Raw genomic sequence first — 144179 nt, forward strand, 5'->3', positions numbered from 1 at the left:
TCTTCCACCATACTTCCTCATGTTTTTGAAAATGATCCCAAAATACCAGCAGATATATGGTACTGTATCAGAAGCGTACAGCTCTATACAGTCTATGGATAACAGAAAATCTCCGTATATATTTCATGAGGCATACACAAATGCTCACAGGCTCAGTATGGATTACCCAATAAAATAACAAGTTGAAAAAGGGTACAGTATCACCAGATACAAGGTATATATAGTATAGTGTAAACATTCTGATTCTCCGTATACATTTCAGGAGGCAGACAAAAACGCTCTCAGGCCCAGTATGGATTACACAAGAATATGAAAAGCTGTAAATGGGTTATGTAACACAAGCGTACAGCTGTACACAGTGTTGGGGTAATCTTAAAGTTCCAAATAAATTGCCGGAGTAACAGACAGACGCTTACAGGCTCATTATGGATTACACCAGAATCTAAATAGCTAAAAAGGTTACTGTATCAGAAGCGTTCTGCTGTATACAGTGTTGGCCAAATTGAAAATATCGGTATATATTTCCGTAGTCACCCTCAGATGCTCACTCAGTTTGGTTTTGACCATAATAAAAAATGTTGTAAAAAAGGTCCTGGATAACAAGATAGCAAGTATATATTTTTAGGGTACAATTGAAATCTCCGTATAAATAGTCCCGTAATCACTCTCAGACGCTTACATAGTATGGATATGACCGCAATGCGAAATGTCGAACAAAGGTACTGTATAACAAGATACAAGCTGTATCGAGTACAGTGTAAAAATTTGTTTCTCCGATTCACCGTATATATAGAAGGCGTAACCCACAAACGCTCACTCACTATGGATGATGTAGGGAAGGTGGACTGACAGACAAACCAGCCTGTAGTGAGAAGCAGAGGTGTAGCGCAGTGTAGGTGTGAAACCGCTAAGATAAAGAGAATGGGTGCAGTGTTTTAGCTTGCCCATTGGAGGGCAGAGGAGAGTGTAGGAGTGGGACTGAATAACTGCCTTTGGTCAGAGAAACTGTTAGGTGATGGTGGGCGGAGTTACCAGAGCTGGAAGTATAAAAGGCTGAAGGAAGGTTCTGGAAGAGTCAGTCAGCGAAAGGAGCACAGTAAAGAGGAAGTTCTGCTGAGGAAATAGAGACAGTGGAAAGGCTCCAGAGAGGACTGACAGTTGAGGCGGTCACGGGGGGGTGGCCCAGAGGACGGTAGTCACAGACGAAGATGGCCTGGGGCTATCATACGGACGGTGTGCTCAGACTGGTGCAGCACTGTGGTGGTTGGCCAGCCACAGTGGAAGAGCCACAGAGGACGCTATGATTATAGTTACAAAGGAAGTGAAGGTACTGGGACCTCTGTACAGAGAAATGTGAAATGGCTGTGGTGAATTGCTGTTGTCGACAGAAGGATGGGCACTAAAAACGGACCTGTTCAATACAAACTCTGTCTCAGTCTCGTGTTTGTCTGCGGCAAGAAGAGGGTCCCCCCCACAGTTGGTTATCCTACAGATGATGCCTTAATGCAAGTTTTTGAAACAAGGTATTGTATCAGCACATACCAGGTGTGTCCAGTCTAGGGTTAAATTTCCATCTATACTTCCGGAGTCAGACACAGACACTCACAGGCTCACTATGTATTACACCAGAATTAAAAAAGTAGAAAAAGGGAAAGGTATTCATAGCGTACACCTGTATACAGTGTTGCGGTACTTTTAAATCTTTGTATGTATTTCAATCTCAGTAAGCCAGTCAAGAATCTTTGCTACTGGAAACTACATGGATACAAAGTCGAGTGTTAGCAGAAATTTTGGAATTACTCATCGTGGGAAAACCCCCCGGTAGATGTTGCAGAGGCGATGCAGACCCTCAATTATTGTGTCTGTGGAGAAAGCGAAAAAGGTTCTTTGTGAAGAAAGGATTGATTTATCGCAGTAGCATGGATCACATCACCGTTACTCGTCTCCATGAAATTGTGATCACACGTAGAGATGTACCCATGGTCCTCACTGCCTATCATGATGTGTTTGTTCATTTTGGAGTGCAAAAGACAGAAGCCACATGCCGCAGGCGATTCTATTGGATTGGCATGAGAGGAGACATTGAAAAATGGTGGCAGGAATGTCACACGTCTGTGACTATCACAACTGTGAAAGGTGATCATAAACCACCACTGCATCCGCTTGTAAGTTGACGTCCATTTCAAATGGTAGCCATTGATCATCTGAAGGTAGAGGCCAGAAGGACAGGCCATAACTAAATCTTAACCATCATTGATCAAAACACCAAATTTCTAGTGGCCATCCCTGTGAAGGATTTAACTGCCCAGACTACACAGCGGTGGAGCAGGGAGAGGTAAGTATTGCAACTTGCAAGTGCTGTGGCCATGACCAAGCAGGGGGGGCACAATCATGGTCGACGGTACTGGCACAGGGCCCCTCATAGTACGCTGGTGTGTCTGACGGCGAGTGGGCCCTCCCAACATCTGAGACACTGTATTGTACTAAGAGGGGCCCTGTGCCATTGCTGTTGGCCATCAGTGGGCCCATCCACCTGTTCAGAGCAACAGCACTTGCCTGGGTGCGCCAGGTCTTGACCCCAGCCGTTGGGGGAGGGGTGGGCAGCCCAGTTAGGGAGGTTTAAAAATTGGCATATGTAGATGTGTTGGCTGAACCTTCAACTGCTGCAAAAGGTGTAATTGTGCAACTCCGAGGAAGAGGAGGAAAAAACCGAGGCACTTTTCTGGTAACCTATGTGTCATCAGGGGAAGATGGGACAAAATCCTTTGAAACCCATGCATGGTTCATTTTAATGAAGGCTAGATCATCAACATTTTGGGTCGACAGACGGGTCCTTTTTTTCTGTCAGGATTGATCCAGCAGCACTGAAGACTCTTTCAGACAACACACTAGCAGCAGGGCAAGCAAGCTCCTATGAGGCATATTGTGCCAATTCAGGCCAGGCGTCCAGTTTAGAGGCCCAATAGTCAAAGGGGAATGACCTGTGAGGGAGAACATCGATATGGGAGGAAAAGTAGTTTGCAACCATAGTTGACAGCTACTTCCTCCTGTCACTTTTAATCGATGCAGTATTAGCAGTCGTGTGAGCGGTACTTGAGAAATCATTCCACAACATGGTCATTAAACCGCTGTCTCCAACGCCACTTCTGCTGTGTGCACCACGAACACCTCTTCCATTGTGCCCACTACGACTCGAGGGAGAACCAGCACCGCTGCTGTGTGCTGGGAAAGCCTCAAACAAACGGTTTACCAGAGTTGCTTGTTTGTTTGCCAATATTATCTCTAGGTTCTCCTGTGGCATGATGTTGTGTAATTTGCCTTTGTAGCGTGGATTGAGGATGCTGGCCAGCCAGTAGTTGTCATCCCTCATCATTTTGGCAATGCGGGGGTCCCTTTTTAGGATCCGCAAGGCATAATCGCACATGTGGGCCAATGTTCCAGGTGTCAATGATGCACTGCCCGTGGTGGGTGAAGGAGCAGTTTCTGGCAAATCCACATCCCTACAGTCATGCACAAACACTGTCCCTGACCTTGGAACGCCAACATTTTCTCTTGCCCCCTGAGAAACATCCTCCTGGCCAAAATAATCATCCCCCTCATCCTCATTCTCCTCCTTTTCCTCTTCTTCCTCCACCTCGTCCAGGACAGTTCCCTGACCAGACAATAGCTGACTGTCATCAAGGCTTCCCTCCTCCTCCTCCTCTGCTGCAGACACCTGATCCTTAATGTGCGTCAAACTTTGCATGAGCAGACGCATAAGTGGGATGCTCATGCTTATGATGGCGTCGTCTGCGCTTACCAGCCGTGTGCATTCCTCAAAACACTGAAGGACTTTACAGAGGTCTTTCAGCTTTGACCACTGCACATCCGACAATTCCATGTCTTCCCTCAAATTGCCTGCCCGTGTATCCTCCCACAAATGCATTACAGCCTGCCTCTGTTCGCACAGCCTCTCAACCACGTGCAGGGTGGAGTTCCACCTTGTTTCAACGTTTATGATTAGGCGGTGCTTGAGGAGGTGGAGCAATCGCTGCAGCTTCTGCATATGACTGGAGTGTACGGCCGAGCGACGGATGTGCGAGCACAGTCTTCGCACCTTATGGAGCAAGGATGTTAACTCCAGTTAATTATTAAGAAAGCACTGCACCACCAGGTTCAAAGTGTGAGCCAGGCAAGGTATGTGTGTGAGTTTTGTACGGTCTATGGCTGCCACAAAATTATGGCCGTTATCACTGACTACCTTGCCTGCCTCAAGATGTAGACTGCCCAGCCATGACTCAGTTTTTCACTGCAAGTAGTCGGCCAGTACCTCCGCGGTGTGTCTGTTGTCGCCCAAAGACATCATCTTTAATGCATCCTGCTGACGCTTACCACTAGCTGTTCGATAGTGGGATACCTCGTGTGCAACACTGCCAGCTGCGGATGTAGTGCTTGTGCGACTGCGCTCTGTGGACGAGCTTTCGCTGATAGATGAGGAGGAGCGAAAGCCTACAGCCAACTGTTTCCTATACCGTGGGCTCAGCAGCACTGTTCCACCGCCGCTGTCCCCAGTGGAGTCTGCATCCACCACATTAACCCAGTGCACAGTGATGGACACGTAACGGCCCTGGCCATGCCTACTGGTCCATGCATCCGCTGTGAGGTGCACCTTTCCACTCACTGACTGTTTTAGTGCATGGACAATGCGGTCTTTCACATGCCGGTGGAGGGCAGGGCTGGCTTTTCGAGAAAAGAAGTGCCGACTGGGTAGGTCATAGCGTGGGACTGCGTAGGCCATGAGGTCGCGGAAAGCTTCACTTTCAACCAAACGGTAGGGCATCATCTCTAATGAGATTAGTTTGGCAATGTAGGTGTTCAAACACAGTGTACACGGATGAGAGGATGAGTACTTTCTTGTCCTACTCAGAGTGTCTGGTAGGGTGAGCTGGACTGGAGAGCTGTATATGGGGGAAGTAGCGGTGGACCGGTTGGAGTGAGAGGGGGTTGGTGATGGTATTGGTGGTGATGGCCTAGATTCAGTGTTGTGTTGCAAAACCATTGTGATTCCCTGAGTGCTTTGGGCTTGTGACAACACCTCCACATTTAGTGCTGGTGGTGTGCTTAATGGTGGCGGTGGTCTTACAGTGGGGGTAGCGATGGAGCGTTGTTGGCTACCTTCAGTAGGAGCAGGTGCACATGTGCTACCTGAGGTTTTGTAGTCCGTCCACGCTTGCAAGTGCATGTTGATAAAATGTCTAAGCATGCAACTGGTATTCAAATTTCTGAGTTGCTCACCTCGGCTAAAGGTCCTTCCGCACTTCTTACAGGTAACCTTTGCCTCATCAATAGGATTTTGGACAAAGAAGTGCCACACGGCTTCCTACTATGGTAAACATTTTCTGACCTTGCAAGCTGTGCTAAGTTGACCGTCTGGTCAAGCTGTCCTGCAACTCTTTTAGTTTTTGTTCCACATTTTAGGACAGCTACGGGCCTGCTAGATAACCGCTGCTGCGATGTCAATGCCTGCTGCAGATCCTTCTCCTTATCTGAACTATTACCAGCGCCACACTCCTCCCCCGATGGATGCCAATCTGGGTCCAGAACTGGGTCATCCATCACCTCCTCTTCAAAGTCATCTGCATCTTCCTCTTTACCTTCCTATGTCACCGTGTAAGGTAGTATAGTATGCAGGAAGGGGCACCTGAGTTTCATCAGGGTCAGATTCTGGCTCAATAGACTGCAAGAGCAATGTAGTGCTGTGGGTCAATGTACCAGCAGAATCATCTAGCAGTGGCTGTGCATCAGTGCACTCCATGTAAGATTCATCTTGGACTGGGGAATTCAGGATTTGACTGGATAACCCAGGCATGGTATGTGAAAAGAGTTCCATAGAGTAATCTGAAGTGTGGGCTGCCGCATCCTTAACTTTTGGTGGGGGTGAAGGACACAAGGAAAGGGTTTTTTTATGATCAGAACCCTGCACTGATGACTCCGTGCTTGCAGGTTTCAACCGTTCAGAAGAGGAGGCAATAGAGCTGGTGGCTGTTTCGGCAATGTACGCCAAAACCTGCTCCTGATGCTCCGGCTTTAAAAGCGGTTTTAGTACTCCAAGAAAAGGCAACCTTACAGGCCTTCTTGGGCCAGAGGATGATGCAGGCTCAACACCTCCTGCCTTAGCTGCTTTTGTGCTTTTGCCAGAACCAGCCGATGCACCACCACCATCAGTAGCAGCAGCGCCCCCCTGCCCACGTCCGCGGCCTCTTCCACCATACTTCCTCATGTTTGGGAAAATGTACCAAAAATACCAGCAGAGAGATGGTACTGTATGAGGAGCATCCAGCTGTGTAAGGTGTATTAAACAAATTAAATCAACGTATATATTATGCTAGTCACAGACGCTCTCACAGTATGTATTGGACCGTAATCCAACAAGCAGATATATAGACTGTATCAGAAGTGTACAGCTGTATACGATTTTTGTGCAACTAACAATCTCAGTATATGTATTTATGGAGTGTCACACACACACATGCTGACTAGGTATAAAAGTGACTGTAACGCGAACAGCAGATATACAATACTGTTGGAGAATCGGACGGCTCTATACGATGTGTGTAGGGAAAATTGTCAAGCTCCGTGTATTTGTATACGGACTGACACACGCTGTCTCTGTCTAGTTTTGACCGTAATCAAACAGAAGATATACGAAACTGAAAAATGGACATGACTCTAAGGTGTAGGTCTGGAAAAACTCCTCGTTTTTTTTTCCAGAGTCACACACAGGTGGCTTCTATTTGTCCGTGCTAGAAGGCGGTACACGGTAGTGTGTGAGGAGCGTACACCGCTGTACGGTGTGTGTATGTAAAATTGTCAAGCTCCCTGTATTTGTACATGGACTTACACACGCTGTCTCTGTCTAGTTTTGACCGTAATCAAACAGAAGATATACGAAACTGTTTGAAAAACGGACACGACTCTAAGGTGTAGGTCTGGAAAAATGGAAAGACTCCTTGTTTTTTTTTCCATAGTCACACACGTAGCTTCTATTTGTCCATGCTAGAAGGCAGTACACGGTAGTGTGTGAGGAGAGTATACCGCTATACGATGTGTGTATGTAAAATTGTCAAGCTCCGTGTATTTGTATACGGACTGACACACGCTGTTTCTGTCTAGTTTTGACTGTAATCAAACAGCAGATATATGAAACTGTTTGAAAAATGGACACGACTCTAAGGTGTAGGTCTGGAAAAACGGAAAAACTCCTCGTTTTTTTTTCCAGAGTCACACACAGGTGGCTTCTATTTGTCCGTGCTAGAAGGCGGTACACGGTAGTGTGTGAGGAGCGTACACCGCTGTACGGTGTGTGTATGTAAAATTGTCACGCTCCCTGTATTTGTACATGGACTTACACACGCTGTCTCTGTCTAGTTTTGACCGTAATCAAACAGAAGATATACGAAACTGTTTGAAAGACGGACACGACTCTAAGGTGTAGGTCTGGAAAAATGGAAAGACTCCTTGTTTTTTTCCATCGTCACACACGTAGCTTCTATTTGTCCATGCTAGAAGGCAATACACGGTAGTGTGTGAGGAGAGTACACCGCTATACGATGTGTGTATGTAAAATTGTCAAGCTCCGTGTATTTGTATACGGACTGACACACGCTGTTTCTGTCTAGTTTTGACTGTAATCAAACAGCAGATATATGAAACTGTTTGAAAAACGGACACGACTCTAAGGTGTAGGTATGGAAAAACGGAAAAACTCCTCGTTTTTTTTTCCAGAGTCACACACAGGTGGCTTCTATTTGTCCGTGCTAGAAGGCGGTACACGGTAGTGTGTGAGGAGCGTACACCGCTGTACGGTGTGTGTATGTAAAATTGTCACGCTCCCTGTATTTGTACATGGACTTACACACGCTGTCTCTGTCTAGTTTTGACCGTAATCAAACAGAAGATGTACGAAACTGTTTGAAAAACGGACACGACTCTAAGGTGTAGGTCTGGAAAAATGGAAAGACTCCTTGTTTTTTTCCATAGTCACACACGTAGCTTCTATTTGTCCATGCTAGAAGGCAGTACATGGTAGTGTGTGAGGAGAGTACACCGCTATACGATGTGTGTATGTAAAATTGTCAAGCTCCGTGTATTTGTATACGGACTGACACACGCTGTTTCTGTCTAGTTTTGACTGTAATCAAACAGCAGATATATGAAACTGTTTGAAAAACGGACACGACTCTAAGGTGTAGGTATGGAAAAACGGAAAAACTCCTTGTTTTTTTTTTCCAGAGTCACACACAGGTAGCTTCTATTTGTCCATGATACCAGCCGGTACACTGTAGTGTGTGAGGAGCGTACACTGCTAGATGGTGTGTGAAAAAATGAACGCTCAGTAACTCACCAGGACAAAATAATGCAAATAAAATCTGTGGAGCCTCATTTGAGAGTCTCAAACACGGGCCTAGCCAGATCTTCCCCCAGGGATTTCACTGATTGAGCGCCTTTGCCGGCTGCCGCAGTGTTTTCTTTGACTGGTCTCCCTGAGGTCAGTGATTGTTTCGTGATGCAGGACAAAATAACAAAATTTGGAGTGCTTTGAAAAAAGCAGTTTCAACAGTAGTGTGCACACAGCAATGCAGCTAGCAGGTAGCCTTAAAAGGCAGCCTAATCACCACCAGCGCTGCTGCACACAACAAAAATCCTCCCCTTTCACAGCACACTAACTGTATAGTGAAAAGCACTATCAGCAGAAGCAGTTTTTTTTTCTTCTTCCCTGCCTAATGCTCTCCTTGTTCAGAATCAGCAGCAGCACCTCTCCCTATTGAAAGATCGGCAGAAGTAAGATGGCGGTCGGCGTTCACAGCCTTTTATACCCACTGTGACGCCACACAAAGCCAGCCAATCACTTCAATGCCCTTCTCTAAGATGGTGCTGGCTGCTGCGCATGTAATCGAATTGCCCACAGTGTGTGTCCTCCATCATTGGGTGAGAAAAGGCGCTCATGGCCGACCTCACGCTAGGGTCGGGTTTCGATCGACGAAACCCGACTTTGCCGAAAGTCGGCGATTTTTGAATCTGACTGACCTGTTTCGCTCAACTCTAGTGTCTACTTCTAATTTTAGCTGTTTGGGAAGCTTTTTGTCACCCCTTAAGGTGTTGTGTGTATGTTTAGTTTTTCCTCCAGTTGAGCTTAATGGGGTTCGGGTATGTTCGTTGAGCCATTTGGCGAACCTGTTCGGCGAATTGAACCAAACCAAGCCTTATAAGGTTCGCTCATCTCTACTTCTAAAACAATGTTTTCCTTGGTTGCATTTTTTCTCTTTCTGACCTACCCTGCACTAGGGATAAACAAGTGAGAAAGTGCTGTCTTGGCAAGAAGTGCCAAGGAGTGTCCTGGTCAGACATATGATTGGCAATTGTCCACTGTGCAAGATTTTCATCAACTGGGGGACTTTCCTGGTAATATGCCAATCTCATTGTTGCAAAAATTTCTTAACAATTTGGAAAAATGTACTCATTTATTTAAAAAAAAAATTCAATTATGAAATTCAAAGAATTTTATTTGTATACTTTTCAACAATTTTGCCCTTTTTAACAATCTTGAACAGGGTGATGCAAAAAAAATTCAACCGAGATGAGGTAACTCACAATATAATTGAATTTCAACCATAATTGGAAGTAGAGTTGTTTGAAAATGTAGTGTCACAAGATAAATTTTGTGGTTGAAAAAATGCTGCATTTTGTGCCAAACCTCCAGGGGTGGCTTTTTAGTACAAGAAAAAAATTGTGGTTAGTTATTTTCCATTTAGACTAAGCACATGAGATTCTTTTTCAAAAGGCAGTGCAATCCTGGTCATCTGGCATCATCTGTGGTGCACTTGGACATGTGGGAGTACAATTTTCATGTAATTAGATAATTGAACAGATGTTTTTTGAATACACAAAAGAGTTACTGACGATGCAATGGAGGTAGAGGAGGAAGTGTACAGAAGGCATTCGGTAAGGATGATGAAGGAGCAGATGACAAGATGCCTACACATAGGACTTGCTACCCCTACCACTGTCATATCCTTTTGAGCCTCCTACATCAACAACAGTTGTGACATTATCTGCATTAGAGCTAATGGCAGTAGAAGCTGATTTGGCACCAGATGATGTTTTTTGTCACACATCAACTGCACTGTATATCATTAAGGCCAACAGCCTCCCCTTCTGATGACACCACCCCCTCAGCACCCCTGACTGGTTCCTAGGTCTTGTCCATCATATAATCAACATCATCACCCACATTGCCATCTCTGATTCAGCTGACAGTTGCCTCTGTGTGGGAAATAACCTGAGCTACCTGCCTCCCACCTGATGTCCACCTCTAGGTTTGCCATAGCTTAGAGTGCTACTACAATTGCCAATGCCCTTACCACCATAGCTCACACAGCCATCAACAGAGCTTGGCATTAAAATTGTGTTCTCTTTCTTCTCTTTCTCCTCTAGGACAAGGTCTTCTAAGTACTAAGGCTGACTGTTTATATATTCCAATAGATTAATCAGTTCAATCAATGAACTGATGAACTGACCAGAACACTAACTCCATATATTGGCGTCACTGTCAGAGGCTAAATCAACATCTTATAATAGAGATGAGTGATGTGACAGATATTCCATTATGCCATCTGATACTTCCCAACAAATACACTTGCCAGAGGCAATGAAGGTCAAGTATGAACTGTGTTTGCTACTACTGCTGCCGGAACGGTAACTATTATCAATTAAAGGGGTGGTGGTGTTGCTGCTGCGGGTCCTTCATTTTTTCCACAATATAGGTGTTTTTTCTATCATGCAACCACAACCATTTCCCATGTCACATTTTTGTTTAACATACATTTTTGCTCTTCTATTATATTTATCTCATGTCCAAAACTTTTAGACCACACTTTGCTAGTCCAGGAGAAAAATAAATTGAAATGAACAGGCAATGCTAGGCAAGGTTCATGTGATGGACAAAAAGGATAATTACCAGCAACCTGTCCACTATATCAGTGAGGTGTGTGTGTGTCCATTTTAACAATTTAAGCAGGTGTGGCAAAACAGTTCTGCATAGTAAAATATCTTGATTTACTGTAATAATGTGTTTGTAAATATTGACATGAAGTACAATTATTCCTCTTGAGCTAATAGTACCATATAAAAACAAAAATCACAATGTAGGAAAAAAGGCTAAAAATGCTGCAACAGACCACAGGACAGTTGTGTGGTGGACCATTACCAAACTGTAATATTAAAATACAAATGTAAAATATGTATAACTGTTTATAATTTTGTGCCCAAATTTTATTGAGAGGACAGATATTTTTTATTTTAAATTCTCAGCTTACCAAAATTTTCTTAACCCTCCAATAGTTTGCTAATGCAGGTGCACGCATAGAAGGTAATTTGCGGCAACAGCCAGCAGCATTGTTGTTGCACCTTCAATTGCCAAGGTGAATTGTAAAATAGTTGCGAAAGCGTAACCTTTTTTTTGCATGAAATGTCTTTATTTTTTTTAAAGCAACCATTATATGCCACGTTGCACAGAAATTACAAATAGGTTCACAATCGGGAACGAAGATGCAGTATTATCATGGGGTGTGTATTGTATGGTTGATAAATTGGGCAATTAAAACAGATATTCAAAAGTAAAAATAAAGATCTTTGGAAGATTAAAAAAAAAATCTACTACCAGATGCTTTTACAAAGTAGGACTGCTATGTCCTCCCACACTCCAGAGATATATTCATAGGTAAGTTAGATTGTGAGCCCCTCTTGGGACAGTCACTAATGACAATTCTGTAAAGAATTGCAGAATATGTTGGTGCTGTGTAAGAGCAATAAAAAGAAAATAATTTGTATCCAATGATTTTCCAAAAAAGTGAAATTATTGAATCTTCTATGCAGAATTTTAAGCTCAATAGCAATTTACAAGTTATCAATAATATATATTTTTTCATAAAAACTTAATTTAAATGTTTAAGTTATTCTGTTTTTGCACATACAACAGTAATAGTTGTATTAAGTGGCAACAGTATACTGTATTTTATTAATTAAAAAGCTTTCTATTAGTATTTAAACCTTTTTTAGCCTCTGTAATGTAAAAGTTGTTGCAGAATACAGAATGTTCGCAAAGCATATGATGTCAGGATAGACAAAATTGGAGGTTACACAATATTTTACACATGTTTTTCAAGAAATAATATAGTTTTCATTATCAGACTTTTCTCTCTTGACAAGGGAGAACATCTGCTGAAGTGTTTGTCTATTATAGTACAGCAAAGGTAATCTCTTTGATGTGACATATATCAAAATAGCTCTCCGAGTCTCTCATCTCCTATGCAGGAGACTGAATGTGTCCAATTACAGTAGTTACTGGTGTTAATAACAATAACTAGCAATCTGATGTTCCCACTTCCATGGTAGAAAATGTTCTATGATTTCACTATTTAGAAAATGTGTTTTTGCTTATAAAGGAGAATATTCTACTTTATAATACATTATGATCCTGTACTTTTATGTAAAATATACTATATATCATTAAAAAATGTTCCTATATATCAATTTACTTAGAGGTCAACAAGGGATCATTAATAATGTGACCTTCAAATACTCAGAGTGTTGGTAACAAAGTATTTCTTTACTTTAAAAATATAGATTTCTCTACTGTGTTGCAAGCACCGAATATAATTAATGGCGGCAGGGACTCTAAATATTGTTAGTCTATCAAAGGGACAAAGCTAGAGTAAACCTCAACTTGCACCACTTTGCAGTAAATACTAAAAATAAAAGCACCCTAATTTTGTAATATTTAATCCGAGGAAGCAGTGCTTTGAGAAAATTGGGATGTTCGTTGATTGTTTTCTCTCTGTCCGCACACATGATCATAATTTTGTGCAACATCTGTTCTATTTTTTCTAGGTGCTCACATTACTAAAGGTACAATGTAGTACAGGACTGGTGAGGAGAATAGTTAAATTTCTAGACGTTATCTGTAATTGCCAGAAATGGCACCCTTTACTGCTGAATGCCACAAGAGCTGTAGAGCCTGGACAGGTTCACGTTGTCACATATACTGCTCTGCATTGATAAATTGCTTTAACTAGATCAGTAATGTCATTGGATGTATGAATTTAGGAGTTGCCCATAAGAGACATTTTTTCCCCTTATGCTACCTCAAAGATAATATATACTTTATATACACTAATATTATGAGCATAAAATGGCCATCAAGTCCATACTGAAATTCTAATTGATAAACTGGGAGAATGATTAAAAGAAATGGGTTTTAGGCTACCTTGCAGTTATTGTAGCAGTTTCTCTAGACAAACACACGAGAATACAATTTTAGATCATCCACAGCATTCCCTGCTCAACAGTTAAGAGCAGTTGTATGAGAAGGATCGCATGATGTCTTTTTTGCATACAGTGTTGAGAATATCTCAGAAAAAAAGAAGCATTAAGAGCATGTTAGTGCGCCCACCATCAGTCCATTGACATTGTTTTATGTTAGATATGTTCTAAAATAGGAATATTGCTTATATTCTCTCAAATTAATTTCTCAGTTTTATATTGTGCTGAATTTCTGACAGAGACTGTTAAAATAGAAACTATGGTAGAAACCTTGGGGAACAAAAAATAGTCAACAAATTTTGTAAAAATCTGTAATGGTGGGTTTTTCTTGTCAGTGTCCTAGTATCTAATATAAGATTATGTAGAAAGGATAAAACCATCCCTCTGACATTATCAAAATAGCCTTCAACACTTCTGAGCTGTCATAGAGCGCAGATCTGATTAGATATTGCAAAGCCATTACTGCATTACATTTGTGAGTTATGAATGAGTAAAATGTAAGAAATTACAAACTACTTTTTGGACCTTTTTGGCTATATTTAATACTTGGATTTCACATGTTCGGGCTAAGAGGACAAAAGCAATAATAATAGAAAACTACAAAACACATTGGCTATGAAAGGTTTTAGATTTACATCCTTCAAAGTCTGTCACAAGTGGCTTGAGAGACAGCTCATTACTATATTTTTGCAGTTTATGAAAGTCCCATAGTCTTTGAATAGGAAAGCAACACCAATCCTTTTCCATTTCTTTATTTAAATTCCTCTTCTCTGTGGTGGTGCTACGAGGATGAACTATGAGCTAAGGTTCCTATTTAAGTGACTGAGTGATTTCTAAGTGATCATGTCACAAATGATCAAACATTTGATTTTTTTAATGACAAAAACATATTAGAGGTATGTAGACGCAGTGTTCTTTTTCCATTTCTTGAAGGCTCATAATTGCTGTGCAAAAGATATCCTTCAGGTTTTTAGATCTTCTAGCCATAATTAAGGGAACTGACAGTAAGCATTTTTTCAGAGTAGGATCTGCCAGAAGCATCTCAGATGACACGTTACACTCCAGTCATTGGCCCACGCTAGGTTAAAAGGTCCGGCATACCTCTTCCCCGATACGCCCCCTGATGAAATGTGGACGAAATGCACGTTGGGGTGGAGGGACGCAGCACGGACTCTGCATTGTATTTGTGATGCTAGTCACTTCTCATGGCCAAGCCATGAGTAAGAGTGGTCAATGAGTCCAAGGTCAGAAGCTAGGAGGGTATGTCGTAAACAGAAGGAAGAGACAAAAGCATAGTAAAATAACATTCTGAGGTCAGAGCATCAGAAGGATAACAGATCAGAGATGAAGAGGTTAAACAGGCGGATAGAACACAGTCCAAGGTCGGGCAACAGATCAAGCATATAGAACTCAATGCACAGGGAGCACAGGGAGCAGAAAGCACAAACCTCTCAAGATGAATGTACATCTGCAAGTGGGCTGGGAGAAGCTGCTCAGTTAAATAAGCATGGCATTTACCCAGGATAGTGAAAACCTGAAGATTGCGATGCCTCCCAGTCACCAGTTGGCTAGTCGAGCCGTCAATAAACACACTGGCAGCTCAGCATGCCCCTGAACCAGATTGGATGGCCATGCTGTCAAATAAAGTACTGACAGCATCAGCACGCCCCTGTACCCGATTGGATGGCTGAGCTGTCAATAACTGCATCCCAGACACCTTGAGGGGTGGAACTGTGACAGTATTTAGTAAGCTACCTTCTTAGGGCTTTGTGCCCATGCTTATTTTGCTGCAGAAGCTAGTATTGAGGATAATTGTTTACATTGTATCACTAGCTCATCTCAGGCTACAATTAAACTTTAGGCTCATGTACCCCTTATGCTAATCTAAGCCTTATACTCTTTAAGGGGATTTAATGATCAAGTCTTTAACCTGCTTTGGGCTTGCCTACCTTCAGTCTATACATTGTTGTTTTGCACATGTGTGACACCCCAGAGTCCGGTTGTCACAGTGACATTACCTCCCTCTAATGGGTAAAGTCATGCTTGGAGGCAGAAAGGGACCCCCATGCCAGGCAGCATAGATTTAATCACAATTTCCTGCTGCAGGTTAGAAAAGGGAGATGCCTTATAAATTCTGGCCAGCAGAGGGGGTTGGTGAGTCAGCTAGAAATCAGCTGAGGGGTTTGTCAAGGAAACGAAACAGCTGTGAGCTGTGAGGAGAAAGGACATTTAAAACGTGAGGACATGAGGTAAAGAGATCTTTCTGGAAGATCCTGTCAGAGGAAGACAGGGAGCTGATCTGAGAGGAGCTCGATAGGTAGAGCTGATCTGTGAAGAGGGAAAGGACAAGAGAAGAGACTAAGAGACTCTAGGCAAGCTAAAATACTGCATTTAGCAGACCCCTGAGTGAAGCGCTAATAGGGAGAAAAGGGAGATCAGAGTCCTGGGAGGACAGGAGCTGTATGTCCTGCCACCGAATCTGAAAGTACAGGGGATTGTTAATTCCTGTGCATATTAATCACCTGAGGGCACAGCAGCGGATAAGGAGCCCAGAGCCGACGGTGAAGAGAACGGTACCCATGGAATAGGCTCACGCTGACAGCCGTACAGGTTAGTGAAACCATCACAAATAGAGGGTCGCAGCATAGTTATATACAGCGGAGACCCACACTCAAATCGCAGAAAGGAAGGTCCTAAATCCCCACCTGGCAAGGTGGATCCCCTGAATGCCTCCAGGCGAGCCGGACACATTCCATCACCTGTATGTGGTACTCCGGACTGCAACCTATTACCAGTAAAAGGTAAAGAAACTGCACCTCTCTGTGTCTTTCTCTCATTTATCTGCACCCCAATGTTTACAGCCATTTTTACTATTTATTTAACATCTTTGCCCTGGGACTACAGCCCTACCTGTGGAGGGCTACAACATCATAGCTGCGCCCAACATCCATCCCAGAGGAACAACACCGCAGCGCTGGTCACCTCTGACTAGAATACCACAGGTGGCGTCACGTATTTCACCATCTAATAACTTTATTTTCATTTTTACCACATAAATACCACACAACTTTCCCCTATTCCATTTACTGGACGCCTCTGGGCCACGGACTGGCTCGCCGCCGCCTTGACACCGCCCCCCATTGAAGTCGATGGGCCCGGTACCGAGTTCCCCAAGGCAGGGAGCTCCACATGCACTTTATAATTGACATGTAGGCTTGCTATAGAGGTTATGATGAACTGTAATAATTTAGCTCATATTATCATTGTCCCGGCAATTGATGTATAACAGGGTACTTAGCCATAAACGTCCCTTGCATTTGAGGCATCTTTTTATTAGTAAATAAATGTGAATGTAATTATGATTATAGTAAAGATTGCTTATTAATTTTCTGTAATTTTGTTTTGGTTGTGCTTTTTCTGATTACACTATATCGCTCCGTATGCGGAGTGTTTATGGATTTCAGACTTGTTTGCATGTATTGTTAGCACCATTTTACTTGGATCACCCCCTCTTGATTCTATGGCATTTTTTCTTTGTATTTTCCACTACAGTGGTGAATCGCACTCCAAAGACTGAACATTCTACTTCTTTTTACTGCTTTGTGGTTTTCAAACCCTGAAGCAGTTAAAAGATGTAACAAAAGACTGAACATGTTCAGTTTTGTGTTGGGTTTGCGACACTTTTTCAGACATGTTTGAGGACATATGTATGCACATAACCTAGGACTGAATAGAACATAAAGCCATGAGAGACTCATGAAATAAAATGAGTGTGTATGAATTTGGCCTAATGTAGGTCCAGTCACAAATATAGAAAAGTGTTTTAAATTTAATGTGAATATTCATTATTTTTTATCTCTAGCAGTTCTATCATTTTGAAAATTCTTTATTAAAGTACCATTTTTGATGAATAACTGTTAATTGAATACTCTGCATCTTATCTAAACTGTAATTCACCATATTTAGAAGTGTGTATGACTATTTAAAATAAAATATGAAGCCATAGCGGTCTCATATTATTACTTAAATGTCATTGTCCTTCTTCTGCTTTGTATCAATAAAATGAAATAGCTGAATTGGATAAAAGGAATATAAAACCACATTCAGCTCTTTGAAGGCTACTAAGCAATACAAAAATATCTTATTACAAGTTTGAAGGATGAGTGGCAGATACATTGAGCCTCGATGAACAGAAGCAAAATCGGCAATACAGCCAGTTCAATTTTCTCATCAAAAATAGATGTAATAGATTTTTTGATGGAAACCACCAACTGTAATGTTGGCCAGAATGAAAATCTGAAATCTCAAAAATCTTGAAATACTGTATGTTTGTGTGTTTTTTAAATAGTTCTGAGATGTATGGTGTTTAATGACTTTTCTTTGAAAAACCTATTTCAATTTTCAGTACAGTAAATGGAATCATAGAATGAGCAGATTACACAATACAGAGCAGTGCAAACATAACAACTTCCATATCTGACAATAAATGTCACTGAGATGCCTCCACATCACTAACAGAATAATAAATATTTTAGATTGTCCTAAGCCAAAATGAAAAAAATAAGATCCAGTAATATTGTATAATAGCTAGTGTAGATAAAAGTAAAAAAATGTATACAAAAAATCCATGTTGTATAAATGCTAGGTGGAGAAAATTGTCTGATTATTGCTTAATAATCAGTGGAACTTAAATGTGTTTAGGACTTTGATCAAATATGTTTTCTACCTAGACTTTCTTCACCTGTTTAGGGCTATATTTAGGCTATGTGCATATGGCATCTAAAGGGGTTCTCCAAAAATGAGATAAAATGGTGTCCCTGCTATAATTCAAACTTCAGCCCGTCCTTGTCAAGTGTCAACTGTCAAGAGCTGTCACACATAGCCAGAGCATGGCTGTCATATGTCAAGAAATATATATGTTCCTTGGTGAGCATCAAGTGGGTTATCTTCAGCTTCACCCTCCTAAAGGTTTATTTGCTTTCCAGTTTGGCACAGTTTATCTTCATGCACTGGTATAATGCTGTCAGCCTGATGTCTGATGAAATATATTTCTTCACATATGGCAGCCATGCTCATGTCCACCCAATAAGTTATGTGTGATACAGCTCTTGTTAGCTGAAACATACATCTCTGGAGCTTTTTGTCTTCAGTCTGCAGCCTGTATTGACCCATATAACCTCTTCAACTGATTAGCCTGTATGGGCCACATGGAAAGCTAAATTGCCATAGAAGGCCAGGATACACAAAGAAACACTGTTGGGACTTAATAAATTGGTTGCATAAGTGAATGCTTGCTTTTATTTGTATTAAACCCCTGAATAACTGAATAACGACGATCAAAAAAAGTATTACGGCTGTTTTAATGATTTGGCACCTGTCAACACTACCAAGTGTACCAATACCTGGTTTAAAAGCAACAATATCGGTTTAAAAGCAACAATATCACTGTGTTTGATTGGCCAGCAAACCTGCCAGACCTTAGCCCCATAGAGAATCTATGACATATTGTCAAGAGGAAGATGAGAGACACCTGACCCAACAAAACAGATGAGCAGAAGTCTGCTATCAAAGCAAACTAGGCTTCAATAACATCTCAGCAGTGCTAGAGGCTGCTCACCTATATGCCATACAGCATTGATGCAGTAATTGATACAACAGGAGTCCTGACCAAGTATTGAGTGCATTTACTGAACATACTGTTAGGCGCCAGGATTCCCCCGCTGCACGGGATAGATCCCAAACCTTGTCTGGTGTAGTTGTAGGGTTCGCGGGCCGGGCTGGGGGGTGGTCCCTTTGTATACCGCGCAGTGATGTACAGACACAAGATAGAGGCAAGTTTCGGGTGCAACAGGTCCAAGTTTATTTTCCACCATCCAACTGACAGCCCTCACAGCACACCGCAATATCTCTTTCTCACGGCCCTCTGCGTCCAGGGCCGCTTCACACACCGTACTTTACACCAGGGATGTATTTATACGTACCGCCCCTTTTTCACTCTGTGATGATCCTGTCAGCTCAGTCACTGTGGCCGCCTTAGACCTGTACACTATCAGCACCTTACTGGTCAGTTTCGTCGTTCCAAAAACAGTGTCCTACATCTCATCTATACTGCGGTTCTTCCTGTCAGGACCACCCCCCTGACTTCCTTTCACCTCAGTCCCCCTGGTTTGGTTGTCCTCACAGTGCACAAACTGTCGTAGTCCTCCTGTCACTGGAGCTCCCCCTGGGGACTGGAACTTTCTGGAACCCTCCTGTCAAATTTATATCATTCCCAGTTCCCTGTAACTCCGCCCCCATGACCAACAGTTTCCTAAGCCCTAAGATGATGTCAAGTCCTTTGCTCACAATCCTCTCTGCCCTCTAATGATCAACCCAAGGTACTGCACGTCCACTACACTTTCTCAGCTGTTTCCCCACTGTAGTAACTGACACCTATTTAAACTGTGCAAACATTCCTTTCTCTGTTCTGACACGTCTGTCCGTCCGTCAGGTCACCTTCCCTACACTCCTCCTTCCTTTGTCTATTGTCGTCCTCAACAATTGGAATCCCTGCCTTCGTCGTTCTGAAGCTTCACCTACACTCTGTTGTCGGACCAGTTGTTGGGCCAAACCCACTACCTGCGGGGGCCGAACCATACTGGGAGCACCATGCTCTGAGCAGCCTACTGCTACTCACCAGCGAGCACGCCACATGACAACGACTTTCAAATTGGGCTAGGTACACCCATTTTCTCTCTATGGCGTGTACCTTCCCCTACTCTCCCCTTCTGTTACCTTACACTGTCTGGTACGCCGTGATCGAGGCCTCACACCTACCAGATCATTGCCGGCATCCACCTTCCTCCTACAGGGGTGTCCGTGGTGTCGGGGACCTGACCTAGGATGGCTGTCTTTCTCACATCTTCCACCTCTTTTGCCTTTCTTTCAGTTACCTGTCATGGTCGGCGTCTCGGTCTCCCAGGGGTCTTTCTACACATAGACCCCTTTCGGATCTCACACTTCCCTTTGGTCACACAGACCTTCCCTTACCCGGACCTGTTGCATTTTTCTTGTGCATATTATACAACAAAACAACTTTATAATATCACAAATACCCCATTTTTTATATTTTTTTCATTTTTCTTTGCTTTTAAAACCAACATATAACAATAAAACATCACATGTTCTCCTCCCCCCTTCTTTGGACATGGACACTCTCTCTTCTTGACATCCCCGCTTTGCCAGGCTTAGTACTAAAAAGAAAAACCCAAACTTCAATATTAAACTCTTTTTTTTTATTAAACTCGGACGCAAACTGTCCTTGTGATTTGCACAACGGTGCAACGAAATTTCGAAAGTTCAAACCACTTCCTAGTGGCCGGCAGCAAGGGGCCCCACAGCCGTGGAGCTCCCAGGATGTAGGGAGTGTCCGCAACAGTCCTCTTTACGGGGGCTCGTGTTCTTCTGGCTCAGCAATCACAGCTACCGTGTTGTAGCTGCGGGGGCAGTACTCTTTGCAGTACGACACCAAGTCCCCCACTTGTAGAGCCCGGCCGTGACGAATAGAGGCCACATTAATATAGACCTTCTGGCCAGTAGTTAGATCGCGTATAAACCCATACCCTTTGGCAATGTTAGTATACACCAGCCGTCCCTTAGACCTCTTAGCCGCCATTCCAGCCTCTCCCCCTGCGTGGAGCTGGTTCCATATCTCCCGCTCCCGGGCCTTCTTCTTCCTTATAACCTCTGCGACCCAAACAGAGGGCATACTACAAGCTCGGGAGTCCAGTGGGCGGGACTCCTCCGAAGAAGGGAGTGGGGCAGAGGCAGCTAATGATATTAGTGGCCCAGCAGCCGCTGGGGCCGGGTGGCAGATGGGAGCGGCCGTGTTCTTAGAAGATTGGGCCACAGGGCCTGTCACACAGGCCGCAGTCGATTCCAGTGCCGGCATAGCAGCCGCGACCGCAGTGTAGGCTGCACCTGAAATTTCATCCAGAGCCGGGGCAGCGGCCACCTTTGAAGATGCGGTCGCTAGTGGCAGAGGGGATGCAATGATGTCTTCTTCGGTCAGGCTCCGCACCGGCGACACCGGGCGTGGCGCCACCGGTTGGAGTGGTTCGGGACCAGGAGCGGAGGCCCTGCTCAGTTCTGCGTGTATAGTAGGGCCCTCCTTGACCGGGCTCTCGGGGACACAGGATGCCACGCGCTGCAGCCGAATGGTAGGGGCCACTTGCGGAGCCACTGTCGGGGCCGGGGGAACTCTCACCTTCCCCGGTGCCATGGCCTCCGTCTCCTCATCATGCGGCTCTTTCCGCAGTCTCCGCTCTTCATCCCGCCTTCTGGCGGGGCTAGCCTCCAGGCTCAGGGGCTCCGCAGGGAGGCTCTCCGCCGGTAACTTAGGTGGCCGCTCCCGGTGGTTCTGCACAGGCTCTGCTCCTTCACTCAAAACCAGCTGCCTGCCTGTGGCCCTGAGGGGAATGTTTCCTGGCGTGACTCGATCTCCCGGTGCCACCGCTACTCCAGGCGCCCGATGCCCTGACATCCACAGCGTCACATCTCGTCTGATGAGCAGCACTCGAATGGCGCCAGACAGCTGCAGCCAAACTTTTCCTCTGTGCCACTCCCTCTGCTAGGTGGGGCGATGGCAGACCTTTCCACCCACTTGTCAGGGTCCAGTACATGGGAGCGCCGGCCTCCTGGTACATATCGCTGGCTCCAGGGGTACGTAGGAGGGGCCCCCAGTCCATTGGAAACAACAGCAAACACCTGGAACTTTCCTCTGCGCTGAAGCAGCACCGCCATCCTGCACCAGTCCCGGTACCTCCCCGGATCTTCTGCTGGCAATGCAGATACGCCACAGCGCTCCCAATTTGTAATCCACAGGTGGGTAATTTGTATTCCACAGGTGTTTGTAATCCAGGCAGTGTAGTCCAAGTCTTTCTCCATTCTTTAGGGCAGGCCTGCCGCAGAAGATGACGTATTAGCGGGGGCGATCGTGCCGACTATGCCAAGTGTAGGGTTCGCGGGCCGGACTGAGGGGTGGTCCCTCTGTGTACCGCGCAGTGATGTACAGACACAAGATAGAGGCATGTTTCGGGTGCAACAGGTCCAAGTTTATTTTCCACCGTCCGACTGACGGCCCTCACAGCACACCGCAATATCTCTTTCTCACGGCCCTCCATGTCCAGGGCCGCTTCACACACCATACTTTACACAGGGACGTATTTATACGTACCGCCCCTTTTTCACTCTGTGACGATCCTGTCAGCTCAGTCACTGTGGCTGCCTTAGGCCCGTACACCATCAGCACTTTACTGGTCAGTTTCGTCGTTCCAAATACGGTGTCCTACACCCAGAGTCTCATCTATACTGCGGTTCTTCCTGTCACGACCACCCCCCTGACTTCCTTTCATCTCAGTCCCCCTGGTTTGGTTTTCCTCACAGTGCACAAACTGTCGTAGTCCTCCTGTCACTGGAGCTCCCCCTGGGGACTGGAACTTTCTGGAACCTTCCTGTCAAATTTATATCATTCCCGGTTCCCTGTAACTCCGCCCTCCATGACCAACAGTTTCCTAAGCCCTAAGATGATGACAAGGCCTTTGCTCACACTCCTCCCTGCCCTCTAATGGTCAACCCAAGGTACTGCACGTCCACTACACTTTCTCAGCTGTTTCCCCACTGTAGTAACTGACACCTATCTAAACTGTGTAAACCTTCCTTTCTTTGTTCTGACACGTCTGTCCGTCCGTCAGGTCACCTTCCCTACATAGTGGTCTCCCATTCAGGCTTTGCCACTGGGATGATTGCTCAGTACAGACTCTGGACCCAGCACCTTGCCCAATCTCATGCTGCATGTGTAGTTGCTGCTGGCTCTCTGCTAAGTCTATAGAGACTACTGGTATACACATGCAGCTTTGTGCTCTGGAGACTAAGTCCGGATTTCTCCCTATAGAGCATGTCCATGATGTGGCACCTTCTCTTTCGTGTTCGGACGTCAGCTGCTCTGGTGAGGTGGCAGCTTCAGATTGGTCCACAGGCAAGGTCCTGTCTGTCTGGACTTGAGCTAAAGGTATAAAAGGCTCTCAAAGGCGCACGCAGGTGCACTAGTATCATGCTTATTTGCTGTGTGTGTATGGGTATAGGTGGACAGCTACCACCCTGTGTGCACGTGTGCCGCTAAAAGCACTGTGATTGTGTTCCTAGATAGGCAGTGTTCACACCGAGTGATGTTTAACTCTAGCTGTGGTTTTTCCATCACCCCACGGTGGAGCCCGGGTTATGAACGCACCTTATTATAATTTACATTAAGTGCGTTCCGTAAATCCTAACATATACATTTCATTAGGCCAACATTTCGTATTTGAAAATCATTTTTCAAGCTGATGTATGCTATAAAGTATTGTAACTCACTGAGAAAATGACTTTTGGGTTTTCAATGGCTATGAGCCATAATCTTCAACATTAACAGAAATAAACACTTGAAACAAATCACTCTGTAATGACTCTATCTAATATATGACTTTCACTTTTTGTATTGAAGAACTGAAATAAATTAACTTTTTGATGATATTCTAATTTTGTGAGAAGCACCTGTATAATAAACCCAAGAAATCTTATAGTAAATAGAAGAAAATGTCATTAGAAGCATGAAGCATTTATAGGTTCCCATTCATTTTATATTGTTCTCAGCACAAGGAGCTCATGCAGCCTTGTCTGATAAGATGACTTATATATAAAATTGTATGATAAAAGCTCAATTCCTACAATCTTTCACAAATGAATAGATGGCTTCAGACCTTTAGATATAAAAGAAGATGAGAAATTAAAAAAATGATTCTGATTTTCTGTCAATTGTCTTCATAAAATAGCCTGTTATCTTATGTCTTGAAAGTTCCCAGCTTTATTCTATTCTGATACTTTATTTTGTTCCACATTTTTTAGTTTTAGCAAACATTTTGGCAATAAAATTGAATTTTATGCTCCAGCAGACCAAATAGTTAATTAAAATGTAGTAAGTGTCTCTCCATATCCCCCAATTAACAACTAAAAGCATGACTGAATTACATTTGGTGTTTCATTTGTTTTCATCTATATTCCTTTGAGTCCAGTTTTAATTTTAATGTTTTAGCATGATTTAGAATGAAAAAATAATAAAGGTAAGTGCAATGTGGAACTCAAAATTACAATGTCAACTCATGAAATACCTTACAGAAGCGTTAAACTTTTTTACTAAACAATTTGCAGAGAAAAATACATTATTCTAGAATGTTGATGTTGGCGCTGTGTTACCCATGGGAAATTATTACATCCAATGGTGCAAAGTGTTGCGTGACACATGTCATTTTGTAGTTGTAGCCTTAAAGCCTTAGTGCTCTATAGCCCTACGTCAACCTGTACATTATAAACTGTAACTTCTATAAAAGGTAAAAAATACACCATGCATGAATATTTCCCTATGACTAGGGATGAGCTAAATATCGGAAATCGGCCCGATATTTGCGATATCGGAATTCCAATTTCCGATTCCAATATTTTTTTCATATCGGAAATTGGAAATCCCATAATCCTTCAGCCTCTGAGCGCTCCGTGGAGCCAATCAGGAGCTGAAGAATTGCTCACAACATTGTGTAACTCCCCTAAGCTTGGTAGGAGGCGTCCAAACTTGCTAGCTAGGGGCTGCGCTGCGATTGGCTGGCTGGATGGTGTGATCAGGCAGTATAAAAGGCTGCGTCTGCCATTTTAGCCCCACTCTACTGTGAAAGCAGATAGGGATAGGTTGCTGTTGGAGATAGGGAGAGATCTCGGATCTTATAGCGAAACAAATTGTATTTCAGCGACTGTAGCAGCCCCTGTGTGTTACAGAAGCAGTATTTTTCCTCACTGACCCCGCTCAGTTTCATTTTTTGTGCTGTGCAGGCTCTCAGTGAGGTGCTTAGTGAGACAGTGCAGAGCACATTCACAGCAGCTGCTGTAGCTCCTCACTGCAGCACTGTGTGGTGTGTGTCTCACTGCCTTTTCTTTTCATCCCTTAAATCCCCTTCCCCTATTTTTTCCTAAAAGTTAAACACTATATAGGGATTGTGCTGTGAGGGACCCAAACAACCTCTGTGGTTGGTGCCACACAGCACCTGGCCCAGTCCCGAAGAATCCTTTTTTTTTTTGTATCACAGCAGTGTCATTTACTGCGCTGTGACATCCGACCGTAACGTGTACACCAATACCACAAACACACGTTACTCTTTGTGTAGGCCACACTAGATTCAAATAAAGTGTAGCAGACACACCATCATAATACAGTGCCATTAGTGTTTCTTATACCTGTTTGTAGTCCTACAGGATTAAGCACACTAATTCCTAATAATTACTTTCTTGCCATTCTGAATCCATCGATAGAGATGAAGAAGGCAGGGAGTAAGGGACGTCCCCCCGGCGGCCGCGGAAGAGGTGCATCAGCAGCTGGACATGGTGCACATCCAGAGCAAGCAGCAGGCCCAAGTCACTCAGCACCTACTTTCACCCTGCAGCAGTCATTTATTCGCAGCTTGTTAGGAGCGCAGGGCCATAGGCTGATAAGAGAGGATCAAGTAGAAACCGTTGTTGGTTGGATGGCAGCTGAGGAATCCACCTCAATGAGCACAGCATCCTCCCAGGACCTCTCCACCACATCGGGTCAGGCCACTGAAGAGCAGCACCCATCTGATTCTTCACTGCCCACTAAATTGCCCAGACATTCAGAGGGCCAGGAGCCAACCTTACTCCTCTTCTCAGAATCTGTTGGCTTGGAATCTGTGTGCCATCCAGACAGCACTCCTGCAGCTGAAGAAGAGGTAGTGTGCACAGATGTGCAACCACTGTGTCCGTCTGAGGAAGAAGTGGAGGGTGGGCCAGTGCCCACAGTGACCAGACCCCAGTCAGCAGATGATGATGAAACTCAGATGCCAGTTTCTGCTGACGAAAGTGTACTGGATGACGAGGTCCTTGACCCATCATGGCATGCTGAGGGGCAGCAAGCAAGTGGGGATAGCTCAGAGGAAGAGCTTGCAGGTGTGGCGCAGCGTGGCCGTCCATGTGGGAGAGGAAGAGGGAAAAATTGGTTGTCGGCTCCCTCAACTTCAGCACCTGTTAGGAGCAGGGCTCTTTTAAAAAACACAAGGGGTGCGCCCAAGAGTTGTGGTGCATGGGCCTTTTTTGACCAAGTTGCAGATGACGTTACAGTAGTCAGATGCAAGCTTTGTCGACAAACTGTGCAGAGAGAGAAGAGCGTCAGCAACCTTAATACCACCAATATGTTGATGCATGTCAGGAAGAGGCACCCTGTGGAGTGGCAGCATCACACCCAAGATGATTTGCCACCTGCAGCTGGTTCCCCACCTTCCACCTCTTCAGCCACAGTGGCCACCTCTTACTCCAGCTCGCAAACAGCTGCTCCAGCTTCCTCGCCAGAATGCCAGGGTGCATCTGCAGTCAGTGTTGTGCGGCGGCACACTGTCTGTACTTCATCAGCATCAGCATCCCAATCGCTGGCATCCTCACACTCCCAATCCAGTGTGCAGCCATCTGTCACACAGGTGTGGGAGAAAAGGCGCCCGTACTCGGCAAACCACCCACGAGCACAGGGCATGAATTCTCGCATTGCCAAACTGCTTGCAGTGGAAATGCTACCATTCTGGCTGGTGAGCAAGCCAGCCTTTATCGATATGTTAGGGTTTGCAATCCCACAATACAGCGTTCCCAGCCGCTTCTACTTCAGCAGGCAAGCCGTCCCCGCCCTGCAACAGCATGTGGAGCATAAAATTAAGTATGCGCTACAAAATGCAGTTAGTAGCAAGGTCCATCTGATCACCGAAGCGTGGACCAGTCAGCATGGCCAGGGGCGCTACATTTCCATCACCGCCCATTGGGTAAATGTAGTTGAGCCTGGAACTGAAGTAGACTGTGCAAGTGCGCGGGTCCTGCCAACTCCACGGATTGCAAGCCTCTCCTCCGTACAAATTGACTCCTCCTCATACTCCTCGTCAGACTCGCCTGCACCCAGACGTACCACAACAACCGATTTCAGCACTGCATCGGCCAAACATCAACAGGCCGTGTTGAAATTGGTTTATCTGGGTGATGTTAGCCACACCGCAACCGAGCTGTGGAACACGCTCAAGGAGCAGAGCGACATGTGACTTGCGCCGCTCAACCTCCAGCCAGGTATGGTGGTGTGTGACAACGGCCGAAAACCTGGTCGCGGCTCTGGGCCTAGGTGGTCTGACTCACATTCCATGCCTTGCCCATGTCCTAAACTTGGTGGTGCAGAGTTTCCTTAGGAACTATCCTGACCTTGAGGAGCTGCTGCACAAAGTCAGATACGAGTGCTCTCATTTGCGGTGTTCAAGCATGGCTGCATTGCGCCTTTAAGCCATGCAGCGCAGATTGGGCCTGCCCGAGCACCGCATCATTGTTGACCTCCCCACCAGGTGGAATTCGACTTTGCATATGCTGCGGAGGTTGTGTGAGCAGCGACCTGCAATTATGGAGTTGCAGCTGCAGCAGGCGCAAAGTAGGTGACACACATCTCAGCCCTCCCACTTTACAACCACAGAGTGGGCATCCATGATGGAGATATGCATCATTTTGAAGTGCTTCGAGGACTCCACTCTGATGGTGAGCGCGGATGCTGGCCTACTCAGCCTGACTATTCCCCTTATATGCCTTATAGAATCATCACTTAAAGGACTAAGGGATGAGGTTTCTCTGGAGGAGGAGGAGTATGATGAGACACTTGGACCAACCAGGCAATCTTCATCGGCCCGGTTGGTATAAAGCTCTGTGGGTGCCTCACAAAGGTCCTGGCAGGACACAGGTAGCGAGGAGGATGAGGAGGACGATGAGGACTATGAGGATGAGCCAGAGGAGGAAAGTACACAGTGCTCTACTAGTAGTCACCAGATAGAGCGTGGATGGGGTGATGCAGAGCAGCCAGAGCACATTCCTCCAGCTAGTGACAGCGATGCATGGCCAGTTGGCAGTCTTCAGCACATGAGTGACTTCATGCTGCAGTGTCTGAGAAACGACCCACGCGTGGCTCGTATTCTCCACACAAATGACTACTGGGTGGCCACCCTCTTAGATCCACGTTACCAGGACAGCCTTCAAAGCCTAATTACACCGTTGCAGGAGTACCGAGATGCACTGGTTAATTCACTCATGTACTCTTTTCCACCACATAGCAGTGATGCGCATGCACTAGCAGGCACCTCAGTGCATCCTGGGCCCAGCGGAATCCGTTCAGAAGCCGGTAGCAGAAGCAGTACATCTGCTACTGACAGGTTCAGTATACCCAACCTGTTCCAATGGTTTCTGAACCCGCAAATAGTTCGGGCCCCATCAGCACAGACAGTGCAACGCACTAGGAGGCAACGTTACCGTGACATGGTGGCACAATACCACTCCACCCTTGTCAGTGTGCTTCAGGATGGATCTGCCCCCTTCAAGTTTTGGGTCTCCAAGTTGGATACATGGCCCGAGCTTAGCCAGTATGCCTTGGAGATCCTGGCTTGTCCTGGTGCCAGTGTGATTTCTGAACGTGTCTTTAGTGCAGCTGGCAATGTACTAACAGACCAACGTACCAGACTATCTGCTGCAAATGTGGACCGGCTTACATTCCTAAAAATGAACCAGGCCTGGATTTCTGGTGACTTTTGCTGCCCTGGGCCAGAGTAGACAGGTTACATGCATGGTTGGTAGCAGTATGCATGCTCTGTCATGTGCCTATGTTGCACACAGCGTCATCTGTTATGCCAGTGCTCTGGCCTCTACTACCAACATCTAGCTCCTGGTTCTGTGACTGACTCTTTCACCTCATACTGTTTTCCATGGACTCTAGTACCGCCAGCTAGTGCCCATTTCCGTGACTGCTGATTTCACAGCATGCCGTGTTTCTGGGCTCTAGTACCACCAGCAAGTGCCCATTTCCGTGACTGCTGATTTCACAGCATGCTGTGTTTCTGGGCTCTAGTACTGCCAGCTAGTGCCCACTTCCATGACTGCCACTTTCACAGCATGCTGTGTTTCTGGGCAACAGTAACGCCAGCTGTACCTCATTAGACCAAAGTGGAAAAAAAGGACGACAGATGCCAAACACCTATAAGCAGAAGCACAAGAGGCGGGATCCAGCCACGCCGGCTGTTTCCTGGCAGTGAAGTGCGGACACAGGTGCCTCCCCAGAGGGGTTTACCGAGTTCCAGCATCGCCAGCTGGTTCTCGGGAGTGTCCAAGGGCACGGGTACCTCCTGCTCCAAACCGTGTTTCGACAACGCTCGCCGTTACATGGTTGTGTCCGCCGCACTGTGCCACACCCCCGCCATACATCATTCTGGCTCAGTTTGCTGTTATCCATGGTGTTGGCAGTGTAGGAGCCCCCTACGTGGACTCCGGGACCTGGCGCTCAAGGCTGGTCTCGACAGTGCCAGTAGACCCTCCATCCCCCTGCTGCGACTGCGGAGTAAAGAAGACTGTGTGCGGGTTGCGGGGGCAAATGTGGCTCTTGCACCTTCTGCCGAGAAGACATTACTCCGGTAGAAGACCCAAGACAGGAAGACAGATGCAGAAGACCCAAGACAGGAAGACAGATGCAGAAGACCCAAGACAAGAAGACAGATGGAGATGTCCCCGGACTCCTGTCTTTTTGTTCTTGAACTTGCATCTTTGTGTGGTTTTTTTGGGCTTCTCGGCAGTGCTTTTGGCTTATGTCACTATTACATTGTGGTATCCGGGCTACAGTAATGTCAGCTGTTGCCCAGTACAGCCACTGGCACTTTTACCTTCTGCTGCTTATCTGGGTTCCAGTAATGTCAGCTGGTTCTCAGTAGAGTCAATGGCTTAGATCCCTCCTTTGTGGTATCCGAGTTCCAGTAACGTCTGCTGGTCCTTGGTAGTGCATTCTGGCACAGGTTACCTCCTGCTTAGTTATCGGCCTCCGGTAACGTCAGCTGGTGCCCGTTAGTTCCATTTGCTCTTATGCTGATTTCTGCTACCTATACGGGTTCCAGACTCTCCAGCTGGTTCTCTCAAGTTCCTGTGCCTACTGTTACTTCTGCGTATTTCCTCTGGGTTTGGGAAATTCTGCGACCAGCCAATAGCAGTATAACCATAGACAGAGGTTTAGGAAGCAGTAGGAGCAGATGTACATGAACCAAAAGCAGAATATCAATATGCAGAATTACTGAATAACAGTAATATAATCAGCAGATGAAGACTAAGCATGGTTAAAAGGGAGTGTATCCGTTCCTCCACGTGGTGCTCCTGGAAACTCCCTGCAAAGCAAGGTGAGCTGAACGCGGACACATGTCAGTCAAAGGGCATATTGACACCACCACCGGCAGTTTTAATTTAATAATGTAAAATCACTAACCATAACTATCCCTAACCCCTAACCCTTACCCTACTAACCATAAACCCTAACCCTACCCCAACTAATCCTATCCCAAAGAAAAAACACCGCTGTTAAGAAGATGTTTTCCTGCTTCAGCTTTCGCTCTGTGCATTTTTCTAGCGATTTTTTTGCTCCTCTGCCTCTGCAAACTCCTTCCCCATTATCCTGAGGTGTTTCCCCTCCATTTTATCTATTATATAGCACTGTAGTGGTCATTTTGTAACTCCAATTTTTTTCTCCCATTGACTTGCATTGATATCGGAAATCGGAAATTCCGATATCCGATATTTTTTCAACATCCGAAATCGGAATTCCGATACGATATCAGGCAATATCGCTCATCCCTACCTATGACTTATATCAAATAAGAGTTGTGGTAATGCCAGTAACATCAGGCCTAAATCTGGTAACAGGATACAGCAAATGACATTTATATTACTTTCTCTAATGGCTAGAAATAAAAATCAAATTCACCGACATTTTATGAAATACATTTTAATAGTTTCACAGTATTTATAAAGTGCATATAAAGAGAAAAACTTGATGTTCCTTAAAATCACTAATGGAAGTGTATTTTATGTTTTTTTTATCTAGTTCTTTGCATAAAATCCTGTGTAGCTCGATAAAGGATAAAAAATTTCCTGACAGCAGTTTTGAAGTATTTGAGCGGTGCGGTTTTTTAAATGGTATTAGTTTTGGGAAATTTCCAACATATAGGTCCCTCAAGGTCAATTGAAAGCTGAATACATCCGTAAAGAAACAGGTTTTGTAAATTTGATAAAAAAAATGGGAAATTGCTGCTAAACTTTTAACCCCTTTGATATCCTAACACAATAAACTGATGTTATAAAAACGCTGCAGATGTAAAGTAGACATATGGGAAATGTTATTTATTAATGTTTTAGTACGGCATGACTAACTGATTTAAGGGTATAAAGATTGCAAGTTTTAAAATTGTAATTTTTTTTAAATTTCTGCTCCAGTATTCTGATATTTTCACAAATAAACACAAGTTATATCTAACAATTTTTACCATTAACATGAAGCACAGCATGTTAAGAAAAAATTGTCTGAGTCGAGCCTCCACCTTTTTGTGCCCTCAAGCGCCGTCCACTCCTACAATGGGCTGGACTACTCCACCTTAGATTACAGGTTGCTTCCATCTTGGGATCCATGTTGTTGGCTGCCATATTAGTTTGTTGAATTTCAGGTACTGTCATATCTGCGTCACCATCCACCATTTTGGAATTTGTATGCTTGGTAATTTCAGGTTGTTCATTTTCAGGCTCTTCTTCAATTGCACCACAGTCATTCATCTCCCCGTTTTCTACATGCGAGGAACCCACATCCTGCCAAATACACTAAATGTAACAGGTCCCAGGATGGTAGTCATGGTCAAGTATAGTACAATTGGCACCCCGGCCCTCTACAGAAATAGGGGGACTTTGGGATCCCTGGGTGAATGCGGAGTGCAGTGTTTTGGTGAAGTAGATTTTCGTACTCACTTCTGATTCATCTACTGTGGCACCAATTCTTTTGTACTTCAGAATGAAGCAGCCACACGTGCTTGTATTTGCAAAGTCCTCTTTACTTGTCAACACATTCAGATACAGAGAGTAGCTTGTAACATGTTTTCTTTGATGTTATATCACAGGCAACAACACTTTCACAGTGATAATGACACAGACACATTTCATACACTAAAGATCACTGCAGAGTGTTTGACCCCTAAAATAACTGATTCCATGGAACCTCAACTTATGGGAGCTCCTGCTCAAGCTTACTGTTCCCACTACTTGGCTATCTTGGATTACCCTTGTAGACAATGTTTGGTGTTCCACCAAGTCCCCTCTTAATCATTGCCCCAGTTCCAACAAACATGAAAATAGAAATGGAGTACTATTCAATTATTCCTAGCTGGGACATTCAGGAATAAACAAGCTAAACACTTTTGGTCCCCAGGACCTTTAGGCAACAGCATTTGTGAGGCATCCAAAGGCAAAGTGGCTGCGACTGCATGTAGCAAGCCTCGCGACTGACCGCCAACTTGATCTAAAAACAAACTACAAGCATTTTATCTGTGGATGCTTTACTTTTTGCAACTGAAGGTAAAAGTTTGGCTCTGTAGGTGAACTGTGAAACATGCTCTGTGGGGAAAATTTTTTAATAAGATTCTTTAGGGGTAGTCTGCCTCATGCTCTGTGAGTGAAATTTTTAGCCAGCTTCTGTGAGGGTATTCTGCCTATGCTCTGTTGGTGAAATTTGTAAGCTGCTTCTTTGGGTGTACTGCATCCCATCCTAAAACTAGGAAGAAGTTAATTTTAGCTTTGACCAATCATATGGAAACTGGGACAATCAATCCAGGGAAACAGACAGGTTTGAATCAAGAAGAAAATAAACAGTCTATTATTATAGACCTTTTGTGAAATTCAAAAACTCTTTAAAAACTGAACTTAGACACCAGGTGGATGCGGATTTTCTTGACTTATGTATAACAAATAGACAAATTCCAAAGGGTTTGAGAATTAACATATCCTCAACCTTTTTGAATGACACACTCTTTACTGAAAAATTGAAAAATAGAAGTATCATGATACCTACTCTAATGGTTTAATGCAAATCCTTGTAGAGAAGCGGAGGGAGCTAGCACACACTGCAACAGCACTATGCAACCATTATATAACAGAGCTAGACAGACATTCAGCTTCACTGGTTTTCAAAGAAATCAATCTGGATGTCACATCCAGATTAAAAATATGAGGAAAATCTAATAGAGAAGAAAGCACACACATTTATAAGGGACCAAAGGCCGATAGACAAGAACTATCCAACTACACAACACAAAAGGTCCAAATACAAATCGAATACTAAATCACAAAGCAGCTTGACCAAAATTCCCCCTACCAATTTTCAAATCAATACCCATTGAACACACTGACCCATTTCCTCCACCCCATTAACGACTTTTCTCTCAACAACAAAAATAGAGCCAAAGAGAATTCCACACTCACCAGACAGCCAAAATTTTCCACCTTTATCGCCAATTCCTTGGTAAAATGGCCGGTGCACCCTCTTAAACCCAGAGTGGTCACCACACCTGCACATAAGAAATCTTCATCCCCATTTCTGGTTGTACAAGCATCCTTGATCTCCACTGCACATCCAGCGGCCTCTAGCCACATACTAGGTGAGGCTGTAGACCACACATTGGGCACAACATGACTGCAGATAATTTGTAGCTTTCATTAAGTAGTCTAAAAGATGTGGTACACTATTACTTGACATATATAGATGTGTATGGGAGCAAATTTTCAGTGTAGCATCTGTTCATTATCATTGAGATGTCTTAGTTGTAGGGCAGCTGATTAGATATTGGTGCTGTAATTGTAACCCTTTATACTGTCAATTGCTGTGTGACCTATTTGATTATTCTTGTGCGAAGGGAGGAAACAGTCATATGAACAATTGTTCATGACATACATTTTTTATTTCCTCTATACACATGATGTGACTTTGGAGTATATTATACATACCATTGTGTGGCCCTAGTGTTTTCCATGATTTGTAGCCAGCTCTTTCTAATAGGAATTATTCTGTATGTATTCTCTGTATCCATGTCGGATATAGAATATTAATATTTGATATATGTGTAGTGACCCAGTCCAGAGTGTGTCTGTCCCTTTAAGTAATACTGAATTGTGAGTAGCTTCTGTACACTACTGCTTACTCTCTAACTGGCCCTCTACATGATTTGTGAGCTGTAATTCTCCATTTCTAGCCACCCTCATTTTAGATGCAATGCATTTCTCGTTTGCTGTGTTCTGCCACCATCTAATGGTGAAAGTACAATGGCTGAATTATTGTTTTGGAAGGATCTGAGATGTGAATTCAGTCTCCTATTGGCCAGCTCCTAGTCACATGGTCAATAGGAGGAGCTGTTTTTCCAGGCAAGTCTAGTATGTTCTTTAGTCTGAGGGATGCCTTCAGGAAGAGCAGAACACACGTAGAGGAGGTTTTTACCTCAAAATCTCCTGCAGGCGTAAAAGCCTAAGTTCCCTTTAACCTGTACAGACATCATTCTATTTCTGACAGGATTCACAACATGTAAAGTATTGCTGACAGAATTCACCACATTTAAAGTATTGCTGACAGGATTCACCACATCTAAAGAATTGCTGACAGGATTCACCATATCTAAAGTCTTTATGACAGGATTCACCACAGTTTCTACACATTCACCTATAAATACTTGAGCATGTGCCGCGACACACTGTGGAGATAACCCCAAGTACAGGTCTGTAACCTCTAATTGCTGCATCTACCTCCCTCTGTAAAATACCCAAATACACTGTCCAGTGCTCTTAAAGCTCCAGACCCCAATCACATCTCAGCTTCTAAGTGTGAACTGTAATTGCCGTGGACTTCCCATGAGAGACTGTTCCTTACTTGTTTCAAGTTATAATTCCCTGTTATGATTGGATCTCCGAGGAGGAAAACAAGACCAAGCTAAGCTACAGAATGTCATGATCTTAGTGCGGGTTTGACTCGCACACGTGGGGTTAATGTTTGGAACCAGTGCTGATGACTGGCATTTCTGGGGTTAAAGGTTGTGATCCTGATGCAGGCTTACCTGCACACCTGGGGCTATGATTGTGGCCTCTCCCTGGTTCTGGGGGAGGCTTCTTATAGCCTCAGGACACTCCCATCCCTGTCAGTTATACTCTTGCCCTTGGCATTTGTGTGGTGACCCCTGAGTGTGTTTGTGCTGTGTTCTGGTTACTTGATTCTCTGTGTATGACTCGGTCTGTTCTCTGGATATCGCTTTGGATTCTGCCTGGTACCTCCTATGTCTGTTCGGTTTTGATCTCTGCTTGGCCCTGATTATCCGCTCTGTCTCATCCCTGGTACTGTACTGTGATCCTGTGTATGACCTTTGGCTTTGTCTGACCTCCTGTCTGTTTATTCCTCCTGTACCTCGTTTAGCACTGCTTCTGTACTCAGGACACGCGCACTGGCTCTATGAGCAAGTGTAGTGCGGTGTCTCTGACACAGAAAACCAGAGAGGTTGGTAACTAAGTGGATTGCAGACCCCTGATCCTATCCACACAACTAGCAGTAGCCGTGGAGCGTGCCTACGATGATTCTAGACACCTCGACACAGCCAGAGAACTAAATAAGCCTAAAGCAAGAAAAGGGGAAATCTAAGCTGCCCCAGAGCAGACCCCAAAGGAATAGACAGCCCCCAAACATATATTGTCGGTGAGACAAGATGAAAACACAGACACAGGTAGGAAAATAGGCTGAGCAAATGATGGGGCCCACACTAACTAGAAAGGACAGGAAAGGAAAGACACTCTGCAATCACGCAAAAAAACCCTGCAAAAACGTTCAACACTTCTGATAGCTAAAAACTCTGAAGTCACTAGACTTCTCCCACTATATCAGCACTCTGGCATATTCTGAAAGCAGAGCAAAAAGAAGCCAATCTAATAAGGGACAAAAAACAAACTGACACAAACAGTAACATAAGGATAGAAATTCAGCACAGCCACAGCCGGGGCTGGCTGACCACACAAAACTGAATAGACAAAGCCAAATCAAATGTGAACAATAGCAAAGAACACTTAGCTTGAGCATGCGGGGACTGAACTGGAAACTAAGACCTCAGGAGGCAGGAAAAATCACCAGCAGGGATAGAGGGAGTCGGCTGTCTTAAATCCAGTCAGAGACACCAGAGATCCAATCGTCGTCCTCATTATCAGGTGGCAGGTCTCTGTCAATTAGATCAGCTCCATTACCTCCTGTAACCATCAGAGGGATCCCGGAAAGAGAACTCGCGACTCCTCTGTCAATACAACCAGCTACACTACTTTCACTAGCAACCAGAGGCAGGCCAGAAAGTGAATTCACAACAATTCCTGTTCCTGCTGAAGTAAAAGCAACTGTTATCCCTGAGACCGATCTGTGTCATAATTCCTTCGGCTGTGGACACCGTGTGGGGATGGATAGCAGGGAACGTTCGGCCTGGTCATTACATATGTACTAGTTTTATATTTATTAATAAAATTGCACTGTTTTTGGATCATTTTGCTCCTTCATTGTCTCTATTAGTTTATGGTCTTTCATGAAGTGATTGTTACCCATTTACATGAGAGGTTTTTTTCTATCAAATTTGTAGCCACATACTCCCTACATTGCCCTCCTGTTCACCATTCCACCATCGGATGGATCCTTGGACCTAAGCAATCTCTCCGTTTATGATCGCTCCGACCTATCCTTATCCCAATCCATGGTCCTACAACAACTGTCACCTATAATTACCATTAGAAACGATTTTGCCTCATTCCTTTCCTCATCCACTAGTACTTCATCTCACATTCCTTTTTTAGAGATAGGACCCACACATCCTCCTGCCCCTCCCTTATCCACAATTACCCCAATAACCTATCTCAACATCTCAACCCACCACCCTCTATGACAGTACCTCAGAACTCCATCAAGAGTTATTTTCCAACCTTGAAAAAACCTATAAAAAAAAGAAAATGGTCACCAGAGGGAAACAAGAAGGAAAAAGAAATAACAAGTGAAACAAAAAGGGGAAACCCTCAGAAAAAGATCCTAATTCCTGAGACAATAAAGATATTCAATCTCTCGCTATTCTCTGGATAGAGAGGATATGAACCTTCTGAGAAAGGGGTTCAACTATTGTCCAACACAGAGTATGGAAGGATTCCAACTCTTCCTTGATCTGAATAAATTCATATGGAAATTAACTCTTAACTCCTTAACCCCAGGGGTATTTTAGTTTTTGCATTTTTGTGTTTCGCTCCCCCTCTTCCCAGAGCCATAACTTTTTAACCAATATGGCCACATGAGGGCTTGTTTTTTGTGGGATGAGTTGTGCTTTTGAACGGCACCACTGGATTTACGATGTCATGTACTAGAAAACAGGAAAAAAAATTGCAGTAATATTGCAAAAAAAGTGCAATCCCCCACTTGTTTTTTGTTTGGCTTTTTTACTAGGTTCACTAAATAGAACATACTGATCCTTGTAGAAATTAAACTACATCCAGATCAAAAAAGTGTGACAGAAACACTAATTTAATAAAATTCCAATTTTTATTTCAACAACATATAAATAGAAAACAAGGTGCCTCATACCATAGAAAAATCAGAATTTACCGTATACACAAGTTTAGGAAACATGGATACAATAAATAACATATTTCATTAAATATATATATCTGTCAGAATTTTGCATACATCAAAATAATAGGAATATATCCCTATAGCGCTCAAAAAAATTATGTAGTGAAAAGAATATATATATCACTATAACCTCATATGAAACTGAATAGCTAAATTAATATGAAGTATAATATTGCAAAAATAGCCGCAGAGTCCCATATACTACATTTGCATAATTTTGCACATAAATGAAGGCGCACTATTTAATTGCAACACAAAAAAATTACTAGAAAGAATTATCCTCCTCTTATTTTATATATATGCTCATTAGAAAAGGTTCCTTATAAAGTGCTCCTTTTTTACATTATATATTGCAACATGCCACATGGCCTAATTAATTATAATTCGCATGACATGCTTTTAAATTAACGCTCCAATATAGACACATGATATAGCGGTAAAATCGCATCACTCAATGAGTTGCATGCTTTGCACATGAAAGAAAGCACACAGAGACGGCTACAAATACTTCTGTGTGCTTCACACAATTTTAAACCCTATCATGGACATGAAAAAGCAGCACATAAGGACGGCTGCAGATACTGCCATTGTGATACACATAAAGCTGAACCCTGTCATGGCTCACCAACAGACATACTGTATAGATAACACTATTAATATCTCATAAATACATATTACCTGTTCCCAGCGCTTGCTACGTGTAGATGCCAAGTGGCCTGCTAAAACTCCTAAATCCCTGATGCGCGTTTTGCTGTCAATGCTTCCTCCAGGTTCACTAAATGCAAAAAAACTGACCTGCCATTATGATTCTCCACGTCATTATGAGTTTATAGACACTAGACATGTCTTGGTTATTTTTATCTAAGTGGTGAAAAAAAATTCCAAACTTTGTTAAAAAAAGTGCCATTTTCCGATAACCGTAGCGTCTCCATTTTTCGTGATCTTAGGTTGGGTGAGGGCTTATTTTTGCGTGCTGAGCAGACATTTTTAATGATAGTATTTTGATGCAGATGCGATCTTTTGTTTACCCATTATTGCATTTTAATGCAATGTCGCAGCCATCAAAAAACGTAACTCTGGCATTTTGACTTTTTTTCTCTACGCCGTTTAGCGATCAGGTTAATCCTTTTTTTATTGATAGATCAGGTGATTCTGAATGCGGCGATACCAAATATGTGTATTTTTTTTTATTGGTTTATTTTGAATGGGGCGAAAGGTGATTTGAACTTTTATATATTTTTTATTATTTAATTTTTTTTTACTTTTGGCATGCTTCAATAGTCTCTAAGGGAGACTAGAAGCCGACATAACCCGATTGTCTTTCCAACATAGAGGCGATGATCAGTTAACCTCTGTAGTAGAATTGCTCACTTGCTATGAGCGCCGACCACTAGGTGGCTGTTAGGGATGGCGGAACGCACTAAATAATAAATAATAGTATGTGCATTCGCCGCCCAGGGTCCACCGTGCAGAGGTGTTATGCTGCTACGTAATGGCAGACTCTCAATATGGCGGTATAACGCACGCGGGTTGAACATCACCCGGTGTGCACTGGGCGGACTCTGTTACTTCACAGAGGCGCCGAAGCGTTAAACACAAAGGCCGAGCCTGTTTAACTCACAGGTCTCAGAGGAATGCACGTACAATATATGGTCACAGGACTCGGGCCCAAGACACAGGAGCAGCGCCCTTCTAGACCTACCGTGCGGGCGGCGTCACAACCGCGGACGCCAATAAGTACTGCTGACTGCAGCGCAGTGACAGACACTGCCGCTGTACGACAATGCCCAGTAGCAGGCATATTGTCGGACGCTAGTACCGTGGATGATATGCACTGTGGCCTGTAGCTTGCCACTGACTGGTGCTGACTCTATCACTAGTTCCCTATCCACACACGTAATATCAGAGGGAGGGGAATCTTAATGAGTCATTTGCAAGTCCATGCATCCGTCATCATTCACATAGGTAGCAACTAGAGTCTATACTAGCACATGGCCGAGCGGCCACGCGAGCCTATTATAGCCTGGACCTTCCGGAAGCTTCCAGATCCCTGAGATGGACCAATCAGATCTGCAGAAGGACCTGTGCATGTGACTCCCGATCTCCAATTTGAGATTGTCTCGTCAGCATGCTCAGTGGAGCAACGGAAGGACTTAGCCTCTTGAGTGGTTTGCTGCTGAGCAGCCTGCATTGCTATTGCTGGCACAGAGGTGGCAGCAACAGCCAGACCCACAGAGCTGGTCTGAGCAGAGCGTCAGAAACGACGGGACTGCTGAGCAGGCTCCTCTGCGGTCAATGGGGAATGAGAGACTGCTGAATGCAAGGCTCTGGATTCCTGCTGTGCAGTTGCAGGAACCCGATGCCTAACAGTGGTGCTCACAGCAAGCCATCATAGACAACCATAGAGGTCTCCAGGAGACTTCCAGTTGTCATGCCAACTCATCGGTGACCCTGGATCATGTGACATGGGTCACCGATAGGCGGATTTCCAGCATGATTGCAGAAGCGCATGTTATATGCCACTGTCAGTGTTTGACAGTGGCATTTAATGGGTTAATAGCCACAGGTGGATCTCAATTCCATCCGCTGCTATTGTGGGCAAATGTCAGCTGTTCAAAATAGCTGACATGTCCCGGGAAAGATGCGGGTTCACCGCCGGAGCCCATATCAAAGGGAGGGAGTTTGACATAGGGCATAATAGGGGGTTAATAGACATTTCTAGATAAAAAACAAACAAAACAGAAATCCCATTGATTCCTACGGAGCCGTATATGCATCAAGACATAACACCACATTCACAATTTTACCCGTTACATCATAAAGGTCATCACGTAAGAACCTTTTATTCTGTAGTAATAGAAGAATTTGAGTACATTAACCGTATACGGAAGGGCAAAAATAATCTCAAATCAAGTTATTAGCACTCAAGCATCTCCAAAAGAATGATCAAATCATTATGCGACAGGCAAACAAAGGGGGGGGATAGTAATTCAAAATAGGGAGGACTACCTTCTAGAGGCAAATGAAATTATTTCAGCTAAAAAATACTATAAGAAGATCAAAGCTGACCCTGCAGAAACATCTTAAAAGACTACAACCGTATGATAATTGAAGCATATGTGTTAGAAACAATAAATAAAAAAGGCGCTTCCTTATGAACTTAAGTCCCAACCAAGCGTTTTTCTACCATTTACCAAAAATACACAAGGACAAAAAAACCCGACGCATGAGGCAGAACTGTACATCTACGCCCGATTATACAGAAATGCAATGTTGTGACGACCAAAAAACACGGGTATTACATACCTGGTAATGTGTTTTTTCATGAGACATGATGGCACCACGAGAGAGGGGATCCGCATCAGTTGTTTTACAGAGCACGAGAGGAACTCCGCAGGTTAGTGTACATATATACATAATACATCCTTTACACTACTAAATTTCCAACACCCAAGGGAGTGTATAATGCTAATAATGCATCCCACTAATGATGTGATCAATAGGGAGGGAATATAAGGGTGCCGTCATGTGTCATGAAAAAACACATTACCAGGTATTTAATACCCGTGTTTTTCCATTCTGCATGACGGCACAATGAGAGAGTTACAGAGATTTGTATTCTCTTAGGGAGGGATCACTGCTTGTAAGACTCCTCTCCCGAATGTGAGATCAGAGGTAGCAAATAGGTCTAACCTATAATGTCTGACAAAGGTAGACGGAGCGGACCAAGTGGCCGCCTTACAGATTTGGTAAATGGGAGCGTGTGCTCTCTCCGCCCAGGCTGTCGCCATGGCCCTCGTGGAGTGGGCTTTTATACCTTTTGGAATAGCCCTGCTTGCACTGCTATATGCTGGCATAATGTCCTTTCTCACCCATCTAGCTATAGTCTGTCTAGAGGCTTTTAAGGACCTTCGTTGCCCCTTGGAATGAGACAAATAAGACCCTCTGTTTTCTCCAAGGTCTCGTTACCTCTAAATACTGCAGGAGACATCTCCTCACATCTAGGCAATGAAGCCTTTCCTCCTTCTGGTAGTTTGGGTTAGAATAAAAGGATGACAGGATTATCTCCTGAGCTCTATGGACTTTTGATATCACCTTGGGAAGGTGTGCTGGATCTAAGTTTTTTTTTTCCCAACTCTACCGCCCATGGCCTGAGTGTAGGGAGGGTCTGTTGATAATGCGAGTAAATCCCCCACCTATGGCCGATGTGAGCATCATTAATAAGGCTGTTTAAAGTTAGAATCTTTACTTAATGTTGTGTTTAGTGGTTCAAACGACTCTCTGTCAGAGATGATAGAACTAAATTTAGATCCCAAGGAGGAGGAGTAGGGGATGGGACAGAGTCAGCTCTAGTACAGGCCCGGATAAACCTGACCACTCACCTATTGTTTGTCAGGTTGCAGTTGAATAAAGCTGCCAGGGTTGAAATGTGTACCTTGAGGGTACTGACAGCTAACCCCAATTCAAAACCTTTCTGCAGAAATTCCAGTATTGCCATTATCGGGACTTTCCCTTTCCCGTATTGGGTCCGAGGCAGATAAGAATTTCTTCTATATCCTCCCATAAATTTTTTGTAGTCACTGGTTTTCTGCTACTGGGTAAGGTGGATATTAACCTTGCTGAGAATCCCTTTTAATCTAGTAGTGACCTTTCAAATTCCAGGCTGCTAAATGCAGCCTGAATCTCTGAGGGTGATTGAAGGGACGCTGTGTTTAGAAGGTCCTAGACCTCTGTCACTGACATCACTCTCAGCCAGTAGGACCATGGTCTCTTTGGCCCAATGGGAGCTATTATAAACACTCTGGCTCTGACCTCCCTGATCTTCCTCAAAACCACTGGTATGCGGCTTATTGTAGGGAAGGCGTACAGGAGACCTGATGTCCACTTTATCCTGAAGGCGTATACTGCCAACGGCCTGTCTGCTGGCTTTAGGGAGCAGAATTTCTGAACCTTGGCTTTTGATGTGAGGAGATCTATACTGGGTTTCCCCCCTATGTGCACTATCCATTGAAAAATGGATTCTTTTAGGTACCATTCTCCTTGCCTCAAGAGGTTCCTGCTCAGATAGTCTGCCTTCAGGTTGCCTATACCTCGGATATGCAGGGCCAATAATGAGAGGAACTGGTGTTCTGCCAGCCATGATCTGGCCTCAAGCTGCTTAGCGGAGGCCCTTTGACAAGAGTAGTCACCTTCAGCCTAAAACGGCCGGTGACTATCTGCATCAAGGACTGAGAATGGGTGCCTCCCTGGTGGTTTGCATATGCAACCACTGCTTGGTTGTCTGATAGGACTCTCACATGGTGTCCTCTTTAAGTGTGGTAACCATTCCTTATAGCGCTTTTTCGATTGTTAGAAGTTCTCAATTGTTTGAGGATAGATTTCTTTCCTCCTGGGCCCAGGGATCCAGGTGCCAAAATGTGTCTAAGTGGGCTCCCCACCCTCAAGGACTAGCGTCCGTTATGAACACCTTGGAGGCAGTGTGTGTGTGTGTAGGGTACTCCTCTCGGAGAGGACTATCTGTAACCATCACCTGAGTGACTGGAGTACAGAGTCCGGGAGGGTGAGCTTTTGCTCTAACCGTCCCTGAAGTTCCCGGTTGTTCTGTATCACACACCCTTACAGTTCCCTTGTGTGGAACTGGGCTTATTTCACCACTGGTATGTCAGAGGTGAGGGACCCCAACATCAGCATCGTCCTTCACAGAGCTATTTCTAGCTTTTTAATCTCCCTTGTCTTCCTCCGGGAGGTGATGCTCTTGCTCCACCGGGTCCGCTGTTAACCTCAAGAATTTCTAGATCATTGCTGGTTCCAGTTTGGATTTTTTTTTTTTGAGGTTCAGCTGCCATCCTAGCGTTTTTAGCGTTTCCATCACTATTCTGACTTGAGCTTGACAGTAAGGGGGATTTCTCCCCATTATCAAGAAGTTGTCCAGATAGGGTATCACCAGAGTATCTTTCCCTCTGAGCGATTAGTCTTGTGAAGACTTGAGGCTATCACTACTCCACAGGGCAGGGCCCTGTATTGGAAGTGACACTGAGACCCATCTGGACTGTCACTCTGAAACATATATGGCCTTATTGCCGGATCTGGTGATAAGTGTTCCTGAGGTCTCGGAATTGCTATATAACATTTGAGGAAGGAGGAGTTCTACTGCTGCCCTTATGGTCTCCATCTTGGAAGATGGGATTATCAGATACCTATTGAGGTCTTTCAGATTTATAATTGTCCTCCAGGAATTGTCTGGGGTGTTATATATATATATATATATATATAATTTTTTAGGGAGGAGTAAAAATTCTATCCCTCTACCGGAATCTCTTCCAGGACATGTTTGTCTAGGAGTGAGACTACTTCCTCTTCCAGACTGTCTTCTTGAGAGGACTGCATATATCCTCGTGGAGGCCAGTGGTGGAACCTTAACTCCAGACCTGATCCCACAATTTGCTGGATTTGGATGCTGGACGAGATCCTGTCCCCCACTTGGAGGAAGTGCACCTGAGAAGGCCTGTCACTGGGAGGGTTTTTTTGGTGTCTTTAGAGGGCTTGTCGAAGTAGAAGCCTCTCCCACCTCTGGATCACTTGTCAGAGTTGTTTCTGTCCTGATCCTTATATTGACGTCTCCTGGATTTCTGGCCTTTCCGAAAGGAGCACCGAAAAAGGCCTGAAATGGCTGTTTTTTGGGAAAATTTTCTATTGGTTGTCGATAGATTTGAGCGACTTTGGTCGGATCGGGTTTCATGAAACAAAATTTGTTTCAGATGAAACTGGTCCGACTAGGGCAAAAAAGTCAGAGCTTCGTCCGAAACCTGACCCCAATGCCAGTCAATGGGGAATAAAAGTCGGCATTGAGTGGATGAATGTCATCCGCTCAATGCTGACTTTTATTTCCCATTGACTTGCATTGGGGTCGGGTTTCGGACGAAACTCCGACTTTTTTTTTCCCTAGTCGGACCAGTTTCATCTGAAACAAATTTTGTTTCATGAAACCCGATCCAGCCAAAGTCGCTCAACTCTAGTTGTAGGTTTTTCCTAATACATCATCCAATGTCTGACCAAAATAGGAAAGTTACATCTTTGCCTGTGTGTCCCTCGGCCAGCATTTAAGCCATCCTGCATGGTGTCCTATATTAGCCAAAGCTGCTAATTTTGCTGTATAGCCTTGCTGAATCCTGATGAAGTCTCAGCTAGGAATAATGCCACTGCTCTTATGGCCGGTATTGCCTCTAGGATAGTCTCCCTGGGGACTCTTTGCTCTAGCTGATCCTCCAGGTTATTAATCCATATCTTAAGTGATCTAACCACACCAGTGGCCGTGATGGCCAGTCTAAGTGTTCCAGCTGAGGCCTCTCAGGCTGTTTTAAGACAATTATCTGTCTTTCTGTCAGAGGTTCTTTCAGGGAACCATAATTTCTTAAGGGGCAGGGAGGACTTTCTGGCGACTTTTGAGATCGCTATGTCAATTTTTGAAGCCTCATCCCAGGATGAGGATGTCTCTTCCTCAAAAGGGTACCTCCTTTTCAGGGAATTGTGTTATGAATGGGTCACCGAGGAGGATGGCAGGAACAGGCTAAGCCACCAGAAAACCAGAGAGGTTGGAAAGTAAGCAGATTGCAGACCCCTGATCCTATCCACACAACAAGCAGTAGCCGTGGAGCGTACCTACGAAGCCCTAGACGCCTCGGCACAGCTGGAGTGCTAACTAAGCCTAAAGCAAGAAAGGTGAAATCTAAACTGCCCCGGAGCAGACCCCAAAAGGAATAGACAGCCCCTAAACATATATTGTCGGTGAGACAAGATGAAACACAAACGCAGGCAGAAAAATAGACTGAGCAAATGATGGGGCCCAAACTGACTAGATAGGATAGGAAAGGAAAGACACTGTCTGCAATCGCACAAAAACCCTGAAAAATCCAACACATCTGATGTACAAAAAAACACTGAAGTCACACGACTTCACCCCCACTATATCAGCACTCTGTTATGAACTAGAAGCAAAGCAAAGGAGACCAATATAACAGGGGACTGAACAAACTGACACAGGCTACAACATATGGAGCAGCGGTCCAGCACAGCCCCCAGAGGAGCAAGCTGAACCCGCAAAACAAGCAGAGAGAGACAAAAACAGATCCGATGCAAAGGATTAGCAAATGAACCACTTAGCTGAACAATGCAGGAACAGGGCAGGAGACATCAGACCTCAGAATGCACAGGAAAGCAATCACCAGCAGGGATTGAAGGAAGTCTGCAGACTTAAATACTCCAATCAGTAACCCCAGATCTCCAATCATCATCATCATCATCATCATCATCATCATCAGGTGGCAGACCTCTGTCAATCTGGCGTGCTCCACTCCCTCAAGTAACCACCGGAGGGAGCAGGGGGAGCATCGGCTCAGAAGTCTGAGCCTGGGAGTTCACAACAGAATTGATTATCTGGGACTTCCTCTCTGGTTTTTCCCATTCCCTTTTAAAGAGTCCTTCCACTGTTACTAAATAGGGAAGGCTCTACGTTTTCCTTATAGCAAGCTGTCGAACATGAGTTCTATGGCTTTTGCATTTACCATCCCCATGGTAGGTCAGACTGTTTTAATAAGCTTGTCCGTACTGTATCCTCTACTAACAATGTATCTTTCTCATCTGAGCTACTTTTTTAGTAGCAAGATTTAACTGAGTCCTCCTCTAATCCCTATGGAGTCCTCCTGAGGGATCAATGAGGGGCTGGCCTATCCCTTGCCTTGCCATCCGTGTCCGTTGACTGCAAGGCCCTTCCTGATTTACAGACTTCTGACTGGATCAGGGATCTTAGACTCTCAGCAAAGAGGGTGGTTTTATTAATACAGCCTCTTATTCCTAAGGGACTTTTTTTTCTTTTGCATAAGGAATATTCCTTATTCTTAGCTTTTGATTTACCCCTTCTTTAGGAACCTCAACTGCTCTACCCCACCAATGTGTGTAAAAAGAGGGAAGAGAGGAGACAAGAGAGAAAGAGAACAGACATTATCGTGCTGGACTTTCTCGAAGCTCACTTACCACTCAGACGCTTCACAGAATGGGTACCAGATCTGGAGGCTGCCTGGTCTGTTCACTGTCTCTCGTCGAGACTATGGACCCCTCCTTTTTCAAATTTTCAATCAGATCACCTGTGTGTAGCAGAAATACTCACTTGCTATGAGCGCCGATCACTTGGGGGTGCTCATTGCAATCTGACAATGACAACCATAGAGGTTTGCTGGAGACCTCTGGTTGTCATGCCGAACCATTGGTGACCTGTGATCATGTGACAGGATCACCGATGGGCAGGATTTCGGGTTTCGAGTTACAGTGGGTATGGAAAGTATTCAGACCCCCTTAGATTTTTCACTCTTTGTTTCATTGCAGCCATTTGGTAAATTCAAAAAAGTTATTTTTTTTTTCATTAATGCACACCCTTGACTGAAGAAAACAAATATAGAAATTTTTGCAAATTTATTTAAAAAGAAAAACTGAAATGGTCATAAGCATTCAGACCCTTTGCTCAGACACTCATATTTAAGTCATATGCTGTCCATTTCCTTGTCATCCTCTTTGAGATAGTTCTACTCCTTCATTTGAGTCCAGCTGTGTTTAGTTAAACTGACAGAACTTGATTTGTATAGGTACACACCTGTTTATATAAGACCTCACCGCTTACAGTGCATGCCAGACCAAAATAATTTCTAAAGTACTCAAGGTTCCTAAGAGCACAGTGGCCTCCATAATCCTTAAATGGAAGAAGTTTGGGACCACCAGAAGTCTTCCTAGACCTGGCCGTCCAGCCAAACTGAGTAATCGTGGGAGAAGAGCCTTGGTGAGAGAGGTAAAGAAGAACCCCAAGATCACTGTGGCTGAGCTCCACAGATGCAGTAGGGAGATGGCAGAAAGTTCCACAAAATCAACTATCACTGCAGCCTTCCACCAGTCGGGCCTTCATGGCAGAGTGGCCCAACGGAAACCTCTCCTCTGTGCCAAACATACAACTCTGGCAAATATTAAGAGACCACTTCCAAATGTTGAGTTTTTCTGTTTTTACTCTTTATAGGTATATTTTTTATTAAAATGCACTGAAAGTTGTTCTTTTAGTCTACAAACTTCTGACAACATGTCTCCAAATTTCCAAGCAATAAATTTAGTTTTTTTTTATGGAAAGGAGAAATGGTCAAAATTTAAAAAAACAGTGCTTTCAGACCTCAAATAATGCAAAGAAAACAAGTTCATGATCATTTAGAAACAACAAAACTAATGTTGTTACTCGGAAAGAGTTCAGAAATCAATATTTTGTGGAATAACCATGATTTTTAAAAACAGCTTTCATACGTCTTGGCATGCTTGCCACCAGTCTTTCACACTGCTCCTGGTGCAAAAATTTAAGCTGTTATTCTTTTTTTGATGGCTTGTGACTATCTATCATCCTCTTGATTACATTCCAGAGGTTTTCAATGGGGTTCAGTTCTGGAGAATGGGTTGCCCATGACAGGGTTTTAATGTGGTGGTCTCTTAATTTTTGCCAGAGCTGTATGAAAGCCCAAGAAGAGTTTGCTAAAAACTCTTCACATGAAGGCCTCTCAGACTAGACATAAGATAGACTAGATATGATGAGACATCATATATAACTTTTTAGTGATAATTCTAAGCTGTATGTGTGGAGAAAACCAGGCACTGCTCATCACCTGCCCAATACAATCCCAAGAGTGAAACATGGTGGTGGCAGCATCATGCTATTGGGGTGTTTTCAGCTGCAGGGACAGGATGACTGGTTGCAATTGAAGGAAGCATGAATGCAGCCAAGTACAAAGATATCCTGGATGAAAACCTTTTCCAGAGAGCTCTGGACTTCAGACTTGGCTAAAGGTTCACCCTCCAACACGACAATGACACTAATCACACAGCTAAAATAACAAAGGAGTGGATTCAGAAAAACACTGTGACAATTCTTGACTGGCCCAGCCAGAGCCCTGACCTAAACCCAATTGAGCATCTCTGGAAAGACCTCAAAATGGCTGTCCACCAACGTTCACCATCCAACCTGACAGAACTGGAGAGGATTTACAAAGAAGAATGGCAGAGGATCCTCAGATCCAGCTGTAAAAAACTTCTTGCATCTTAAGGGTGCTTCTACTCAATACTGAGCAAAGGGTCTGAATACTTATGACCATGTGATATTTCAGTTTTTCTTTTTTAATAAATGTCTAAAAAGTTCTATCTTTCTGGGGGTTTTTCAGTCAAGATGGGGTGCAGAGTGTACATTAATGAGAAAAAAATGAACTTTTTTGAATTTGCCAAATTGCTGCAATGAAACCGAAAATGAAAAATTTAAAGGGGTCTGAATACTTTCCGTACCCACTGTAAATGCCGCTGTCAGATTGATAGAGGCATTTAACTAGTTAACAGCTGCTGGTGGATCGCAGTTCCACCCACGGCTGTTGTGAGCACATGTCAGCTGTATATATCAGCCGACATGTGCTCAGAAAGGTGCAGGCTCAGCTTCCATAGGGCTACTATGCACCATATTCTGTGGGTGAAATCTTTCACTAGACTGCTGGTAGCAAGCCTCTTGGTGGAATTCCAGCTCTATCCAAAATCATATAGTTTTTGATCGGCGGCTGATGTAATGTACGCTACTGTAGCAGAAATTTTGGAGCTGTGGGAGACATACGTTAACATGCTCTATGAGTACTCTGCCCCATGCTCTGTTGGTTAAATATGTAAGCTGCTCCTGTGGGGTACTCTGCCTCTTGCTCTGTGGGTGAAATTTTTAACTGGACTGCCCAAAAGTCAAAAGGTGCTTTTTCACTTCTGAGCCTGCCGTGCTCCCAAACAGCAGTTTTGCTCTATATATGGGTGATTAGCATACTCAAGAGAAATTACACAACAAATTGTAAGGTTCATTTTCTCCTGTTACCCGTGTAAACATGCAAAATTTGTGCGATATTGACATTTTTGTGGGAAAAAATTAAATTATTTTTTTCTTTCCTTCCACATTGCTCTAATTTGTGTGATGCATCCAAAGGGTTAATAAACTTCTTGATTGTTGCTTTGAGCACTTTGATGGGTGCAGTTTTTTAAATTGGTGTCACTTTTTGGTATTTTCTGTCATATTGACCCCTCAGAGTCATTTCAAACCTGATGTGGTCCCTAAAAAAATTTTTGTAAATATTGTTGGAAAAATTAGAAACTGCTGATAAACTATTAACCCTTCTAACTTCCTAACAAAAAAATGATTAAAAAATGATGCTGATAAAAAATGATGCTGACATAAAGCACACATATGGGAATTTTTTTATAAATTATTTTATGCAGCATGACTAACTGGTTTAAGCACATAAACATTGAAAATTTTAAAATTGTGAAAATTTCCCCAAAATTCTAAAATTTTCACATATAAATGCAAACAATTTTTACCTAACTTTTACATTAATATTAAGTACAATGAAGAAATATTCTCGGAATCACTGAAGCATTCCAGAGTTATTGCCACATATAGCGACACTGGTCAGATTGTAAAATTTGGCCTAGTCGGAAAGATGAAAACAGACTTTGGGGCAAAGAGGTTAATGGAGCACAGATTCCACATAGTGCTTGAACTAATAGTTATGATACCCCTTCTTTTTAATTCCAGGATGGACCTTTTTCAAGCGTATCAAAATGGGACCATTAGAAAGCAGATACCAGTGAATCTTTAAGGAAAGATGACATTAATGCTTAGTCTATACAAAGATAACAGCTTAAGCTTATATGTGCAGTTGTATGATCTGATAAATGTTAATTTTTGGGATGTGTTGTTCATCTAAAGCTTTGCCTAAACTGGTCACTTAAAAGCTCTAGAGAGGGACAGAAGCACACTCAACAGAGGGTATGTATAATTATAATCAATGGTAGCTCTCACCTAAAGGTGTTGTGTGCAGGCATAGCAGCTATAAAGGCATGGAAAGCCGATGCTGCTGCCATGGCTGGAGGAAAAGGTTCTTCCTGAGGTATAGCGGCAAAAATGGAAGCTGGCATGTTTAAACGGGCTATGCTGTGATAATGAAGAGCCTTGGGATTTCAAAATGGTTATTATTAACTAGCTATGAACCCGTTCTACACCTGGGTAGCAGGCATCTTTATTGGTATATGGTCTCCCATCCTGGTACGTGCTGCACCCCTCATCCCTATCCTGGTATGTATGGTACCCTCACCCCCCAAACCTGGTATGCATGGTACCCCCTTATCCATATACTGATATTCATGGTTCCCTCACCCCCAATCCTGGTATGCATGGCACCCCCTCCTTCCTATCGTGGTATGCATGGTGCCCTCACCCCCCAATCCTGGTATGCATGGTGCCCTCACCCCTTAGTCCTGGTATGCATGGTGCACTCACCCCCCAATCCTGGTATGCATGGTCCTCTCACCCCCTATCCTGGTATGCATGGTCCTCTCACCCCCCAATCCTGGTATGCATGGTCCTCTCACCCCCCAATCCTGGTATGCATGGTCCTCTCACCCCCCTATCCTGGTATGCATGGTTCTCTCACCCCCCAATCCTGGTATGCATGGTCCCTCACCCCCCCAATCCTGGTATGCATGGTCCCCTCACCCCCCAATCCTGGAATGCGTGGTCCCCTCACCCCCCAATCCTGGAATGCATGGTCCCCTCACCCTCCAATCCAGGTATGCATGGTCCCCTCACTCCCCAATCCTGGCATGCATGGTCCTCTCACGTCCCTATACTAATATGCATGGTCCCCTCACCCCCCTTTCCTGGCATGCATGGTCCCATCACCCCTTTTGTGGTATGTATGGTCCCCTCACCCCCCCAATCCTGATATGCATGGTCCCCTCACCCCCCCATCCTGGTATGCATGGTCCTCTCACTCCCCTATCCTAATATGCATGGTCCCCTCACCCCCCTTTCCTGGTATGCATGGTCCCCTCACTCCCAATCCTAATATGAATGGTCCCCCTCACCCCTATTAAACTGCACACATTAAAAAAAACATTTATACTCATTTTTCTTCCCTGTGTCCAGCGCTGTCCTGTTCTGGGTGTGTTGTGGTGTCGGACTCGGCGCCTGCGCAGACCTCACTTTCCGCCACCTTGTTCTTGAAGATACACTGCATTGTGTCTTTAAGAAAATGGCAGCAGTAAGCACGGACCACGCAGGCGCCGATTCATGTCTGGAGTGGGCGTGTTGTGGTGCTGGACTCGGCGCCTGCGCAGTCCTCACTTTCCGCTGCCATGTTCTTGAAGACACACTGCAGTGTGTCTTCAAGAAAATGGCGGTGGTAAGCACGGACTGCGCAGGCTGGTGCTACAACATGCCCACTCCAGACATCACCTGAAGATGCAAGACCCTGCCGGCAACAGCAACACCAGGTTTGGTACGGTGTTGCGGAGATCGCGATATGCGTTCAGTGCTTACGCATATCGCGATCTCCTGGGGAGATGCATCACTCTGTGGGGGATGCGTCACTCTGGGTCCAGACGGCGCATCACGCTAGCGCAGTCTATAACGACTTCAGACAGAGTGACGCTCCCCCGGTTATGTTATAGATACCAAGAAGTTTCTGTGCTTCCACCTGTATCTCTAAGAACATTCAATGCCTTTATTTTATCTGTTTGTGTCCCTTTCCTTGCTCGTGCAATGCAGTGATGTATTCTCTTATCTTTTTGGACCACTTTCTTAATTTAACCATATTTCTAACATACAATCCAATGTCACAGTTAACAGACTCCTATCCAGTTCATATAATTGATGTGTTTTCTCTGGAGCAGATCTGATTTAACTAATCGAAGACCTTGATGTGCATGAGACAACACCTGACTTGAAAATATATGCTTATTTGAGGGATCCTATTGGGGGGGTTGAGTAATTTTGAGGCAACAGTAGTCATTAAAAGTAGAAACAAATTGTTTTATTAGTTGTTATGAACTATTTTAAGGCTATGTGCACATGTTGCGGAATTCCCGCAGTAACTTATGCGGGAATTCCGGAATTCCATTCCGGGGGAAAATCGCATTTTTAAATTCCTGCAATTTTCCCGCGGAAAAACTAGTGATTTGCAAGCATAATTAGCTTGCAGAATGCTAGCGTTTTCCAAGCGATCTGTAGCATCGCTTGGAGAACTGATTGACAGGTTGATAGTGTTTGACGAGTGTGACCATCTTTTTACTAATGAGTCTGCCTATGCAGCATCAGTAGTAAAAAGATCTAATGTTAAAAATAATAAAAAAAATAAAAAATCAGGTTATATTCACCTTCCGGCGTCCCGCGCAGCCTTCCCGGGCCTCAGTGATGCTCCCGTTCCCAGTAATGCCTTGCGAGACCTTCTTGTTTGATTGGTTTATTAAATATAGCAGAAGGTTAGTATTTGCTTCTAATATACCTAATTGGCATTGAAGGTTGAGCAATTTTGATTTCAATAGTATAATTTTCAGTATTTAACATTATAAAAACATTTAGTGCAATAACTATGATGGCACTAATAGATGTATGATTAATTAGTGAATTTAAAGATCATTTTCTTTTTCTCAAAAAAAAAATCTCCATTACTTTTATAGCTTAAACTATAATGAGGTTACTGACTGCTTTCTTTTCCATTTTTCTTTTTCCTCCAGTTTTGAAAGGGTCAGCACATAAGATAACCCAGGTGCCCCTCCATTCTATCAAATACCCTATATAATATGTGAGAGCTGTCCTTCTAGCTTTCACATTATCTTGGCAAGTATCCAGGCAGCTGCTCTGCCATTGTTGGATGTGCCCTTTGGCAGTGCAGTTTTGTCTTCAGAAAGCTAAGCCTGGCTCCTTATAAATTATATGTTTAAAGCTGATGAATATTAAGCATATTTTTCACAGATCGCTAACTACTTCACATTAGGGATAGTTAATATATTTTTACATATCACAACATTTCTAGTATTAAAATAATTTATTTACAGGGTATGATGACACCAAAAATAAAAATTTGCTGGTTTATTTTCTGATTGTTTTTGCACTTTACGTTTCTCTCAATATTTTCTTCATTGTACTAGGAACTGAAGCTTTACATACAGTGTGGAAAAAAGTATTTAGTCAGCCACCAATTGTGCACATTCTCCCACTTAAAAAGACGAGAGAGGCCTGAAATTGACATCATAGGTAGAGCACAACTATGAGAGTCAAAATGAAAAAACAAATCCAGAAAATCACCTTGCCTGATTTGGCAAGATTTATTTTGAAAATTACGACGGAAAAGAAATATTTGATCATTAACAAAAGTTCATCTCAATATTTTGTTATATATCCTTTGTTGGCAATGACAGAGGTCAAATGTTTTCTGTAAGTCTTCACAAGGTTGGCACACACTGTTGGTGATATGTTGGCCCATTCCTCCATGCAGATCTCCTCTAGAGCAGTGATGTTTTGGGCCTGTTGCTGGGCAACACGGACTTTCAAATCCCTCCAAAGGTTTTCTATAGGGTTGAGATCTGGAAACTGGCTAGGCCACTCCAGGACCATCATATGCTTCTTACGAAGCCACTTGCTTGTTTCCCTGGCTGTGTGCTTTCGATCACTATCATGCTGAAAGACCCATCCACATTTCATCTTCAATGCCCTTGATGATGGAAGGAGGTTTGCACTCAAAATCTCACGATAAATGGCCCTATTCATTCTTTCATGTACACGGATCAGTCGTCCTGGTCCCTATGCAGAGAAACAGCCCCAAAGCATAATGTTGCAACCCCCATGTGTCACAGTAGGTATGGTGTTCTTTGGATGCAGCTCAGCATTCGGTCTCTTCCATACACGACGAGTTTTATTTCTACCAAACAGTTCAACTTTGGTTTCATCAGACCATATGACATTCTCCCAATACTCTTCTGGATAATGCAAATGCTCTGTAGCAAACTTCAGATGAGCACATACGTGTATTGGCTTAAGCAGGGGGACACGTCTGGCACTGCAGGATCTGAGTTCCTGGTGGCATAGTGTGTTACTGATGATAGCCTTTGTCATGGTAGTCCCAGCTTTATACAGGCTATTCACTAGGTCCCCTTGTGCGGTTCTGGGATATTTGCTCACCATTCTTGTGATCAATTTGAGCCCACAGGGAGAGATCTTGCATGGAGCCCTAGATCGAGGGAGATTATCAGTGGTCTTGTATGTCTTCCATTTTCTTATTATTGCTCCCACAGTTGATTTCATCACATCAAGCTGCTTGCCTGTTGCAGATTCAGTCTTCCCAGCCTGGTGCAGGGCTACAATTTTGTTTGTGCTGTCCTTCGACAGCTCTTTGGTCTTCTTCACCATAGTGTAGTTTAGAGTGTGACTGTTTGAGGTTGTGGACAGGTGTCATTTATACTGATAACAAGTTCAAGCAGGTGCCATTACTACAGGTAATGAGTAGTGATGAGCAAGTATAGTCGGTAATGTTTGGAACTCGCTCGAGCATAGCTGTACTCACCGCTACTGTGCGAGCACAGAGCATTTCCAGGATTATTTGGCGGGAGCTCGGGTACCCACCCTGCATGTTCGGCACTCTTTAGAATGCCAATCAACATGCAGGGATTGTCTGCCACGCACTGCCATCTTGGTTGTGGTATTACAGTGATTGGCTGGCCGCACAGCGTCATCAAGTCTATATCAGACCCGGCGCCATCCTGATCATCCCAGTAAGCTCCGGAATCACCAGTGTAGGGAGAGTTGCTGCGGTGATATCGACAGAATAGGTGGGGTATCAGTTACTGTGGGTATACCATTGTTGAATCCACAAATCCAGCTAAGCCAACAGTCCTTCTAAGGACTAAATACGGTGGGGTATATAGATATTAGTGATAGGTAGGCAGGCAGTTTATGTGGCTATATATATTTATAAATATATATATATGTATATCAGTGCTAGGGAGAAGGCATGTGGCATACTTTATTGAATACAGCAAGAGGGTCCATTCCGTTACTGTCTGCTGCTGCCTATTACAGATATTGACCATATATACAGGTATCAGTGGCCAGGAATAATTTTTTTGCATCTTAATCCTGATTATTTTATTCAAAAGCAATCCAGAGCACACATTTTCTTTCTGCATTTGGTTGTTGACACTGCAGAATACAGCCAGAACATTTTATAGTACAGCATGAAAATCCGGCTGTTTTAAATTTGCTTGCCCGTCCCAGCGATCACATATGAGTGCGCAGAAAGTTCTGCCATTTTTGTGGTACTGTAAAAGATATTTTCAGTGTCTTATACAATTTCTTGACACCGTTTTGCTGCCAAAAAAATATTTAGCTGCAGGGCAGATATTTTCCATGAGGTTTTGTCTACCACACGGATCGCATATCATTGCGGTAAAAATTGTGCCATTTCAGGCCTCCATTGAATTGTTTTTGTTGTGTCTTAGCCTACTTATTGACACAATTTTACTGGCCAAAAAAAAAAAAATACAGGCCAGATATTTGAAAATTTGATGTCTCCGTCACACGCCTCATCTATCTGTGGGCTACAAATTGTGGCATTTCAGGCCTACATTGAACTGATTTTGCTGTGTGCTACCCCTTTTTGCTGTAAAAAAAATACAGTCCACATATTTTACACTGTGGTATCTCAGTCACATGACTCGGCTATCTGTGGGATAAAAATTGTGGCATTTCAGACCTACATTGAACTGTTTTTGCTCTGTGCTACCCTAGTTAGTGACAATATTTTGCTGTATAAAAATAAAAATACAGGCCACATATTTTACAGTCTGGTATCTCCGTCACATGCCTCATCTATCTGTGTGCTGCAAATTAAGGCATTTCAAGCCTATATTGAACTGTTTTTGCTGTATGTTACTCCAATTATTTACACTATTTTGTTGTAAAAAAAATAAAAATACAGGCCACATATTTTACAGTCTGGTATCTCTGTCACACGCCTCATCTATCTGTGGGCTACAAATTGTGGCATTTCAGGACTCCATTCAACTGGGCAAGCTGAATTGGGCCACAACACAAACCCACATTTTCTCGCTCAACCTTACTGTCCCAATTACTAGGGGACTTCAGCAGCACACCACTATTGAACCCAGAGCAGTGTAAAAAGTTAGTTGGTAGGATAGCGGATAATGCTTCCAGTCACTTTGCCACCACCACCATCCTGTCTTACACTGAGTTATGTCTGAGTAGCCGTGAGTCTGGACCCCATATTCCTCACCCTGATTCGCCTTTCTCCCACCATGCCGAGTGCCTGGAGACAACTGATCCTACACTTGGAAACTCCGAAGAGCTGTTGACTTTTCCATTTATAGATTCAGGCCTCTCACCCAGTCCACTTGAAGCGGGGCAAGATGAGATCGCATGTAGCGATGCCCGAATATTTGAGCAGCCACAGTCACACGAAGGTGACATGGGAACATGTTACAAGAGGTGAATGATGATGAGACACAATTGCCAGAAAGTCAGGGGGAGGACCAGGGTGCAGAAGTGGAAGTTGAGGTGGTGAATGATATAGTAACTTACCCAACCTGGCATTAGGACATGAAGAGTGAGGTCAGCAGCATACAGGGGGAGGGAGGTGTAGCACCCCAACAGGCAGGAAGAATTAGTGTGGTGGCTTCAGACAGAAGGCGGGAAACCGTTCATCTTAACACCAACACGACGGAAGTTAGCCGCACAACTGTTAGGTCTTCCCGAGTCTGGTTGTTTTTAAAGACTCTGCCGATAGCCCAAAACACTCCATTTGCACCACCTTCCATGCCCACATCAGCAGGGGTAGCAAACCTACCAGGCTGACCACCACCAACAAGATCAGGCACATGGCAGCAAAAAACCCGACTTTGTGGGCCCAACCCCAGGGTCCAGGATCACTGTCTGTGGGTGACACCACTGCTTCTTCAGCTGTTGTGCGTGAAGTCAATCCATGTGCCTGCGAAGATGCCTCCTGCCCTGCACCTGTCGTTGCACACACTCAAATACCATCATCATCAAGCACGTCCACGTCCATGTCCAAGCACAGCGTTCCGTTGAATATACCCCAGTCCTTGGAATGCAAGCGTAAATAAGCAGACAACGTCCCACAGGCCAAAGTAGTAAATTCACACATTTCTCATCTGCTTGCACTTGAAATGTTGCCTTTTAGGCTCGTGGAGATGGAAGCTTTCTGTAACCTGATGGTGGCAGCCATCCCAAGGTACTTGGTCCCCAGCAGCCATTATTTCTCCCGGTGTGCCGTCTCGGCATTAAACAAGCACGTGTCCCACAACTTTACCCATGCCCTGAACAATGCTGTTACTGGGAAAGTCCACCTAACCATGGACATGTGGACAAATGCTTGTGGGCAGGTATGGTACATCTCACTGACGGCACACTGGGTCAACCTAGTGAAAGCCTGGATCCAGTCGGAACTTGGGATGGAATAAGTCATCCCGACTCTGAGGATTTCGGGCCCTACATGAATCAGGGTTGTCCCCACTGTCTACAGCTCCTGTACCTCCTCCTCCCCTTCAGCCTCCATCTCCGAAATGACCACATCAGTCAACAGCTGGAAGCACTACAGCACTGCCTCAGCCAAGCGGCAACAGGCTGTGCGGAAGCTAATATGTTTAGGTGACAAACCGCACAATGCTGAAGAGTTGTGGACAGTTCTGAAAGAGCAGGCAGATGTGTGGCTGACACTGAAGAACCTACAGCCAGGCATGGTCATGTGTGACAATGGCCAGAACCTGGTGGAGGCTCTGAGGCGAAGTGAGCTCACACACATACCATGCCTGGCTCATGTGCTTAACCTCATTGTTCAACAGTTTCTCAAAGCTACCCAGAGCTGCTGGATCTGCTTGTGAAAGTACACTGCCTGTGTACCCATTTTAGAAAGTCAGCTCCAGCTTCTGCTGCCCTTGCCGTGCTTCAGCAGCGTCTGCAGCTTCTGGCTTACTGACTTGTGTGTGATGTCCCCATGCGTTGAAACTCTATGCTGCATGTGTTGGAAAGGATTTGTGAGCACAAGAGGGCAGTTGTTGACTACCAGCATCAATAAGGCCGTCGATAATCAGTTCAGACTCCACACATAAGACCTCAGGAGTGTACAAGGATGTCAGACATATGCACCATCCTACAAAACTTTGAGGAGTTTACCAAGATGGTGAGCAGCGTTGACACCGTAATTAGTGTCACCATTCCACTTCTCTGTATTCTGAAAAGCTCTCTGTTCACAATGAAAGAGGATGCATTACAGGCAGAACATGATGAGATGGTGCAAGGAACCATACAGAGTGATTACACACAGCCTAGCCTCATCTCATCCCAACGTGGATTGGTTGACAATGAGGAAGTGGAGGAGGAAGAACAGGAACTACTTTCATGCACTATAGATGGTACTACAAGCACAACTGTCATACCGTTTGTTCAGAGTGGATGGCCTGAGGACAGGGAGGAGGAGGAGGAGAGCATGGCCAGTACTCCTCCTGGTGACATGGAAGTCTTGTCTGTTAGCTGTCTGGCACGCATGGCTGACTTTATGTTGGGCTGCCCTTCCCGTGACCCTCGTGTTCTCCAAATTTTGGGTGACAATCATTACTGGTTGGTGACGCTTCTAGACCTACGCTACAGGGAGAACTTTTAATCTCTTCTTCCAGAGGCAGACAGGTGTACTAAAATGTTGCTGTACCAGAAAGCTATTGTTGCGGAATTATTAAAAAAATTCCTATCTGAAAACGCTGGTGGCAGAGGTCACAGTTCATTGGACAACCAAGGAGTTCTGGGGTCGAGAAACACAACTCCATTCCAGCAGAGGCAGGCTAACACTGGCAAATTTCTGGTAGTTTTCTCAGACCCTCCCATTGCACTGGCTCTGAGGTGCAAGATATTCTCACAAGGAGTGCAAAGTTTTGAAAGATGCTGAGGGAGTACCTTGCTGACTGTACCAACATCCTCTGTGATTCATCTGTGCCTTCTAATTATTGGGTATCCAAGCTGGACATGTGGCATGAACTGGCTCTCTTCGCCTTAGAAATCCTGGCCTGCCATGCCGCTAGCATTTTGTCAGAGCTGGTTTTTAGTGCCGCTGGTGGAATTATAACTGATAAGCGCATCCACCTGTCAACTGAAAATGCTGACAGGCTGACTCTTATAAAAATCAACAAGGGCTGGATTGGGCCTGACTTCTCTCTATCGCCGAATGATAACATTGAAACATAACCTCAAATCCAGTATCATTTTTTGAGAGGTCTATTCCCATGTACCTCTTCGCACCTACACATGGGTATACGCTTCTTAATTTTGCCTATTTGCTGTTATCCTCCTGCTTCTCCTTACCCTCATCAGCCACCACCACTAGATCACCATGGTGACCATAGTCCGTGATGCAACAGCCATGTTCTTATGTTAAATGGTGTTTTTGATGCCCATAAAACATATTTTACACATTATGTTGATGTGTACTCCCCAGGGGGAAATGTTTGTCAGCCCATACACTTAGTGTATGGGCATTACAAATATAGGAGACCCACTCCTTTAAATTGGGAAAACATTTTTAGGAGGCCATCCTCCAAGACTCTTCTGACACCACCACTAGATCACCAGCGTGAATGTGGTCCGTGATACAACAGCCAAGTAAATTTTTTCAAGGGTGTTTATGATGCCTGTTGCAAAAATGTTTACACAGTATGTTGAGGTGTACCCCCCTAGGGGAAAATGTTTGGCAGTCCATACACTTAGCGTATGGGCATTACAAGTATAGATGACCCACTCCTTTAAACTGTGAAAACATTTTTGTTAGGCCATCCTCCACGTCTCTTCTGACACCACCACTAGATCACCAGGGTGAATGTGTTCCGTGATGCAAAAGAAAGGTTTTTTTTTCAAGGGTGTTTATGATGCCCGTGAAAAAAATATTTACACAGTATGTTGATGTGTACCCCCAGGGTGAACGTGTTCCATGATGCCACGTTATTTTTTTGCAAACGAGTGTTTTTAGTGTCAGCAGTGTTCACCTATCATTTCTTGCAGCCCTCCCTCCCAATGATGAGTCCAATAAATATCAATTTTAAAAAAAATTATAGGGTTGTACTGGAAGAGCAAATATATAGTCATGGTGTGGCACTGCTCCCGGCCTACACTCGAGAATTTTTTTTTTATTACCAGCATTAAATACAAATTTGTAGATGCAGAAGAAGTTGATAGAAAACCACAATCTGTGTCCTCCCAGCATTCCACTGTACACATCTCAGCATTTAGATCACTATTAGTGTGATCTATTTCCCTTCAGCATTTCTCTATATTTCGATCACAGATAGCATAAAATGCTTCAGTCGCAGGGCAACAAGTATTGCCTATGATTATAGAGTTCTGGATGACATTTTCACAGTGAGAAACATTAATTAGGCATAAAAACTTTATTGACCTAGAACACAGTCATTGGACACTTAGTAATCCCCCCCATTTACTGGAATATGCAGGTCTTCATACCTATTTGTAGGAATCGAGATATTAAAACTACCAAACAACTAAGATAATCTTTTAAGTATAAACAGATTATTGAAGAAATGTAAACAAGTTAATCAACATTTAGCCTCCCTTAACATAACAGTCGAATCATAATCGTGCTGTATCAGAATGCGAGAGCAAGGTGAAAATGGAAATTCTTGATGCAATAACACAACTGCCCCACAACGAAGGTGAACTGTACTATAATACTAGGAAAAGGATTGAATTATCCAATGTCTGATGCCAGACTCCTTCAAACATCAACTATCTGGTGGTGATCAGCACTAAACAAAACCCAAGAAGCAAAATGAAGGATTTTTTTTTTATCTGGGCCCATATGTTAATTGGGAATCTCTCTTATTACTGTCTCCAATTTGTTGTGGTCTCATCAGAGCTTAATCTTAAATGCAGCTGGTTGGATGACTGCTGATGACCCTGAGGATTTAAAGAGAGCTTTTAAGATAGTATCAGGATCAACTTCAGCAGGAGGATTTGAAGCAACACTGGGAGGAGGAGGAGGTTGTGTTTCTTGTAGATTCACCTTCTTTCTTTGATGGGGTGTCACTTAATCTTAGAATGATGGGCTGGTCTGATGTTTATCACACTACCATTCAAATGAAGATTGCATTTCATTGGTTGTCCATCTAGGTATCTGTTGTATTTTTTGTAGGCAGCAACTGCATCTTCCTTTCTTACAAACACAGCCTCTGCAACTCCAGAACTCAACAAGCGAGCTCACTTCAAGGCACTGCATACACAGAAAAGCTGCACGATATCTTCCTCTGTGACTCTTGGATGCAAATTATAAATGGTCATTTTTGTGCCTTCTAAATGGCTAAAGAGAGACCCTTTTGGAGTCAGCCCTACTGAAGAACTGTCCTCCTTTGTGACTATTGACCATGACATGTTAATTAGAGTCTTTGTGTGCAGTAAATGTGGTGAAGTCTCATGCTGAGTATTAACCTCTCTCTCTCTTCTGGTATTTTTCCCTCTTCATTTAAGCATGCCATCATACATCCACTACTTAAAAAACCATCCCTCAACCAAAACTGTGCCGCTAACTATAGACCTGTCTCTAATCTTCCCTTCATCTCTAAACTCCTGGAACGCCTGGTCCACTCCCATCTTATCCGCTATCTCTTTGATAACTCTCTTCTCGACCCTCTCCAATCCGGTTTCCGCTCTTTACACTCCACTGAAACTGCCCTCACTAAAGTCTCTAATGATCTACAAACAACTAAATCAAATGGTCATTACTCCATACTAATTCTCTTGGATCTCTCTGCAGCATTCAACACTGTGGATCATCAGCTCCTCCTCACTATGCTCCGTTCCATTGGCCTCAAGGACACCGTTCTCTCCTGGTTCTCCTCCTATCTCTCTGACTTCTCCTTTACTGTATCTTTTGCTGGTTCCTCCTCCTCTCACCTTCCCCTTACTGTTGGGGTTCCTCAAGGATCGGTTCTAGGCCCCCTCCTCTTCTCCTTGTACACTGCCCCTATTGGTCAAACAATCAGTAGATTTGGTTTCCAGTACCATCTCTATGCTGATGACACCCAATTATACGCTTCTTCTCCTGACATCACGCCAGCCTTTCTAGAAAACACCGGCGATTGTCTAAACACTGTGTCTAATATCATGTCCTCACTATATCTGAAACTGAACCTGTCAAAGACTGAACTCCTTGTGTTTCCTCCCTCTACTAACGTCCCTATACCCGACATTGCCATTTCCGTGTGTGGTTCTACTATTACTCCCCAGCAACATGCCCGCTGTCTTGGGGTCATACTCGATTCTGAGCTTTCCTTTGCCCCCCCACATTCGATCACTGGCTCGCTCTTGTCATCTGCACCTCAAAAACATTTCTAGAATTCGACCTTTTCTTACTTTTGACTCTGCAAAAACTCTTACTGTTTCTCTTATTCATTCTCGTCTCGACTATTGTAACTCTCTTCTAATCGGTCTCCCTCTTACCAAACTCTCCCCTCTCCAATCTGTCTTGAATGCTGCAGCCAGGATCATATTCCTCACCAATCGTTACACCGATGCCTCTACCTTGTGCCAGTCATTACACTGGCTACCCATCCACTCCAGAATTCAATATAAACTTATTACCCTCACCCACAAAGCCCTCCATAGCTCAGCACCACCCTACATCTCCTCCCTTGTTTCAGTATACCACCCTACCCGCGCCCTCCGTTCTGCTGATGACCTGAGGTTAGCATCCTCAATAGTCAGAACCTCCCACTCCCGTCTCCAAGACTTTACATGTGCTGCGCCAATTCTTTGGAATGCACTTCCCAGGTCAATACGATTAGTCCCCAATCCCCACAATTTTAAGCGTGCCCTGAAAATGCATTTTTTCAGACTGGCCTATCGCCTCAACACATTAACCTAATCTATCCCTGCGTGGCACAGCCATAAGTTTTACCATAGCCAGATTCCCCGCATCATGTTCCCAAAATGCTTTATGCATCCATTAGCTCTCTGTGTTTGTACTGTTACACACTTAACATTATGGCTGGTCCATGCAACTGTTACCACCCACCTTTCGTGTCTACTTCTTTCCTCATAGACTGTAAGCTTGCGAGCAGGGCCCTCTTTCCTCTTGGTATTTGTTATAATCTATGTGATCATTGTTATGCTGTAATGTCTATTGTCTGTACAAGTCCCCTCTGAAATGTAAAGTGCTGCAGAATATGTCGGCGCTATAGAAATAAAATTTATTATTATTATTATCCCGCACCTGCGATCTGAGGGTCTGCTGGATTGGAGTTGTGTCTCTCTCGCTTGTAATCCTTGGATGTCCAACAAACTGTGACCTCTGCATTTTCAGATATGATTTTTTTTAATAATTCCGCAACAAGGGCCTTCTGGTACAGCAATATTTTGGCACACCTGTGTGCCTCTGGAAAAAGAGATTGAAAGCTCTTCTTGCATCATGGGTCTAGAATTGTCACCAACCAGTAATAACTGTCAGCCAAAATATTGACAATATGAGGGTCACAGGAAAGGCAGCGCAACATAAAGTCAGCCATGCGTGCCAGACTGCTAACAGGCAAGACTTCCATGTCCTCAACAAGAGGATGACTGACCATGCTCTCCTCCTCCTACCTGTCCTCAGGTCATCCACGCTGATCATACGATGTGACAGTTGTGCTTGTAGTACAATCTATAGCGCATGAAAGTAGCTCCTGTTCTTCCTCCTCCTCTTCCTCAATGTCAACCAATCCACATAGGGATGACATGAGGCTGGGCTGTGTGTAATCACCCCATATGCTTCCTTGCTCCATTACATTGAATCCCTAGTAGCCTGGTGCTCCTCTATTTTAGTCCTAGCTGTTTTGTCATGTTGTGTTATGTCTTTTACCAGCTCTCACAAATTGTATTAATGACTTTTTGTATATATATTTTTATATATATATATATATATATATATATATATATATAATATATATATATAGAGAGAGAGTACTTTCTAAATAAATATTGTATTTAATTGATAACATTCACAATGGTGATCTCTTTATCTCTATGAGTATGAGGTGAATATGTTCTTTTGATTTAGCTGATTACCTTTTGGTTTTGTATCTTCCCCATGATGTTCCTAAGACATTTGAACCCTGTTCCCATCGATTTCAGATGTTTTTAGACCCTAAATGGACTCCCGGGGGGGTAGGGAGGGGGGTCGCAGCAAAAATGCTCGGTTTTCCCATAGATTTACATTTGGCTCTACCCGAGCAAGAAGCACCCGAGCATTTTAGAGCTTGCTCATCACTAGTAATGAGTGGAGGACAAAAGAGCCTCTTAAAGAAGAAGTTACAGGTCTGTGAGAGCCAAAAATCTTGCATGTTTTTATGTGACCAATAGAGTTGAGCGACTTTTGGTTTTTTAGGGTCGCGTTTCGTTTCGTGAAACCCGACTTTTCCAAAAGTCGGGTCGAGCAAGATCGTCCGATTATAGGGAAAAGTCGGGGTCGTCCCGAAACATGAAACCCAATGTAAGTCAATGGGGAATAAAAGTTGGCAGTGAGAGGAGGACAGGAAACACACCTACAGTGCCCATTTGAATGCCAAAAGCATCAATTCTTCTTACTTAAGCTTGTCAACCTTAATTAACTTCATAATACAAGTTACGCACTGAAAAATGGGGGTTATTTGGCTAAAGTTGTGGGGGGGGAGGGCTGGCTGCAGGTTTTCATGTGCCCTGGGCGAAAGAGCGCCCCTTTAACACATACCACAACTCATCATGCTCCGATACGGCAGATAAATAGCGGTATAGTACAATGAAAAATACTTCACTTTTTACATCTCATGACGAGGCCCATCTATTTCTCCATACAGAATCATTGGTCCCATATAATGTTTGAAACAGTATATGATGAGCTCCACATAATGCTACAGTATATGTTGGTCCCCATGGATGAAGCTCCACTGTCTTATGGGCCCAAATAATGCTCCAAACATAATGGGCCCCATTTCTAATGCTCTAGTGTATAATGGGCCCTGTAAATGCTGCTCCAGTGTCTGATGTCCACCTTTGGAATGTTCCAGTGTATGGTGGGCCCCATCTATCATTCTCCAGAGTATAGTGCTCCCCAAAAATTGCTGTCCCAACATTGAAAACAATCAAATAAGTCTCCTCGCTAGGGAATCCCTGTACTTGTCTGGACAGGTGCTGTAGCTTGCTTAACAGCTCGCCAGCCGTTCTCACGCCCAGTATGGATTGCACGTGATTGCACAAAGGTTAGAAAGGGTACCGTATCCCTGGATAACATGTATGGATAGCGTACACATTCAAAATATATGTCTCAGGAGGCAGGCTCAGACGGTGTCAGGCCCAGTATGGATTGTACGTGATTGCACAAAGGTTAGAAAGGGTACCGTATCCCTGGATAACATGTATGGATAGCGTACACATTCAAAATATATGTCTCAGGAGGCAGGCTCAGACGGTGTCAGGCACAGTATGGATTGCGCGTGATTGCACAAAGGTTAGAAAGGGTACCGTATCCCCGGATAACATGTATGGATAGCGTACACATTCAAAATATATGTCTCAGGAGGCAGGCTCAGACGGTGTTAGGCCCAGTATGGATTGCACGTGATTGCACAAAGGTTAGAAAGGGTACCGTATCCCCGGATAACATGTATGGATAGCGTACACATTCAAAATATATGTCTCAGGAGGCAGGCTCAGACGGTGTTAGGCCCAGTATGGATTGCATGTGATTGCACAAAGGTTAGAAAGGGTACCGTATCCCTGGATAACATGTATGGATAGCGTACACATTCAAAATATATGTCTCAGGAGGCAGGCTCAGACGGTGTCAGGCACAGTATGGATTGCACGTGATTGCACAAAGGTTAGAAAGGGTACCGTATCCCCGGATAACATGTATGGATAGCGTACACATTCAAAATATATGTCTCAGGAGGCAGGCTCAGACGGTGTTAGGCCCAGTATGGATTACACGTGATTGCACAAAGGTTAGAAAGGGTACCGTATCCCTGGATAACATGTATGGATAGCGTACACATTCAAAATATATGTCTCAGGAGGCAGGCTCAGACGGTGTCAGGCACAGTATGGATTGCACGTGATTGCACAAAGGTTAGAAAGGGTACCGTATCCCCGGATAACATGTATGGATAGCGTACACATTCAAAATATATGTCTCAGGAGGCAGGCTCAGACGGTGTTAGGCCCAGTATGGATTGCACGTGATTGCACAAAGGTTAGAAAGGGTACCGTATCCCCGGATAACATGTATGGATAGCGTACACATTCAAAATATATGTCTCAGGAGGCAGGCTCAGACGGTGTTAGGCCCAGTATGGATTGCATGTGATTGCACAAAGGTTAGAAAGGGTACCGTATCCCTGGATAACATGTATGGATAGCGTACACATTCAAAATATATGTCTCAGGAGGCAGGCTCAGACGGTGTCAGGCACAGTATGGATTGCACGTGATTGCACAAAGGTTAGAAAGGGTACCGTATCCCCGGATAACATGTATGGATAGCGTACACATTCAAAATATATGTCTCAGGAGGCAGGCTCAGACGGTGTCAGGCACAGTATGGATTTGACGGCCCAGATTACACAGCGGAGGAGCAGGGAGAGGTAAAGATTGCAAATGCTGGGGCCCTGCCCAAGCAAGGGGGGCCCACTCGTGGGCGTCGGTACTGGCACTGGGCCCCTCATAGTACAGCGGTGTGTCTGACGGCGGGTGTGCACCACCACCGTCAGAGACACTTGATTGCACTATGAGGGACCCTGTGCCAGTGCCCGCGCCCAAGAGTCGGCCTACCCACCTGTCCAGGGCAACGGCACTCGCACGGTGTCGTGCGGTAGGTGGTGACCGCGGCCATGGGGGGGAGGCAGCACAGTTAGGGAGTTTTAGAAAGTGGCATATGTTGATGTTGGACATTCAGCTGATGCAAAAGGCGAAATAGGTGAAGTACCAGGAAGAGGTGGACCAAAGCAAGCCATTTTTCTGTCACCCTATGTGTCATCAGGGGAAGGTGGGACAAAATCCTTGGAAACCCATGCGTGGTTCATTTTAATGAAGGTTAGATCATCCACATTTTGGGTTGACAGACGGGTCCTTTTTTCTGTCAGGATTGATCCAGCTGCACTGAAGACTCCTTACGATAGCACACTTGCAGCTGGGCAAGCGAGCTCCTGTAAGGCATATTGTGCCAATTCAGGCCAGGTGTCCAGTTTAGCGGCCCAATAGTCAAAGGGGAATGACCTGTGTGGGAGAACATCGATATGGGAGGAAAAGTAGTTTGTAACCATAGTTGACAACTGCTGTCTCCTGTCACTTTCCATCGATGCAGTATTACCAGTTGTGTGAGCGGTATTTGAAAAATCAGTCCACAACATTGTCATGAAACCCCTGTCTCCAACGCCACTTCTGCTGTGTGCACCACAAACACCTCTGCCAAGCTGCCCCCGGCCCGTACGGCTCGTGTGAGAACCATCACCGCTGCTGTGTGCTGGGAATGCCTCAAGCAACCGATTTACCAGAGTTGCTTGTTTATTAGCCAATATTAGGTCAAGGTTCTCCTGTGGCATGATGTTTTGTAATTTGCCTTTATAGCGTGGATCCAGGATGCTGGCCAACCAGTAGTCGTCATCGTTCATCATTTTGGCAATGCGGGGGTCCCTTTTTAGGATCCGCAAGGCATAATCTGACATGTGGGCCAATGTTCCCGGTGTCAATGATGCACTGCGAGTGCTGGGTGGAGGAGCACTTTCTGGCAAATCCACATCCCTCCAGTCATGCACAAACCCTGTACCAGACCTTGCCACGCCAACATTTTCACTTGCCCCACGAGATGCATCCTCCTCCCCTAAGTAATCATCCCCATCATCCTCCTCCTCCTCCTCTTCTTCCTCCACCTCGTCCAGGAGAGGTCCCTGAGCAGACAATGGCTGAATGTCATCAAGGATTCCCTCCTCCTCTTCCTCCTCATCAACATTGGCTGCAGACACCTACTCCTTAAGGTGCGTCAAAGTTTGCATGAGCAGACGCATAAGTGGGATGCTCATGCTTAGGATGGCGTCGTCTGCGCTTACCAGCCGTGTGCATTCCTCAAAACACTGAAGGACTTTACAAAGGTCTTTCATCTTCGACCACTGCACGCCTGTCAACTCCATGTCTGCTCTCAAAGTGCCTGGCCGTGTATCCTCCCACAAATGCATTATGGCCTGCCTCTGCTCGCACAGCCACTCCACCATGTGCAGGGTGGAGTTCCACCTTGTTGCAATGTCGATAATGAGGCGGTGGTTGGGTATGTGGAGCAATCGCTGCAGCTTCTGCATACGAACGGAGTGTACAGGCGACCGGCGGATGTGCGCGCACAGTCTTCGCACCTTCTGGAGCAGGGCTGTTAACTCCGGATAATTTTTGAGGAAGCACTGCACCACCAGGTTCAAGGTGTGAGCCAAGCAAGGTATGTGGCTGAGTTTTGAAAGGGCTATGGCTGCCACAAAATTACGGCCGTTATCACTAACTACCTTGCCTGCCTCAAGATGTACACTGCCCAGCCATGACTCAGTTTGTCGCTTCAAGTACTCGGCCAGCACCTCGGTGGTGTGTCTGTCGCCCAAACACATCATCTGCAACACAGCCTGCTGACGCTTTCCACTAGCTGCTCAATAGGGGGACACATCGTGTGCAACAGTGGCAGCTGCAGATGGAGTGCTCGTACGACTGCGCTCTGTGGACGAGCTTTCGCTTCTGGAGGAGGAGGAGGAGGATGAGGGTCGAACGCCTACAGCCAACTGTTTCCTATACCGTGGGCTAGGCAGCACTGTCCCACCACCGCTGTCCCCTGTGGACCCTGCATCCACCACATTAACCCAGTGCGCAGTGATGGACACGTAACGGCCCTGGCCATGCCGACTGGACCATGCATCAGTTGTGAGGTGCACCTTTCCGCTCACTGACTGCTTGAGTGCATGGACAATGCGGTCTTTCACATGATGGTGGAGGGCTGGGATGGCTTTGCGAGAGAAGAAGTGGTGACTGGGTAGGTCATAGCGTGGTACTGCATAGGCCATGAGTTCGCGGAAAGCTGTGCTTTCCACCAACCGAAAGGGCATCATCTCAAACGAGATTAGTTTGGCAATGTGGGCGTTCAAACCCAGTGTACGCGGATGAGAGACTGAGTACTTTCTTGACCTACTCATAGTGTCTGGGAGGGTGAGTTGGACTTGAGAGCTGCATATGGTGGAAGTAGCGGTGGACAGGGCGGACTGAGAGAGGGTTGATGATGGTGATGGAGTTGGTGTTCTTTCTGATGGCCTAGAATCAGTCTTTCGTTGATATAACAGTGGGATTCCCTGACTGCTGTGGTCTTGCAACGACACCTCAACATTTGCTCCTGTGCTAACCGGTGGGCTTACAGTGGGGGAAACAATGTAGCGTTGCTGACTACCTTCGTTGTGATCAGTTGCACATGTGGCACTTGAGGTTTGGTGTTGTGTCCACGCTTTCAAGTGCATGCTGGTTAAATGTCTAAGCATGCAACTGGTATTCAAATTTTTCAGATTTTTCCCTCGGCTAAAGGTCTTTGCGCACTTCTTACAGATAACCTTGGCCTGATCATGAGGATTTTGTTCAAAAAAAGTGCCACACTGCACTCTTCCTACATTGGCAGACATTTTGCGGCCTAGCACGCTGTGATCTTTTGACCCTCTGGACAAGCTGTCCAGCAACTCTTTTGATGTTTGGAACCTGTCTTTGGAGTGCTCCGGGCCTGCCAGATAACAGCTGTTGCGATGTCGATGTCTGCTGTTGATGCTCCTCATCTGAGCTATTGGAAGCAGCACCCTCTTCCCCCAATGGATGCCAATCTGGGTCAACAACTGGGTCATCCATCACCTCCTCTTCTATGTCATGTGCACCTTTCTCTGTGTCACCGTGTATGGTGGTATAGTGTGCGGGAAGGGGCACCTGAGTCTCATCAGGGTCAAAATATGGCTCTGTACACTGCGAGGACAATGTAGTGCTCTGAGTGAATGTACCAGCAGAATCATCCATCAGCGGCTGTGCATCAGTGCACTCCATGTCAGATTCATCTTGGCCTGGGTAATTCACCATTTCACTTGATAATCCAGGCATGGTATGTGAAAACAGCTCCATGGAGTAATCAGTAGTATGGCCTGCGTCATCCTTCAATCTTGGTTGGGGTGAAGGACACAAGGAAAGGTGTGGTTCATGAACATGAGCCTCCAATGACGACTCAGTGCTTTTACTTTTTACAACTGAAGAAGAGGAGGCGATAGAGCTGGAGGCTGAGTCAGCAATGTAAGACAAAACTTTTTCCTGATGCTCTGCCTTTAAAAGCGGTTTGCCAACTCCTAGAAAACTAAGCGTTCGAGGCCTTATGTAGCCAGACGATGACGCAGGGTCAGCACCTCCTGCATTCGGTCCTATTTTGCTCTTGCCACTACCATCAGATCCACCACCAACACCATCATTACCAGCTGCCAACCCCCGCCCAATTCCACGGCCTCTTCCACCAGCCTTCCTCATTTTTGGTAGAAATGTAGACAAAATCCAACAAACTATATAGTAATGTAAAACAAGGTACAAGGTGTCTATAGGACAGGGGAGATTTAGAATTTCTGCACACACTTGTGGACAGTGGACACTTTTGGATTGTGTGAGGCCCACTGATATCTGAGCGCTATGTGACAGGCTCGATGGCACAGCTGCCTGTGACCAAAGTGACGAGAGGATAATGGAGATTTTGAATCTCTGCGCACACTTTTGGACACTGGACACTTGTGGATTGTGTGAGGCCCACTGATATCTGAGCGCTATGTGACAGGCTCGATGGCACAGCTGCCTGTGACCAAAGTGACGAGAGGATAATGGAGATTTTGAATCTCTGCGCACACTTTTGGACACTGGACACTTGTGGATTGTGTGAGGCCCACTGATATCTGAGCGCTATGTGACACGCTCGATGGCACAGCTGCCTGTGACCAAAGTGACGAGAGGATAATGGAGATTTTGAATCTCTGCGCACACTTTTGGACACTGGACACTTGTGGATTGTGTGAGGCCCACTGATATCTGAGCGCTATGTGACAGGCTCGATGGCACAGCTGCCTGTGACCAAAGTGACGAGAGGATAATGGAGATTTTGAATCTCTGCGCACACTTTTGGACAATGGACACTTGTGGATTGTGTGAGGCCCACTGATATCTGAGCGCTATGTGACACGCTCGATGGCACAGCTGCCTGTGACCAAAGTGACGAGAGGATAATGGAGATTTTGAATCTCTGCGCACACTTTTGGACACTGGACACTTGTGGATTGTGTGAGGCCCACTGATATCTGAGCGCTATGTGACAGGCTCGATGGCACAGCTGCCTGTGACCAAAGTGACGAGAGGATAATGGAGATTTTGAATCTCTGCGCACACTTTTGGACACTGGACACTTGTGGATTGTGTGAGGCCCACTGATATCTGAGCGCTATGTGACAGGCTCGATGGCACAGCTGTGACCAAAGTGACGAGAGGATAATGGAGATTTTGAATCTCTGCGCACACTTTTGGACACTGGACACTTGTGGATTGTGTGAGGCCCACTGATATCTGAGCGCTATGTGACAGGCTCGATGGCACAGCTGTGACCAAAGTGATGAGAGGATAATGGAGATTTTGAATCTCTGCGCACACTTTTGGACACTGGACACTTGTGGATTGTGTGAGGCCCACTGATATCTGAGCGCTATGTGACACGCTCGATGGCACAGCTGCCTGTGACCAAAGTGACGAGAGGATAATGGAGATTTTGAATCTCTGCGCACACTTTTGGACACTGGACACTTGTGGATTGTGTGAGGCCCACTGATATCTGAGCGCTATGTGACAGGCTCGATGGCACAGCTGCCTGTGACCAAAGTGACGAGAGGATAATGGAGATTTTGAATCTCTGCGCACACTTTTGGACACTGGACACTTGTGGATTGTGTGAGGCCCACTGATATCTGAGCGCTATGTGACACGCTCGATGGCACAGCTGCCTGTGACCAAAGTGACGAGAGGATAATGGAGATTTTGAATCTCTGCGCACACTTTTGGACACTGGACACTTGTGGATTGTGTGAGGCCCACTGATATCTGAGCGCTATGTGACACGCTCGATGGCACAGCTGCCTGTGACCAAAGTGACGAGAGGATAATGAAGATTTTGAATCTCTGCGCACACTTTTCGACACTGGGCACTTGTGGATTGTGTGAGGCCCACTGATATCTGAGCGCTATGTGACAGGCTCGATGGCACAGCTGTGACAAAAGTGACTAGAGGATAAGGGAGATTGGATTGCTTTTAAAAAAGCAGTTTGCGGAGCAGTGGGTAAACAGCAATGCCAGCGTGTCAAGAAGCCTTAAAAGGCAGCCCAACAACCAACACCACTGATACACCACAATATAGCCTCCCCTTGCACTGCACACACAGTGACTTGTGTGTTGTGCAGGCCAAATCGCTAGCAGCAGAAGCAGTTTTTTTGTCTTCTTCCCTGCCTAACGCTCTCCCTACAGAATCAGCAGCAACCTCTCCCTATACTAAGATCGGCAGAAGTAAGATGGCGGTCGGCGTGCACGCCCTTTTATACCCCCTGTGACGCCCACCAAAGCAAGCCAATCACTTGCATGCCCTTCTGAAAGATGGTGGTGACCCGTGCCTAGGTCATCACGTTGCCCACAGTGTCCGTGGATCCTGATTGGCTGAAAAAGAGCGCAAAACAAACTTTTGAAACGCGACTTTGGCGCGTAAGTCGCCGACCTCGTGGCCGACCTCATCCTAGGGTCGGGTTTCGTTTCATGAAACCCGACTTTGCCAAAAGTCGGCGACTTTTGAATTTTTTCGACCCGTTTCGCTCAACTCTAGTGACCAAATACTTATTTTCCACCATAATTTGCAAAATAAATCTTTCCAAATCAGACAAGGTGATTTTCTGGATTTGTTTTCTCATTTTGACTCCCATAGTTGTGGTCTACCTATGATGCCAATTACAGACCTCTCTCATCTTTTTAAAGGGAATCTGTCACCTCATTTTTCCCCTATGAGATGCGGCCACCACCATCGCATTTACTTAGACCTATTTGCAGCTGCTTTAGCTATATTATGATATAAATCTCCTGTTTCCCCCCCCTCCTATTATTGTTATTCTAATACTATTATTGTGGGGGATGTATTAATTTACATATGCACTATGCACTTTATGGTCGTTGCTGCACATTATTATCATGACCCATTGTGTTTTTCTGGGTGAGCCAAAGCGGATGTGCGCGTCCGCGGTGGTGTGCGCCTGTGTGCTCTGGCTGCAGGGCGTCTCCATGTCTCCATGCACACTGGGATATCCCTATCCCGTCTGTGCTTGCGATGGCATGACGCCCGGGCTATGTAGAGGACCTGGCGCGCACACCGCGCATGCGCCGTTATAAACCGCTCTCATTGGCCTTTCTACCCCACGTGACACATCACATGAGCTATTTTAAGGTCCTATTCCTCACCATTTACTATCCCCTTGAGAAAGTGGCATCAGTGCCTGCGAAACGCGCGTCGGGGGTGGACATCTGGCTGTGGGGCCCTCTTTCTGACATTTATTTACCTTGGTAAGCTGCATTGCCATACCTTTTTCCCTTTATAGGTTCATATGCTTTATCTCTTTGGGTCACTTGACCGGAGCGCGTACAAATTCAGGATCATATTGTCAGATGGGTGCCCCTTTGCTTGCCTGCATGTTCCTTGGTGCACTATGATTATTTTGCTATACTTCTTATGTATTTTGTATGTACAATAAATATTTACATTTATTTACTTCTCTTGTTTTCACCGTGTACTCCTGTTTCTCTGGTTTATCATTCTGTAATGCTGTAGATAAGCCCCAGATATAACCTGAAAGATAAAAAAAGAAGAGTTATATTATACTCACCCAGGGGCGGTCCAGTCTGATGGGTGTCGCGATCTGGGTTCGGTGCCTCCCATCTTCTAGCGATGATGTAATTTTCCTTGCTTCCTGTCGCGTGTCTGCGCAGGCATAATTCTCTGCCCTGTTGAGGGCGGAGCAGAGTAATGCAGTGCGCAGGTGACTGGAAAGGTCAAAGAGGTCCGGCGCCTGAATTACGCCTGCGCAGAAGCCGCTGCAGAAGCAAGGAGGAGGTCGTCATCGCTAGAAGATAGGAAGCACCGGACCCAGATCGCGACCCCCATCGGACCAGACCACCCCCCAGGTGAGTATAATATAACTCATTTTTCTTATCTTTCAGGTTACATCGGGGGCTTATCTACAGCATTACAAAATGCTGTAGATAAGCCCCTGATGGCGGTGTCGGCATCTCATAGGGGAAAAATGTGACAGATTCCCTTTAAGTGGGAGAGCTTGCACAATTGGTGGCTGACTAAATACTTTTTTTCCCACTGTATCATAGAATACTTCATGTAAGCAGTTCATGATGCCCTACTTTTATCCTCTTCACAACATATGCCGTACATGTACAGCACATGTTGGGTCTCCACCTTTTATATGGGCTTCGGCACTGAGCCCACAACTTTCCTGGCCGTTATCCTATTAAATTTCGCTGTCTATCTCTGACAGCGGCATTTAACATGATCACGCCAGAAGTGCGTCACTAATCCCGCATGTCGGCACCTGTGTCAAAAGACCACGGGTCACCGATAGATTGGCATGGCAACCTGGGGTCTGCAGCAGACCCTTGTGGTTGTCATTGCCAGATTGCTATGAGCGCTGCAGAGCTGTCAGCACTTATAGCAAGTGAGCATTTCTGCTACTCAGAGCAGGGCTGCAGTCCTGTAATGTCTAACACAGGCGATTGAATGATCACAGCTTTAAGTGTCCCGTGGAGACTATTGAAGCAAGTGAAAAGTAAAAAAAAAAAATTTTTTTAAAAATGTAGAAAATAAAAGTTTAAATCACCCTCCATTCTCACTATTCAAAATAAAACAATTAAAATGTATTAACTGGCAATCAAAAGATTGTAGCTACACTGAAATGGTATCAATAAAAACGTCAGATAGGCGAGCAAAAAATAAGCCCTCACTCTAAACCACGAAAAATGGAGATGCTGCAGGTCTTGGAAAATTACTCAATTTTTTTTTTAAAACAGATTTTTTTTCACCACTTAAATAAAAAAGAACCTAGACATGTTTGGTATCTACAAACTCATAATGACCTGGAGAATCATAAAGGTAGGTCAGTTTAGCATTTGGTGAACATGGCAAAAAACAACCAAAAACAATTGTGGAATTGCACTTTGTTTTGTAATTTCATTGCACTTGGAACTTTTCCTGTTTTCTAGTACACTATATGGTAAAATCAATGGTGTCATTCAAAAGGACACCTTGTCCTACAAAAATCAAGCCCTTACATATCGACAGAAAAATAAAAGTTATGGCTCTGGGATGGGAAGAAAGGTAGCTGCTACTGCACATGCGCTGGCGGCGCCATCTTGCATGAGAAGAAAAAAATTTTCCTCCTCCAAGATGGCACCGCTGAGCCTGTACAGTAGCAACTATCAGCGATCGGCTATAGCTGCAATCGTGCAATAGTAGCAATAGCTGAAATTGCGCTGGTGCCGGCGGTGCCATCTTGATAGTGAAGAAAATAAAAAATTTCCTCCTCTAAGATGGCGATCGCTGATAGCTACTACTGCACATGCATATCTTGGAAGGTGAATTTTTTTTTCTCTATCAAGATGGCACCGACGGCACTTGTGCAGTAGCAGCTATCGGATCACCTCTAAATATATTGATAGCTGTTACTGTGCAGGCGCAGCGTGCACCATTTTCAAATGGATTTTTCTTTTTATATCAGGATAACCTGAACCATAATAATTATATACACAGTACATATGTGATTATTTGGCAGCACAGGTGCTACGGCTCTTGACTGCCTGCAGAAGGGTTTTTTTTTCAGTATGGATATATAATATTCATTATGTTAACTAGGGTGCAGATCACTTAGGGATCAGTGACCTGTCAGCAGTCTTCATTATGAATAGCTAACCAGAGCACCACCTGAATTCCCCCCCACAGGCCGCCCCGGAGCACAAGCATATCATTAACTCAAAACTGAAAATAAAGATTAAACAACAACCACAATTTGTGATGCCCAGGAGGTAGCTAGCAGCTATGTATATCAAGCAATGATCACAGATGATTATAGTTGGTATTTGATCACAGAACCTTAAGCACACTATATAATAATAATAGTGACTAGGACATCAAAGGTGTTTAACAAAGACAGGGGTCTTTCTCTGCAGCCTATCATCTCTTCGGAATGTCATCAAATGGTGTTGATGCTTTACCAGTCCAGGACCTACCTGTATTAAATGGCCACCAGTCAGTTATAAGCATTTGACTACAAGATCATTCATGAACCACCCATAGACAGTTAAGTCTGCATATTAAAGTATTTTAGAAGCAATCAAGCTATCTAAAATAAACAAAAAGAGAACAATTACATTAATAGAGAGTAAAAGATGTCACCACCTCCATCTCTACAATTCTAATGACTAATAGAATAAAGTGATTTTTTTATTTTTACAGTTCGATGAAAAAAATTGGGAAACAATATTAAGAATCTGTGGTTTTTTTAATCTTCTACTCCAAAAACAGGATCTAGAAATGCAATAATTAATAATTTGTACCCTTAAATACTACCAATAACAACTTCAACCTTCCCCTCAAAAAATCTCTATTGTGGCTACACTGTTGAAAAGATAAAAGATTTGACTACTGAGTTGAGCTTACATGAAATTAAATTTTCCATACAGCATGCTTTTATTGTGCAAAAGTACTAAAATCTTAAGAAAATAAATATTTTTTGCATTTGTTATCTTCCCATCATCTCTTAATTTAAAGGTAACTTGTAATTTTAACACCTGAAAAAAACAAAGTCACACTTTCTGCTTTGTCTCCATTCTTCACCAAAAAGAGTTAAGATCCCAAACTTGTGAATAGAGTTGAGCGAAACGGGTTGGTCAAATTCAAAAATAGCCGACTTTAGCTAAAGTCGGGTTTCGCCAATCGAAACCCGACCATAGCGTGAGGTCGGCCATGAGGTCGCCGATCTGAGCGCCAAAGTCGCATTTCAAATAATGTTTCCAGAGCCTTTTCTCAGCCAATGAAGGTGGACGCACACTGTGGGCAGCGCGATGACATGGGCAGCGGCCACCACCATCTTAGAGAAGGGCATTGAAGTGATTGGCTTTGTGTGGCATCACAGTTGGTATAAAAGGCTGTGACCGCAGACCGCCATCTTACTTCTGCTGATCTTAGAATAGGGAGAGGTGCTTCAGCTGATTCGGAACAGGGAGAGCGTTAGGCAGGAAAGAAAAAAAAACTGCTTCTGCTGATAGCGCTTTTCACTGTACAGTTAGTGTGCAGTGAAAGGGGAGGATTTTTGTTGTGTACCGCCTTGTATCACGGACAAATAGAAGCTATCTGTGTGTGACTCTGGAACAAAAAGCTGAGGAGTTTTTCAATTTTTCCAGACCTACACCTTAGAGTGCTGTCCACTTTTCAAACAGTTTTGTATATCTGCTGTTTGATTACGGTCAAAACTAGACGGAGATGGCGTGTGTCAGTCCGTATACAAATAGACGGAGATTGACAATTTTCCTTACAGGCACCGTATAGAGCTGTCCGATTCTCAAACAGTATTGTATATCTGCCGTTCGCATTACAGTCACATCTATACAGAGTCAGCATGTGTGTGTAACACTCTGTAAATACATATTCGGAGATTGTTAGTTACACAAAAAACATATACAGCTGTACACTTCTGATACAGTTCCGTATATCTACTTGTTGGATTACAGTCCAATACATACTGTGAGAGCATTTGTAACTAACAAAATATATATGTAGGTTTAATTTTTTTAATACACCTTACACAGCTGGATGCTCCTCATACAGTACCATCTCTCTGCTGGTATTTTTGGTACATTTTCCTAAACATGAGGAAGTATGGTGGAAGAGTCCACGGACATGGGGGCGCAGCTGGTACTGATGATGGTGGTGCATTGGCTGGTTCTGGCAAAAGCACAATAGCAGCTAAGGCAGGAGGTGTTGAGCCTGCGTCATCCTCTGGCCCAAGAAGGCCTGTAAGGTTGCCTTTTCTTGGATTAGGAAAACCACTTTTAAAGTCGGAGCATCAGGAACAGTTTTTGGCGTACATTGCCGAAACAGCCACCAGCTCTATTGCCTCCTCTTCTGAACGTTCGAAACCTGCAAGCACGGAGTCGTCAGTGCAGGGTTCTGGTCAGGAAAAACACCTTTCCTTGTGTCCTTCACCCCCAGCAAAAGTTAAGGATGCGGCAGCCCACACTTCAGATTACTCTATGGAGCTGTTTTCACATACCATGCCTGCGTTATCCAGTCAAATCCTGAATTCCCCAGTACAAGATGAATCTGACATTGAGTGCACTGATGCACAGCCACTGCTAGATGATTCTGCATGTACATCGACCCAGAGCACTACATTGCCCTCACAGTCTATTGAGCCAGAATCTGACCCTGATGAAACTCAGGTGCCCCTTCCCACATACTATACCACCTTACACGGTGACACAGAGGAAGGTAAAGAGGAAGGTGCAGATGACTTTGAAGAGGAGGTGATGGATGACCCAGTTCTTGACCCGGATTGGCATCCATTGGGAGAGGAGGGTGGCGCTGGCAATAGTTCAGATAAGGAGAAGGATCCGCAGCAGGCATTGACATCGCAGCAGCGGTTATCTAGCAGGCCCGTAGCTGTCCAAAAACATGGAACAAAAACTAAAAGAGTTGCAGGACAGCTAGGCCAGACGGTCAACTTAGCACAGCGTGCAAGGCCAGAAAATGTATACCATAGTAGGAAGAGTGCAGTGTGGCACTTCTTTGTCCAAAATCCTACTGATGAGGCAAAGGTTACCTGTTAGAAGTGCGGAAGGACCTTTTAGCTGAGGTAAACAACTCAGAAATTTGAATACCAGTTGCATGCTTAGACATTTAATCAACATACACTTGCTAGCGTGGACGGACTACAAAACCTCAGGTAGCACATGTGCACCTGCTCCGACTGAAGGTAGCCAGCAACGCTCCATCGCTTCCCCCACTATAAGACCACCGCCACCGTTAAGCACACCACCAGCACTAAATGTGGAGGTGTCGTCGCAAGGCCAAAGCACTCATGGAATCACAATGGTTTTGCAACACAACACTGAATCTAGGCAATCACCACCAATACCATCACCATCCCCCTCTCTGTCCGTCTGGTCCAATGCTACTTCCCCCATATGCAGCTCTCCAGTCCAACTCACCCTACCAGACACTGAGTAGGACAAGAAAGTACTCATCCTCTCATCCGCGTACACTTTGTTTGAACACCGACATTGCCAAACTAATCTCATTAGAGATGATGCCCTACCGTTTGGCTGAAAGCGAAGCTTTCTGCGACATCATGGCCAACGCTGTCCCACGCTGTGACCTACCCAGTCGGCACTTCTTTTCTCGAAAAACCATCCCTGCCCTCCACCATCATGTGAAAGACCACATTGTCCATGCACTAAAACAGTCAGTGAGTGGAAAGGTGCACCTCACGACAGATGCATGGACCAGTAGGCATGGCCAGGGCCGTTACGTGTCCATCATTGCACACGGGGTTAATGTGGTGGATGCAGGCTCCACTGTGGACAGTGGCGGAGGAACAGTGCTGCCTAGCCCATGGTATAGGAAACGGTTGGCTGTAGGCTTTCGATCCTCCTCCTCCTCCTCTATCAGCGAAAGCTCATCCACAGAGCTCAGTCGCACGAGCACTCCATCCGCAGCTGGCAGTGTTGCACACGAGGTGTCCCACTATCGAACAGCTAGTGGTAAGCGTCAGCAGGCTGTGTTAAAGATGATGTCTTTGGGCGACAACCGATACACCGCGGAGGTACTGGCCGACTACTTGCAGCGACAAACTGAGTCATGACTGGGCAATCTAAATCTTGAGGCAGGCAAGGTAGTCAGTGATAACAGCCGTAATTTTGTGGTAGCCATAGCCCGTGCAAAACTCACACACATACCTTGCCTGGCTCACACTTTGAACCTGGTGGTGCAGTGCTTCCTTAATAATTATCCCGAGTTAACATCCCTGCTCCATAAGGTGCGAAGACTGTGCTCGCACGTCCGTCGCTCAAACGTCCACTCCGCTCGTATGCAGAAGCTGCAGCGATTGCTCCACCTCCCCAAGCACCGCCTAATCATAGACATTGCAACAAGGTGGAACTCCACCCTGCACATGGTTGAGAGGCTGTGTGAACAGAGGCAGGCTGTAATGCATTTGTGGGAGGATACACGGGCAGGCAGTTTGAGGGAAGACATGGAATTGTCAGGTGTGCAGTGGTCAAAGCTGAAAGACCTCTGTAAAGTCCTTCAGTATTTTGAGGAATGCACATGGCTGGTAAGCGCAGACGACGCAATCATAAGTATGAGCATCCCACTTATGCGTCTGCTCATGCAAAGTTTGACGCACATTAAGGATCAGGCGTCTGCAGCGGAGGAGGAGGAGGGAAGCCTTGATGACAGTCAGCCATTGTCTGGTCAGGGAACTGTCCTGGACAAGGTGGAGGAAGAAGAGGAAGGAGGAGGATGAGGGGGATGATTATTTTGAGCAGGAGGATGCTTCTCAGGGAGCAAGAGAAAATGTTGGCGTTCCAAGGTCAGGTACAGTGTATGTGCATGACTGTAGGGATGTGGATTTGCCAGAAAGTGCTCCTCCACCCACCAGTGGCAGTGCATCATTGACACCTGGAACATTGACCCACATGTGCGATTATTCCTTGCGGATCCTCAAAAGGGACCCCCGCATTGCCAAAATGATAAGGGATGACGACTACTGGCTGGCCAGCATCCTTGATCCAAGTTACAAAGGCAAATTACACAACATCATGCCACAGGAGAACCTAAAGATAATATTGGCTAACGAACAAGCAACTCTGGTAAACCGTTTGTTTGAGGCTTTCCCAGCACACAGCAGCGGTGCTGGTTCTCCCACGAGCCGTAGTGGGCAGAGTGGAAGAGGTGTTCATGTAACACACAGCCGAAGTGGCGTTGGAGACAGGGGTTTAATGACCATGTTGTGGAATGATTTCTCAAGTACCGCTCACACGACTGCTAATACTGCATCGATTAAAAGTGACAGGAGACAGCAGTTGTCAACTATGGTTACAAACTACTTCTCCTCACCATATCGATGTTCTCCCTCACAGGTCATTCCCCTTTGACTATTGTGTCTCTAAACTGGATGCCTGGCCTGAAGTGGCACAATATGCCTTACAGGAGCTCGCTTGCCCTGCTGCTAGTGTGTTATCTGAAAGAGTCTTCAGTGCTGCTGGATCAATCCTGACAGAAAAAAGGACCCATCTGTCTACCCAAAATGTTGATGATCTAACCTTCATTAAAATGAACCATGCATGGGTTTCAAAGGATTTTGCCCCACCTTCCCCTGATGACACATAGGTTGCCGGAAAACTGCCTAGCTTTTGTCCTCCTCTTCCTCGGAATTGCCCAATTCCGCCCTTTGCAGCAGCTGAATGTCCAGCCAACACATCAACATATGCCATTTTTTAAACCTCCCAATGGCTCGGGTCAACACCCGGCGCACCCGGGCAAGTGCCGTTGCTCTGAACAGGTGGATGGGCCCACAGATGGCTGACAGTACTGGCACAGGGCCCCTCATAGTACAATACAGTGTCTCTGACGGTGGGGGACCACTCGCCGTCAGACACACGAGCGTACTATGAGGGGCCCTGTGCCAGTACCATCGACCACGAGTGTGCCCCCCCTGCTTGGTCATGGCCTCAGCACTTGCAAGCTGCAATACTTACCTCTCCCTGCTCCACCGCTGTGTTGTCTGGGCAGTTAAATCCTTCACAGGAACGGCCACTAGAAACTTGGTTTATTGATCGATGATGGGTAAGATGTAGCTATGGCCTTTCCTGCTGGCCTCTACCTTCAGATGATCAATGGCTACCATTTGAAATGGACGTCAACTTACAAGCGGATGCAGTGGTGCTTTATGATCACCTTTCACAGTTGTGATAGACACAGACATGTGACATTCCTGCCACAATTTTTCAATGTCTACTCTCATGCCAATCCAATAGAATCGTCTGTGGCTTCTGTCTTTTGCACTCCAAAATGACCAGACATATAATGATAGGCAGTGAGGACCATGTCTACATCTCTCCCTGTGATCACAGTTTGATGGAGACGAGTAACGGTGATGTGATCCACGCTACTGCGATAAAGCAATCTTTTCTTCACAAAAAACGTGTTTGCTGTCTCCACAGACACAGTAATTGAGGGTCTGCATCGCCTCTGCAACATGTAACGGGAGGTTTTCCCACAATGAGTAATTCCCAAATTTCTGCTAACACTCGACTTTCCGTCTGTACTTGTATCCATGTAGTTTCCAGTAGCAGAGAGTGTGGACTTGCTTACTGAGATTGAAATATATACGAAGATTTAAAAGTACCTCAACACTAGAGTTGAGCGAAACGGGTCGAAAAATTTCAAAAGTCGATGACTTTTGGCAAAGTCGGGTTTCATGAAACGAAACCCGACCCTAGGATGAGGTCGGCCACGAGGTCGGCGACTTACGCGCCAAAGTCGTGTTTCAAAAGTTTGTTTTGCGCTCTTTTTCAGCCAATCAGGATCCACGGACACTGTGGGCAACGTGATGACATAGGCACGGGTCACCACCATCTTTCAGAAGGGCATGCAAGTGATTGGCTTGCTTTGGTGGGCGTCACAGGGGGTATAAAAGGGCGTGCACGCCGACCGCCATATTACTTCTGCCGATCTTAGCATAGGGAGAGGTTGCTGCTGATTCTGTAGGGAGAGTGTTAGGCAGGGAAGAAGAAAAAAAAACTGCTTCTGCTGCTAGCGATTGTGCCTGTACAACACACCAGTCACTGTGTGTGCAGTGCAAGGGGAGGCTATATTGTGGTGTATCAGAGGTGTTGGTTGTTGGGCTGCCTTCTAAGGCTTCCTGACAGCTGCATTGCTGTTTACCCACTGCTCTGCAAACTGCTTTTTTAAAAGCAATCCCAATTTTTTTTTTGTCCTGCTGAGGTACTGAGCTGCAAACTGCTTTTTTAAAAGCAATCCCAATTTTTTTTTTTTGTCCTGCTGAGGTACTGAGCGTGCATTTTTTCACACCATACAGCGGTGTACGCTCCTCACACAGTACCGTGTAACGGCTGTTATCACAGCCACAGTGAAGCTATCTGTGTCACTCTGTGAGAATAAGTCGAGGACATGTTCCGTTCTTACAGACCTGCACTCTAGGGAGATTCCTACTCTGCCCAATTCTACATACACCTTGTAGTTTGTGATACACTAGCCAATTTCTGCCTGTGACATAGCGCTGTGATATTCAGTGGGCCTCACACAATCCAAAAGTGTCCAGTGTCCACAAGTGTCTGCAGAAATTCAAAATCTCCCTTATACTCTAGTCACTTTGGTCACAGCTGTGCCATCGAGCCTGTGACATAGCGCTCAGATATTCAGTGAGCCTCACACAATCCAAAAGTGTCCAGTGTCTGCAGAAATTCAAAATCTCACTTATCCTCTAGTCACTTTGGTCACAGCTGTGCCATCGAGCCTGTGACATAGCGCTCAGATATTCAGTGGGCCTCACACAATCCAAAAGTGTCCAGTGTCCACAAGTGTCTGCAGAAATTCAAAATCTCACTTATCCTCTAGTCACTTTGGTCACAGCTGTGCCATCGAGCCTGTGACATAGCGCTCAGATATTCAGTGGGCCTCACACAATCCAAAAGTGTCCAGTGTCCACTAGTGTGAGCAGAAATTCAAAATCTCACTTATCCTCTAGTCACTTTGGTCACAGCTGTGCCATCGAGCCTATGACATAGCGATCAGATATTCAGTGGGCCTCACACAATCCAAAAGTGTCCAGTGTCCACAAGTGTCTGCAGAAATTCAAAATCTCACTTATCCTCTAGTCACTTTGGTCACAGCTGTTCCATCGATCCTGTGACATAGCGCTCAGATATTCAGTGGGCCTCACACAATCCAAAAGTGTCCAGTGTCCAAAAGTGTCTGCAGAAATTCAAAATCTCCCTTATCCTCTAGTCACTTTGGTCACAGCTGTGCCATCGAGCCTGTGACATAGCGCTCAGATATTCAGTGAGCCTCACACAATCCAAAAGTGTCCAGTGTCTGCAGAAATTCAAAATCTCACTTATCCTCTAGTCACTTTGGTCACAGCTGTGCCATCGAGCCTGTGACATAGCGCTCAGATATTCAGTGGGCCTCACACAATCCAAAAGTGTCCAGTGTCCACAAGTGTCTGCAGAAATTCAAAATCTCCCTTATCCTCTAGTCACTTTGGTCACAGCTGTGCCATCGAGCCTGTGACATAGCGCTCAGATATTCAGTGGGCCTCACACAATCCAAAAGTGTCCAGTGTCCACAAGTGTCTGCAGAAATTCAAAATCTCACTTATCCTCTAGTCACTTTGGTCACAGCTGTGCCATCGAGCCTGTGACATAGCGCTCAGATATTCAGTGGGCCTCACACAATCCAAAAGTGTCCAGTGTCCACTAGTGTGAGCAGAAATTCAAAATCTCACTTATCCTCTAGTCACTTTGGTCACAGCTGTGCCATCGAGCCTATGACATAGCGATCAGATATTCAGTGGGCCTCACACAATCCAAAAGTGTCCAGTGTCCACAAGTGTCTGCAGAAATTCAAAATCTCCCTTATCCTCTAGTCACTTTGGTCACAGCTGTGCCATCGAGCCTGTGACATAGCGCTCAGATATTCAGTGGGCCTCACACAATCCAAAAGTGTCCAGTGTCCACAAGTGTCTGCAGAAATTCAAAATCTCACTTATCCTCTAGTCACTTTGGTCACAGCTGTGCCATCAAGCCTGTGACATAGTGCTCAGATATTCAGTGGGCCTCACACAATCCGAAAGTGTCCAGTGTCCACTAGTGTGAGCAGAAATTCAAAATCTCTCTTATCCTCTAGTCACTTTGGTCACAGCTGTGCCATCGAGCCTGTGACATAGCGCTCAGATATTCAGTGGGCCTCATACAATCCAAAAGTGTCCAGTGTCCACAAATGTCTGCAGAAATTCAAAATCTCACATATCCTCTAGTCACTTTGGTCACAGCTGTGCCATCGAGCCTGTGACATAGCGCTCAGATATTCAGTGGGCCTCACACAATCCAAAAGCGTCCAGTGTCCACAAGTGTCTGCAGAAATACAAAATCTCACTTATCCTCTAGTCACTTTGGTCACAGCTGTGCCATCGAGCCTGTGATATAGCGCTCAGATATTCAGTGGGCCTCACACAATCCAAAAGTGTCCAGTGTCCACTAGTGTGAGCAGAAATTCAAAATCTCACTTATCCTCTAGTCACTTTGGTCACAGCTGTGCCATCGAGCCTGTGACATAGCGCTCAGATATTCAGTGGGCATCACACAATCCAAAAGTGTCCAGTGTCCACAAGTGTCTGCAGAAATTCAAAATGTCACTTATCCTCTAGTCACTTTGGTCACAGCTGTGCCATCGAGCCTGTGACATAGCGCTCAGATATTCAGTGGGCCTCACACAATCCAAAAGTGTCCAGTGTCCACTAGTGTGAGCAGAAATTCAAAATCTCACTTATCCTCTAGACACTTTGGTCACAGCTGTGCCATCGAGCCTGTGACATAGCGCTCAGATATTCAGTGGGCTTCACACAATCCAAAAGTGTCCAGTGTCCACAAGTGTCTGCAGAAATTCAAAATCTCACTTATCCTCTAGTCACTTTGGTCACAGCTGTGCCATCGAGCCTGTGACATAGCGCTCAGATATTCAGTGGGCCTCACACAATCCAAAAGTGTCCAGTGTCCACAAGTGTCTTCAGAAATTCAAAATCTCACTTATCCTCTAGTCACTTTGGTCACAGCTGTGCCATCGAGCCTGTGACATAGCGCTCAGATATTCAGTGGGCCTCACACAATCCAAAAGTGTCCAGTGTCCACAAGTGTCTGCAGAAATTCAAAATCTCACTTATCCTCTAGTCACTTTGGTCACAGCTGTGCCATCGAGCCTGTGATATAGCGCTCAGATATTCAGTGGGCCTCACACAATCCAAAAGTGTCCAGTGTCCACTAGTGTGAGCAGAAATTCAAAATCTCACTTATCCTCTAGTCACTTTGGTCACAGCTGTGCCATCGAGCCTGTGACATAGCGCTCAGATATTCAGTGGGCCTCACACAATCCAAAAGTGTCCAGTGTCCACTAGTGTGAGCAGAAATTCAAAATCTCACTTATCCTCTAGTCACTTTGGTCACAGCTGTGCCATCGAGCCTGTGACATAGCGCTCAGATATTCAGTGGGCCTCACACAATCCAAAAGTGTCCAGTGTCCACAAGTGTCTGCAGAAATTCAAATTCTCACTTATCCTCTAGTCACTTTGGTCACAGCTGTGCCATCGAGCCTGTGACATAGCGCTCAGATATTCAGTTGGCCTCACACAATCCAAAAGTGTCCAGTGTCCACAAGTGTCTGCAGAAATTCAAAATCTCACTTATCCTCTAGTCACTTTGGTCACAGCTGTGCCATCGAGCCTGTGACATAGCGCTCAGATATTCAGTGGGCCTCACACAATCCAAAAGTGTCCAGTGTCCACAAGTGTCTGCAGAAATTCAAAATCTCACTTATCCTCTAGTCACTTTGGTCACAGCTGTGCCATCGAGCCTGTGACATAGCGCTCAGATATTCAGTGGGCCTCACACAATCCAAAAGTGTCCAGTGTCCACTATTGTGTGCAGAAATTCAAAATCTCACTTATCCTCTAGTCACTTTGGTCACAGCTGTGCCATCGAGCCTGTGACATAGCGCTCAGATATTCAGTGGGCCTCACACAATCCAAAAGTGTCCAGTGTCCACTAGTGTGATCAGAAATTCAAAATCTCCCCTGTCCTATAGACACCTTGTACCTTGTTTTACATTACTATATAGTTTGTTGGATTTTGTCTACATTTCTGCCAAAAATCAGGAAGGCTGGTGGAAGAGGCCGTGGAATTGGGCAGGAGTTGGCAGCTGGTAATGATGGTGTTGGTGGTGGATCTGATGGTAGTGGCAAGAGCAAAATAGGACCGAATGCAGGAGGTGTTGAGCCTGCGTCATCGTCTGGCTCCATAAGGCTTCGAAGGCTTAGTTTTCTAGGAGTTCGCAAACCGCTTTTAAAGCCAGAGCATCAGGAAAAAGTTTTGTCTTACATTGCTGACTCAGCCTCCAGCTCTATCGCCTCCTCTTCTTCAGTTGTAAAAAGTAAAAGCACTGAGTCGTCACTGGAGGCTCATGTTCATGAACCACACCTTTCCTTGTGTCCTTCACCCCAACCAAGATTGAAGGATGACGCAGGCCATACTACTGATTACTCCATGGAGATGTTTTCACATACCATGCCTGGATTATCAAGTCAAATGGTGAATTACCCAGGCCAAGATGAATCTGACATGGAGTGCACTGATGCACAGCCGCTGATGGATGATTCTGCTGGTACATTCACTCAGAGCACTACATTGTCCTCGCAGTGTACAGAGCCAGATTCTGACCCTGATGAGACTCAGGTGCCCCTTCCCGCACACTATACCACCATACACGGTGACACAGAGGAAGGTGCACATGACATTGAAGAGGAGGTGATGGATGACCCAGTTGTTGACCCAGATTGGCATCCATTGGGGGAAGAGGGTGCTGCTTCCAATAGCTCAGATGAGGAGCATCCACAGCAGACATCGACATCGCAACAGCTGTTATCTGGCAGGCCCGGAGCACTCCAAAGACAGGTTCCAAAAATCAAAAGAGTTGCTGGACAGCTTGTCCAGAGGGTCAAAAGATCACAGCGTGCTAGGCCGCAAAATGTCTGCCAAAGTAGGAAGAGTGCAGTGTGGCACTGTTTTGAACAAAATCCTCATGATCAGGCCAAGGTTATCTGTAAGAAGTGCGCAAAGACCTTTAGCCGAGGGAAAAATCTGAAAAATTTGAATACCAGTTGCATGCTTAGACATTTAAACACCATGCACTTGCAAGCGTGGACACAACAACAAACCTCAAGTGCCACATGTGCAACTGATCACAACGAAGGTAGTCAGCAACGCTACATTGTTTCCCCCACTGTAAGCCCACCGGTTAGCACAGCAGCAAATGTTGAGGTGTCTTTGCAAGGCCACAGCAGTCAGGTAATCCCACTGTTATATCAACGAAAGACTGATTCTAGGCCATCAGAAAGAACACCAACTCCATCACCATCATCAACCCTCTCTCAATCTACCCTGTCCACCGCTACTTCCACCATATGCAGCTCTCAAGTCCAGCTCACCCTCCCAGACACTATGAGTAGGTCAAGAAAGTACTCAGTCTCTCATCCGCGTACACTGGGTTTGAACGCCCACATTGCCAAACTAATCTTGTTTGAGATGATGCCCTTTCGGTTGGTGGAAAGCACAGCTTTCCGCGAACTCATGGCCTATGCAGTACCACGCTATGACCTACCCAGTCGCCACTTCTTCTCTCGCAAAGCCATCCCAGCCCTCCAACATCATGTGAAAGACCGCATTGTCCATGCACTCAAGCAGTCAGTGAGCGGAAAGGTGCACCTCACAACTGATGCATGATCCAGTCGGCATGGCCAGGGCCGTTACGTGTCCATCACTGCGCACTGGGTTAATGTGGTGGATTCAGGGTCCACAGGGGACAGCGGTGGTGGGACAGTGCTGCCTAGCCCATGGTATAGGAAACAGTTGGCTGTAGGCGTTCGACCCTCCTCCTCCTCCTCCTCCTCCTCCAGAAGCGAAAGCTCGTCCACAGAGCGCAGTCGTACGAGCACTCCATCTGCAGCTGCCACTGTTGCACACGAGGTGTCCCCCTATCGAGCAGCTAGTGGAAAGCGTCAGCAGGCTGTGTTGCAGATGATGTGTTTGGGCGACAGACACACCGCCGAGGTGCTGGCCGAGTACTTGAAGCGACAAACTGAGTCATGGCTGGGCAGTGTACATCTTGAGGCAGGCAAGGTAGTTAGTGATAACGGCCGTAATTTTGTGGCAGCCATAGCCATTTCAAAACTCAGCCACATACCTTGCTTGGCTCACACCTTGAACCTGGTGGTGCAGTGCTTCCTCAAAAATTATCCGGAGTTAACAGCCCTGCTCCAGAAGGTGCGAAGACTGTGCGCGCACATCCGCCGGTCGCCTGTACACTCCGTTCGTATGCAGAAGCTGCAGCGATTGCTCCACATACCCAACCACCGCCTCATTATCGACATTGCAACAAGGTGGAACTCCACCCTGCACATGGTGGAGCGGCTGTGCGAGCAGAGGCAGGCCATAATGCATTTGTGGGAGGATACACGGCCAGGCACTTTGAGAGCAGACATGGAGTTGACAGGTGTGCAGTGGTCGAAGCTGAAAGACCTCTGTAAAGTCCTTCAGTGTTTTGAGGAATGCACATGGCTGGTAAGCGCAGACGACGCCATCCTAAGCATGAGCATCCCACTTATGCGTCTGCTCATGCAAACTTTGATGCACCTTAAGGAGCAGGCTTCTGCAGCCAATGTTGATGAGGAGGAAGAGGAGGAGGGAATCCTTGATGACATTCAGCCATTGTCTGCTCAGGGACCTCTCCTGGACGAGGTGGAGGAAGAAGAGGAGGAGGAGGATGATGGGGATGATTACTTAGGGGAGGAGGATGCATCTCGTGGGGCAAGTGAAAATGTTGGCGTGGCAAGGTCTGGTACAGGGTTTGTGCGTGACTGGAGGGATGTGGATTTGCCAGAAAGTGCTCCTCCAACCAGCACTCGCAGTGCATCATTGACACCGGGAACATTGGCCCACATGTCAGATTATGCCTTGCAGATCCTAAAAAGGGACCCCCGCATTGCCAAAATGATGAACGATGACGACTACTGGTTGGCCAGCATCCTGGATCCACGCTATAAAGGCAAATTACAAAACATCATGCCACAGGAGAACCTTGACCTAATATTGGCTAATAAACAAGCAACTCTGGTAAATCGGTTGCTTGAGGCATTCCCAGCACACAGCAGCGGTGATGGCTCTCACACGAGCCGTACGGGCCGGGGGCAGCTTGGCAGAGGTGTTCGTGGTGCACACAGCAGAAGTGGCGTTGGAGACAGGGGTTTCATGACAATGTTGTGGACTGATTCTTCAAGTACCGCTCACACAACTGGTAATACTGCATCGATGGAAAGTGACAGGAGACAGCAGTTGTCAACTATGGTTACAAACTACTTTTCCTCCCATATCGATGTTCTCCCACACAGGTCATTCCCCTTTGACTATTGGGCAGCTAAACTGGACACCTGGCCTGAATTGGCACAATATGCCTTACTGGAGCTCGCTTGCCCAGCTGCAAGTGTGCTATCGGAAAGAGTCTTCAGTGCAGCTGGATCAATCCTGACAGAAAAAAGGACCCGTCTGTCAACCCAAAATGTGGATGATCTAACCTTCATTAAAATGAACCACGCATGGGTTTCCAAGGATTTTGTCCCACTTTCCCCTGATGACACATAGGGTGACAGAAAAATGGCTTGCTTTGGTCCACCTCTTCCTGGGACTTGACCTATTTCACCTTTTGCATCAGCTGAATGTCCAACATCAACATATGCCACTTTCTAAAACTCCCTAACTGTGCTGCCTCCCCCCCCATGGCCGGGGTCACCACCTAGCGCACGACACCGTACGAGTGCCGTTGCCCTGGACAGGTTGGTAGGCCGACTCTTGGGCACGGGCACTGGCACAGGGTCCCTCATAGTGCAATCAAGTGTCTCTGATGGCGGTGGTGCACACCCGCCGTCAGACACACCGCCGTACTATGAGAGGCCCTGTGCCAGTACCGACGCCCACGAGTGGGGCCCCCCTTGCTTGGGCAGGGCCCCAGCATTTGCAATCTTTACCTCTCCCTGCTCCTCCGCTGTGTAGTCTGGGCCGTCAAATCCATACTGTGCCTGACACCGTTTGAGCCTGCCTCTTGATGTATAGATATATATTTTGAATGTGTACGCTATCCATACATGTTATCTTGGGATACGGTACCCTTTCTAACCTTTGTGCAATCACGTGCAATCCATACTGGGCCTAACACCGTCTGAGCCTGCCTCCTGATGTATAGACATATATTTTGAATGTGTACACTATCCATACATGTTATCTGGGGATACGGTACCCTTTCTCACCTTTATGCAATCACGTGCAATCCATACTGGGCCTAACACCGTCTGAGCCTGCCTCCTGATGTATAGACATATATTTTGAATGTGTACGCTATCCATACATGTTATCTGGGGATACGGTACCCTTTCTAACCTTTGTGCAATCACGTGCAATCCATACTGGGCCTAACACCGTCTGGGCCTGCCTCCTGATGTATAGACATATATTTTGAATGTGTACGCTATCCATACATGTTATCTGGGGATACGGTACCCTTTCTAACCTTTGTGCAATCACGTGCAATCCATACTGGGCCTAACACCGTCTGAGCCTGCCTCCTGATGTATAGACATATATTTTGAATGTGTACACTATCCATACATGTTATCTGGGGATACGGTACCCTTTCTCACCTTTGTGCAATCACGTGTAATCCATACAGGGCGTGAGAACGGCTGGCGAGCTGTTAAGCAAGCTACAGCACCTGTGGTTTGCACACGTAAGTTTTTCATTTTTTCAGGAATGACGGTTAGGCCTAATTCCGGAACTGCGGTTGACCTGCACTTACTGGGAAATCATTTTTTAGCGGGTAATAATTGTAATCAGTGATCCCCATCACTAACGTTGTTCAGCGGGTTATCTGCACCTGTAAGCGACAAACGCTGGCCTTTTCAGTGTAGCGCACATGCAGCCACGGACATGTAAGGGCATGACAAACCAGTTATTGGCCAATCTCATGTGCCAGAGCCTCACGTGTCCCTCTAGTAAGCCAGACTCAGACCGCGGGGCATGACGGAGTCTCGTTCGTTAACGGAATTAAGCTTGCAATGTGTGCATCTGTTCTGTAGCTGGCATGGTTGAGGTTTCCCAGGTGGAGTCGAATTTAACCGTAGGCTCCACTCCTGGTGGTGCCCTTCTGGACATTCCTTTAAGGTTCAGCTTTGCAACCATACTGCCCACGTAAAACAAACACTTTGCCTTCATGAACGCTGTTTGGAGGGTCATGACTCGTGGGAATAACGCCGCCCAATCAGTTAACCTGCTAGAGAGATCGTTCGTTGCTCCCAAGCATGACATCACACTCCCTAGGAAGAAGGTAATGCCACTGTGGCGACCATACTCCTGGGGGCGACACAAGTGCACTGATGCCCAGCCACTGCTCGATGAATCTGCTGGTACATTGACCCAGACCACTACATTCCCCTCGCACGCTACATGGCCTGAATCTGACCCTGATGAAACCCAGGTTACCCTTCCCATATACAGTTCCATCTTACACGGTGACAAAGAGGAAGCTGCAGATGAAAGTGCAGGTTCGGCCCACCCGCCATCAGACACACCACCGTACTATCAGGGGTCCTGTACCCGTGCCGTCGCCAACGAGTGGGCCCCCCCTGCTTGCTCAGGATCACAGCACTTGCAAAGTTGAAATACTGTGCAGTGAGATGGAAGATGGGGACGACGAGGAGTCCAGACAAGTACAGGGATTCCCTAGCGTGGAGACTTATTTGATTGTTTTCAATGTTGGGACAGCAATTTTTGGGGAGCACTATACTCTGGAGAATGATAGATGGGGCCCACCATACACTGGAACATTCCAAAGGTGGACATCATACACTGGAGCAGCATTTACAGGGCCCATTATACACTAGAGCATTAGAAATGGGGCCCATTATGTTTGGAGCATTATTTGGGCCCATAAGACAGTGGAGCTTCATCCATGGGGACCAACATATACTGTAGCATTATGTGGAGCTCATCATATACTGTTTCAAACATTATATGGGACCAATGATTCTGTATGGAGAAATAGATGGGCCTCGTCATGAGATGTAAAAAGTGAAGTATTTTTCATTGTACTATACCGCTATTTCTCTGCCGTATCGGAGCATGATGAGTTGTGGTATGTGTTAAAGGGGCACTCTTTCGCCCAGGGCACATGAAAACCTGGAGCCAGCCCTCCCCCCCCACAACTGTAGCCAAATAACCCCCATTTTTCAGTGCGTAACTTGTATTATGAAGTTAATTAAGGTTGACAAGCTTAAGTAAGAAGAATTGATGCTTTTGGCATTCAAATGGGCACTGTTGGTGTGTTTCCTGTCCTCCTCTCACTGCCGACTTTTATTCCCCATTGACTTACATTGGGTTTCGTGTTTCGGGACGACCCCGACTTTTCCCTATAATCGGACGATCTTGCTCGACCCGACTTTTGGAAAAGTCGGGTTTCACGAAACGAAACGCGACCCTAAAAAGACAAAAGTCGCTCAACTCTGCTCAACACTGTATACTGTTGTACGCTTCGACTACCTTTCCCTTTTTCTACTTGTTAAATTCTGGTGTAATACATACTGAGCCTGTGAGTGTCTGTGTCTGACTCCGGAAGTATAGATGGAAATTTAAAATTACCCCTAGACTGGATACACCTGGTATGTACTGATACAGTACCTTTGTTCAAAATTTTGTATAACGATATCATCCATTGTGATTGAGCGTGTGTGGTTTATGCCTTCTATATATACGGTGAATCGGAGAAACAAATTTTTACCCTATACTCGATACAGCTTGTTACTTGTTATACAGTACCTTTGTTCGACATTTAGTATTACGGTCAAATCCATACTGAGTAAGCATCTGAGACTGACTACGGGGCTATGTATACGGAGATTTCAGTTGTACCCTATAACATATATACTTGCTATCTTGTTATCCAGTACCTTTTTAACAACATTTTTTATTATGGTCAAACCCAGACTGAGTGAGCGTCTGAGGGTGACTCCGGAAATATATACCGAGATTTCAAATTTGGCCAACACTGTATACAGCTGTACGCTTGTGTTACATTACCCATTTACAGCTTTTCATATTCTTGTGTAATCCATACTGGGCCTGAGAGCGTTTGTGTCTGCCTCCTGAAATGTATACGAAGATTCAGAATGTTTACACTATACTATTTATACCTTGTATCTGGTGATACTGTACGCTTTTTCACCTTTTTATTTTACTGGGTAATCCATACTGAGCCTGTGAGCGTCTGTGTATGACTCATGAAATATATACAGAGATTTACTGTTATCCTTAGACTGTATAGAGCTGTACGCTTCTGATACAGTACCATATATCTGCTGGTATTTTTGGTCCATTTTCCAAAACATGAGGAAGTATGGTGGAAGAGGACGTGGGCGTGGGGGGCCACCTGGTACTGATGGTGGTGGTGGTGCATCTGCTGGTAGTTCCAAAAATACAATAGCAGCTAAGGCAGGATGTGTTGAGCCCGCATCATGGTGTAGCTCTGGAAGGCCTGTAAGGCTCCCTTTTCAGGGAGTAGGTAGACTGCTTTTAAAGCTGGAGCATCAGGAACCGTTTTTGGCTTACATTGCTGAAACAGCCTCCAGCTCTCTCGCCTCCTCTTCTGAAGTTTAAAAAAATGCAAGCACTAAGTCGTAAGTGCAGGCTTCTGGTCAGGAGCAACCACTTTCCTTGTGTCCTTCACCCACACCAAAAGTGAAGGCAGCACTTCAGATTACTCCATGGATCTCTTTTCACATACCATGCCTGGGTTAATTAAAAATGAGGCCCATCATATACTGGAGCATTCAAAATGGGGGACATCTGACACTGGAGCATCATCCATGAGGCCCATCATATACTGGAGCATTCCAAATGGGGCAGATCAGACACTTGAGCAGCATCTATGGGGCACATGATACACTGGAGCATTAGAAATGGGGCCCATTATATATGGAGCTTTGTTAGGGCCCATAAGACACTGGAACATCATCCATGAGGCCCATCATATACTGGAGCATTCCAAATGGGGGACATCAGACACGGGAGCAGCATTTACGAGGTCCTTTATACACTGGAGCATTAGAAATGGGGCCCATTATATATGGAGCATTATTCGGGCCCAAAAGACACTGGAACATCATCCATGAGGCCCATCATATACTGGAGCATTCCAGATTGGGGACATCAGACACTGGAGCAGCATTTACGGGGCCCATTATACACTGGAGCATTAGAAATGGAGCCCATTATATGTGGAGCATTATTTGGGCCCATAACACACTGGAGCATCGTCCATGGGGACCATCATATACTGTAGCATTATGTGGAGCTCATCATATACTGTATGGAACGTTATATGTGGCCAATTATTCTGTATGGAGAAATATATGGGGCTCATTATCCAATGTGGTGGCCATAATACTGTATGATGTAATATACTGTCCTGTTTTTGAGTTATTGTACAATTCATAATAGATCAGTCATGTCATGTAAGCAGTGAAGTATTTGTCATTGTACTATACCTATAATTCTGTGCCGTATCAGAGCATCATGAGTTGTGATATGTGTTAAAGGGGCGCACTGACACACTTTGACCCAGAGCACATGAAAACCTGGAGCCAGCCCTACCCCCCACAACTTTAGCCAATTAACCTCCAGTTTTCAATGTGTATCTATTATTATGAAATAAATTAAGGTTGACAAGCTTCAGTAATAAGAATTTGATGCATTTGGCATTGAAATGGGCACTGTAGGTGTGTTTACTGTCCTCCACTCCCTGCCGACTTTGCTTCCCCATTGACTTACATTGGGTTTCGTGTTTCAGTCGGCCGCTGACTTTTCCCTATAGTCGGCCGATTTCGTTCGACCCGACTTTCGAGAAAGTCGGGTTTCATGAAACCCAACTCAACCATAAAAAAGGCAAAGTTGCTCATCTCTACTTGTGAATGGCTTAATTTTGGACACAGTACAAAATCTGGCTAGTTTTGTAATATTTCAAGTTCATATTTCACATTCTTACACCAGTTTCACATGTCATGATATTTCCAGTACCAGAAAAAATGGTACCGGAGATATAATTTTCCATGTGTGTAATACTTGTGGCACACCAGTGGCAACCATGTGCCACCTGTGTGCGGCATCAGTACCACACGCACCGACGCCAGGAAAGCAGCGATACAGTTAGTGCTGTACCCTGGCTCCGGGTGCTGAAGACAGCTCCCTTCATTCTCCCCTGCTCTGCCGGCAATCAGTATAAGCAGAGGAGAATGATGACAGTTATATTCAAGTGACAACAACGAAAGCAGGTGGCGGCTGATGTAGGCTATTACCCCTATTAGCCTACTCCTGCTGCCACTAATAACAGAGAGAGCAGGAGCAGCTGATGATAAATAAATAAATAAATAAATTCACCATGGGTTTCTCTGTACGTTTTATAACCAGCCAGACTGCGACCCTCAGCTGTCAGTGTTAGCGAGGCTGTTTATCAAGAATAGAGGGGTCCCCACACTGTTTGTTTAATTATTGAAATAAATAATTTAAAAAACGGTGTTGGGTCAGCCCTCATTTTTGACAACCAGCCTAGCTAAAGCTGATAGCTGGGGGCAGGTATTCTCAGGCTGGTAAGGGGCCATAGATATAGGCCCCCCAGTCTAAAAATAGCAGCCCACAGCAACCCAGAAAAGGCACATTTATTAGATGCACCAATTCTGGCACTTTGCCAAGCTCTTCACACTTGTCCCGTAGTGGTGGTAAGTAGGGTAATATTTGTGGGCTTGATGTCATCTTTGTATTGTAAAGTGGGATCAAGCCCACGGATTAGTAATGGAGAGGCGTCTATAGACAGTCATCTATTACTAATCCTATAGTTATATGGTAAATAAAGAGACAGCATGTATAAAGTCCTTTATTTGAAATAAAACAAAACGCACTTTTCCATTTTTACTTAAAAATAACAAACATAGTTATACTCACCCAATGCCTAATTCCACTGAATCCCTAGTCAAAAATAAACAAAAATAAAAAAACAATATCCCTCACCTATCCATCGTTCTGTCCCATGCCGTAATTCATGTCTGGGGATAAGTAGTTTTCAACCTGGATGGGGACATGATGTGACCGTCCAGGCTGTGAACCACTTGTGAATGAGTTGCTGCGAGCGTAGCATTATTGATCAAAGGTGACATTATCGAGGTTATCGCCGGTCAGTGAGGCTGCATTCCCAGCCAGTTAGAACTGCGGTGACCTCAGCACCATGGGAAAAAGTCAGTGATGAGGTCACCGCAGTTCAACTTAGTGAGTTCACAGCAGATCACCTTGAGAATTTCTCAGTTTTCTGGGGTGAAGTCACTGAGCTTTCTTTATTCAATACAAGTAGAACATAGATGCAGGGGAGCAGGTGCACATGCTTCAATGGGTAAAGTTATCCACACTCAGATGTCACAAACATCAGTTTTATAGACTGCGCTTGGTAGAAAAATGTAAGGAAAGTAACATAAGAAGCTGATTGAAAGTAAGTGCAGGCCTTCCTGCCTGGGGGTCCTATTTACACGGTCATCCCACCAGATGGAGACCCAACTTAAAGTCTCCACATTTCAAAAAATTATCGTCACACAATACTAAAATGGCATCAATTTCCGCAGAATAGAAACAGTATAATAGGCCTCTGACACACCTTCCACCTCCGGCAACCCACCTGATGGAGACCCAACTTGGAGTCTCCACATTTTGAAAAATAATTGTCACACAGCACTAAAGTGCCACAAATTTCCACAGAGAAGAAACAGTATAATATGCCTCTGACACACCTTCCACCACAGGCAACTCACCTGATAGAGACCCCACTTGGAGTCCCCACATTTCAAAAATTAATTATCACTGAGCACTAAAGTGGCATCAATTTCCACAGAGTAGAAATGCTATAAAAGTCCTCTGACACACATTACACCACAGGCAACCCACCAGATGGAGACCCAACTTGGAGTCTCCACATTTCAAACAATTGTTTGTAACATCACTAGCACTCACAACAGCAGGCACAGATGACACCACAAAGATTTCAATAACACAAGATTGATACATGACACTAAAAACGACACCATCGTCTAGTCGTTCCAATCTGCGACTGGGGTGCAAAAGTCATCGGAGATCCATGACTTGTTTATTTTAATAAAAGTTAGGTGGTCTACAATTTGTGGGGACAGCTGGGTGTGCTTATCTGACAGAATACCATTAGTAGTGCTGAAGACACGCTCTGTGAGAACTCTGGCTGCCGGGCATGACAAAACCTCCAAGGTGTGACATGTGAGCTCAGGCCGCTCTTCCATTTTTGAAGACCAAAATGTAAAAGGTTCCAAACTCCCCCTGATGGCATTGATATTGAGTTCCAGATACTCCTGCACCATCCTCCACAGTTGTAAACAACGTGACAGACTTGTACTCTGTTCTGCTGGTGCATGGGCTGGTCTAAAATAAGTGTCAAACAACTCACAGAAATTTCTTATGCAACTAATGCTGCTGCTGCTGCTGTTAATGTTTTGGTGATGACGCCTTGACATTCCCAGGGTTGTGCATCTACAATTCTGATGCACACTGTGTGCCTCACTGCTGTCTTGGGTAAATCCACTCTTAAGATTGTCTACAAGTGTATTTCGATAGTCCTGCATGCACACATCCCTTTCCTTTTCTGGCTAAATTTATTCTTGTATCGTGGACCTAACAGAGTGGTGCACCAGTAGTCAGCACTATTTATAACCCTATGAATACAGTTAGGTCCATATATATTTGGACAGAGACAACATTTTTCTAATTTTGGTTCTAGACATTACCACAATGACTTTTAAACAAAACAATTCAGATGCTGTTGAAGTTCAGACTTTCAGCTTTTATTTGAGGGTATCCACATTAAAATTGGATGAAGGGTTTAGGAGTTTCAGCTCCTTAACATTTGCCACCCTGTTTTTAAAGGGATCAAAAGTAATTGGACAGTTTAAATAATTGTAAATAAAATGTTAATTTCTAGTACTTGGTTGAAAACCCTTTGTTGGCAATGACTGCCTGAAGTCTTGAACTCATGTATATCACCAGACGCTGTGTTTCCTCCTTTTTGATGCTCTGCCAGGCCTTCACTGCGGTGGTTTTCAGCTGCTGTTTGTTTGTGGGCCTTTCTGTCTGAAGATTAGTCTTTAACAAGTGAAATGCATGCTCAATTGGGTTGAGATCAGGTGACTGACTTGGCCATTCAAGAATATTCTATTTCTTTGCTTTTCTTTTCACCAAACCGCTGCACGATCAGCTCTACCCTCGCCTACTGTATCCTCACCCATCCCTTTGTAGATTGTGAGCCCTTGTGGGCAGTGTCCTCTCTCATCCTGTACCAGTCATCACTTGTATTGTTTAAGATTACTGTACTTGTATGTATCATGTATACCCCTCCTCCTCCTCACATGTAAAGCGCCATGGAATAAATGGCACTATAATAATAAATAATAATAAACTCCTGGGTTGCTTTGGCTTTATGTTTTGGGTCATTGGCCTTCTGTAGTATGAAACGACGATCAATTTGGCTGGATCTGAGCACATAGTATGGCTCTTAATACCTCAGAATTCATTCGGCTGCTTCTGTCCTGTGTTACATCATCAATAAACACTAGTGAACCAGTGCCACTGGCAGCCATGCATGCCCAAGCCATCACACTGCCACCGCCGTGTTTTACAGATGATGTGGTATGGTTTGGATCATGAGCTGTGCCACGCATTTGCCATACTTTTCTCTTTCCATCATTCTGGTTGAGGTTGATCTTGGTTTCATCTGTCCAAAGAATGTTCTTTCAGAACTGTGCTGGCTTTTTTAGATGTTTTTTAGCAAAGTCCAGTATAGCCTTTTGATTCTTGATGCTTATGAGTGGCTTGCACCGTGCAGTGAACCCTCTGTATCTCTGTATGTACTTTCCTGCTGTCTTCTCTTTATGGTAGATTTGGATATTGATATGCCTACCTCCTGGAGAGTGTTGTTCACTTGGTTAGCTGTTGTGAAGGGGTTTCTCTTCACCATGGAGATTATTCTGCGATCATCCACCACTGTGGTCTTCCATGGGTGCCCAGGTCTTTTTGCATTGATGAGTTCACCAGAACTTTCTTTCTCAGGATGTACCAAACCGTAGATTTTGCCACTCCTAATGTTGTAGCAATTTCTCTGATGGTTTTTTCTGCTTTTTGCAGCTTAAGGATGGCTTGTTTCACCTGCATAGAGAGAGCTCCTTTGACTGCATGTTTCCTTCACAGCAAAACTTTCCAAATGCAAGCACAACACCTCAAATCAACTCAAGGCCTTTTATCTGCTTAATTGAGAATGACATAATGAAGGGATTGCCCACACCTGTCCATGAAATAGCCTTGAAGTCAATTGTCCAATTACTTTTGGTCCCTTTAAAAACAGGGTGGCACATGTTAAGGAGCTGAAACTCCTAAACCATTCACCCAATTTTAATGTGGATACCCTCAAATTGAAGCTGAAAGTCTGAACTTCAACTGCATCTGAATTGTTTTGTTTAAAATTCATTGTGGTAATGTCTAGAACCAAAATTTGAAAAATGTTGACTCTGTCCAAATATATATGGACCAAACTGTATGTGCATTGTGTTACAGATAGTGCAGCATGAAGGCGCTCATGTGTCGGGCGCTTCCATGAAGTCCAAGTCCATGCTGTGTTGGTAGACGGATAATACTCAAGGTTGCTTCTTCCGTCCCCTCCTGCCAACCATGGAAAACAGATTGTGCATCATTATCCTCTTAGTCTCCTGACTGTTACGCATCCATCACCTCATCCTCTTCAATCTGTTCCTCAGCTCCTGCATCTTCACTAACAGTTTGTCTGGTACCATGAGCTCCCCTTGATTGCTGTAAGTCACCCTCCATGGCATCTGCCTGTGCAATGACTGTCCAGAAATTTGAGATATTGTTATCCTTTCCGTGTCCTCCTCTGCTTCTAACTCTTCCTCTGGGACCATCACCTCCTCATGCAGAATATTCAAAGTGTGCTCCAGCATGTAGATGACCATAATAGTGATGCTGATGATGGCCCAGGACATTTAAAAGGACATACTACACCAGGGCTTATAATTGCTGCCACAGCCGCTGCAACATGTTCAGAGTGGAATTCTACCATGCTGGAACATTGCTAATAAAATGGTTAGTCGGTAGGATGAAAGACCTCTGTAGTGATGCAAGTCAAAGAGCTGCGGTGTGTGATTGGCGGAAGTGAGCACACAGCTACTGTATTTCCTACAGCAGCTCATCCAGGCCGGGATAGTGGGGGAGAAATTGCTGTACCACCAGTTTGGGAACGTGAGCCATGCAAGGTACGAGTGTAGGATGTAAGCCATGCAAGATACTTGTGTGTGAGGTTTCCATGGCATATGGCCATCACTAGATTTGCATATTTATCACACACAGCCTTCCCTGGCTCCAGGTTTAGTGGAGACAGCTATTGGTCTAACACGGCCTGGATACCTGTCCACAACTCTTGAGCTGTATGACTGCGATCTCCAAGGAATCTTAATTTAAACACTTCCTGATTGCAGTGAGTCATGGCTGCACAGTATGGAGGTGGGGGGATTCTATCTGCACTGTTGGAACGCGTGTCTGATTAAGGAAGAGGTTGAGGGCACAAGTGTAGGCCCTAAAGAAGGTGGAGGAGGCAGAAGCAGTGGAGGAACTGTTAGATACAAAGGTTTGTCCTGCAAGCTTTGGGGATTCAAAGACTTGTTTTGACTCCATGGGTGTTTTCCAGAAACAAGCAGCTGTGAATGTTGCTGAGTGAAAATTGCAAACTGCTGTTGTAGTGACCAGTACGTTGCAGTCACCAGTACATTATGCTCAGCTCATGCTTCTGGAGACACCTATAAGTTAGGCGGGCTCTCATCACAACAGAAATGCCAAATATGTGGGCACTAAATATTGTTTAGGCACACTAGGGCTCAGAAGGGAAGGGGGGCATATGGATTTGGGAGTGAAGAATTTGCTGAATTTCTCTTGGCGGCTGAGGAGCCATTTCACTTTTCCGGAGCCTTTGTTCTACCACTAATGTGGAAGCCCACTATATTTCCATTAACTGATGACAGATGAGTGGGGACCTGCTTTTTTTGTGGATTGAGTTGAAGCTTTTATTTTGAACATTTTAAGTTTGGGATCACAATGATCTGGCACTCTACGCTGACCACTTACTTTGGCGTTTCCATCTAAATCTCTGAGTGACGTGATTCAGATGAAACCCCGAAACATCCATTCTCTATAATGAGGCAGCAAATTTACTCTGGACTCTGTCTGGTCTATGTTCAGGGGTGTCATTTTCAGAAGTGCATAAAGCTTTTACACAATAAAAACTATTTTATGGAAAAATAATTATTTTTGCATCGCTTTATTCTGAGAGCAATAACTGTTTTATTTTTCTGTTGATGAAGCTGTATGATGGCTTGTTTTTTGCAGGACAAGATTACTTTTTAATCGTTGCCATTTTTATTTATACATCCATCTTTTTTATTGCACTTTTTGCTGGTGGAATGATGATAAAGCTTTGTTATTTGCCTCATTTTTATTTTTTTGTGGTGTTCACTGAAGGGGCTAACTAATGTGACATTTTTTATAGAGTGGGTTATGCATGTGGCGATACCAAATATGTGTACTTTTGTTTTTTCATTTACATAAATAAATGTATTTATTGGAAAAATATATTTTTTTCTTTATTTAGGTATTTTTTTTACCCCTTCATGACGGGGGTATTTTCATTTTTGCAATTTCATTTTTTGCTTCCCTTCTTCCCAGAGCCATAACTTTTTTATCTTTTTGTCAAAATTGCCTTGTGAGGGCTTGTTTTTTGTGGGACAAGTTGTACTTTTGAACTACTCCATTAGTTTTAAAATATCATGTAATGGAAATAGGAAACAAATTCCAAGTGGGGTTAAATTTCAAAAAAAGTGCAATTCCACAATTGTTTTTTATTTTGCTTTTTGCTATGTTCGCTAAATGCTAAATCAGACCTGTCATTATGATTTTCCAGATCATTACAAGTTCATAGACACCAAAAATATCTAGGTTCTTTTTTATTTAAGTGTTGAAAAAAATTCCAAAGTTCGTTAAAAGAAATTGTGCCATTTTCCGATACCCGTAGCGTCTCCATTTTTCGTGATCTCGGGTTGAGTGAGGGCTTTTTTTGCATGCCTAGCTGATGTTTTTAAAGATACAATTTTGGTACAGATACGATCTTTTGATTGCCCATTACTGAATTTTAATGCAATGTTGTGGTAACCAAAAAAGCGTAATTCAGGCATTTTAACTTTTTTCTTGTTAAGCCGTTGATGTCTTTAATGATGGAAAAAATGTTCAGACTAAGACGGAATTAGTAAGTGCAAAATTTAGTTCATGTGATAATAATTTAACTTCGGCACTTGATAGTGGTGTGGAGGAAATATTTATAACATCTAGTGTTAGGTTCTGTTGTGACTGCTCAAATGATTTTTTAAGAAAGTTGGCGTGCGTTCGATGTTTGGGACCAACTCTTCTCCTCCATTTTTTTGGAGACGCATTATACTGTTTCGGTTTCTTGGAGTAGTTGCATTGAGATTTGGAACCTTTATGTTTATTATTGGATGAAATATTCACAGCAGTTTCATTGGGAAAATCCGTAGACACATCAGACGAGTCGACATCCGAGGAAGGGAAAGCCACTTGGTTTCGTTGCAACCTCGAGTGTTTGGGTCAGGTGGGTTTCTTCAAAATTGATTTGAGTGATGTAGGTGTTTTTCCTGATGACCCCATTCATAAACCTGATTTTTTTGATAGTCAAATGAATCACGACAAAACTTATATTTCTTTGTAGAAATAATAGTTTCTTCCAGATTCAAGATTTTAGTTTTGAGTTCTTTTTGAAGATGTCATAATCATCTTGAATCATGGTAGATTTAAAAGATGTTACATTTTTAGTCAGAGTATATCTTATGTGTATCAGTTCTTCATTTTCATAGTTAACAATGAGTTGTATGAGCTGAAAGGAGCAATTCGATAAAATTGAGTTCCACTCTAACTAATTGTTTATGATAAACCATGGTGGGAATTTTTTTAATCGAAAGACCCCTTGGTATCATGTTCTTCTGTACGTAGTTGTCTAACATGGTTTGATCCAACCAAATGTGAAACTGGATTATCTTTCCTTCCCCATTGTCTATGGAGTCTGGCAGGGCTTCCATCCTTTGCTTCATTGAAGGAATTCATACAGGTCACTACACAAGGGTGAGCTGAAATTATCTCTTTTCTTCACTACTATATTAGGCCTAATAATTTCTAAGTGGAAATCTGGCTTTTTGATTTGCCACTGAAACACAGTTTTAGCACAAGCAATTTTGAGTAGCTAATTGGGCCTCGTGGCTGCACCACTATAGTAAGCCTATTTATTTTTATGTGGAAATCTGGCCTTCTGATTTGCCACTGAAGCACAGTTTTAGCACAAACGATTTGCAGTACTAATTGCGCCTCGTGGTTGCACCACTGCATTATAGAGGAAAAAATCCGGCACTCCCAAATGCAGAAAAATAGAAGATTCTTTTTATTATTCACAGCTTAGTAATCCACATGATGTACATTCAATATATGCGTAACGTTTCGGTCACTATAATGGAACTTCTTCAGACTGAATGTAATACAACAGAAAGAAAAAAATAAAATAAAAATTATATAAACATCAATTGAAAATATGACATATAATGTGATACATAGCTGGTTTCAAAATGACCTATAAACAACAGATATAGTCAATGAAGACCAGAGCTGCATAGAAAGACAGGTTCTACATGAATGAATCCTATGTTCATCAGATTATATAGTAGTTACAAAAAATAGAACATATCATAATAATATAGACAATTTAAAGATATAAGGTATCCCTTATGGAACAGCAAAAAGATGTCAACTATTTTCGGAGTGATGTGTCTTTTGTCATACTATATCGCACCACTGCATTAGGCCTAACAATTTTTAGGTGGAAATCTGGCCTTCTGATTTCAACTGTACATCTCTTCCACAGTTCACAATATAATGGATTCTTTCCATGCATTATTAACAGATTCATGTTTTTTGCGCTGATCGATGGTTAGAAGTTCATCAAAGCAGGCAAAAATGAACTAATTTAATGACCTTCACAGTTTCACTGTACCATCCGTATGCGCAGAGTAGTGGTGGGAAACTCTACTGTCTGCTATAGGAGCTGTAATTACTGTGGATGATGGAACCAGATTTGCCCTCCAATACATACTCATTAATGGATTTAATTACTCATTCCAATTAGAGCGCCTCTAAATTGTCATGTATGGCTCTTTTGTCTTGCAACATGAACTGCTGTCTCAGTACAGAAGTGACTAATTTGCTTGACTGCTTACTTCTGTGGATGTGGTATCCATTTATCGGGCTGCCTCTCCAGATTTACTATGACCATTTTAAAGCCATTTAAAAAAACAAAGTTTGGGTCTCCATTGGCTTCTATTGAGTTCAGGGTCAAATTCAGGATCAAGTTTATATACCGAATCAAACTTTTAACTGTAGCTTAGCCGAAGCATATGAATTTGAACATCCATGTGTACGTTCATCCCTAGTCACAGGTGCTTTGAATACAGGGGTACTTTAAAGTCTTTAACAACTCTAAGGAGGCTTAGTGTCTGAAATAAGTGTTGGGGTTCCTGGGTACTGTTATTGAAAGACTGGTACACTTTATTCAACAACTGCCAGCTATGTATCTTCACTTCTTGGCATTGCTGTTGTGTTGCCTTCCCATATTAAACAAGATATGAGTGGGCAGTCAGCAGGCAGCAAGATCTGATAGCAAAGGATTGTTCTGCAGGATGTGCTGTGAGAAGATTTCTGAAAGAAAAGTGGCGTAGAGATGAACAAAAGCCCCCATTGAAAAAGCGGATGCAGAGTAAAAGGGACAGTTAATAGTTTATATACTGTAACAATAGAGTCAGAAATCAACGACTGATCTTAGCTAATAATACTATAATGGTTGTCTTTTTATATAATGGTTGGTTTGGACATGGGCCACTACACATAAAGACCTAATTATTATGGCAGTGCAGCTTTATGATTCATATATTAAAAAACTAGGATGTATTTGGAAAATTATTCATTTCTTTTCCCTTCAACTGAGAGGACTCCTTGAAAAAACTGTGATCTACTTACACAAATCTGGAGAATAATAGATGATGACAACCTTTGGAAGCCATGAATATTTGTTTGACTTTTGTGCAGTTTTGAGGTGCTAGGCAGTAGTCATTGATGGGAAGACGAAAAAATGGTAATAAACTCACCTTCCAGTTAGGACAATTCAATGTGAAAACTACTTAAATTATCTTAGGAACCCTGGTAGATCTTGTTTGGTCAAAGTGTGGAGCAGGGGAGTTGGGAATGTAGGAACACACCACGTTGGCATGCAGATCAGAAATGGGAGAGAAAGTCCATGAAGACTGGATTCCAGCACCAATGAAAAAATATTAAATCATAACGTTCACTGTGCAATTAAAACATGGTGAACTAAAACAGAAAGATAAAAAAGATTAAAGATACATATGCTTACTCATTTTGGGTTAGCAACCCTTATTCACAGCTATGACTAAAGGTTGCTAACCAGAAACACATAAGCTTATGAATCCTTAATATATTTTAGATTTTTGTTTTTAATCATCATTTTTTGGTTGAACAGTAAAAGTTATATTATGATATTTTTTCATTGGTGCTGAAGCCCAGTCCTCATGGACATTCTCTTCCAGTAGCTTACTTAACACTTACTGGATGGTCAAGAATTTAGAGTTTTACTTTGAATTTTAATACCTGCTTGATACAAGTACTAAAACCAGCTACTTAAAACTAGTTTACATGAAAATCATCTGCTGTGGTTTGAGCTCCTTGGTGTGTCTGCTGTCTTGAGAATGTCATCTATCCCAGGAGACAGTGATCCTGTTACTTGAACTTGCTATGATGCACACATGCAAACATGGTTTATATAAATATCACAAAAGCATTTTGGCAAAATGAATGCTCATTCTGCAATATGCGTGTAAATTAACTTGTGAACTTTTTTTGTTATATTTAATGTCAATTTTCAAGTGCTGTCCAATTTATTATATCATAGTTGCTCTACCTTTTGGAACAAGATTACTTTTACTGCTGTCTCTGTCCCTAGTTGAATCTCTTGACATTTATAATAGAATTTTAGCCTCTCAAAATACTGTACACTTTTACAATGCAGAGAGAGAAATGTTCTGGACAGAGTGTGTTATAATTAATAAAAGTCCCTTGTGTCTTTTGTAAGAAAACTAGAATATTATTGATGACTCAGAAAAGCTAGCCAAAAGAGTGATCTTTCATCTATAGTAGTCTAAAAGAAAATATAAATTAAGTTCAAAACTCAATTTCTAACCATAATTTTCAACTTCAGATTCTTTCATTACCAAAGTACATGATGTTTCAAGGTTATCCTTCAGATAGGGGCTTTACTGTATATATAAATGCTCATGCATTCATTGATGATTTCAAAGCCATAATATGTTTTGGAGCTTTCCTGTACATCAAGGCAGACACACAGAAACCAATATGTGGCAGTTGTACCTAGTGTTTCATTGGCTTTTCAAATGAAAGCAATCTTTACTTTCAGGTGGATTTTTTACTACAATTACTCCCTCTTTTAAAAATCGCTATATAGTTTAGTTACTGGAAGATAGGTTTGATTACTTCATACATAGCCTAAATGAACCAATATTTGAGCCCTTTTGAAAGAATGGAAGGCCATGTAATACACAGCCAGATCAAATCTGGCAGACAAAGAAGTGTCCTAAATAATTACACCTCTCAACGCATGTATATGCTCAAATTATATTTAATTGTTTTTATTATATGTCATTTCTCTCTCTCTCTCTCTCTCTATATATATATATATATATATATATATATATAAAAAAGGAAACAGCACAGTACTTAGCTTAGGGTGCACGACCCCTGGCAGAAAGTCCTATTTTCATCCACAATTTCAATATTCATTCCAAAAAAGGCAGCACTCCATAGTAACCTTTTTCAAAGGGGTAGGTGAGTTTTATTCAGCCCACATATAAAGGCAACTTTTCGGCTCAACTGAGCCTTTCTTAAGCAGTGGGTGTTACAAAAAAGTGTCTTTTTATAGACCATATAACAATCTCTCAATTGTCAATCATTTTACAATACAAGAAATTACATTAAATTTGTAATTTCTTGTATTGTAAAATGATTGACAATTGAGAGATTCTTATATGGTCTATAAAAAGACACTTTTTTGTAACACCCACTGTTTGAGAAAGGTTTAGTTGAGCCGAAACGTTGCCTTGATAAGTGAGTTGAATAAAACTCACCTACCACTTTGAAAAAAGTTACTATAGAGTGCTGCCTTTTTTTTGGAATGAATATACTGTATATATATATTATTGGACGCCTGAGAAAGAAAAACGTTTCTATAGTAATAGAGAAACTAGTGTCTCTAAGATGAATTTGGGTTTGAAAATATGTAATATACAGTCATGGCCAAAAGTATTGACACCCCTGCAATTCTGTCAGATAATACTCAGTTTCTTCCTGAAAATGATTGCAAACACAAATTCTTTGGTATTATTATCTTCATTTAATTTGTCTTAAATGAAAAAACACAACAAGAATTGTCCTAAAGCCAAATTGGATATAATTCCACACCAAACATAAAAAAAGAGGGTGGACAAAAGTATTGGCACTGTGTGAAAAATCATGTGATGCTTCTCTAATTTGTGTAATTAACAGCACCTGTAACTTACCTGTGGCACCTAACAGGTGTTGGCAATAACTAAATCACACTTGCAGCCAGTTGACATGGATTAAAGTTGACTCAACCTCTGTCTTGTGTCCTTGTGTGTACCACATTGAGCATGGAGAAAAGAAAGAAGACCAAAGAACTGTCTGAGGACTTGAGAAACCAAATTGTGAGGAAGCATGAGCAATCTCAAGACTACAAGTCCATCTCCAAAGACCTGAATGTTCCTGTGTCTACCGTGCGCAGTGTCATCAAGAAGTTTAAAGCCCATGGCACTGTGGCTAACCTCCCTAGATGTGGCCGGAAAAGAAAAATTGACAAGAGATTTCAATGCAAGATTGTGCGGATGTTGGATAAAGAACCTAAACTAACATCCAAACAAGTTCAAGCTGCCCTGCAGTCCGAGGGTACAACGGTGTCAACCCGTACTATCCGTCGGCATCTGAATGAAAAGGGACTGTATGGTAGGAGACCCAGGAAGACTCCACTTCTTACCCCGAGACATAAAAAAGCCAGGCTGGAGTTTGCCAAAACTTACCTGAAAAAGCCTAAAACATTTTGGAAGAATGTTCTTTGGTCAGATGAGACAAAAGTAGAGCTTTTAGGGCAAAAGCATCAACATAGAGTTTACAGGAGAAAAAAGAGGCATTCAAAGAAAAGTACACGGTCCCTACAGTCAAACATGGCGGAGGTTCCCTGATGTTTTGGGGTTGCTTTGCTGCCTCTGGCACTGGACTGCTTGACCGTGTGCATGGCATTATGAAGTCAGAAGACTACCAACAAATTTTGCAGCATAATTTAGGGCCCAGTGTGAGAAAGCTGGGTCTACCTCAGAGGTCATGGGTCTTCCGGCAGGACAATAACCCAAAACACACTTCAAAAAGCACTAGAAAATGGTTTGAGAGAAAGCACTGGAGACTTCTAAGGTGGCCAGCAATGAGTCCAGACCTGAATCCCATAGAACACCTGTGGAGAGATCTAAAAATGGCAGTTTGGAGAAGGCACCCTTCAAATATCAAGGACCTGGAGTAGTTTGCCAAAGAAGAATGGTCTAAAATTCCAGCAGAGCATTGTAAGAAACTCTTTGATGGTTACCGGAAGCGGTTGGTCGCATTTATTTTGGCTAAAGGTTGTGCATCCAAATATTAGGCTGAGGGTGCCAATACTTTTGTCCGGCCCATTTTTGGAGTTTTGTGTGAAATGATCAATGTTTTGCTTTTTGCTTCATTCTCTTTTGTGGTTTTTCATTTAAGACAAATTAAATGAAGATAATAATACCAAAGAATTTGTGTTTGCAATCATTTTCAGGAAGAAACTGAATATTATCTGACAGAATTGCAGGGGTGTCAATACTTTTGGCCATGACTGTATATTACATATTTTCAAACCCAAATTCATCTTAGAGACACTAGTTTCTCTATTACTATAGAAACGTTTTTCTTTCTCAGGCGTCCAATAACAGTTTGTTTTAGTCAAATCAATTCTAGTCCTTAATATTTTATTTTCAAGCATTTAAAATAGTTCCATATAAGAACCATCGCACTTCATGTATACCATATAAAAAAAGGCAATGAGTTCTTTCTTAAGAAAAATTATTTTCTGTGACTATTGAATAAGTTCAGTAGATGGGATGTTTGCATACTTTTTGAGACATTTAGTTTGTATTACTTAGAAACTGGAAATATTTTTAAATATTTTTTGCTGACAACATTTTCCCTGCAATGCTATCGATGACTGTTAAGATGTACTTTTGCATTGCAAAAAATTAAATATGAATTTTCACATGAGAATTAATTTGCTCTAGCGCTTGCTATTTTCTGTCATTAAAACGTTCCTGCCAACTGCAGCTTAGCTTTGTACTTACACTGACCTGCTTACATCTAGGCATTATTGCAGTCAATCATTCCACTTGCTGATCCAAGCAGACAGACCTTTTCTAAAACCGTAGAGCCTGGATAAGTGCCATGCAGAAAAATAACAGGGTATTAGCTATTGTGGAGTGAATGACATTATTAAGGTACTTGTAGAATGAAGGATAATATGGATTGTATGTAAACAATACTAATGTGCTGAAAGTGAGTCTGTTACTTTGATTATACGTGCATGAACTTAAAAATAACAATTACATAAAGTGTAGCTCCAGTGTGGACTTAGACTGTCACAAGAATAGAAGTCTCATGAGTTCACCACAAAAAATGTGAATCGACTGGATTGCAGATGGCTTTGCTTACGGCTAATCTCAGAAGTTAAGGCATATTAAGGCTAGGTTCCAAAGTTGTTGGTGAGGTTTTTATTCTGCGTATTTTTAGGAAAATGCAAGTAACCTATTTTACTTAATGGGAGAAGAAATGGTGCAGAAAATCTACAACATGATGAACACACCAAAAACTCATCATGGGAATGTTGTCATGCCTCGGGATTCAATCCAGCCTTCTTAGGCATGTCTGCCGGCGTCTCTCTCTGCAGAACCAATGGAGAAGACCATGTCACTGTCCGGGTGCTGATTTCCTTTTGCCTTTAATAACACCTTTCTTACAGCAGGTGTTTTCCATTGCTATTTGGCCTTTCATATCACTCTGCAGGGGCTTCTATTTAAGCCTCACTGCTTCCTCTGTTCCCTGCTGGTGATAGCTTACAACTACCACGTTTGGTGGTGAGGGAGTAGTCCTTATTTGTGACAGTTAGTTGTTTTTTACTCTAGGAGTTTTCTGCATTTTTTTGTAGTGTGTGTTTCCTTATCCTCTACCATTTGGTTGGTCGCTCCTATTGTTCCGTTGTTTTCTACTTTGTTGTCACTTGAGCATTTTTGTATGATTGCAGTTTCATTTTTTTATACATAGTTATATAGGTTGAAAAATAGTAGTGGAACTCTGCCTACAACTTTGATCTGGACTCCAACAGATACTCACTTCTTGTCCTCAAACTAAATAATGATGCAAACCCTATCACTCGCTTTTATAGTTTACTACATATTAGGCTTAGGGTGCACCACGTGCTTTAAGGCTAGCCTCCGAGGAGTGGGGGCACAACACCATGGTGGAAACTTACAGGGCCAACCTCCACTGATAGGTAGGGCATCCACTAGGGAATTCTAGTTCATATTAGCCCACATACTGTGATACCTTGTCCTGTTTTTCCTTTACCTACTGCCCCACTTTTGTCACTTTTTTCACATTTTTTTCATTGGTTCCATTTTTTCATTTATTTCTTTAAATGGATACAGTACAATAAATGAAACAACAGTGTATTCTATCCTATCATGCAATACTTTTAAGACAGCTATCTAATAAAAGTTATATTTTATGGGTCTTGTGTTTTCCTTTATGGTGTTTGCTTGATTTTGACCCACTTTATTTGCTTTTTTGATTTTTTTTGTAGTTTAATTGGTATGGCAGGTTTCCTTTCGGGACTGCTTGACACAAAAAAATGGATGGATGATGCAAAAGAAATGTTTTCGGATAATGAGGCTGCTGGTAGCTTCACTGTGGGCCCTTCCCTTAAATCACTCTTCTCCGACCTTCTTACTGCATATAAAGATAATATCAAATTGGGGGTTGAGGTTCAATCTTTAGGCAATCACATCAAACATAGGATCATGCCACATGGGCTTAGGATCTTCATTACATCTGCCCCTAGATGCAGGTCTACCACACTCCTGGCTAAATGGGAAGAGGAATCAATATCATCAACCAATGATTTATGCAAATCCCACTAGAGGAACAGAAAAATACTTTTGACAAAACATCTGTGAAATTGAAAGAGCTCATTGAGAGTCCCCTTAAGTTTAAGACATCTTGATTTTGCAGCTATGGAGGAAAGTCTCAAAATTGCGGTAGATCAATTTCAACTTGAAATCAAGAATAGAAAGCATAAGAGATTTGTTAAGGACTGTACTGAGTTCAAGTTAAAAAGAGCATACCCATCATTGTAACCCACACAATTTCCTACTGTGGCTATTTCCTCATCTGATATCAATTCCTCTGACTTGGACTCTGCAACAAGAGGTTTACCATATAGGCAATTCTCAAAATTAAGGGGTCAGAGGAGAAGGGGCAATCATAAAAGATGGCAGGGATCAGGGGCAGACAGGGGAACACAGAGATATCCATCTTCATCTGGTTCATGCTCATCCTCTTTTTTAGAGAATCGAGAATTAATTCCCTACTATCTTCGGGATTGATATGGTCCACCCAATAATCAATCAAAGCAATGAGATATGAGGAACAACCAAGTCAAGTCTCTATTAGCAATGTTGATACAAACACTAACCAGGTCCTAAACCTCTCAAAATATGAGCTTACTGGATCGGAGAGGTCAATATTATGTCGGGGTCTTACCTTTGTTCGCACAAGAAGATTCAACCAATTTGTATGAATCAAGGATCTTGACCTCTTCACCAGGAAGCTTAAAGGGAATCTGTCATCTCATTTTTGCCCTATGAGATGCGGCCACTGCCATCAGGGGCTTATCTACAGCATTCTGTAATGCTGTAGATAAGCCCCCGATGTAACCTGAAAGATAAGAAAAATGAGTTAGATTATACTCACCCGGGGGTCTTGTTTGGTCCGATGGGTGTCACGGTCCGGTCCAGCACCTCCCATCTTCTAGTGATGACGTCCTCCTCCTTACTGCTGCCGTGGCTCCTGCACAGGTGTATGTTATCTGCCCTGTTGAGGGCAGAGTAAAGTACTGCAGTGTGCAGATGCCGGACCTCTCTGACCTTTCCCGGCACCTGCGCACTGCAGTACTCTGCTCTGCCCTCAATAGGGCAGATATAGTATGCCTGCACAGGAGCCACAGCAGAAGTAAGGAGGAGGACGTCATCGCTAGAAGATGGGAGGCACCAGACAGGACCGCAACACCCATTAGACCAGACCGGACCCCCGGGTGAGTATAATCTAACTCATTTTTCTTATCTTTCAGGTTACATTGGGGGCTTATCTACAGCATTACAGAATGCTGTAGATAAGCCCGTGATGGTGGTGGCCATATCTTATATCGGAAAAATGAGGTGACAGATTCCCTTTAAATGGAAATTTTTTTTCAAAAGAATAACTTGACTAAATACCATCAACTGGCGATTTCCCCAGATGAGCTACCTGATCTTAGATTGCTCACTGAATTGTATGAGGAGGGAGGTAGAGTCAATGGAACGGGTCCTTTTACAGGTTTAAAAGGTAAAAGCACACATATGCCCCCATCTAGTGATTTTGGAAGCATCGAGATCTTTCAAAAATTGGTCACCGAAGATCAATAAAATTGTCCGCAAATACGATACCACTCCTCCTAATCTACTTATCCTTCACAGATAAGAAAGTCCTAGATGGTTTGAGCAATAACAACTTCATCGTGATCAAGCCATCTGATAAGGGCAGAAACACTGCAATAATTGATAGTGGGAGATATGTGGAGATGTGTCTAACATTATCAGACAGATCCACATACGAAATATTGAGACAAGATCCAACTAAGGACTATACCTCAGAGTTAACACATATCTTAACATGGGCATTACAAGGTGATTTGATCTCCAAAAATGAGTTTAATTACTTGCTAACTAAATTTCTGATTGTGGCTACCTTCTATGCGCTACCCAAAATTCATAAGGGAGTCAACCCCTTAAAAGGATCACCAATCATCTTGGGGATTGACTCTCTATCTCAGAAATCCACTGCTTATTTGGACAGATTCCTGAGACCCTTTGTATTGGCCCTCCCAGCGTATCTGATATACAGTTAGGTCCATATATATTTGGACAGAGGCAACATTTTTCTAATTTTGGTTCTAGACATTACCACAATGAATTTTAAACAAAACAATTCAGATGCAGCTGAAGTTCAGACTCTCAGCTTTCATTTGAGGGTATCCACATTAAAATTGGATGAAGGGTTTAGGAGTTTCACCTCCTTAACATGTGCCACCCTGTTTTTAAAGGGACCAAAAGTAATTGGACAATTGACTCCAAGGCTATTTCATGGACAGGTGTGGGCAATCCCTTCGTTATGTCATTCTCAATTAAGTAGATAAAAGGCCTGGAGTTGATTTGAGGTTTGGTGCTTGCATTTGGAAGGTTTTGCTGTGAAGGAAACATGTGGTCAAAGGAGCTCTCCATGAAGGTGAAACAAGCCATCCTTAAGCTGCAAAAACAGAAAAACCCACTTGAGAAATTGCTACAACATTAGGAGTGGCAAAATCTACAGTTTGGTACATCCTGAGAAAGAAAGAAAGCACTGGTGAACTCATCAGTGCAAAAAGACCTGGGCACCCACGGAAGACAACAGTGGTGGATGATCGCAGAATAATCTCCATGGTGAAGAGAAACCCCTTCACAACAGCCAACCAAGTGAACAACACTCTCCAGGAGGTAGGCGTATCAATATCCAAATCTACCATAAAGAGAAGATTGCATGAAAGTAAATACAGAGGTTTCACTGCACGGTGCAAGCCACTCATAAGCATTAAGAATAAAAAGGCTAGACTGGACTTTGCTAAAAAATATCTAAAAAAGCCAGCACAGTTCTGGAAGAACATTCTTTGGACAGATGAAACCAAGATCAACCTCTACCAAAATGATGGAAAGAGAAAATTATGGCAAAGGCGTGGTACAGCTCATGATCCAAAGCATACCACATCATCTGTAAAACACGGCATAGGCAGTGTGATGGCTTGGGCATGCATGGCTGCCAGTGGCACTGGGTCACAAGTGTTTATTGATGATGTGACACAGGACAGAAGCAGCCGAATGAATTCTGAGATATTCAGAGCCATACTGTGTGCTCAGATCCAGCCAAATGCAGCCAAACTGATTGGTCATCGTTTCATACTCCAAAAGATAGGGGAATCCAGCTCAAAGGATAAAAATGATTTTTATTTTCACTTCAGTAAAATCATTAGTACAAACGGGTAGCTATGTACAAATAGGTATACCAAATGAAGGGAACTACCTTGGACTGAATTGCAAAGCACCAGGACACGTTTCGAACACACAGGTTCTTAAACTCAGGCTGAGCTCTGAAGCAGACATTGCATTGTATAAAGACAATGTACAGGTGAAACTGATAATTACAAAAAAACACATGTGATGCCAACATACATGAACCAAATGAAAATGCAATTAAAGAACAATAAAATAAATACATTTATACAAAATTAAAATTAAAAAAACAAAAAAATCAAAAAGTCAATAATATAACATGAATTCCTTTCTCAAATTAAGACCCGTAGGTACACGTGTGTCCAACAAAAAAGTCCAAAAGGCTTCTCTATTGCACAGCACTTGTTCACGATCACCTCCTCTGGGATGTTTCCTAATGCGTTCAATTGCATAAACCCTGCAAGAAAAAAACACTTCTATTGTGTATAGACACAAAGTGTTTAGAAATATTGGACATATGTCTAGTGGAACTATGTACAATATCATATAAATGTTCATGAAACCTTTCTCTTAATTTGCAGATAGTAGATCTAACATATTTTAAAGCACAATGCGTACACGTACATTCAATAATATAAATAGCGTAATCTGAATTACAATTAAGAAAATTCTGAATTTTATGATTTACTATTTGTTGCATTTTGAAAGTGAGTAGTTTTATAAGAAAAAGATCATATTTTACATAGCGAATGTCCACATTTATGGTAACCTACAGTTGATAACCAATTACTTGGACCGTTTTTTTTTGTCTATCCAAAAAACTTGGCGACAAAACATTTCCTAAAGTAGGCGCTTTTCTTGAAACAATTTTGATACCTTCTCCCAATAAATTATCAATGATGTCATCATTTCTTAGTATATGTAAATTTTTCTGTATAATATTTGAAATAGAACGAAAATAAGAACTATAAGTTAATACTAAAGTTGGACAAGCAAAAGAAATTTTTTGCAAACAAGTCTGCTTCTGAATAAGAGAATCTCTAGATTTAGTTTCAGTAATATTAATAGCGCGCTTTATAGTCCAAGCAGGATAACTGCGATTTCCCAAGACATTTTTTTTCTACAGATATATCTGAAATTTCATCTCAAATTCTCCCTGCTAATGAATTTTTTGGTAAGAGTTTTGCTGAACAGAATTGTCTGCTGAATTTACATGATTTAGATTTTCATGATGTCTCGTCCAGCATTCTAACCTCTTATTTTCCATACAGAACTAAAAATTCCACATTTTATCCAGTTCAAACTAGAACAGAAGAAATGGATAAGTTTCAGGAGAATGTTGAGCGAGACATCAAAAAGCTATTTAATGATAAAAATCCAATACATGATAAAAAAAACTCCTAATTTGACACATGCAGAGAGGGAAGCTTTGAATTCTTGGGAATCTCATTCTGATTTGATTGTGAAAATGTCAGATAAAGGTGGCTCTGTGGTGGTAATGAATATCTCTGATTATTTATCATCTATTTATGAATTAATTTCAGATACAGATATTTATATTCCTCTTCAATGTGATCCCACTGAGGATTATAGTGAAAAATGCAAACTACTTGTCCAGGAGGGTTTGTCTCAGGGGTTTCTTTCTAAAAAAACAATCTGAAGTTTTGATTGTGGATTTTTCTAAAATACCAATTTACATGCTCTTCCAAAGATGCATAAGAAACTTTTTCCTCCACCTATGCGCCCTATAGTGGCTGGCATAGGTTCTTTCAGCGAACGTTTGGGACAGTGGCTTGATTCTACTCTCCAACCTCTTGTAACACAACAAGAAAAAAGATTTGCAAAAATACTCTGCAGTAAAATATATGACAGTAATCAGCAAGTGCTGGATAACAAATACAGGGTATTTAGTCGCAGATTTGCAAAAATACTCTGCAGTAAAATATATGACAGTAATCAGCAAGTGCTGGATAACAAATACAGGGTATTTAGTCGATACATATTTTTGCAAAAAAAAGTATACCAAGCTGCTTCACCGCAACAAGCTAACCCGTATTGAAGCAGTCCCTATCTAATGTACAGTATTTAAAACCTGAACATTGTCTAAAATGAACAGGATTCGGACAGGCGCTTCTTAGTATGGGCTTGTGGTGCAAGACAGCTCTTTTGTGCATGCCACACAAGAGAGGGGTGGGGTCTCTCAAAACATGCTAGGCAATGAAAAAACAGATTAAAAACACAATTGACATGCACAAGTGTGAACAAGTCGGTAAGACAACGTCCACACCACCCACTAACTGAGACACAACAAGAAAACAGATTTGCAAAAATACTCTGCAGTAAAATATGACAGTAATCAGCAAGTGCTGGATAACAAATTCAGGGTATTTAGTCGATACTTTTTTTGCAAAAAAAATGTATACCAAGCTGCTTTACCGCGTCAAGTTAACCCGTATTGAAGCAGCTTCAATACGGGTTACCTTGTCGCGTTGAAGCAGCTTGGTATACATTTTTTTGCAAAAAAAGTATCGACTAAATACCCTGAATTTGTTATCCAGCACTTGCTGGTTACTGTCATATATTTTACTGCAGAGTATTTTTGCAAATCTGTTTTCTTGTTGTGTCTCAGTTAGTGGGTGGTGTGAACGTTGTCTTACTGACACTTGTGCATGTCACATGTGTTTTTAATCTGTTTTATCCTTGCCTAGCATGGTTTGAAAGACCCCACCCCACTCTTGTGTGGCATGCACAAAAGAGCTGTCTTACACCACAAGCCCATACTAAGAAGCGCCTGTCCGAATCCTGTTCATTTTAGACACTGTTCAGATGTTCAGGTTTTAAATACATTAGATAGAGACTGTTTCAATACGGGTTACCTTGATGTGGTGAAGCAGCTTGGTATACATTTTTTTGCAAAAAAACGTATCGACTAAATACCCTGTATTTGTTATCCAGAACTTGCTGATTACTGTCATATATTTTACTGCAGAGTATTTTTGCAAATCTGTTTTCTTGTTGTGTCTCAGTTAGTGTGTGGTGTGAGCGTTGTCTTACCGACTTGTTCACACTTGTGCATGTGACATGTGTTTTTAATCTCCAGCCTCTTGTGCAGCGCATCCCTGGTTATCTTAAAGATACCAGGAATGTTCTGTACTTAGTGCATGAGATGACATGGGAACCTAATTGGACTTGGCTTTCATGTAATGTTTGTTGTGAATGAGTCACCGAGGAGGAAAAACCAAAAACAAGCTAAGCCATAGAAATCCAGAGAGGTTGGTAACTAAGCGGATTGCAGACCCCTGATCCTATCCACACAACTAGCAGTAGCCGTGGAGCTTACCTACGATGATCCTAGATGCCTCGTCACAGCCAGAGAACTAAATAAGCCTAAAGCAAGAAAAGGGGAAATCTAAACTGCCCCAAAGCAATAGACAGCCCCCAAACATGTATTGTTGGTGAGACAAGATGAAAACACAAACACAGATAGAAAAATAGGCTGAGCAAACAATGGGGCCCAAACTAACTAGAAAGGACAGGAAAGGAAAGATGCTGTCTGCAATCACGCACAAAACCCTGCCATAAAATGTCCAACACTTTCTGATAACAAAAACCCTGAAGTTGCTAGACTTCAATTCCCTATATCAGCACTCTGGTATATTCTGAAGACAAAGCAAAAAGAGACCAATCTGATCAGGGACAAAAAGCAAACTGGCATAAACAGAGACATAAGAATCGAAATTCAGCACAGCCCCAGCAGTGGCTGGCTTACCACAAAAACTGAGTAAACCTGATCAAATCTCATGTGAAAAAATAGCAGAGTACACTTAGCTTGAGAAGGCAGGAACAGAACTGGAAACCAGAACCTCAGGGCAGGAAAAATCACCAGCACAAAATTAGGGAGTCGGCTGTCTTAAATCCAGTCAGAGACTCCTGATGTCCACTCACAGTCCTCCTCCTCAGGTGACAGGTCTCTGCCATTTAGATCAGCTTCATTGCCTACTGTCACTACTAGAGGGAGCCTGGATGGAGAACTCACAACTCCTCTGTCAACACAGCCAGCTCCACCACCCTCACCAGAAGCCAGAGGTAAACCAGAAAATGAGTTCACAACAGTACCCCCCTTGAGGAGGGGTCACCGAACCCTCATCCACGCCACCAGGCCAATCAGGATGGGCCCGATGAAAAGCACGAACCAATCTATCGGCATGAATGTCAGAGGCAGAGACCCAAGAATTGTCCTCCTGGCCATAACCCTTCCACTTGACCAAATACTGGAGTCTCCGTCTAGCCAGATGAGAATCCAGTATTTTCTCTACCTCATATTCCACATTACCTTCAACCAACACAGGGTCAGGAGGTGCCACCGTGGGAACCACTGGCTCAACAAACCTCTTCAACAGAGACTTATGAAACACATTATGGATCTTAAATGTAACTGGAAGAGCCAATCGAAAAGAAACCGGGTTAAGAATCTCCAAAATCCTATAAGGTCCAATAAATCTTGGTTCGAACTTTGGAGACGCAACCTTCATAGAGATATTTTTTGATGACAACCAAACCATATCACCCACTTTAACCAGGGGACCAATGGTCCTATGCCGGATGGAAAACCGCTGGGCATTTTATTGAGAGAGGGACAACTTATCCACCACTTGGTCCCAAATCTGCTGCATTCTCTCTACCACAGTGTCAACACCTGGGCAGGCTGAAGAATCCACTTGCCCTGAAGAAAATCGAGGATGAAACCCAAAGTTACAGAAAAAGGGCGACATTAATGTGGCAGAACTAGCTCTATTATTTAGGGCGAATTCGGCCAAGGGCAAAAATGAGACCCAATCATTCTGATCAGCAGATATAAAACACCTCAAATAGGATTCCAAAGTCTGGTTTGTTCTCTCAGTCTGCCCACTGGTCTGTGGGTGAAACGCAGAGGAGAAGGATAGCTGAAATCCCAGCTTTGAACAAAAAGCTTTCCAAAATCTGGAGACAAACTGGACTCCTCTGTCCGACACAATGTTCTCAGGAATCCCATGCAACCGAACCACCTGTTGTAAAAACAAGGGCACCAACTCTGAGGAAGATGGCTGCTTTGGGAGTGGTACAAGATGGACCATCTTAGAAAATCTATCACAAATCACCCAGATAACAGTCATTCTCTGAGAGACAGGAAGATCAGAAATAAAATCCATTGAGATATGGGTCCATGGTCTCTTGGGCACCGGCAAGGGCATCAGCAACCCACTAGAACGAGAACAGGGTATAGACCGGGAACAAGTCCCACAAGACTGCACAAAATTCTTGACATCACGAGATAAGGCGGGCCACCAAAAAGACCGACTCACCAAATCTCTGGTACCAAAAATACCTGGATGACCAGCCAGCGCAGAACAATGAACTTCAGACATCACTCTCTTCCTCCACTGGTCAGGAACATACAATTTTCCCATAGGACAATGCTCTGGTTTATCCTCCTGAAATTCTTCCAGGGCACGTCTCAAATCGGGCGAGATGGCAGAAAGAACTACCCCCTCACCTAGGATGATAGTAGGTTTGGACACAATAGGAGAATCAGCAAAGAAACTCCTAGAAAGGGCGTCTGCCTTAACATTCTTAGTGCCTGGAAGAAAGGAGACCACAAAATCAAAACGCATGAAAAAGAAGGCCCACCTAGCCTGTCTTGGATTCAAGCGTTTGGCCGACTCCAGGTAAATCAAATTCTTGTGGTCAGTGAGGACCACAACGTGATGTCTAGCTCCTTCCAACCAATGTCTCCACTCCTCGAATGCCCACTTCATGGCCAACAATTCCCGATTCCCCACATCATAGTTGCGTTCAGATGGGGAGAACTTACGGGAAAAGAAGGCACAGGGATTCATTTTAGAAGTTACCGGATCTTTTTGGGACAAAACAGCTCCTGCACCAATCTCCGAATCATCTACCTCTACCTGAAATGGAAGTGAGACATCAGGTTGCCGTAAAACCGGAGCAGAAGTGAACCTCCGCTTCAGCTCCTGAAATGCCAAAACAGCCTCTGGAGACCAATTCAGCACATCAGCGCCCTTTTTGGTCAGATCAGTCAGTGGCTTGGCAATACCAGAAAAATTAGCTATAAATTTACGATAAAAATTAGCAAAACTCAAAAACTTCTGGAGAGCCTTCAAAGAAGTGGGCTGATCCCAATCATAAATGGCCTGTACCTTGGCCGGGTCCATTTCAATAGTTGACGGAGACAAAATAAATCCCCAAAATGAAATCCTCTGTACACAAAAAAGGCATTTTGATCCCTTAACATACAGGGAATTCTCCCTCATAATCCGGAACACAGTCCGAACATGTTCCACATGAGAATCCCAATCACTCGAAAAGATCAGAATATCATCCAAATAGATGATCAAAAACTTATCCACAAAGTCCCGGAAAATATAATTCATGAAGGATTGGAAGACAGAAGGGGCATTAGTGAGCCCAAAAGGCATCACCAGGTACTCAAAATGTCCCTCCGGAGTATTAAACGCCGTCTTCCATTTATCCCCATGCTTGATGAGAATAAGATTATACGCCCCCCTGAGATCAAGCTTAGTAAACCAGCAGGCACCTTTAACTCTGGAGAATAAATCAGAAATCAAGGGTAACGGATACTGATATTTAACTGTAATATTGTTAAAGGAACGATAGTCAATACAAGGCCTTAATGAACCATCTTTCTTAGCCACGAAAAAAAACCCAGCACCTAAGGGTGAAGAGGATGGTCTAATATGACCCTTCTCCAACGACTCCTTAATATAAGATCGCATAGCCTCGTGTTCAGGTACAGATAAGTTGAAAAGCCGACCCTTGGGAAATTTACACCCAGGCCTCAACTCAATTGCACAGTCATAACTCCTATGAGGAGGCAGGGACGCAGACTTACTCTCACTAAATACATCATAAAAATCAGCCAAATAGTCAGGAACATCATGAGACTGGGTAGAGGTGGAGAAAACAGGAGTGTCACCAAGAGCACACCAACAGCCCCAACTCACCACAGACACAGATCTCCAATCCAAACCTGGATTATGGATTTGCAACCAGGGAAAACCCAGAATAATAGTATCATGCAAGTTATGCAGTACCAAAAATCTACAATTTTCTTGGTGGTCTGGGGCGACCCGCATTATCACCTGGGTCCAAAACTGAGGTTTATTCTCCATCAAAGGAGTAGCATCAATACCCCTCAAAGGAATAGGCGTCCGCAGAGATATCATGGGAAAACCACAACGTTTAGCAAAATCCAAATTCATCAGATTCAAAGCCACTCCTGAATCCACAAAAGCCTTTGCGGAAAATGTGGATAAGGAGCAGATCAGAGTAATTGCCAAAAGAAACTTAGGTTGTACGCCACCCACAGTAAATGTGTGTGCAAAACGTTTCTCTTGTTTAGGGCAGACAGAAATAATATGAGAGGCATCTCCACAGAAAAAACACAGCTTATTACGCCTTCTATACTCCTGACATTGCACCCTAGACAAAACTCTATACATTGCATAGGTTCAGACATTTGTTGAAAAGGTGGCAACACCTCTCGTGTAGTTTTACATTCACGTAAACGTCGATCAACTTGAATGGCTAATGACATAGAATCGTCAAGACCAGAGGGAACAGGAAATCCCACCATAATATCTTTTACGGTATCTGATAAACCCCTGTGAAAGAGAGCTGCCAAGGCACCATCATTCCATGTAGTAAGGACCGCCCACTTTTGGAATTTTTGACAGTATAACTCTGCAGAATCCAGACCCTGGTTCAATGCCAATAGGGCTGTCTGAGCTTGATCAATAGCATTAGGTTTATCATACAACAACCCCAAGGCTTGAAAAAATGCATCCACATTAGTCAGAATAGGATTTTCAGGTGTCAAAGAAAACGGTCAATCCTGGGGATCGCCGCGCAGCAAGGAGATGACAATTTTAACCTGCTGCACAGAGCTCCCCAATGAGTTAGGCTTCAAGGCAAGAAATAATATACAATTATTCTTAAAATTCAAAAATTTAGACCGATCCTCAGAAAACACATCAGGAGTAGGGATTTTTGGTTCAACAGCATGTGATTGAGCAAGATAGGTAGAAATTCCCCGCACTTCAGCAGTGAGCTGCTCCACACGATCAGACAATTGCCTAATCTCCATTAAGGAAAAATTCCACCTACGGCTCCAGAGAAAAAGAGGAAAAAATACATATAAAAAAAAAAATTCTGACACTTTTTTTTTTACAATTTTTTTTTCCTGCTTTTGAGTACCCTAGAATCTGCGGTATGGCTGGTGATTCTGTTGTGAATGAATCACCGAGGAGGAAAATCAAAAACAAGCGAAGCCACAGAAAACCAGAGCGGTTGGTAACTAAGCGGATTGCAGACCCTTGATCCTATCCACACAACTAGCAGTAGCCGTGGAGTGTAACTACGATGATCCTAGATGCCTCGTCACAGCCGGAGAACTAAATAAGCCTAAAGCATGAAAAGGGGAAATCTAAACTGCCCCAGAGCAGACCCCAAAGCAATATACAGCCCCCAAACATGTATTGTCGGTGAGACAAGATGAAAACACAAACACAGATAGAAAAATAGGCTGAGCAAACAATGGGGCCCAAACTATCTAGAACGGACAGGAAAGGAAAGATGCTGTCTGCAATCACGCACAAAACCCTGCCAAAAAATGTTCAACACTTTCTAATAACAAAAACCCTGAAATTGCTAGACTTCAATTCCCAACATCAGCACTCCTCAGAATTGAAGACAGAGCAAAAAGAGACCAATCTGATCAGGAACAAAAAGCAAACTGGCATAAACAGAGACATAAGAATGGAAATTCAGCACAGCCCCAGCAGGGGCTGGCTGACCACAAAAACTGAGTAAACCAGACCAAATCACATGTGAAAAAATAGCAGCGCACACCTAGCTTGAGAAGGCAGGAACAGAACTGGAAGCCAGAACCTCAGGGCAGGAAAAATCACCAGCACAAAATTAGGGAGTCGGCTGTCTTAAATCCAGTCAGAGACTCCTGATGTCCACTCACAGTCCTCCTCCTCAGGTGACAGGTCTCTGCCATTTAGATCAGCTTCATTACCTACTGTGACTACTAGAGGGAGCCTGGATGGAGAACTCATGACTCCTCTGTCAACACAGCCAGCTCCACCACCCTCACCAGAAACCAGAGGTAAACCAGAAAATGAGTTCACAACAGATGTTATTTCATTATATACTTCTATTCCTCATCAAATTGCAATTATGGCAGTAAAATGTCATCTTAATAAATATAGTTTGTTTAGTCAAGATTTACAAAATTATATTATTCAAGCTTTGGAATTTTTACAGAACAATGGTGTTTCAATGGGTACCAAATTTTCTCCTTCAGTTGCAAATTTAGTTATGGCATGGTGGGAAGAGGTATTTATTTTTGTTTGCAATAATCCTTTTTCAGATAACATACAATGTTATCGTTTCATAGATGATTTGCTGTTAATTTGGAAAGGGGATGTTAATTTGATCCCTTTATTTGTTGAATATATCAATTCTAATTTATTTAATTTGGGTTTTACTCATATTTTTGATTCTAAAGACATTTTTTTTTATTTATGTTTAACAAGTGTACCTTATCAGCATATCTCCAGCACCACATTTAGAAAAAAAAAACGCAGGGAATACCATTTTACATTCTACTAGTTTCCATCCGGTACATACCATAAAAGCGAAACCTATTGGGAGAAGGTATCAACATTGTCTTAAGAAAAGCGCCTACTTTAGGAAATGTTTTGTCACCAAGTTTTTTGGATAGACAAAAAAAGCGGTCCAAGTAATTGGTTATCAACTGTAGGTTACCATAAATGTGGACATTCGCTATGTAAAACATGTTCTTTTTCTTATAAAACTACTCACTTTCAAAATGCAGCAAATAGTAAATCATAAAATTCAGAATTTTCTTAATTGTAATTCAGATTACGTTATTTATATTACTGAATGTACGCATTGTGCTTTAAAATATGTTGGATCTACTATCCGCAAATTAAGAGAAAGGTTTCGTGAACATTTATATGATATTGTACATAGTTCCACTAGACATATGTCCAATATTTCTAAACACTTTGTGTCTATACACAATAGAAGTGTTCTTTCTCGCAGGGTTTATGCAATTGAACGCATTAGGAAACATCCCAGAGGAGGTGATCGTGAACATGTGCTGGGCAATAGAGAAGCCTTTTGGACTTTTTTGTTGGACACATGTGTACCTACGGGTCTTAATTTGAGAAAGGAATTCATGTTATATTATTGACTTTTTGATTTTTTTTTTGTTTTTTTAATTTTATTTGTATAAATGTATTTATGTTATTTTTCTTTCATTGCATTTTCATTTGGTTCATGTATGTTGGTATCACATGTGTCTTTTTGTAATTATCAGTTTCACCTGTACATTGTCTTTATACAATGCAATGTCTGCTTCAGAGCTCAGCCTGAGTTTAAGAACCTGTGTGTTCGAAACACGTCCAGGTGCTCTGCAATTCAGTCCAAAGTAGTTCCCTTCATTTGGTATACCTATTTGTACATAGCTGCCCTTTTGTACTAATGATTTTACTGAAGTGAAAGTAAAAATCATTTTTATCCTTTGAGCTGGATTCCCCTATCTTTTGGAATATTCCTTATGTTTGCAGAGACTAATCCGTGCTCGGATTGCATCATGCCTGCACAGTAATAGTGGAGGTGAGCTGAAATAGCTCTTGTGTGCTGTCGTTTCATACTACAGATGGACAATGACCCAAAACATAAAGCTAAAGCAACCCAGGAGTTTATTAAAGCAAAGAAGTGGAATATTCTTGAATGGCCAAGTCAGTCACCTGATCTCAACCCAATTGAGCATGCATTTCACTTGATAAAGACTAAACTTCAGACAGAAAGGCCCACAAGCAAACAGCAACTGAAAACCACTGCAGTGAAGGCCTGGCAGAGCATCAAAAAGGAGGAAACACAGCCTCTGGTGATGTCCTTGAGTTCTAAGCCTTCAGGCAGTCATTGCCAAAAAAGGTTTTCAACCAAGTACTAGAAATGAACATTTTATTTATAATTATTTAATCTGTCCAATTACTTTTGGTCCCTTTAAAAACAGGGTGGCACATGTTAAGGACCTGAAATTCCTAAACCCTTCATCCAATTTTAATGTGGATACCCTCAAATGAAAGCTGAAAGTCTGGACTTCAACTGCATCTGAACTGTTTTGTTTAAAATTCATTGTGGTAATGTCTAGAACCAAAATTAGAAAAATGTTGTCTCTGTCCAAATATATATGGACCTAACTGTATTTCTCCATACAGAATAATTGGTCCCATATAATGTTCCATACAGTATATAATGAGCTCCACATAATGCTGCAGTATTTGTTGGTCCCCATGGATGACGCTCCAGTGTCTTATGGGCCCAAATAATGCTCCATATATAATGGGCCCCATTTCTAATGCTCCATTGTATAATGGGACCCGTAAATGCTGCTCCAGTGTCTGATGTCCCCCATTTGGAATTCTCCAGTATGTGATATGCCTCAAGGATGATGCTCCAGTGTATGATGGGCCCAAATAATGCTCCATATATAATCTGCCCCATTTGGAATGCTCCAGTATATGATGGGCCCCATGGATGATGCTCCATTGTTTTATGGGCCCAAATAATGCTCCATATATAACGGGCCCCATTTCTAATGCTCCAGTGTATAATGGGCTCTGTAAATGCTGCTCCAGTGTCTGATGTCCCCCATTTGGAATGCTCCAGTATTTAATGGGCCTCATGGATGATGCTCCAGTGTATGATGGGCCTAAATAATGCTCCATGAATAATCAGCCCCATTTAGAATGCTCCAGTATATGATGGGCCCCATGGATGATGCTCCAGTGTCTTATGGGCCCAAATAATGCTCCATATATAATGGGCCCCATTTCTAACGCTCTAGTGTATAATGGGGCCCGTAAATGCTGCTCCAGTGTCTGATGTCCCCCATTTGGAATGCTCCAGTATATGATGGGCCTCATGGATGATGCTCCAGTGTATAATGGGCCCAAATCATGCTCCATATATGATCTGCCCCATTTGGAATGCTCCAGTATATGATGGGCCCAAATATTGCTCCATATATAATGGCCCCTTTTCTAATGCTCCAGTGTATAATGGGCCCTGTAAATGCTGCTCCAGCGTCTGATGTCCCCCATTTGGAATGCTCCAGTAGATGATGGGCCTCATGGATGATGCTCCAGTGTATGATGGGCTCCATATATCATTCTCCAGTGTATAGTGCTCCCCAAAAATTGCTCCCAACCTATAAAAAAATTAAATACCTCTCCTCGCTGGGCACTGCTCTACTCTGGACTCCTCAGCATCGCCATCTTCCAGCTCTCTGCACTTGGACTGTTAAGGCAGAGGGCATACAGACGTGATGTCATCGCGCTCTTTGACCTGAATGTCACTGTCAGGAAGCGCGGAAGATGTCATGGTGGTTGAGCAGGGAGAGGTTAGTATTGCAAATGCTGTTGCCCTGAGTAAGCAGCACTTGTGGGCAACGGCACTGGCACAGGGCCCCTCATAGTACGCCAGTGTGTCTGATGGCGAGTGGGCCCTCCCACCGGCAGACACTTTTGCGTACTATGAGGGTCCCTGTGCCAGTGCCGTTGCCCATGAGTATGCCCCCACCTGCTCAGGGAACTTGCACTTTCATCAGCACCTTCCTCTGTGTCACTGTGTAAGGTGGTATAGTATGTGGGAAGGGGCACCTGAGTTTCATCAGGGTCAGATTATGGCTCTGTAGAGTGCGAGGGGAATGTAGTGCTGTTGGTGAATGTACCCGCAGAATCATCTAGCAGTGGCTGTGCATCAGTGCACTACATCTCTGATTCATGTTGGACTGGGGAATTCAGGATTTGACTTGATAACCCAGGCATGGAATGTGAAAAGAGCTCCATGGAGTAATCTGAAGTGTGGGCTGCCGCATCCTTCACTTTTGGTGGGGGTGAAGGACACAAAGAAAGGGGTTGTTCCTGACCAGGAGCATGCACTGATGACTCAGTGCTTTTGTTTTTTGAAACTTTGCAAGAGGAGGTGATAGAGCTGGAGGCTATTTCGGCAATGTAAGTGAAATCCAGTTCCTGATGCTCCGCCTTTAAAAGCGGTTTACCTACTCCCAGAAAAGGGAGCCTTCCAGGCCTTCCAGAGCAAGGCTATGCTGCAGTCTCAAAACCTCCTGCCTTAACTGCTATTGTGCTTTTGGCACTACCAGCAGATGTACCACCACCACCATCAGTAACAGCTGGCACCCATGCCCACTTCCGCAGCCTCTTCCACCATACTTCCCAATTTTTGTGTACATGGACCCAAAATACCAGCAGATATATGGTACTGTATCAGAAGCGTGCAGCTGTATGCAGTCTAGGGATAATTGTAAATGTCTGTATATATTTCATGAGTCAGACACAGACACTCACAGGCTCAGTATGGATTAGACAATAATATAAAAAGTTGAAAAAGGGTACAGTATCACCAGATACAAGGTATATATAGTATAGTTTAAACATTCTGAATCTCCGTATATATTTCAGGAGGCAGACACAGACGCTCTCAGGCACAGTATGGATTTGACAAGAATATAGAAAGTTGAGAAAGGGTATAGTATCACCAGATACCAGGTATATATAGTATAGTTTAAACATTCTAGATCTCCATATATATTTCATGAAGCAGACACAGACGCTCTCAGGCTCAGTATGGATTAGACAATAATTTAAACAGTTGAAAAATTGGTACAGTATCACCAGATACAAGGTATATATAGTATATTTTAAACATTCTAAATCTCCGTATATATTTCAGGAGGCAGACACAAATGCTCTCAGGCCTAGTATGGATTCGACAAGAATATAGAAAGTTGAGAAAGGGTACAGTAACACCAGAAACCAGGTATATATAGAATAGTTTAAACATTCTAAATCTCCGTATATATTTCAGGAGGCAGACAGATGCTCTCAGGCTCAGTATGGATTAGACAGTAATATAAAAAGTTGAAAAAGGGTACAGTATTACCAGATACCAGGTAAATATAGTATAGTTTAAACATTCTAAATCTCCGTATATATTTCAGGAGGCAGACACAGACGTTCTCAGGCCCGGTATGGATTCGACAAGAATATAGCAAGTTGAGAAAGGGTACAGTAACACCAGAACCCAGGTATATATAGTATAGTTTAAACATTCTAAATCTCCGTATATATTTTAGGAGGCAGACACAGATGCTCTCAGGCACAGTATGGATTAGACAAGAATATAAAAAGTAGAAAAAGGGTACAGTATCACCAGATACCAGGTATATATAGTATAGTTTAAACATTCTAGATCTCCATATATATTTCATGAAGCAGACACAGACGCTCTCAGGCTCAGTATGGATTAGACAATAATTTAAAAAGTTGAAAAAGGGTACAGTATTACCAGATACCAGGTAAATATAGTATAGTTTAAACATTCTAAATCTCCGTATATATTTCAGGAGGCAGACACAGACGTTCTCAGGCCCGGTATGGATTCAACAAGAATATAGCAAGTTGAGAAAGGGTGCAGTAACACCATAAACTAGGTATATATAGTATAGTTTAAACATTCTAAATCTCCGTATATATTTCAGGAGGCAGACACAGACGCTCTCAGGCCCAGTATGGATTAGACAAGAATATAAAAAGTAGAAAAAGGGTACAGTATCACCAGATACCAGGTATATATAGTATAGTTTAAACATTCTAAATCTCCATACATATTTCAGAAAGCAGACACAGACGCTCTCAGGCTCAGTATGGATTAGACAATAAATTAAAAATAAGTAAAAGGGTAATGGATCAGAAGCGTACAGCTTTATACAGTGTAGGGGTGATTGTAAATCTCCGTATATATTTCCAGAGTCAGAAACAGACTCTCACTGGCTCTGTATGCATTAGACCAGAATATAAAAAGCAGTAAGTGGGTAATGTATCACAAGCGTACAGCTGTATACAGTGTTGTTGTAATCGTAAATCTCCAAATATATTTTCGGAGTAACAGACAGACGTTCACAGGCTGAGTCTGGATTGCACCAAAATCTAAATAGCAAAAAAGGGTACTGTATCAGAAGCGTACAGCTGTATACAGTGTTGGGCTAAATTTAAATCTCAATATATATTTCCGGAGTCACCCTCAGACGCTCACTCAGTCTGTATATGACCATAGTACAAAATGTTTAAAAAAGGTACTGGATAACAATATAGCAAGTATATATTGTAGGGTACAATTTAAATCTCCGTATATATTTCCGTAGTCACCCTCAGACGCTCACTCAGTATGGATTTGACCGTAATACAAAGATAGGAGGTGTATATAGTATTGGGTAAAATATTTATCTCCGTATATATTGAAGGAGTAAATCACGCATGCTCACTCAGTATGGATTATACCGTAATAAAAAATTTAGAACTAAGGTACTGTATCAGCAGATACCAGGTGTATATAGTATAAGTTAAAATGTAAATCTCCCTATATACTTCCAGAGTCACATACAGATAGTCAGCATGTATTTCTCGGTGATACCAGCCGGTACACGGTAGTGTGTGAGGAGCGTACAACTCTATACGGTGTGGGAATTAATGTACGTTCGTTCACTGTGCAGAAAAACAGAATAAAAGTTGGAGTGCTGTGTAAAAAGCATTCTGCACAGTAGCGTCCACACAGCAATACTGCTATAAGGCAGGCTAATAACTAGTGCTGCAGCACACAAGAAAATCCTCCCCTGTCACTGCACACTAACTGTACACAACAATTGTTTTCAGCACAAGCACATAAGAACTTCTGTTTACAGGCCTAAGTGTCTCCCAAATGATAAACAGCGTCAGCAACCTCTACCTACTGTAAAGATGGGCAGAAGAAATATGGCGGTCAGCGGTGAGGGCTTTTATTCACACTCCATAAATACAGGGGTTGGACAAAATAATGCAAACACCTAACTTTTAGCATCATAATCTTCAAACATGTTATAAACATGCAAACCGTGACATATGGTAATGTTTTGTAGTTGATTATTTGTGTTATGTGATATGTGTATGTAAATTAACTGTTTGTTTTGCATAATTGTAAGAACATTGATGAAAACCTGATACCAATGGCAGACCTCTCTGATTTTCAAAGAGGCCAAATTGTTGATGCTCATATGGCAGGTGCTAGTGTAACAGAAAGTGCCCGTATGCTTGGCGTGTCAAGAGGTACTGTCTCCAAAGTAATGACTGCGTTTGAATGAGAAGGGAAAACATCAGCAGCAAAGCACAGGTCGAGAGTTGAAGTTGACTGAGAGAGACTGTCGGACTCTAAAGCGAATTGTGAGAGGATCGCATGACCACAGCTCCGAAAATCAATGCTGAGATCAATGAACACCTACAGAACACAGTTTCCATGAAAAATGTTCGTCGGGAGCTGCACAAATCTGGATTTCACAGAAGAGCTGCAATTTTAAAAACGCTGCTCTCAATGACAAATGTTTCCAAGTGTTTAGAGTGGTGTAGAAACCTCTAGAATAGGTCCCTCGAGCAGTGGAAACATGTGATATTCTCAGACGAATCATCGTTTACCCTATTTCCGGCCTCCGGCCGAGTGTACGTTTGGAGACAGCCGAAAGAAGCATTCCATCCAGACTGCCTTCTCCCAACCATAAAACATGGCGGAGGTTCTGTGATGATCTGGGGCGCTATTTTGTGGAGATCCACCGGGCCAATGATATCCCTTCATGGAAGAATTAACAGCCGCGATTATTTAGGCATTTTGGGCAACCAAGTGCATTCTATGGTTCAAGCACTGTTCCCGGAGGGGAACGCCATCTTTCAGGATAATAATGCAACAATTTATACAGCTAGAATCGTTAAAACATGGCACGAGGAACATTGTAATGAAGTTGAGCATCTCATCTGTCCCCCACAATCCCCAGACCTCAACATTATTGAGCATTTATGGCCGATTTTAGAGATTCAAGTTAGACGTCGATTTCCGCCACCATCGTCGCTCAAAGAACTGGAGGGTGTTTTAACTAAAGAATGGGCTACAATTTCTTTGGAAACAATTCACACCTTGTATGAATCCATACCTTGGATAATTGAGGCTGCAATCGCTGCAAAAGGTGGACCTACACCATATTAACCTAACTTTTCTTTATGTTTTCAGGTGTTTCCATTATTTTGTCCAACCACCGGATTTCAGGAGTCACCCTCAGATACTCACTCAGTCAGTATGGATTTAACCATAATCCAAAATGTTGAAAAAAGGTACTGTATCAGCAGATATCAGGTGTATCCAGTCTAGGGATAATTGTAAATCTCTGTCTATATTTCCGGAGTCAGACAAAGGCACTCACAGTCTCAGTATGAATTAGACAAGAATATAAAAAGTCGAAAAAGGGTAATGTATTACAAGCGTACAGCTGCATACAGTGTTGGTGTCATTTTAAATCTCTTTATAGTGTACCAGAGTCAGACACAAACTCTCACAGGCTAATTATGGATTACACCAGAATATAAAAAGTAGAAAAAGGGAAATGTATTCGAAGCGTACACCAGTATACAGTGTTGGGGTACTTTTAAATCTTCGTATATATTTCAGTCTAAGTAAGCCAGTCCAGACTCTCCGCTACAGGAAACTAGATGGATACAAGTACAGACGGAAAGTGGAGTGATTGCAGAAATTTTTGGAATTACTAATCACTGGAAAACCTCCCGAGAGAATTCGCAGAGGCGATGCTGACCCTCAATTACTTTGTCTGTGGAGACTGCGAAAACGGTTCTTTGTGAAGAAATGGTTGCTATATCGCAGTAGCGTGGATCCCATCACCGTTACTTGTCTCCATCAAATTGTGATCAAAGGGAGAGATGTAGACATGGTACTCACTGCCTATCATGATCTGTCTGGTCACTTTGGAGTGCAAAAGACAGAAGGCACAGGCCATAGGTGATTCTATTGGATTGGTATGAGAGGAGACATTGAAAAATGGTGGCAGGAATGTCACACGTCTGTGACTAGGAAATCTGTGAAAGCTGATCATAAAGCACCACTGCATCCGATTGTGAGTCGATGTCCATTACAAATGGTAGCCATTGATCATCTGAAGGTAGTGCCCAGCAGGACAGGTCATAGCTACGTCTTAACCATCATCGATCAGTTCACCAAATTTGTAGTGCCTGTCCCTGTGAAGGATTTAACTGCCCAGACTACCCAGCGGTGGAGCAGGGAGAGGTAAGTATTGCAAGTGCTGGGGCCCTGAGCAAGCAGAGGGGTCTACTCATAGGCGGCGGTACTGGCACAGGGCCCCTCATAGTACGCCGGCGTGTCTGACAGCGAGTGGGCCTCCCCACCGTCAGAGACACTTTATTATACTATGAGGGGCCTTGTGCCAGTGCCGTCGCCCAAGAGTGGGCCCACCCACCTATTCAGGGCAACAGCACTTGCCCGGGTGCGCCAGGTGGTGACCATGGCCCGGGGGGGCTGCCCAGTTAGGAGGTTGAAAAAATGGCACATGTTGATGTGTAGGCTGGACATTCAACAGCTGCAAATGGAGGAAGTGGAGAAGTCCAGGCAAGAGGAGGACAAAAGCGAGCCATTTTTATTGCAACCTATGTGTCATCAGGGGAAGGTGGGACAAAATTCTTTGAAACCCATGCATGGTTCATTTTAATGAAGGTTAGATCATCAACATTTTGGGTTGACAGATGAGTCCTTTTTTCTGTCAGGATTGATCCAGCAGCACTGAAGACTCTTTCAGATAGCACACTACCAGCAGGGCAAGCGAGCTCCTTTAAAGCATATTGTGCCAATTCAGGCCAGGTGTCCAGTTTACAGGCCCAGTAGTCAAAGGGGAATGACCTGTGAAGGAGTACATCGATATGGGAGAAGTAGTTTGTAACCATAGTTGACAACTGCAGTCTCCTGTCACTTGCAATCAATTCAGTATTACCAGTCGTGTGAGCGGTACTTGAGAATTCAGTCCACAACATGGTCATGAAACCTCTGTCTCCAATGCCACTTCGGCTGTGTGCACCACAAACACCTCTTCCATTTTGCCCTCTGCTGCTCGAGGGAGAACCAGCACGGCTGCTGTGTGCTGGGAATGCCTCAAACAAACGGTTTACCAGAGTTGTTTGTTTGTTAGCCAATATTATCTCTAGGTTCTCCTGTGGCATGATGTTCTGTAATTTGCCTTTATAGCGTGGATCGAGGATGCTGGCCAACCAGTAGTTGTCATCCTTCTTCATTTTGGCAATGCAGGGGTCCCTTTTTAGGATCCGCAAGGCATAATCACACATGTGGGCCAATGTTCCAGGTGTCAATGATGCACTGCCAGTGGTGGGTGGAGGAGCACTTTCTGGCAAATCCACGTCACGCACAAACCCTGTACCTGACCTTGGCATGCCAACATTTTCTCTTGCCCCCCTGAGAAGCATCCTTCTCCCCAAAATAATCATCCCCCTTATCCTCTTCTTCCTCCACCTCATCCAGGTCAGTTGCCCTCGCTGACAATGGCTGACTGTCATCAAGGCTTCACTCCTCCATTACCTCCTCCTCTGCTGCAGACGCCTGATCCTTAATGTGCGTCAAAGTTTGCATGTTTTGTTCAAACTATAGGTAAAACAAGATCGCAATAGGGTCTTATCCGAGTAACTTATGCAGAATATTAAAGAAATATACTCACCCTTTCCAGGAGAGAGATAAGCATGTAGAATCAGTATGTCAGCCTGCTGCACGTCCAACGGTCCACACACAGTGACCGCCATGTAAAACTCTTTGGATTAAAATTCTTGGACTTAAGTGCGCTGCCAGACAAATTATCATATCCAAATTGGGTAGATGAATTAACCTTTTAATTCCCAATGCGTTTCGAAGTCCATAATACTTCTTCCTCAGGGGATGACATATATGAATACACAGAGCTGTCTCCAGTTTTATACATTCACATTTTAAAAAATGGCACCAATGATGACATGTGATGCACCGCAAAGGTCAAAGTTCAAAACAGATCAAATGTCATAAAATTGTCACGATAATTCATCTGTAATTGATAAAATCAATTGTTCTTTTATTTAATTTTACAGAAAAGCTTTTTAAAACACGAAAAGAAAAAGGAGATAACGAAAAAAGCAAACTTACGTCGCAGGAAAACAAAAGGGACCACAGTCCAGCGCTCACACCATCACACCAAACGCAAAAAAAGGATGAAAAAAAGTAAATCAAATGAGTGATGATTTGAAATAAAGGAAATCGTATAAATATGTATATTGGGGAATCGAAAATACAATAAAATTAGATATATGTGATGCTGAAATTGTATATATAAAAAATGGATATATATGATACTAAAATGTATATATAAAAAGGATAAAAGAATTTGTATATAAAAAAGGATTATATATATAAGAATATATATATGAATATATTTTAAAGGATCGAAAATACAATAAAATTATATATGATATAAAAACAATGTCTCAGTCATTTTATTTCATCAAGATTGAAAGGGATAAATGGCTCTTGCCGAAGGAGCAGGACCCACAAGGAATTGATTCAACAAGAAAAACCGGATTGCTTCCCGTGCTCAACATAGGAAGAAAATAAGGAAGAAGCAATTGATGTTCTCAACCGTAATACATAAAATTTACACACAAGTCCATCATAAAATTGATCAACAAGATTTTATCGATAAAATTGGAGAAGAAAATATATGCATTTTTATATATACATACACACTAAACCGCATCTAAAAAATAATTCCAAAAATAAAAATATGATAAAAAATTGTACAAACACACCAAGAGGGTGTGGTAATAAATTGTTATGAACGAAAAAAATCATTTTTCAAAGAAAAACTTATGAGACTTCATTTAACCCATTAGGTTTCAGAGTGTTCAATCTATACATCCAGAAAATCTCCTTTCTGTTTAATTGCCCCATTCTGTCTGGATAATTGCTAGGAATTTGCTCAATTGGGCTGATCTTTAATCCATATAGGCTTTTATTATGTTTTAGAGAAAAATGTCTGGACAAACCATGTTGTAAAAAGCCTCTTTTAATATTATATCTGTGAGAATTCATTCTAAGATGTAACGGCTGTGTGGTCCTGCCAACATATTGCTTTTTACATTCGCACTCGATTAAATAAATTTCAAATTCTGTAGTACAATTAAGAAAATCTTTGATAGGAAAAGATTCATTGGTAGTAGTTGATTTAAAGAATTTTTCTTTGTGTGTTATAATATTACAACATGAGCAGTTTTACTTCCCACGTTTAAAAATCCCTTTTATAGAACCAATGGACGTTATGGTGCATTTATTCTCAATTCTCAAACGACTAGGGGCTACCAGATTTTTAATGGTAGGAGCCCTCCTGAAAGTAACCCCCGGATTTCTGGGAAGAATTTTTTGTAAAATTGGGTCATTCAATAAAATATGCCAATTATTACACAAAATCTTTCTTATTTCCATATTTTCCACACAATATTGTGTTATAAAATTGGTTATTAATTTTTTGTTGTCAGATTTAATTATTTTAGCTCCATTGATAAGGGAATTTTGCGACAAGTTTATACATTTGCTATAGGCATTTTTAATTACATTCTCAGGATATTTTTTATCAATAAATCTATTTTTTAGGATTTCTGCTTGATTTGAAATGGAAAATCATTATGATATGAATAACAATAATTGAGGTTTATCCTTTTCCTCGACATATGATAAAAATAATATTAATTTTTTAGATATAACAATTCTTATCAAGGATAATAGAATTCTGACTAAAACATTTTTCAAAAATGTAGATATCAATAGTTACATACCCTTCAATAGTGGGCATCATGGAAAATGGTTAAGAAACATTCCGGATAACCAATACAGGAGAATTAGAAAAAATTGTTCTAATATAGAGGCATTTTTAATTAAATTCTCAGGATATTTTTTATCAATAAATCTATTTTTTTGGATTTCTGCTTGATTTTTGAAGACCTCTATATTAGAACAATTTTTTCTAATTCTCCTGTATTGGTTATCCGTGTGTGTGTGAGACTCCGGAAATACATATACGGATATTTCCATTTTTCCATACACCGTATAGAGCTGTCCGCTTCTATACGGTGTATGGAAAAATGGAAATATCCGTATATGTATTTCCGGAGTCTCACACACACACACACACACGCTGTCTCTGTATAGATGTTACAGTAATCCAAACAGCAGATATACGATACTGTTTGAGAAGCGGACAGCTCTATATGGTGTATGGAAAAATGGAAATGTCCGAATATGTATTTCTGGAGTCTCACACACACATGCTGTCTCTGTATAGATGTGACCGTAATCCAAACAGCAGATATGCGATATTGTTTGAGAAGCGGACAGCTCTATGCAGTGTATGTATGGAAAATTTTAAATCTCCGTCTATTTTTTTCCAGAGTCACACACATATAGCATGCATTTGTCCATGATACCAGATGGTACACGGTAGTGTGTGAGGAGCGTACACCTCTATACGATGTGTGAAAAAATGAATGCTCAGTAACTGTGCAGAAAAAAAGAATAAAAGTATTTTTGCTTTGAAAAAAGCAGTCTGCACAGCAGTGTGCACACAGCAATGCAGCTATCAGGTAGCCTTATAAGGCAGCCTTATAACCAGCACTGCTGCACACAAAAAAATCCTCCCCTGTCACTGCACACTAATTGTACAGTGAAAATTGCTATCAGCAGAATCACAGGTTTTTTTTTTCTTTCCTGCCTAAACACTCTCCCTATTGAGAACGAGCAGCAGCAACCTCTCCTTATGCTAAGATCGGCAAAAGTAAGATGGCGGTCAGCGTTCAGGGTTTTTATAGCCACTGTAACGCCACACAAAGTAAGCCAATCACTGCAATGCCCTTCTCTAAGATGGTGGTGGCCGCTGCCCATGTCATTGCGTTGCCCACAGTGTGCGTCCTTGCTCATTGGCAGAGAAAAGGCGCCTGAAAACATTATGGGAAACGCGACTTTGGCGCTCGGATCGGCGACCGCATGGCCGACCTCACGCTATGGTCTGGTTTCGATCGGCAAAACCCGACTTTAGCGAAAGTCGGCGACTTTTGAATTTGACCGACCCATTTCGCTCTACTCTAAGGTAATAGAATAACAGGCACAGAAGTTCCAAAATAGGTACTAAAATATGAAAACCAGTCAGAAATATGACATACATTCATATTCACTTAATAATCAGCACATTGCTAGTACAAAATGTCCCTTTAAAAATGATAGAATTTTTAAATATGAACAATGTGAGCATATTTTATTAATTCATGATAATTCAATGCAGGCATAATATTCCAAGTCCCTTAACAGTTAATTATGAAAATTGAAAAGTGTGTTATGTAGATGCCAAATTTGTATCCTTGGGAGAGCTGGTTGTAAGCCAAAAAGTTTGCAATTAGTGTACACTTATTTAAATAGTCCTAATTGCACAATTGGGAGACAAAAACTGACAGTTTAAGTGAAGAAAGCACTAACAGGTCATATAGAAAATCAAATTAAGAAGTAAAATGTTGATTTCCTTTCAAGTATGAAATGTATAACAGCCTTTTATGGATTAAGAAAATGCTTTTAATAGATAGTTTTCTATTCAATTGTGCCTGTTTTTATAATTCACAATGCATTGTGTGCTTCTTGCTTATAACAGAGATCACAGAGTCAAAAGAAAAACATACAGACATCTCTCAAGAGTTATAAAATGATGAAAGGGAACTGACTTTGCGCAATCCATACCACACATTTGGACATAATCTCTAGTGTTATGGTTCAGTCTTTTTGATACACAATGATTAGTTTCTTGATTTTTTATCATATCTGTAATGGCTTGTGATGGGAATAGTAACAAGAAATTTAATGAAAATCGTGTATAATAAAGTTCCTCCTCTTTAATTTAAATATACTCAAAACAATATTTTTATATATTTTTTTATTTCAAATCAGAAACATGTTCAGTGTAAATGAATGAATATTTTGAAAGTTCTATAAAAATTTTCCCCCAAAATTAATTGTGAATTGTTTTACCGCAAATCAAAACATGTTCCAAAGCATCTAATTGCCCAAAAAAGACATATCTAATACTTTGAGATATCCTAGGATTGAATCAAAGTAACCTGAATATTTATAGCCTTATATAAGTCACAATTTTAGGGAAATAGTTAACTGTTTTTGGCTGTTTGTTTAGATTTGCTCCATCAGGTTATTATGAGTGACTCCAACTTAGTTGTTGTTTGCTGTAAATCTGAATTCTATTCTCTTTTTCACAAACCCATTGTGACCTTATCAGGAAGTCAAAGCATGGGAAGCTGCGGAGCTGTATTTGTCACTAGGCATGAGAAATCAAGTTCCCAAATTGCCCATATACAGGAGGCGGTGCCAAGGAAAAATTGATTTGTTTTTATTTTTCACTAGCTGAAGAGCTCAGTGTTGTCCGGGCATAGTAACTAACTGTGGCTAGCTATAACAAATTATAATAATTATCCTCCATCCCATAGTCCAGTGCCCATATACCCATCAAACATTCTCCATCCTTTAGTTCTGTGCCCATATACCCATTATGACATCATCTTTGCCATGGCAACCTATTATGACATCATTGTCACCATGGCAACCATTGACATAACCGTCACCATTGCAACCATTATGACTAGCGATGAGCAACTTTGCCTTTTTTAGGGTCGAGTCGGGTTTTATGAAACCCGACTTTCTCAAAAGTCGAGTCGAACGAAACCAGCCGACTGTCGGGAAAAGTCGAAGGTCCAACTGAAACACGAAACCCAATGCAAGTCAATGGGGAAGCAAAGTTGGACAGTAAACACACCTACATGCCGGACCACTTTTTTAAAGTACGTGAAATCTCTCTCTCTCTCTGTCCCCCCCAGACGCTGCACATGTCATCTCGTTGCCCACAGTGTATGTCCTTGCTCAGTGGCTGAAAAAGGTCACGTGCAAACATTCTGGGAAATCTGACTTTGGCGCTCGTTTTGCCGACCGCATGGCTGACTTCATGCTGTGGTCGGGTTTTGGTCGGCGAAACCTGACTTTGCCATAAGTCGGCGACTTATGAATCTGGCCGACCTGTTTCGCTCAACTCTAATTATGACATCATAATGAGGGGTGGGGCTTGATAAACATACACTCATTTTTATATATATAGATTTCAACCTCCTCCCCTACTACTCGCTAGACTTGCTGGTAAATTTAGCTGCTTTATTGGGGAGGCGCAAAGGAATGGCACTCCGCAGAGAGAGAGAAAAATATTAGCAGTGCTCATTATTTTCCTTTGCACTAGGTAGCCAGCACAGTGCTGATTATTACTCTAAGAATCAACAGGTGTTACTGTCTCTCTGATCCCCCAAGTAGCTTACAGCATGCTCACCCATAGGAAATGCTACACCGCTAATAATAGATGCTGCTCTTGATTGACACTGGGAAGTTTCATAGTTTTTTAGATTGAAGGTAAACATAAGTCCATCAAGTGCAACTATTAAGACATCCCGTGTCTCCATTCTCCCCCCATGTCTCCATTCTTCCCTGTGTCTCGCTTCTGCCCCGGTTTCTCCATTCTGCCCCATGTGTTTACATCCTCCTCTGGTGTCTCCCATCCTGCCCCCGCATCTACCATCCTGCCCCCATGTCTCCCATACTGCCCCCATGTCTCCATTCTGCCCCGTGTCTCCATTCTGCCCTTGTGTCCCAATTCTTCCCCGTGTCTCCATTCTGACCCATGTGTTTACATCCTGCCACCGTGCCTCCTATCCTGCCCCCCATGTCTTCCATCCTCCCATCGCTTTACAAAAAAAAACACTTTGTCCCTACCTGGCCGCAGTCCAGAACCAATGTCCACCCCAAGCATTTCAGCATGGACTCACCAGCGAATGACAGCAATGTCATACGCCGATGACAAGTGCGCTGATATCAGTTGCCAGCCTCCGATTGGCTGGTGGCTTATAACTGTTGCTGTGCGGGTCCGCACGACAATAGAGTTTAATAGTTTCTGCACCGGCCTTGGTGAGCAGATGAGATGGGGCCCAATGTGGGCCCCCTCGGATCATCGGGCCCCATACACCAGTCAGGGCAGTAATGCCCTGATGGCGGCCCGGCACATACGTGAAAACATCTGAAAGAGGTTTCAAACTTAATTTTCTTGGTCATGCAACTAGAAGTGCACAAAACTGTTGCCGACACTGACCATGCTTAACCCCTTAATGACCAGGGGGATTTTTGGTTTTTCATGTTCATTTTTTGCTTCTCTTCTTCACAGAGCCATAACGTTTATATTTTTTAGTTAAAATGGCCACGTAAGATTTTGTTTTTCGTGGGATGAGTTGTAATTTTGAAAAACATCAATGGTTTTACCATGTTGTGTAACAGAAAACAGGAAAAAAATTCCTAGTGCGGTGATATTGCAAAAAAATGAAATCCCACACTTGTTTTTTGCTTGGCTTTTTTACTAGGCTCACTAAATGGTAAAACTTACCTGCCAATATGATTCTCCGGGCCATTACGAGTTCATGTCTAGGTTTTTTTTAATCTATATGGTGAAAAAAAATTCCAAAATTTGTAAAAGAAAAAAAAAAAGTTGCAATTTTCAAAGATCTGTAGCGTCTCCATTTTTTCGGGATCTGGGTCTGGGTGAAGGCTCATTTTTTGCATGCCGATCTAACATCTTTATTGATATCATTTTGGTGCAGATACATTCTTTTGCTCGCTCATTATTGCATTTTATTGTAATGCTGCAGCAACAAAAAAAATGTAATTCTAGCGTTTCAATTTCTTTTCTCGCTACGTCGTTTACCGATTGGATTAATTTTTTTATATCTCAATTCTGAATGCGGCAATGCCACATATGTGTATGTTTGATTTTTTTATTGTTTTATTTAGAATGGGGCGAAAGAAGGGTGATTTGAACTTTTATTTTTTTATTTTTTAATACTTTTAAAAACATTTTTTTTACTTTTTACTTGCTTCAATAGTCTCCATGGGATACTTGAAGCTGAACGTGTCTGCAGCCCTGTTCTATGTAGCAGAAATGCTCACCTTCTATGAGTGCCAACCATCAGGCGGTGCTCATAGTGATCCAGCAATGACAACCATAATGGAGGAGGAGGTAACGACGCACTTCCTGTGCGTGCATGTTAAATGCCGCTGTCAGAATTTAAGGGGTTAATTAGTGTGACAGTGTTATAGGTTGCCCTGAATAATTTCTACTGCACACTCAGAGGGATTTCTCATGCAAATTGTTGATTTATTAACAAATAGTGTGAGCAAACAAAGGTGGTGGACGGCGACTAAACAGAATAATGACGTTTCGGCTCCACCAGAGCCTTAATCATACTTGTCGCTCAGTCCCTTTAATTTGTAGGGAGATTCAGCTGAAGAATTACGTTTAAAGTCCCCT

This window comes from Dendrobates tinctorius, unplaced genomic scaffold (genome assembly GCF_039654945.1).
Source record: "Dendrobates tinctorius isolate UK_male_01 unplaced genomic scaffold, ASM3965494v1 ptg000035l, whole genome shotgun sequence".
Classification (NCBI taxonomy): domain Eukaryota; kingdom Metazoa; phylum Chordata; class Amphibia; order Anura; family Dendrobatidae; genus Dendrobates; species Dendrobates tinctorius.